Source organism: Culex quinquefasciatus, chromosome 2 (genome assembly GCF_015732765.1).
Source record: "Culex quinquefasciatus strain JHB chromosome 2, VPISU_Cqui_1.0_pri_paternal, whole genome shotgun sequence".
NCBI classification, from domain to species: domain Eukaryota; kingdom Metazoa; phylum Arthropoda; class Insecta; order Diptera; family Culicidae; genus Culex; species Culex quinquefasciatus.
In genome coordinates this window covers 170,038,699-170,182,877 of record NC_051862.1, presented here as the reverse complement: position 1 = coordinate 170,182,877, position 144,179 = coordinate 170,038,699, and the positions used below count along the sequence as shown (strand labels likewise).

Sequence of the window (144,179 nt, the reverse complement as noted above, 5' to 3'; positions counted from 1 at the left end):
CTTATGGGTAATTCTCCGCCAACTCACACAGCAGTTGCCCCGACCCCTCTTCGATTTGCGTGAAACTATGTCCTTAGGGGTAACTTTTGTCCCTGATCACGAATTCGAGGTCCGTTTTTTGATATCTCGTGACGGAGGTGCGGTACGACCCCTTCCATTTTTGAACATGCAAAAAAAGAGGTGTTTTTCAATAATTTGCAGCCTGAAACGGTGATGAGATAGAAATTTTGTGTCAAAGGGACTTTTATGTAAAATTAGACGCCCGATTTGATGGCGTACTCAGAATTCCGAAAAAACGTATATTTCATTGAAAAAAACACTAAAAATGTTTCAAAAATTCTCCCATTTTCCGTTACTCGACTGTAAAAAATTTTGGAACATGTCATTTTATGCGAAATTTAATGTACTTTTCAAATCTACATTGACCCAGAAGGGTCATTTTTTCATTTAGAACAAAAATTTTCATTTTTAAATTTCGTGTTTTTTCTAACACTGCAGGGTTATTTTTTAGAGTGTAACAATGTTCTACAAAGTTGTAGAGCAGACAATTACAAAAAATTTAATATATAAACATAAGGGTTTGCTTATAAACATCACGAGTAATCATGATTTTACGAAAAAAAAGTTAATAATTAATCATAAAAAGAAATTAAGACACAGTTAAATTACGTGAAAACAAAATTCTGAAAATATGAAGATTTTAGTTTATAAACAAACATAACGTAAGTAAAAATGCTTTGTTGCGTTATTTCTAGTGCGTCCATCCCGGGAATTCCCGGGACGAAATTCCCGGGATTTTTCTGAAACCGGGAATTCCCGAATCCCGAGATTTTTTATATTTTGTCCCGGGAATTCCCGAAATTACAGAAAATCAAATGTTGGTCTCAAAATTCAGATTTGTTTGTGGAAATAGATAATTAGCTGAATACTCAGTAATCGATAAGAATTTAAAAGCAATACAATTTGTATTCAACATATCAGCATAAATTTGGCTTATAAGGGGAAAATTGACAAACATTTATGTTTACAGATCCGCAAAATGCCTAGCGCTTTAAATATTTTAATTTAAAACATTTTTAAAAATACTGTTATCATACTTAAATGTTTTTCATCAAACAACAGCATCTTAGGCAAATCACGATACAATAGTCCTTGTAATCAAGATTCCGTGTTTTAATACTCAAGCAGAAAAAATAAGCAAATCAGGACAAATATAACGAATTAAGACAGCTGTTTAAGTCAAATAATTTTTATTACATTTTTTGATTGATTTTGGTTAAATTTCAGTTCGGTTCGGAACAAAACATCAAAATCAGTACTCCGATTTCCAAATATATTGCTTTAAAATCTCTTTTACCTATTTGGACTGTAGTCCCGATTTTCCCCAGTTGACAGTAGTAACTTAATGATAATTTGAAAAATATGTTTTATATTGAATATAAAAATCTAATCTTATCATAAATACTGCATTGACTAGTATCATTTTAGTTGTTGCCGTTTCATGTTTTTTTTTACATTTTCAACTAATTTTTTTAAGCATTTCTAGCACATCCGTGGAACTCTGAACAAATTTCTGTTCAAAAAGTGAAATTAGTTAATTAGTTTCATTTCTAGTCATGTCATATAAAAAAAAAATAAAGCGAAAAATATAAATATAAGTGACTTATTCAATTAAATCACATTGGATTAAAAATTGTGGTTCATTTAAAATCCAAAGCACAAAAAGAACAAAAAAATATTTTTATTTTTTTAAGCTATCTAAAAACTGATGTGCTTGTTTCGATTGAAGTGTAGATTGTCACCAATTACATAATATAAATTTTATGACTATTTCTAAAATTTCCCGAAATCCCGGGAATTTCAGGGATTAAAAAAAAAATTTCCCGTTTCCCGGGAAATTCTGTACCCGGGAAAATTGGACGCCCTAGTTATTTCCCAAGTTATTTCCTTATTCATGTTCCATTAAATTTTAAAAATAATATTTTGTTGTTTTTTTACGTAATATTTTTTTTGCGGTATGTTTTTTATCCAAAAACTTACTAAAAAACTAAACCATATGCTTTGGACGATTTTTCATTAGATAAACAATAAATAAGATAAGCTATTTTGAACACTTTTTTGACTGTAATCAAAAGTTCAAAATAGCTTATCTTATTTTTTTATCTAATGAAAAACTCCCGTTGAACTTGCCTTAACTTATTGGAGTTCCTGGATGACCTAAAACAATACAACATGCCGCAGAATGCCCATCGTGGTCCACTTAAGCTACCTGAAGCTATACCGATGGTTCATACACCCATATAGAGCCCCGTTGATCTGGTAGATATGCAGGCCATAACTGCCGGGAGTTCTTGGATGACCTAGCTGTATTTGTAATTTATTAGATTAGAATAGATTAGATTAGAATAGATTAGAATAGATTAGATTAGATTAGATTAGAATAGATTAGAATAGATTAGAATAGATTAGAATAGATTAGAATAGATTAGAATAAATTAGAATAAATGAAAAAAAATTAGAATAAATAAGAATAAATAAGATTAAATTATTAAAAAATAAGAATAAATTAGAATAAATTAGAATAGATAAGAATTTATTAAAATAAATTAGAATAAATTAGAATTAATTAGAATTAATTAGAATAAATTAGAATAAATTATAATAAATTCGAATAAATTAGAATAAATTAGAATAAATAAGAATAAATAAGAATAAATAAGAATAAATTAGAATAAATTAGAGTAAATAAGAATAAACTAAAATTAATTTGAATAAATTAGAATAAATAAGAATAAATTAGAATAAATTAGAATAAATTAGAATAAATTAGAATAAATTAGAACAAATTAGAATAAATTAGAATAAATACGAATAAATAAGAATAGATTAGAATAGATTGGAATAGATCAGAATAGAATAATTTAGATTGGAATCGATCAGAATAGATTAAATTAGATCAGAATACATGAGATTAGATTAGAATAGATTAGAATAGATTAGAATAGATTAGAATAGATTAGAATAGATTAGAATAGATTAGAATAGATTAGAATAGATTAGAATAGATTAGAATAGATTAGAATAGATTAGAATAGATAAGAATATATTAGAATAGATTAGAATAGATTAGAATAGATTAGAATAGATTAGAATAGATTAGAATAGATTAGAATAGATTAGAATAGATAAGAATAGATTAGAATAGTTAAGAATAGATTAGAATAGATTAGAATAGATTAGAATGGATTAGAATAGATTAGAATAGATTAGAATAGATTAGAATAGATTAAAATAGATTAGAATAGATTAGAATAGATGAGAATAAATTAGATTTAAGATAAGGTCAATGATTTTGTGTTAAAGGAGTTTAAAAAGACTAATGACTTTTATAAATAATCATATCGGAAACTTTTTTGAGGACCAAAGCACCAAATATTCAGAAAATTTGAACATTATAGCAGGACGAACTATATTACAACTGTAAACAAAAAAACTAACTTAATCCACCTACGTGTTTGATGCCTTCCTCACTTTTTACCAACAATGGGTAATATGAGTGGTTTGGACACATATTTCAGCTTTTTTTAGATCCAGAAAAATACGTACACACATATAACTTAAGTCGTGTGTGTGCGTGTACGAGAGCACAGCGGTATTCTCGACAGGTCCCACCAGAAGTTCGATTAACCGACGTAATCCGGGTCTGTGAGCCGCGAAGTTCGTTCAATCCGCGTGTGACACAGTGCTCGATACGTGAACAGTGAAAACCCGGCGTTTTAATTGCCGCGACCAGGCAAATTAGGAAATTAATTTCGCCAAAATCTCGGTTTCGCGCGGGCAGCAGAATTAAGACAAAAGAAGCGTGAAGGCATCGTCGTCGTCGTCAACGCTGTTTTCGTGTATTGTGTTGTGCTGTGTGCAGGAACGTGTACTGCAAACACGACAAAGCGAGGCCGGTGTCGTCGTCGTCGTCTGTGATGCGGGAACTGTGTGTGGAAGAGAAAGCGCAAAGTAGTGCACAGTGGGTCCAATCGGAACCGGCGGTGGTAAAAAAAAAAAGTGCAAAAGTTTTGTAAAAAAAAAATAAATAAAATAAAATAACAAAAGAAGTAAGCGGAAGTGTCCACCTTACCACGTACGCGCCAAAAGCACCCCCCCCCCCCCTTCTCCACCAAGCGTCTGTTCCCCAGGTTAGGGGCGGCCTGGAATTGTGGGTTGTTGATCCCATTCTCGCCACGTGAGCGTCTGTTCCCCACGTTAGGGGCGGCTCACCAAAGCGGTAAGTGTTGCCAATAATCCCCCCCCCCCCTTTCGAGCGTCTGTTCCCCAGGTTAGGGGCGGCTCGAAAACCAGGTGTTCAGCCTCCTCCCCCCTCATGAGCGTCTGTTCCCCATGTTAGGGGCGGCTCATTGAAGGTTATAGTTGGCTGACCCCCCCCCCCCCTCCCGAGCGTCTGTTCCCCAGGTTAGGGGCGGCTCGAAACAGCGTCTGTACCCCAGGTTAGGGGCGGCTGAGTGAAAGTCCCTGTGTCGGCGTGGGACTCTAAACAGTACCGGCACGATGGTCCTCCGGCGAGACAGGGGGTTGGTGCAGGCCACACGAACCCGCCGTAAAACACCAGTGCAGGAAGCACACGATGCGAGCCGGACCAATCGGCACGGAACTGGACATCTTACGAGGTCCCACGATTGGAAGCTCGGGACGTGGAATTGCAGGTCTCTCAGATTTGACGGGAGTATCCGCATACTCTCCGACATATTGAGGGTCCGCAAGTTCAGCATCGTAGCGTTGCAGGAGGTTTGCTGGATAGGCGCGGAGGAGGTACGAGAGTACAAAAGATTGGGTTGTAGAATCTACCAGAGCCGCGGCAAGAAAAAGAGGCTCGGGACAGCCTTTATAGTGTTGGGCGAAATGCTCGATCGTGTGATTGGGTGGACCCCGGTCACCGACCGAATGTGCGTGTTGAGGGTTAAGGGCCGTTTCTTCAACATCAGCATCATAAACGTGCACAGCCCGCACTCAGGAAGCGAAGATGACGAGAAGGACGCATTTTACGAGCAGCTGAACTGGACGTACAACAGCTGCCCAAAACATGACGTCAAAATCGTCATCGGAGATTTTAACGCTCAGGTTGGCCAGGAGGAGGAATTCAGACCGGTGATAGGAAAGTTCAGCGCCCACGTACGCACGAACGAAAACGGCCTGCGACTGATCGACTTCGCCACCTCCAAAAACATGGCCGTACGAAGTACCTGCTTCCAGCACAACCTCCGAGACAAGTACACCTGGAGATCACCGCAAGGAACGGAATCGCAAATCGACCACGTCGTAATCGACGGTAGACACTTCTCCGACATCATCGACGTCAGGACCTATCGCGGCGCCAACGTCGACTCGGACCACTATCTGGTGATGGTGAAAATGCGCCAACGACTTTCCCTGGCGAAAAGCGTTCGGTACCGCCGCCCTCCGCGGCTGGATCTGGAGCGGCTGAAGTTACCGGAAGTCGCATCCCGGTACGCGCATTCGCTGGAGGCTGCGTTGCCAGGGGAGGGTGAGCTGTTGGAAGCTCCCCTCGAGGACTGCTGGAGGAGCGTCAAGGCAGCCATCACCAACGCAGCGGAAAGCACCATCGGATTTGTGGAACGAGGACGACGGAACGATTGGTTCGACGAGGAGTGTCGAGCGATTTTGGAGGAGAAGAATGCAGCACGGAGGGCAATGCTGCAGTATAATCTCCGTGATTACGAAGAGGTGTATGGACAGAAGCGAAGGCAGCAGCACCAGCTCTTCCGGGAGAAAGTGCACCACCACGAAGAGTTGGAATTCGAGGACATGGAGCAGCTGCATCGCTCAAACGAGACGCGCAAGTTCTACAAAAAACTCAACGGATCCCGCCAAGGCTTCACGCCGCGAGTCGAAATGTGCCGGGATAAAGATGGAGTGATATTGACGGACGAGCGCGAGGTGATCGACAGGTGGAAGCAACACTTCGATGAACACCTGAATGGCAGAGAAGCAGAGGCAGGAGTCCAAGACGGCAGAAGAGAGGACTACATCGGTGCAGCAGGAGAAGGTGTGGAGCCAGTTCCCACGTTGAGGGAAGTTAAGGATGCCATCAAGAAGCTGAAGAACAACAAAGCGGCTGGGAAGGATGGTATCGGTGCAGAACTCATCAAGATGGGCCCGGAGAAGCTGGTGTCCTGTTTGCACAGTCTGATAGTCAGGATCTGGGAGTCAGAACAGCTACCGGAGGAGTGGAAAGAGGGAGTGATATGCCCGATCTACAAAAAGGGGGACAAGTTAGATTGTGATAACTACCGTGCCATCACAATACTCAACGCGGCCTACAAAGTGTTCTCTCAGATCCTCTTCAGCCGTCTATCGCCGATAGCAGAGGATTTTGTTGGAAGCTATCAAGCCGGATTCGTCGCGGGGAGATCGACGACCGACCAAATCTTCACTGTGCGACAAATCCTCCAAAAGTGTCGCGAGTACCAAGTCCCCACGCACCACCTATTCATCGACTTCAAAGCCGCGTACGACTCAGTCGATCGCGAAGAGCTATGGAAAATAATGGACGAGAACGGCTTTCCCGGGAAGCTGATAAGACTGACCAGAATGACGATGGATGGTGCTAGGTGTTGTGTGAAGATATCGGGTGCGGAATCGGACTCGTTTCCTTCACTCGGGGGGCTTCGGCAAGGCGATGGGATTTCTTGCCTCTGTTTCAATGTGGTACTGGAAGGTGTTATGAGACGAGCGGGCTTCAATATGCGGGGCACGATCTTCAGCAAGTCCAACCAATTCATCTGCTACGCCGACGATATGGACATTGTTGGCAGAACGCTCAAGGCGGTTGCTGATGCGTACACCGGCTTGAAGCGGGAAGCAGAAAAGGTTGGGCTAAGGGTGAATGTGGCGAAGACAAAGTACCTGCTGGCAGGAGGAACCGAGTCCCTTAGGGCTCGCATTGGACCGAGCGTTACGATCGACGGCGACGAATTCGAGGTGGTAGAGGAGTTTGTGTACCTCGGATCGTTGGTGACGTCGGACAACAGCTGCAGCAGGGAAATTCGGAGACGCATCATCGCTGGAAGTCGAGCTTATTTCGGTCTCCACAAGAGCTTAAGGTCCCGAAAATTCTCGCTACATACGAAGTGTTCCATCTACAAGTCGCTGATAAGACCGGTCGTCCTCTACGGGCACGAGACGTGGACAATGCTCGAGGAGGACCTACGAGCGCTAAGCGTCTTCGAACGTCGAGTGCTCAGGACCATCTTTGGCGGCGTATTTGGGAACGACGGATGGCGGCGGAGAATGAACCACGAGCTTGCGCAGCTCTACAACGAACCAAGCATCCGGAAGGTCGCGAAGGCTGGACGGTTGCAGTGGGCGGGTCATGTTGCTAGGATGCCGGAGCGACCCGAGCAATTGGGCCAGCGGAACCAGAGGATCAACCCTGCGAAGTTGGTGTTTGTGTCGGAGCCGGTAGGAACAAGACGTAGGGGGGTGCAACGCGCGAGGTGGGTGGACCAAGTGGAGAACGATTTGGAGAGAGTGGGAGCCCCGCAAAACTGGAGACAAGCAGCCATGGACCGAGCTTGTTGGCGGAGAATCGTGCAGCAGGCCAAGCTAATGGTGTAGCGCCAACAAAAGTAAAAAAAAGTAAGTAATATAACTTAAGTAATCATAACTCGAGACAAGGTTGCCAGATCAACAATGTTGTGAGCTCGTTAGAAAGGTTTTTCGATTACCTAACCAACGATGGGTCAGATGATGGATCCGGACATCGTTTACATACATTTAAGTGGGATCCGGCTTCAAAAAAGTGAATTAATATCACTTAAGTGGACATATCTCGAGACAGGGTTGCCAGATCTTCAATGTTTTGGACTCGTTGGAAAGGTTTTTCGATTACCTAACCAACGATGGGTTGGATGGTGGATCCGGACATAGTTTACATACATTTAAGTGAGATCCGGCTTCCAAAAAGTACATAAATATTACTTAAGTGGCTATATCTCGAGACAGGGTTGCCAGATCTTCAATGTTTTGAACTCGTTGGAAAGGTTTTTTGATAACCTAAACAACGATGGGTCGGATGGATGATTCGGACACAGTTTACATACATTTAAGTGAGATCCGGATAAATGTGAAAACAAATTTTTATATATAACTTTTGAACTACTTATCGAAACTTTAAACAATTCAATAGCGATGTATGGGACCCTAAACTAAGTCGAATGCAACTGGTTTGATCAAAATCGGTCCAGCCAGTGCTGAGAAAACTTGGCAAGAATTTTGAACACATACATACATACACACACACACACATACACACACTCAGACATTTGTTCAGTTTTCGATTCTGAGTCGATAGGTATACATGAACATAGGTCTACGAGCTGTTTTTCAAAAGTTCAATTTTCGAGCAGGATTATAGCCTTACCTCAGTGAGGAAGGCAAAATAGAGGTGTATTGGTTTGCTCTTACTCAGAACAAACTCAACTTTATCTGTTATAGGGGAAATATATCCATTTTAATCACTCTAAGCCGTTTGACCGATTCTCACCACTTTTGCCGTTTTCCGCTATTAAATCAACATTTTCAGATGTATCAACAATAGAGAGTTGCTTGCTCACTTTTATTTGAGCTATTTATTACTTTGGAACAGTCAAAAACACTTTATGAAAGCTGTTATTCATGATCAAAGTGCTGATAGGCCGATAATAGAAATTGGCTGAGAAAGGGTATAGTTCCCCTAGTAAATTAATGTTGAGAATGAGGAACTTAAAGTACCGTAAACTGGGGTCAATCGAGACACATGGGGCGAATTGGGACAGCAGTTTTATGTTTTATGTTGGAGCACAATATTGTGATTTTTCTGGTTGGTTTCGGTTAGAACAGACTCAGACCAACAAAATGTGTACATCCATTTCCAAATTTAAAAGCTTTAAGTGGTCTAAAAACTGCTGTCCCTATTCAGACTGTAGTCCCGATTCACCCCAGATTACGGTATAACAAAGTTTTATCTATCTGTTATTTATTTTTTAAATCACATGGAATAACAGCCTGTAGCAATAAAATCATATTTTTTTAAGCCATTCAACAACCTTACCCTCTTTCAAAACTTCTCAACACTGGCGATTATCCTCCGGTATTAACATTCCCTTTCTTCTCCGTGGTCCATTATTCCATCCAACTTGAGATTGACCCTGGCAGCTTTACATTCCTGCGCCACACCTCCCGGGCGCTGAAAATCCCAATTTTCTCTGGTTGTTGTCTCAAGATTGAAATAAAGAAAAGCGAAGAAAAACCTGGATTGCCTCAGGTATTCCGGAGAAAAGAAAAAAACACAAAGCCAAAAGCGGACGAAATGCCGAAACAGAACATAATCAGTAATGATGTACAGACCATCCAGAGCGCCAGAGTACACCTGATGTACCTATACCTATTCCAGGGTTGACGGGAAGATAGAGAGAGTTGTTCCTTCGAGGAAACCCCGATTCCGGGGGACGGTCATCTTCATCGAACAAATTGCCCGGAATGGTAAGATGCGGGCTGCCCTTCTTCCTGATGAGCAAACAGGTCGACTCTTCCCAAGGTCTGCCTTCCCGCATCGAATAACAACATTATTTCTATGCATTGCTGGAATGCCTTTGGGAAGGATTTTCCCACGGTGGAACGGAATTTGGGATAAAAATGGCTCCAAAATGATGATATTAAACATACCAACCCGGCTAGGCAGACACACACACCCTCGCACACAAGTGGATATCGTTATCGAGACTGTTATGCCCTGGGCTTACACGCAGACTCGACCAGCTGACGAAGGGTCCAGGGATGAAGCTGTTGCCATCGTGTTGACTTGGTGCATTCATTTTTCGGCCAAAATCTATCAAAAAGGCATAATTGAAAAATTCAATTTGTAGACTTTTCATACAAATCTACTAAAATTAATTTAAAAAAAATGCCAAATGTTCCATGCGACAAGATTCTACTACGCCAACCAAGCGAAAACTGGCAGAAAGTCTTTGGTCGTAATAAAGATTTATGGTCACTGGAGGAAAATTAAGGCTCCACCGTGTGCCTGAATAAAGGAAAAGGTGATACCTGGAGAAATGAGAGGGCGGAAAAGGAGGGACCTGCTTAGTATAGCGAGGATGGCCTCCTGACGATTCATAACCGCACCTGCCATGTCGAATCGAACTCGACAAGAATGTATTTATTGGAAGTAACAACCGACATCAAATGAATTATGGTGCCTAGCCGGCAGGAGGGGAAACTTGGCAATAAAATTTGTTTGGAAAATTGTTTAATGTCAATTTAAAGGTAAGTTTGATAGGCGAAGATTTTTTATTATAAAACTATTAAGTACCAAGTGATTTCATAAAACGATACCGTAAAACGGGGTGACTTTGATAGCCGGGGTGACTTTGATAGGTTTGCGATTTTTCCGCAAAATGAAGAGTACAATTAAAATACGTAAGGAATGGTTCAGAAACATACTGACCGTGGTAGAGAAGTGTTCAAAGTACCTCAAGAAGAACTTTTCATAAATTTTTGAAAGGTTTATAAAGTTAGTTAACTATAGTTAAGAAAATGTTGATGGAAGTCATTATTTTAAACTTCTCAAAGTGTCATGATTTTCTCAATGAACATGATTTTGAATCAGAAAACGGAATACATTTTCGGATTCTTTGGACAATTTTCCACTAGGAGAAGGTTAAATAAGTTTGTAAATAATAAATAATATGTGTTTCAAACACAATTAAAAAATATCTCCAAATTTATAGGCAAATTCAGTTGAACAAAATTCATGTAAAATGTGAAAACTTGTGTTTCGTGCTTCGAATTCAGTATAAAATGCAATATAAATCGATAATTTTATAAACAAAACAAGTTTTAACAAATTTCAGGCAAAATTCAGACTTTTAACAATTTAACCTGAAATTTATATGTATTTTGTTAAAAAGCTTATAAACTTAGTTAACTTAACATAAACATTGATTTTTTTTTCTTACAAACTATATCAGCTACATTAGTAATGATACATTTAACGTACAAATAAAGTTTGAACATCTTAAATATGATTTTAACAAGAAAAACTTTGACTATCAAAGTCACCCCGGAATTAAAACTAAGAATTTTTAACGTAACTATTTTTCTAAACACTATTGGAAAAACTTTTTTTCCAAAATAGTGCATGGACTTTGTGTGGCCTACCCCAGTACATGTTTTAAAAATAATAATCTTGAGAAAAACCTTACCTGTTGGAAAATATTCTAAAAACAAATTGAAATCCTATCAAAGTCACCCCGGTTTACGGTACCTCGTCAATAGTGAAGTCGAAGTTGGAGGAGGACAGCAGGACAACATGTGAAATGAAGATCGCTGAGTTTAATTTTGATGCGTGAATGCAAAATTACTTATTAATACTCGAAGTTTTTCAATTAAAACTAGTGTGAATGTTCTATAATTTTTATTTTTTATTTTTCAGGAATAAAGATAAGAATGGTATTTGATGATCAGACTTACCAAAACATTTCCCACCCAGTGAACTCAACGGCCACCACCAGCCACTAAGCGTGATTTATGTTTTCGTCCAAAAATGACTTTTTTTTCAACGGTCATTTCTTTTAATGGATAGAGCTTGAGTGACGGACGGCCCGCGCTGACATTACACCCGGGGCTCTCTCTGTCTGGCCCGGTATCTGCTGTAACGACGACGGTTTTCACGCCGCACCAATTTATGCGGAACTGTCCGTGACCAGAAATGAATGGGCAAAATTAGGCGGGATTTTCGCGTCGTCCGCGCCCACGTTCAATCGATAAAGATCCGCGCTGCCAGCAGGGGCTGTGAGAAAATTCCGGAGCCTTTCAACCCATTTTATGCCAATCATTATGCTGTCGAGACGCACTTTACGTCGAATTTTAGCGCGATCTCGCAAATTTGGTGAAACTTTCGCAAAATGGCACTTGAATGAAGCTTCGCGCGGAGAGTGTGTGTGTGACGACTGTGCAAAGTTCCCAGAACTTGAGCTTATCGAATCGACAACATAAACTTGAACTTTACGCGGCAAAATTTCTCCGAACTGGCAGCAGCAGCAGCAGTTTTAGCTATTCACACTTTACTTTTCCCTCGGCGAAGTCAAAGTCAAACGGCTTCGAGTAAATTTATTTTTGCCGGTACGATGTTTGACTTAAGCACCATCCGGTTCTGCTTGTTTTATGTAGGAGTAGTCTTTTCAACTTGAAAGTTGACGGAAATGTTTCAAAATTAATTAATCTTTTCACGTTACACGTGTTGGTAATATGCACCGAAAATGGAAGTTTGCACATTAAAATTAGGCATTTTACCTTGTGATTTTAACATTTATGTTCATACAATTATTCGAGCGCATCATGCACTTGCACATTAAACCAATATTTTGAAAAATATGTTTTTTTTATCAAGCTCAATTTGACCGTGTTTTAACCAATATAAGTATACAAATTTTTAAGTATGCAGTATATTTTTTATGTCCCACATTATATATAAAACAAAGTGATCTGAAACCCGAACAGACGGTAATAACTAAATTCATGCCATTTCATTAACAAATACTGTTAAAATAACATGAAGTGTTATGGAATATTCTTGCAAAATCCATTTTTGCATGAGAGTTTAATAACAGTTTATGTTATCATAACAAAATTTGTTATTGGTCTGATATTGATTGAAAGCCAAAACAACTTGGGAATAACATTTTTTGTTATGGAAGCATACCTCCCACTGTTATTGGGATGATCAAATTAATTGTTAAAATAACAAAAAATAATAACAAAGATTTGTTCGAAGAATAACAAAAAAAGTTATTAGTCTGTTATTACAATAACAATTCAATAACTAAAAAATCATAACGGCGAATAACAATTCTTGTTATTAATAACATAAAATGTTATTGGCCTAGTATTTTCAAATATCAAAAAATGTTATTCCCACTTTATTTCCGTCTACTCGGGAACAGCAAAAAATCGAATGATATTGTCTGAATTTTGTATAATAGGCCCAAAAATAAATAAAGAAAATCATTTTTTGTTTTATATTTTGTTTTACCAACATTTAAACATTAAAAAGTTTTTTCTTAGCAACCAGCAATTTACATAGTCTTAAAAGGGAAACATGTAGGGAGCTTAATCATATTTTCGAAAAGGTTTTTTTTTTTTATTTTACAGAAAGAGGTTATTCTCTACCAACTCACACGAAATCGGGAAAAGTTGCCCCGACCCCTCTTCGATTTGCGTGAAACTTTGTCCCAAGGGGGAACTTTTGCCCTGATCACAAATCTGAAGTCCGTTTTTTGATATCTAGTGACGGAGGGGCGGTACAACCCCTTTCATTTTTGAACATTCGAAAAAAGAGGTGTTTTTCAATAATTTGCTTTTTTTTCGTAAAATCGCGATAACTCGTGATGTTTATAAGCAAAACCCTTATGTCTATATATCATTTTTTTTGTAATTGTCTGCTCTACAACTTTATAGAACATTGTTACACTCTAAAAAATAACCCTGCAAAGTTAGAAAAACCACGAAATTTTAAAATGAAAATTTTTGTTCTAAATGAAAAAAATTACCCTTCTGGGTCAATGTAGATTCGAAAAGTACATTAAATTTCCCATTAAATGACATGTTCCAAAAAATTTTACAGTCAAGTAACGGAAAATGGGAGAATTTTTAAAACTTTTTCAGTGTTTTTTTCGATGAAAAATACGTTTTTTCGGAATTCTGAGTACGCCATCAAATCGGGCGTCTAATTTTACATAAAAGTCCCTTTGACACCAAATGTCTATCTCATCACCGTTTCAGGCTGCAAATTATTGAAAAACACCTCTTTTTTCGCATGTTCAGACATGGAAGGGGTCGTACCGCCCCTCCGTCACGAGGTATCAAAAAACGGACCTCAGATTCTTGATCAGGGACAAAAGTTACCCCTTAGGACAAAGTTTCACGCAAATCGAAGAGGGGTCGGGGCAACTGCTGTGTGAGTTGGTAGAGAATTACCCATAAAGTAGGTATTCAAATATATACATTTTCTTAGCAATATTTTGCATCCTCTCCCACTTTCAATAAGATTAGAAAAACCGAACACAAATTAAAAATAATGTGGACATTATTAGACAAAGCCTTATCAAACATGATTTAAAATTGTTCCGCTATCAAATCTGTTAAAGATGACATATGTTTTTCAAAAACCTTTCTATTATGTTGGATCATAGTAAAAACAGAAAAACGAATAATACGTTGGGCTCTCACTTTATCCAAAAACTGTTAATTTAATACCATTTTTAGCAGCACAGAAATGCAATTCTTTATGCTAACGAAGCATTATCTCGTTAAGCAGAATCTACCACTAATGCAAATCCACCATCACCACCAGCGAACAGTCAGTCCAGCTGTGGCTCCACCAGAGTCCCGTGCTCGACAAACTTGACAATTAAATCAAAAATTAATTTAATGATCTCATCTCAATTTGATTAAGCTCAACTAGCGGCGGCGCGCTCTAAATGCAAACTGCACGAGCGATCAAATTTTATGCTCCACTAATATCGCACACTGTTCAGGTGTGCCAATTGAGCAAAACGAGTAGAACATTGCATCGAAGCACACTCGACTCACACACAAGTACAAACAACTTGAATAAACACACACACACACAAACACATGTGAGTGCAGCTCACCCCGTTGGGGTATAAAATTAGTCCAATAATTTTCCCAGTTATTCTAAAAGCGTCATAACTCACTGCGGCTGCCCCTTGCCACAGTTTTTCCACACATTCGCTTTTCCACCCTGGCCACTAAATGCTCTGGGGAGGGGGAAGTGAAATCTAATGAGTTGGCCAGAGAGAGTGCATCGGAACTCATCGGACAGTAAAGCACTGTTTTCAGGGCTAGTTATTTTACCCCGTGAAATTCTGGGAAAGTTATGGTTTAAATTCTGCCTGAAGGATTTCAGTGGAACGTGTTAGCTGGCGGGCTCGGTTTCAAGTGGACAGTATTTTCGAGCGAACTATTTGGTTTGAGTTTTTCAAACCTGAACTCACTCAACCCGTTAGGAAATAGAGCAATTCTAGCTCAAATCTGGAGTTTTTCTGGTACTTTTGTACCCGATCCTATCCGATTTTAATGAAACTTTGTAGACATGTTATCCTTGACCTATACAAGCCATTTTTGCACTCGAAAATTACATTTGAGAAGCGCGAATTTCATTCAAATATTTATGTGTTTCGTAATTAAGAATTAAATGAATTATTTTAAAAAGTAGTCAACGAAAAACTTATGGGGAATTAGACAAGCTTTCCGGTAAAAATATTTTCGAGACTGGAAAATCAAGTCTGTCATATAGATATTTAAAAGATATTTAAAATTGTCTAGAGAATCGATTCCCACCATCGTTTTTTTAAAATTTTGACATTTAGGGCATTTTAAAAAACAGTTTTAGTGAATGATTTTTGTATTATTTTTGTATTTTTGTATTATAATTATTTGAGACATATTTACAATCCTGCATTTTTTCGTTAGTCTTTTTGTGCCAAAAAAAAGGCAAAGCAATCCACTTTGACGACCCCCGGGTCTTTTGTGGTCTATGTTGTCTCTGTTTCTAGGCGTCCGAAGGTTATGTGTGGTGAGTAGGGTGCCCAGAAAAAATGACCCCCTTCTCCACAAGCACAAAACGGTTTTTTGGGTTATTTTAAGCATCTATGTAAATTTTTAGCGAAATTGGATGAGATTAACCCACTGATACTGGAGCCTAAAGTTGGCGAAAAAAAAGTTTTTCATACAAAAATGACTTTTATAAATCGCTAATAACTTTTCAGGATCGAGTTTTATAGCATTGGTATGTTCTACAAAGTTGTAGAGCATTAAATTTTCAATAAGAATCTCACTTTTGGGAATATTTGGATGGAAGTAGCGCACCGTGCAGACCAAACCGTAAGAAACTTGTGTTTTCCATACATTTTTTAGATTTTTTCCATACAAACTTCACCTCCGAGTATCAATGGGTAAATGATGACCGATTTTGCTCATATTTGGCCCAGAATCCTAAAATAGATCAAGAAACAATATTCAGCTTGTGGAGCGAGGTTTTCAAAAAAAAAAGTCCCATATTCTGGGCACCCTATTGGTGAGTCACCCAAAACATCTTTTACGCATGGACCGACGTTTTACTTCCCCATCCGATAGAAGGCCAGAAGGATAAGGCGGGAATCGAACCCGCGCCTCAATGTCTTTTTGTACCATCTTAGGCAATTTCCTCAAAATATTTGAACGAAAAAAATCGTAAGAATCGAAAAATCTTATAGAAGTTGCGTGTATTTTTCTTCAAGTTCCATCCAATTTCTTACAAGTTTGCCTTTGACCACTTTTTTATATTTCCGAGTACAACTGGCTCTATTTATCATAAAAATGGCTTATATAAGCCTAGGACAAAGATGACCAAAGTATGGCCCGCGGGCTCGAACTTATGACATTTTGATTATGAATATAATTAACTGATTCAGCCAATTGGAAGAATGATTGTGAAATAGTAGTTTATGCAACAAGTTGCAAAAAGAGGATTTTTTCAGCACGAGTCGTACATTTATCAAACGAGGTTCACCGAGTTGGATAAATACGAAGAGTGCTGAAAAAATCAAGTTTTGCAACGAGTTCCATACAACATTTTTTGCAATTCCGAAAAACACCCATTGAGCGAAATTTTATGTCAAATTTTCATGTATTTTGTCAATAAATCGTTTGAATCAAAAAAATGTTGAAAAGTATTACTTTTCGAAACAAGTGCTGAAAAGTTCAACTTTTCAGCACCCATTTCAGTGCTGAAAAGTAGAACTTTTCAGCATTTATTTTGAAAAGTGTTGCTATTCGATTCTGTTATTTTTGGTACAGAAAAGTAGGCTATTTCGTCGTTCAAGAATGACAGAAAAAGTAAGTAGTTTCACGACGGGATTGCAAAAAAAACCTTTTTGCAACGATTTATCAACATTAGGCTGGTACAAATTTCATTTAAAGTTTTTGTCTGCCCCCCTTCAAAGTTGGCCTGAAAAATCAGGGGGCACAATTTTTTTCTTTCATAAAACTTCAATATTTCAATGAACATTTAAGTGCAATCAGTTGAAATCTATTTAAAATGCATTCCCCTGCGTTTAGAATCGTTTTTAGCATGTTTGGGTTAATTAAAAAATCTTTTGAATTTAAGAAAAATTCGATGGTTTTTAATCGCATAAATTGATATTTCAATAAAATACCTTCTTTTCATTTTCTTTATATTTGAGAAATGACGTCTTCAGCTACAAAAGGCATATAAACTTATTAAATAAATATTTGCAACGGCCTTATCTGATTTCAATGTTTGTTCAGACATGCAAGTTTTAAAGCTTATGTATGATTTTTAGAATTTTTTTAAGTTTTGTTGATTTTAATTGATTTGAACCAACTGATCAAATGCATTTTATAACAAAATGTTGGAAAGTTGTCCTTTTTTGTTCTCTAATATTTAAATGACAAAAATGTTAAAAAATACGTGGAATTTAAAAAAAACCTCAGCCTATAAATGTTTTTTTTTGTTCAGTTCAACTGTAACAACGTAATTCAAGTAAACAATTTTTCACGCTAGGCCAGCAAACTCATGTGAGCTTCAAATTTGGCCCATCATTCAAAAACTTTGAGCACCCCTGGCTTAGGATAACATGTCTAATAAAGTTTCATTGAAATCGGAGAGGGTGGGTACAAAAGTACCAGAAAAAATCCTGATTTGATCTGGAATTGCTCAATAAAATATGAGTGCATTAAACTTTTGCATGACAAGACTACTATAAAGGCTTGTTCAATGAATGGACTCAGTGTCTTGCGAACCTTCGAGGTGAACGGACACTAGAGCTGCGTTATTTTTTACTACCTAAGCTCAGAGTTATTTCAAACAAAATTCACAGTCTTTTTAAAGACTACCTGAGTTACTTTCCAAAATTCTAAACAGTCTTTTCAAGACTAACCCCACCTGAAATTTTGTTGTATTTTACAAACAAAGCCATCTTTTCAAGAGAACTCTGCTTGCAAAATGCGTCAAAACAAAGGTAAACGCAAATCTTCTGAAGATTTGGTCGTTACGTCGGTGAAGCGTTTGAACGCTAAATCGGCTAACGGAAACAGAAAAAGAAAACAGCCTCTTCTGGGGTCTGATTCTGATTCTGAAAGTGAGGTCAATCCTCCAATTCCATTGGCAAACGGTTTCGGTGTTTTATCCGAAACTGTTGACAAGGATCCTTCTCCTCGTACTGAGCCTTCTGCCGTCGAGAAACGAGTAAAGGCTCCGCCAATTGTAGTGACTTCCGTCTCCGATTTGGCCAGCTTTCGAACGCAACTGAAGAATTGCAAGGAAACTTGCAATTTGAAGGTTTCGTTCCAGCTTGGTCGAAGAGGAGAATGTCGCTTGTTGACGGAATCTTTACAAGATCACCAAACTTTTGTTGGTTATTTGAAAAACCACAAACACAATTTCTACACGTATGAGACCAAGAATGCTCGTCCATTCAAGGCGGTCCTGAAAGGTCTCTCCAACGACTTGTCGGTGGATGAGATCAAAAACGAACTTAAGGTGTTGCTTGGCTTTGTCCCATCCCAAGTAATACCAATGAAGAAAAAATCAAACGGGAATATTTCTCGCTTTGGTTTGACTTCACAATTTTATCTGATTCATTTCAACAGAAATGAAATCAACAATTTGAAACTTTTGGACAAAGTTCAGTTTTTGTTCCATGTACGGGTAAAGTGGGAGCATTTTAAGAAACATGGCGGTAATGGCCAGAATCTGACCCAGTGCCGGCGTTGCCAGGCATTCGGTCACGGTACTGATCATTGCGCCATGGTTCCAAAATGCATGGTTTGCGGGGATTCTTCTCACGACAAGGACAATTGTCTCGTGAAAGAAGTCACCCAATTTAAATGTGCAAATTGTGGTGGAAATCACAAATCAAATTTCTGGGATTGCCCCATCAGAAAAAAGGTTTTGGATTCTCGTGCTAAGCATCAGCCGAAATCCAAACCGAATTTTTCTCAAAGTCAGGTTGTACCTGCATCTTTAAATCAAACGTTCGTGCTGTCTCACTCGAACAGTACCCCTACCGTGGAAAAGTTAGGTAACACTAATGGTATTTCTTATGCCAACGTCGTTTCGGGTTCGGGTTCATCCACGAATTTTAAATCCTCTACCAATCTTCCTGAAATAGGGCAGGTACCTCAAATTTCATTTGAAAATGTTTCTGCTGGCAACGCTTTGGGATCTTCTGATCTCGGCGATGTTACGTTTGAAAAAATGACTTTTTTGCAAAACTCACTGTTTGGTTTGATTCAAACAATGAGTAATGCTACATCCATGATGGAAGCAATCCAGATTGGATTAAAATTTGCGAATGATGTTGTTCTTACCCTGAAGTTTAATCATGGATCTAAGTAATTCTATCAATATTATGAAAAAAGAATTTTTCAACTTTTTACGAGTTCATAACGTGCATGTTGCTGTTATAACCGAAACATTTTTAAAAACTGGCACTTATTTGAAAAGTGATCCAGATTATAAAGTTATAACCAATAACAGAATGAATCGAAATGGCGGTGGAGTTGCAATAGTTATCCACCGTAGTATGACTTATAGTACGTTACGTGACTTTAAGTTAAAAGTTATTGAAAGTTTGGGCATTGAACTTGAAACTTCTTTTGGGAAAATTATGATTGCAGCTGCATATTTGCCATTCCAATGCACTGGGGAAAATAAAAATTATTTCAAAGGGGATTTGAATAAACTTACTCGGCATAGATCTCGATTTTTGATTATCGGTGATTTTAATGCCAAACACCAATCTTGGAATAATTCAAAAGTAAATTCCAATGGTAAAATTCTATTCAGAGATTGCACTTCTGGTCTTTATTCGGTTTTATACCCGAATGGGCCAACTTGCTTTTCTTCTGTTAGAAATCCATCAACAATTGATTTGGTTTTGACAAATCAAAGTCAGTATTGTGGTCCTTTAGTGACTCATGCTGATTTTGATTCTGATCACCTTCCAGTAACTTTTTCACTTTCTCATGAAGCAGTTACCAGACCCAATAGTTCTGTGTTTAATTACCACAAAGCTAATTGGGACAGGTATCAGCATCATATTGAGAATAATTTAAATCATGATTTTGTTTTAGAAACCAAAGCTGATATTGATTCAGCCTTGGAATCTTTAACTAATACAATTTTGGATGCTAGGAATATTGCTATTCCTAAAGTCCAAGTCAAATTTGATTCTCCCATTATTGATGACGATCTTCAGCTTCTGATTCGTCTGAAAAATGTTCGCCGAAGACAGTATCAACGTTCTCGTGATCCTGCACTGAAGCGAATTCAAAAGATTTGCAAAAGGTTATTGACCACAGATTCACTCTCCTGCGAAATGAAAAGTTCGCAAGAGATGTCGAACAAATTAAACCTTATTCCAAACCTTTTGGAAACTTTCAAAGGTTCTTAAGAAACCTCAAAACCAATCCCTTCTTTAAAAGATGGTGATAATATTCTATTAACTAATGGGGAGAAAGCTCAAAAACTTGCTCAGCAGTTTGAGAGTGCTCATAATTTCAACTTAAATGTTTTGAGTCCTATTGAAGATCAAATTTCAATAGAATTTCAGAATATTGTTGAACAAGAATTTTCATCAGATGAAGTTTTTAATACGGATCTGAATGAAATAAAATCTATTATCAAAAATTTAAAAATATGAAAGCCCCTGGTGAGGATGGCATTTTTTACATTTTAATTAAAAAATTACCTGAAGCAACTTTAAGTAGCTTGGTCAAAATTTGCAACAAATGTTTTGATTTGGCATATTTTCCCAGTAGTTGGAAAAATGCTAAAGTAGTTCCGATTTTGAAACCGGATAAAAATCCTGCTGAAGCCTCAAGCTATCGGCCCATTAGTTTGCTTTCATCTATTAGTAAATTATTCGAAAGAATAATTCTTAATAGAATGATGACGCACATTAATGAAAATTCAATTTTCGCTGATGAGCAGTTTGGATTTCGCCTTGGGCATTCAACTACTCATCAGTTGTTGAGAGTTTCAAATTTAATTCGAAGCAACAAATCTGAGGGCTATTCTACTGGCGCTGCTCTTCTAGACATAGAAAAAGCATTTGACAGTGTTTGGCATAAAAGTTTGATTGCGAAATTTAAAAGGTTTAATTTTCCGATTTATATCGTGAAAATTATTCAAAATTATTTGACGGATCGTACTCTGCAGGTATGTTATCAGAATAGCAAATCTGATCAACTACCTGTACGTGCCGGCGTCCCTCAAGGAAGCATTTTGGGTCCAATTTTATACAATATTTTTACTTCTGACTTGCCTGATTTGCCCCAAGGATGTCAGAAATCACTTTTTGCTGATGATACAAGCATCTCCGCCAAAGGTAGAAGCCTTCGTGTCATCACAAGAAGATTACAAAAAAGCTTGGATATTTTCAATTCTTATTTGAAAGAATGGAACATTACTCCAAATGCTGCAAAGACTCAACTTATTATTTTCTTAAACCAAAAAGTCATCACATTATAAAGATGAATGAGGTAAACTTAAAGTGGGAGGATAAAGTGAAATATCTTGGACTTGCTTTTGACAAAAACCTTACTTACAAGGATCACATTGAAAGTATCCAGGTTAAATGTAACAAATATATTAAATGTTTGTATCCACTTATAAACAGGAATTCTAGACTTTGTCTCAAGAATAAACTGTTAATTTATAAACAAATTTTCAGACCTGCCATGCTTTATGCTGTGCCGATCTGGACAAGCTGTTGCCCAACCAGGAAGAAAAAACTTCAGAGGATTCAGAACAAAATTCTGAAAATGATTCTGAAACTTCCTCCCTGGTTCAGCACCAGTGAACTTCATCAATTAGCCGAAGTTGACACTTTGGATGTTATGTCCAATAAGATAATTGATGCATTTCGACAAAAATCATTGCAGTCTTCAGCTGCATTGATCCGCTCTTTATATAGTTTATAAGTTAGTTTTAAGGTATCCCTTTTCCCTTTTGTACATGTAGGACCTCCTACATTTGAAATCACTGAATAGCGAAAGCTACAATATTTCATGAATAAATGAAAATTGCTAGTATTTAAAATTGAGGTGAAAAGTCATCGATTGTGATTGGACACTCAATATTATTTTAACTGAATGAATGTACATGGAAGAGAAAATCAAAAATAAATATAAAAAAAAATAAAAAAAAATGAATGGACTAAATGATCGGGACAGGCAATTTTTTTTTGATTGTCAAATATCAGGCTGAATAAAAAATCATACTATAAATGAAACAATAAAAAATCATCATAATTAAATTCGTAACATTTCAAAGGTGCTCAAAAAATGCACATATTTAATAAAATCGCTTCATGGGTAATTCTCCGCCAACTCACACAGCAGTTGCCCCGACCCCTCTTCGATTTGCGTGAAACTTTGTCCTAAGGGGTAACTTTTGTCCCTGATCACGAATCCGAGGTCCGTTTTTTGATATCTCGTGACGGAGGGGCGGTACGACCCCTTCCATTTTTGAACATACGAAAAAAGATGTGTTTTTCAATAGTGAAACGGTGATGAGATAGAAATTTGGTGTCGAAGGGACTTTTATGTAAAATTAGACGCCCGATTTGATGGCGTACTCAGAATTCCGAAAAAAACGTATTTTTCATCGAAAAAAACACTAAAAAAGTTTTAAAAATTCTCCCATTTTCCGTTACTCGACTGTAAAATTTTTTGGATCATGTCATTTTATGGGAAATTTAATGTACTTTTCGAATCTACATTGACCCAGAAGGGTCTTTTTTCATTTAGAACAAAATTTTTCATTTTAAAATTTCGTTTTTTTCTAACTTTGCAGGGTTATTTTTTAGAGTGTAACAATGTTCTACAAAGTTGTAGAGCAGACAATTACGACAATTAGATTTTACGAAAAAAAAGTTTTGAAAAAGTTACTTTTTGCGTTTCTCTTTGTTTCGTCGTCCGTGCCTGTAGCGGGTGATCATGAACGGCCATGATCGATGACGACCAACTTTTTTTCGTAAAATCGCTATAACTCGTGATGTTTATAAGCAAACCTCTTATGTCTTTATATCAAAATTTTTGTAATTGTCTGCTCTACAACTTTGTAGAACATTGTTACACTCCAAAAAATAACCCTGCAAAGTTAGAAAAAAAACACGAAATTTTAAAATGAAATTTTTTGTTCTAAATGAAAAAATGACCCTTCTGGGTCAATGTAGATTCGAAAAGTACATTAAATTTCCCATAAAGTGACATGTTCCAAATTTTTTTACAGTCGAGTAACGGAAAATGGGAGAATTTTTTAAACTTTTTTAGTATTTTTTTCGATGAAAAATACGTTTTTTTTTTCGGAATTCTGAGTACGCCATCAAATCGGGCGTCTAATTTTACATAAAAGTCCCTTTGACACCAAATTTCTATCTCATCACCGTTTCAGGCTGCAAATTATTGAAAAACACCTCTTTTTCGCATGTTCAAAAATGGAAGGGTCGTACCGCCCTCCGTCACGAGATATCAAAAAACGGACCTCGGATTCGTGATCAGGGAAAAAAGTTACCCTTTAGGACAAAGTTTCACGCAAATCGAAGAGGGGTCGGGGCAACTTTTCCCGATTTCGTGTGAGTTGGTGGAGAATTACCCATACTTTTAAATTTTGATAATTTTTTTTTTCAAGATTTCCCGTTTCCTAGCAATTTGGTTACCCCGGGAAATAGGACTCTCTAGTTGAAATGCTCATAACTTTATGGGAAAATTTAACCGATTTTGAAGACTTCAAGAAACATTTGGAAGGAAAATTATTTCAATTTTGAATTTGAATTGGAACAAGGTTATGGTCCATAGTCACCGATGTTGTTCATGATTGTACGGAACCATGACAAAAAGCCCATTTTTCATTGCTCGTCCTTTTTACTGAATCAGTCGAACATCTGATTGCTAATTAAAATATATAAATTGAAAGAGATATCAGCAATATTATACCCTACTTCAAATAAACCGCCACAGCTTTTCCCCATGTTGTCAAATTATTTAAAGCATCATTCTACAACCAACCCATAGATGCATTAAGTTTCCCTTTCACAGTAGCGCGCATAGCGTAAAGAGCCCAAAGTATATTGTACCCACATGGCGAATAAAACCACGCTAGAGCGATCTTGAATTGTGAAAGCGGTGGAGAGCCCCATAATTACTGCACTATGACGAAGGGTCCTTCTTAGGTTTTTTTTTCTCTGTTCTCCCTTTTTTCATTCTCACCAGACCATTTCAGTCTTGCAACTTTCCACACACATCATACTCAACATTCACACTTTCTGTGGGAAAATTTCTGGCCCTCGACTCTCGTTATTGTAATGACTTCTTTCCCCCCACTTGAAGCTTTTCGCCGTTGAACTCGCGCGCGCGTTAAGCACTCCGAGAGAACAATCCGTTGAGTTCGTCAGCAGTTCAAGCAAGTCCCTTTTAAAAGCAGGGTTTCGATATGGTTGCATTATGAGGAGAAATAACGCATATTGATGAAAAATGTCAAGAAATTTTGGGAAATATTGACATAAATTTGCTGGGAATTTGCTAGCTTTTTGTCAAAACAAATCAAAAAAGCATGAAAATATGAAGCGAAAAATATTTTTAAAAACCTTTAATTTATTGGTAAACTGCTCCTAACTCCATGTGCTTCACAAACGTCCTATTGTGTGTGGCACCCTACGAAAGGAAGAAACAGCCACTTTGGAACCACCCACACCCTCATACACCCGCACGATGCTCACGATGCTGGTGAATGGAATTGCAGCCGGGCTAATGTATTCGAGTCCATTGCAGCTTCATTTTTAATTACGCAAAATTGTTGATTTCGCGAAACTGCTTCTGTTGAAGTTTATTGTACTGTGCACGGAATTGGGTCAACCACAGTTACAACAAGTTCTCTTTTTGCTGTTGTACTACTTGGCAATTAAATAGATGCTTGACCTGTTTGTGAACAAAAAGAGAGGAATCTTTTCATCTGAATCAAATTTAAAGAGAATTAAATATAAATTTGAATCTAATCATGTTTTCTAAAACTTTCTTTAATGAGCAATTCTCTACCAAAATCGGAAATGGATTTTATTTGGCTCAAACTTTGTGGGGGCCTTCCATATGACCAAAGAAGTAATTTTGTGTCATTGATTTACACATGCAAGTTTCCATCTGCATACAATTTTGGCAGCTGTCCATACAAAAATGGTAGGTAAATATTCGAAAATCTGTAACTTTGGTTGGAATTTTCTGATCAATCTGGTGTCTTTGACAAAGTTGTAACTATTGATGAGGACTGTTTAGAAGAGGGATCAGGCAACTATTGTGAGAGTTGGCGGAGAATCATCAATATGTTAAAGGTCTTGGTACTTTTGAATACGTGAAGTTTTATTAAAAAAATATCGCTCTCGGCTATCTCGAGATTTATCCTCTAAGTGTGTTTACAGAATTTTTATGCTATCAAATTGTCTCTCGGGTAGGCCACCCTACTGTGGGTGTAATGTCTGGAAAAAAAAAGTTGCACAACTCATAGCAAATCAAATTCCCAATGCTGATTTGGTGACCCACTTTCCGTTGGCCATACGAAACGTTCCATGCATTACACGATTCACTCATAACGGTTCGATTCAAATATTCTTCCAACCCGGTTGACAAAATCCCTCGCCGGAATTTCTGGGTTAAAAATATCGCAAAAGAAGCTCGGCTCAAGTCTCCAAGAGGGAGGCAATTATTTTTACACTCCAATAATCGTGTGCGCAATTTTCCCCCTCTGTGCCCTGAAACGGCAAAAAACTTCATTTCTTGCACTTGCAAAAATTAAAAACAGCAGAAAAAAGGTCCCTCCCAGGAAATGGTACAAATCCAGTTCTGCATCGAGGGTTATGCGAACGATTTCTTTTTTTTCGCTGCTGTTTATTATTCGATGCATAAATGCAACAGCCTTCATTGAAGTGTGAAATTTGCACCCATTAATCAATGTTGAGCAGCATTTTTCCCGGCGCTTCATGAACGGTGGCGATGATCCATGCCAAGAGGGGTGAGCAATGGGCAATTTGTTAAATTCCACGTGGTGGCGGAAAACAATGCCCACTTTAGTCAATGATGATTTATGGCTGCTAGAACTGTATTGTAACGCATAATTGTGTTGTTTTTCCGAACAATTACATTTTATGATGGATTGTGGAAGCCGTTCGTGAGAAATATGATTCAATTTAGGGATTTTTGATATTAACAAATTATGAGTAACGCTAACAACATTGTTTTCAATGTAAAATTTAAAAACGATATCAAGTAACCAGTGAAACAATTTTCATTATGGACCACATCATAATCTAATTCAGTGAAATGTTCTCTTTGTTTAACGATGCACATCAACCAGAGCTTTTACACCAAGATTTTTGATACAGATATTTTATTATTTGCAAAACTACGTACTGTCTACTAAGCGATTTACAAAAAAAAATGATTATTCTTACAAACAGATTATTGTAGGATTGGGTAAGTAAGTTTGACAATTTTGCTATAAGAAGACAACAACTTCCTTGAGTTGCTGTGCACCCTTAAACAATGTGTTCTTCATTTATCTAAATTTTACAAAAATGGGTAATTCTCCGCCAACTCACACAGCAGTTGCCCCGACCCCTCTTCGATTAGCGTGAAACTTTGTTCTAAGGGGTAACTTTTGCCCCTGATCACGAATCCGAGGTCCGTTTTTTGATATCTCGTGACGGAGGGGCGGTACGACCCCTTCCATTTTTGAACATGCAAAAAAAGAGGTGTATTTCAATTATTTGCAGTCTGAAACGGTGACTTTCATGTAAAATTAGACGCCCTATTTGATGGCGTACTCAGAATTCCGAAAAAAAAGTTTTAAAAATTGTCCCATTTTCCGTTACTCGACTGTATAAAATTTTGGAACATGTCATTTTATGGGAAATTTAATGTACTTTTTGAATCAATTTCTATCTCATCACCGTTTCAGACTGCAAATAATTTAAATACACATCTTTTTTTGCATGTTCAAAAATGGAAGGGGTCGTACCGCCCCTCCGTCACGAGATATCAAAAAACGGACCTCGGATTCGTGATCAGGGGCAAAAGTTACCCCTTAGAACAAAGTTTCACGCTAATCGAAGAGGGGTCGGGGCAACTTTTCCCGATGTCGTGTGAGTTGGTAGAGAATTACCCACATACAATTCAAATAAATATTTGACGCACATAGAACATCAGATTCGTTGTTAAGGTATGTCAAAAAAACATAATCAAACTATCCACTTTAACAACCCCCAGGTCTTTTGTTGTCTCTATTTCAAGTTTCTGCTCGTACTTAGGGGGGGGGGGGGGTGGCATTGGGTCTGGGGGTGAGATTGGGTTTATAACGGATTTTACCTTTGCTCAGGTTCTTTTCAATTAAAATGAATTATGTTGTGTAGGGAATATCCTAAGCTGACTTAGCTAGAAAAATCTCGTTCCTAGAGCAAATCCTGTAATTGCTGCCAAAGCTGTCTAAAGTTAAGGAACGTTTTTGGCCAAAATGACCTCTTGAAAAATAAACTTTTTAATATTTTTGTTGGAATTGCTCGAAAAGTACCAAAATGTTTGAAAATCTCTTCTTCAAACATTGTAGCATGTTAATAAGATTCCCTCGAACAAGGAACACTGTTGGATGACTTGTTTTTGCCATGTCTTTGCATTTAAGCATCATTTTAGCTTTATATGACCCAATGTCACCCCCTCTAAGGGGTGATATTGGGTCAGTTTTGAAACGATTGGCATTAAAGGTAGAGTTCATCAAATTCTACCATATTTTGGGAAAATGTTAGTAAACTAAATTTAGCTTTTTCGACAGTGTTTTTTTAATTTCAGATGAATTTTCGGCTTGCAGTCGTTGAAAGCAGCTCAAACACTTATTTGTGTACTTTTTTTTAATACACAAATAAGTGTTTGAGCTGCTTTCAACGACTGCAAGCCGAAAATCCATCTGAAGTTAGTAAACTATCTAAAAACAATTATACGTTAAATAATTCTCGATGATATTCAAACTGATTTGTTATTAACACGGAGAAAAAAGAGTTCCCAAAATCGTGAACAAGCGTTCATTAAAATGGGAACCACGAACAAACTGTTCAAATCCCATGGTACGATTTTGAAAAACGTACCATGGCATTTGAACACTTTATTCGTGGTTCCCATTTTCATGAACGCTTGTTCACGATTTTGGGAACTCTTTTTTCTCCGTGTAAGAAATAACGAGAGGTGCATCGTTTTTTGACCCATAGTAACCCTCACGGTACCAAAGATTAGTGACAAAACATTAGATTATGAAAAAAGTGAAAGTGAAACTTTACGTTCAATGTTTTTTGTGGGCATTTTGAAATCGATAGTTTTTATTAATTTCTACAATGATAATATTATTTAAACTGTGTGATATTAAAATGAAAACTGCCCAGCTGGTATGATTGTTGTCATTTATTTCAAATACAATATATTTACGTTTACATTAACAATTGCCATAAAGAAACAATGTATTCAGCTCAAGCCACTACTCAACACCTACACCACCGAATTGCTCCTCGACCACGTGCTTGTTCAAGTATTGTTTATAGTAATATATTATCATAAAAGCACTACAAATTCATTAGATTTACGTGTGTTTGCGTGGGAGAAGGGTGGAGGGGATTATTTCAATTGCATGCGTCTCTCAGTCCTGACAACTATTATGAGTTGAATCGAAAAAAATAAACTAAATAAATTACACACACTCATTGCGCGCACCCCTTTCCTGCCTTCATCTATGTACATGTGTAATAACAACTCCTCGTCGTGTGGGGTGGTCACATCCCTTAATGTACACTGAAAAAACGTAAACAAAGTGGCTTTATTTTGATTTTTTTTTAGTGTCTACATTTAACGCCTTCCGTTCAATTAATATTTATGAGTCAAATTTGCAGTGCCATCCAATTTGTATGCATGCTGATTCGTTTAAAAAATATATAACTACAGATATCCATCAGACAGCCTGTCATAAATTATCTTACTTACCTTCTACGTGTAAGTGTGCGTGTGTATGTGTGCATGCATATGTGAATTGGTGGGTGTGCTATACGATATGGGAAATTTCAGCTGATGAGCCATCACACACACACATACACAACCACAATTCAGGGTAAATTGGGAAACTGGAGTCAGGGGAGGGAGATGAACCGCACTAACATTACGCCTACCAACAAAACCAATTTACATTTACAACATCGCCATTGTATTTATCGTTCTCATTTGCCATCATTAATATGATTGCGCATTATCATAGATCCAACATCGCGGTAATTGATTTTTCCAGCCCATTCTCCTGCTGCTCTCTCGGTGGTTTAAAAGAGTGGAGAAGAGCATGGAAGCCGGGAGTTAGGGTGGTTCACTTTTGGATGAAAATGACAATATCCTTCGTTTTTAGTGAACAGAAAAACAACCATGACAACGAGGCAAGTCAAAAAAAGTTTCTGATTGTTTTTAGTTTTTTTTTTTTTGTTTATAAATTTGTTTACTAAGAATCATTGAATTTAAAAGTAGATGACTATTATTACTGTTTTAAAGAATCAAATAAAGTTTTTTTGAATACGACTTTCCCATTTTCATACAACCGCGAACCACCCTCCCGGAAGTGCTAGAGACGGAAGATTGTGAACCATTAACAACAAGCAAATAAAGCGTTGACTGCTCTACGCAAATTAAATTTTATGCCACTCATGTGCCTGCCAGAGAGGCGAACTTTAACGTCATCTTAATGAGTGTCTCTCTATTTATGATGCCACCTTCGACAGTTAACTTTAAACAGTCAATGTGTGTATGTGTTTGTTTGTTTGCTTTTATATCATGCCATTAAAATTTGATTGATCCACGTGGAACACTTGCCCCGACGACTGTCGTCACCTTGCTCGACGCTTGGCCTCTACATTTTGATTGATATATTTAATTGTTTACTGCTTGGTGAAACCGGAAACCACCCTAAACTTCATCACTACAACCCCCTCCTTAGTTGTCCCGCTTGTAGAGACCCTTGGCGTCACTGCGCACGTTGACGGCCGCGTCCGGATTGACGCACGTAGGGATTGCGTTCGACCACTTGCCGTTCTTCAGACACTTGAGCATCTTGGCGCCGCGCAGCTCCAGACCGGCGTCACACGTGAAGGTGATGCTCTCGCCGATCGAGTAGTAGAACTTGACCGACGACATTCGGCCGCTGATGGCGGTTCCCGGGTACGAGCACGCCTGGACGCCTGTTGGAGAGGAAAAATGTCATCATGTTGTCGATTACAATAAACGAAGAATTTCACTACTCACACTTTGGTAGCCCTCCCGACCACCGTCCGTTATCCTGACAGGCGATGATCGGCTGGCCCTGCATCATGTACTCCGGGTTGCAGTTGAACTGCACCACGTCACCGGCCCGGTACGGGGGCGTCCCTTGGGCGTATCCATTCTGCGGCGCACCGGGATGGAAGCACTGGACCTCTGCGGGGGACAAGTCTCAACATGGAATAGAAATAAACGGATCCACCTCGTCACAACTCAACTTACCGACACACGAGGGAAACGGTGCACCCCACTCGCCCGACGGCAAACAGATCGCCTCGCTGGGTCCCCTCAGGCCGTAACCCGGCGGACAGGAGAACGCCGCCCGGCCTCCAACTTCCCGCGACAAAATGGCCACCCGAGGTGCGGACCCATTGCTGTTGGCCTGGATGGGGACTTCACCGCACTCGACACTCTCGCAAACCGGCAACGGAGCACTCCAGTTTCCACTTGGTAGACAGGAGATCTCCGGCGTTCCAATCAAGGCGTTCCCATTGGTACAGGAGAACAACACCCTGGTCCCCATCATGGTCTCCAACGTGCTGGCGGAAAGTCCTCGACGCACCTGGATCTCATTGCAGTGAACGGGCTGTAAACGAAGATCACCAACTTAAAAAAAAACACAACCTAACAAACCCAAAAACGAAACCCACCTTCACGAACACCTCCACCGAATGGGTGTGCCGGGCCGGCGTTACGCACGTGAACGTCCCCGAATCGTCCTTGACCGCGTGCATGATGCTGATACGGTACTCTAGCTGCGGATCACGACCCTCGTCCGAACTCCAGCCTTCCGGATACTTTCGATAGTCATGGCTCACGTTCCACTTGGGATTGCCGAACCGTCGCATCCACAGACACTCCAGGTGGACCGTCGTGCCCGGATACACGATCAGCTTGCCGTCGTTACTCTGCGCGATCGGACCGTTCTGGTGCCGGATCAGAATCGTCGGCGGTTTCTCCACTGTAAGTAGACATTTCACTGGTTAAGGTACTCTCGGGGTCACCGCGTTCAATCTTACTAGCATAGTCATTCTCTTGGTTCAACCCGAAACACGACGGCTTCTGACCGGTCCACTCTTCGCGAACGCATGTCCTCACGCTGGTTCCGATCATGGCGTACTTGCCAATGTCCACACATCTGCAGTAGAGAAAGTACAACAAAATCTCAGTCTCAGCATTGAAAAAAATAATAATTATAAAACAGTGTACTGCCCATGATCGCATAAATGTCCCATATGCATTTTCATCACTTTTGAGTTATTGATGCAGTTTGGTTCAAAATCGTGTGCTCTTTCTAAAGAGCCTATAACATCCAGTACTTTGTTCTAGAAATCGGGAGGAAATCCAGTTTTTTCGTGAAAACTTAACACGTAGCCTTATGTGTGGGACAAACTTCAAATGCGTTTTTCTTAGTTTGCTGTTTTTGCATATGGGACATTTATGCGATCATGGGCAGTGTAGTAGTTTAAATAGCAACTTGTAACTTTGCCAAAGTTTTGAAAAAAATAATATATGTTTTTGGGGATTATACTTTAGCAGCATTCTGACCAACATCCCATTTTTAACTTTCGTATTTTTATCGATTTTTCCGTAATTTACTTTAGAGCAATTGTCCACCAAACCCGGAAATGGATTTACTTATATTTTTTATCTGGCTCAAACTTTGTGGGGGCCAAAGAAGCCATTTTGTGTCATTGGTTCACCCATACAATTTTGGCAGCTGACCTCATGTTTTTATGTAAAATCGAATTTGCAATCGCAAAGTTGTTCGAATTTCAATGTTAAAAAATAAAACATTTTCAAAATTCCCCGATCTTTTCGAAAAAAACATTTTTCAATTTTTTTGATCAAAACTAACATTTTAAAAGGGCCAAACATTCAATATTAAGCCCTTTTGAAATGTTAGTCTTGGAATCTGATCGCAAAATTTCACGAATGTTTCATATTTTAACATTGAAAATCGGACCATTATTTGCTGAGAAATCGACATTAGAAAATGGAAGGTTGTTGGGTGAGACTTAAAAAATCACTATTTTTGATTCTTTTTTTTAGCCGCTGTACCTCAGCAACCAGCGGTCCATCTTCAATGTTTCTTAGACGAAATTGTAGGAAATTTTCTGAATTTTCCGATTTTTTTTAAGATGGACAATTAAGGACACTATTTTAAAAAGTCAAAAATCCGGAATTTATCAGAAAAAAAATAACTTTGAGTGATTATATTTTGAAAACGGTGCATTTAATCAAAAAAATGTCAAGTACTTTTCGATTGCAAATTCGAGGAACTATTTAAAAAAATTATAACTCATCGGCAACATTTTGTTCCATACTTCTGAATGGCATAAAAAAATCGGGGTTTTGTCCCCTAAAACATAAAAAAAAAACAAATAAAAAAAATACGGATTTTGGGAAATTGTTTTTTTTTTTGTAAAAAAAAGTCAATTGAAATATTTCAATGTTTTTTTGTGTAGGGTATATGGCCCTATTTTGGACCTACTATGCAAAGCATCAACATAATTTGCATTGTTCTCAGGAAAGATCTAACTAATTTGGCCTGTTTCAGGATTGTTTTGTGCCTTAATTTATGCTTAACAAAGTGTACTATTGAAAATTGAAAATAATTTAACCATTTCATTGTAATAAGCATTTCAAGTAAAACATTTTTTGGATGCTTTTTGGACTTATTGAATGTATTTTGGAGACATCGCTGAACCTATTTTGGACCCACACTCTGATTGGTTGAAATTTTGACAACTCGAATTGCGGCGTGGTTCGGCAACACGCACACCTACAAAAACTCGGTTTGATAAACCAAAGGGCCTATCCACGATTATAATTTGGGAAATATTTATTTCAGAAATTCAATAATTATGATAAAACAATGGATTTGAATTTAAAAACGTGTTTTAATTATATTGAATGGAAACTCACGCATCTTTAGCAGGTCTCTGTCCTATTTACAATTTGCGTATTCTTACGACCTAATTGTTCAAGCATTAGAACGTAAAAGACAACCCGTTAATAGTCGCAATAAAAACACATTAACATAAAATTAAATGAAGGACAGAGATACATAACATGTTATAATGAAAAAAGGTGCTAAATTTTACGCAGAGCTTAAGTTCAAATATTATTAAACAATCAAGAAATTTTAAAGGGAGATTATAGCTTGTAACTTGGTGTGAAACTTTATCATCTGTCATGTTAAACTTTACAGTTGCTTGACAAAAAGTTTAACTACATGTTGCACTTTTAAAAACAATGTAATATTTGAAAAAATCATTGTTTGAATACCAGGGTGCCTTTGATATTCATAGTTTGTCTTGTTAAAAGCAGATTTGAGGTGTTCAAACATTATTTTTACTTCGAACTTACCATCACTTAGGTTGCTGATATAATTTTTAAGAAAATCATTTAAAACTAGTTTTGTTTATTAAATTATAGATTTATATTTCATGTTTAACTGAATTCTATGAACGAATCAAAAGTTTTCGCATTTTATATGAAATTTGTTTTACTGAAAATGCCTTTAAATTAGGAGATTTTTTCAAATTATGTTTCAAAAACATATAATATTTAATAATATTTATTATTTACAAACTTATTTTACCTTTTCCTAGTAGAAGATTGTCCGAAGAATCCGAATATGCATTACGTTTTACGATTCGAAATCATGTTTATTGAGAAAATCATGACTCTTTGAGAAGATTAAAAAAATGTTATTTATCAAAATTTTCTAAATTATAGTTTACTAACTTTTTAAACTTTTCAAAATTTCATGAAAAATTCTTCATGAGGTACTTTGAGCACTTCTCTACCACGGTCAGTATGATTCCATACCATTCCGTACGTATTTAATTTGTACTCTTCATTTTGCGGAAAAATCTTAAACCTATCAAAGTCACCCCAGCTATCAAAGTCACCCAGATTTACGGTAATCAGATATGTCTCAAATCATAAAATTCATAAAGTAAACATCGCATTAACTTCTTTTGCTGGTTTAATTGTGTTTCTAGCATGATTGACACGGTAAAATCTAAAAGTGTAATTTATTATAAGCCAACGCTGCCAATTGTGAAAAAATACGTTTTACCTGTATTTGTTCAAAATTATATATAGCTAGATATGAAAAAATCAGTTTAAACTTACAAAAAATATAATTTCCATATGTATATTTCTGATTAGTTTGCAATACGTCGTAACAGCCATCACGATCTCAAACAGTTTTTTTAAAGATCAAACCAATTTTTGTTTGTTTTCCATTAAAGAGAATTCAAAAGACGTGCAGATGACAATTCAAAGTATTTTTGCCTTCCTCACCTTACTGAGGAAAGGCTATAAAATCACTCAGAAAACGAACTTCTTAGTATTACCTCCTAGACCCACCTTCATGTATACATATCGACTCAGAATCAAATTCTGAGCAAATGTCTGTGTGTGTGTTACTAGGGCGCTTTCTATACAGAAAAAAATTATAATTCCTTCTCATGTTTTGCATGTTCTTAATTTTTTTTAAATAAAATTATAGCATTATCTTTTAAGTTAAAAAAATATGCATTACGTACAAAAAAAATGCAAATTCATATGGCTTTAAATTTTAAAGTATATTGCCCGAAAACAAGAACGCAACGCAAAAAAAAAACTTTGAAACCAGGTTTGTATGATTCGATTATTCGAAGTTCCTACACTCAACGGGTAGTATTGATATACGAGCTCAGCTTAGCCGAGCAGTTCAATCAGATTTCGGTCATTCGATTTTTTTTTGTATTTTTAATCCGACTGAAACATTTTTGGTGCCTTCGGTATGCCCAAAAAAGCCATTTTGCATCATTCGTTTGTCCATATAATTTTCCATACAAATTTGGCAGCTGTCCATACAAAAATGATTTATGAGAATTCAAAAATCTGTATCTTTTGAAGGAATTTTTTGATCGATTTGGTGTTTCCGGCAAAATTATAGGTATGCATAAGGACTACACTGAAAAAAATGAAGCACGGTGATTTTGGTAATTTTTTATTTAACTTTTTGTCACTAAAACTTGATTTGTAAAAAAACACTATTTTTATTTTATTTTTCATTTTTTGATATGTTTTAGAGGACATCAAGTGCCAACTTTTCAGAAATTTCCAGGATGTGCAAAAAATTTTTGACCGAGTTATGATTTTTTTAATAAATACTGATATTTTTAAAAAATTGAAATATTGGTTGTAAAAAAAATTCAACTTCATTTTTCGATGTAAAATCGAATTTGCAATCAAAAAGTACTTTAGTGAATTTTTGATTAAGTGCACCGTTAATTGCTGAGATATTGCTATGCAAGTGTTTAACCCTCTAACGCCCATGGTTACTCCAGAGCACCACTAATTTTTGTATTCAATATTAAATTTCTCTGCAACCATGCATTTTTTTAACCTTGTTTAACCTGCATTAGTTTATGTAGAATGTTAACTTATATCCATAAAAATTTCATTCAATTTGGTCGATTCAGTTACGAGTAATGTTGAAAAACGTAAAAATCTCTATTTTGCTCTTGGCGGGAAGGGGTTAAAATCAGGAAAATTGATGTTTTCTAAGTCTCACCCAAACAACCCACCGTTTTCTAATGTCGATATCTTAGCAACTAATGGTCCGATTTACAATGTTAATATATGAAACATTCGTGAAATTTTCCAATCTTTTCGAAAAAAAATATTTTCAAAACTTTTAAACCAAGACTAGCATTTTAAAAGGGCGTAATATTGTTAGTATGGACAGCTGCTAAAATTGTATGGACAAACTAATGATGCAAAATGGCTTCTTTGGGCGTACCGAAGGCACCAAAAAGTTTCAGTCGGATTAAAAAATACAAAGATTAAAATTCTTAAAAAAGATCGAAAAAGATCGATCGTAGAGAATTGCTCAGCTGCAATATATTAGTTAAAAAAGGAAACATTTTTTGTAGCAAATCCACTATGACAGTTTTTGATATATGTTTTCCTGTGGGTATAGAAACATTCGGATAATCGATTACAGTTTAATCAAAAGCTGCACCATCCTTTCAATGGTTTCTATTTTCAGCATAAATTCAAGTTGAAAATCCATCCCGGAAAATACTTCAAAAGCAACCTCTAGCCAAAACTAACATACCAAGTGACATTGACACTCAACACAGTCGCAATGTGTGTGTGTGTGTGTGTGTGTGTGTGTGTGTGTGTGTGTGTGTGTGTGTGTGTGTGTGTGTGTGTGTGTGTGTGTGTGTGTGTGTGTGTGTGTGTGTGTGTGTGTGTGTGTGTGTGTGTGTGTGTGTGTGTGTGTGTGTGTGTGTGTGTGTGTGTGTGTGTGTGTGTCCGGAATCGGTTGAACTCGCCCACCCAAACCATAAAACGACTACGAAACAATACCTAAAACACCACAAAAGCAGAACGGATATTTCAACATGAAAGGATACCGCATACATCCCACAGTCACACACTCAAACAACAAATGTTGCAATCGGAAGACCCGAACGTGGGGGTGGAAAAGGGGGTGGGGGGTTGGGTTTTGCGCTCCAGTTTTCCTGAATGGGACGCAATTGATAAATGCGGGAAGTGAAAAGTTAAAGTGAGAAACCCAGAGCGATGAGAAGAGGCAAGTGGAGCTAAGTGTCGCGGTGGAGTGGCAGTTAAAACATCTGGCGGGTGCGGTGGAGCACTGATAACGAATTTAAGAGTTACTGGGATGGTGGGTAGGGGTTGTTAGGGATACAATACAAAATGGCAATTTGAAGACATCGCACATGGAGAAGTTTTAGATTGAAAAATGTAAAAAATAAAGACAATAAAAAACCACTTTCAGATAAAATAATCATTGCTGTTACAGGTAAGCTCTTCAAAAAAGATTTGTTTTTAATTATCTTATAGAGGGAGCGGGAGTAATTTCAAGAATCAAGACTTCTCAAATGTTAGGCAGCTTGTGAACAATTTTTCTTCACAGAATGCGTCAATTGAATGTTTTCTAGCTACCTTCACCAATAAAACTGACCTACAAAAATTTACAAAAATGACTACGCAGGCTCAACTCGACATTTTACATGCAATTTTTGGATTGTATGCAACAGCGACGAACCGTTCCAATTCTCCATTCATCAATGGAGAAAAACCATTTGGCCCTGTCTAAATATTTTTGAAAAATTCAAAGCGCACTTGTATCTGGGGGGATCCCAAAGAACCTTTAGATAATCGTGGCTTCGAATAATCGAGTCTAGACTTCACTCACCAACACTCAACGGTAGCTTCAGAATATCACCTCAAAACTGTCAGGCACCGAAAATTTCCGACTTCCACTTCGTCAATCTCAACCACAAAGTTTCACCTTACTGCAATAACCCACTCAAGTCCCAATTAATCCCACCTCCTCGCGCAAACTTTCCCACTGTGCACAAACTGCGCTGACAAATTGAAAAACACTTCCCCGCGCCGCCGTTCTAAATTGTTTGATCAGTCCGGAGGAAAACTTTTTCCAGTGCAGACGCGCGCGTGGTTCGTTGGTCCTGTGTCGAAAAAAAAACCCTCACTCGAGCTGGGAAAGTTGGGAAAATTCCCTTTCATCCCTTTCGTGGCACTTGTCGAGTTTAAGCTCGGGGTTTTCCCGCGTGGGAACGAAAAAAAAACACTCGTTTTACACAAATAACAATGGAAGAAGTCAATAAAAAGTTGAAGAATGTTTTAATTAATTCCAGCGCGAGTGGTGTTGAGTTAAATTGTTTGCCCTCGTTTTCCACCGCCAGACGGCAGCAGTTGCAGGACTATTTGCGCTACAATTACGGGGCGGCAGTGTTACCAGCCGGCAAACGCAAGTACCAGGTCATTCTGGCATTCCTAATTTGTGCGATCGCGAGGAATTATCTCAACGAGCTTGCAAATGAAGATGTAAATGAGCCGGAAGCTGCTGCGGAAGCTTTTTTGCATTATTTTCAATTTGCATTTTCAGTGCATCCTCGAAATGCCCTCGCAGCTGCAGAAGGCGTTCCGACCGCCGCCGGAGAGTTGCAATTTTTGCGCTGGAATTCGGAGCGTTCCCCGAGTTTCCAACGTAGATCCGGATGACTTTGAGCGGAGGTACGCGTACGGTGCCGGTCCGGTCATCGTGACGGATGCAACCGCCAACTGGACGGCACCGGAAGTGTTCGACTATTGGTTCTTTGGGAAAATCTACGAAACATATGGCACCAGAAGGGGTGCGGCCCGGTGTCAGTTTTTCCCATATAAAACAGGTTTTCGGAGTCTGCAGGAAGCGTTGAGCTTGGAGGAAGCTCGGGTTAACTATGAGCCCGGAACGGAACCGTGGTACTTTGGGTGGAGCAATTGTGATCCGGTGATACTGAAGGTGCTGCGGGAGCATTACGGGAGGCCGTACTTTTTGCCCCGGGCGTCCGAGAATAATGCGGTCGATTGGGTGTTTATGGGTGGGACCGGGTTGGGGGCACATATGCATGTAAGTTGGACATTTATAGCATTTATCCGTACCCGACGGTTTTTTTTTGGTTTTGGTCCAATAGTTTTGCATTTTATTTTCATCTATCCTTCATGGAAATAAATAATTTTTTAATTTTTAATAAATTTCATCAAAAAATTAGTTAACACACATTATAATTCGTATAAATAATCCGTAAAATAAAATATTAGAAAAAAAACAAAAACAATTATAACAAAGTTGTTAATCGATAAAATTATCGTCGATAATATTCATCGTCGGGACAATAACGATAATCTATCGTTATCGTTATTTCGATAATTCGATAATTGGACGATAACTTTAAATCTTTCTAAAATCCATTAATTCAACCATATCATGTAAAATTTTCAATGCTTTCGCTAAGCATATTTTTTTAATATGTTCACTAGTATAAATTTATACTCAAAATTGTTCACAAAATAACTTATTTTTTCAAAAATACTCAAATTTTCATAATTTGCAATATGGGTATCAAACGAAGCGAAATTTCGTATTTTTCTTTCACTTTATTTAAATATTTTTTGAAAAAAAAAAATTACACGAATTACCGTATTTTTTCGAAAATACTCAAATTTTCAAAATATGCAATATGGGTACCAAACGAAGCAAAATTTTGTGTGCTTTTTCACATTAAAAGAGCTTTTTTTTAAATATAAAAAAATCACAAAATACCGTATCTTTTCGAATATACTCAAATTTTTATAATTTCCAAAATGGGTATCAAACGATTTGAAAATTTGTTTGTTTTTTCACATTATTAGATTATTTTTAGAAAATTTGCAATACGAACGAATTGAAATTGTGTGTGCTTTTTCATTTTATTTGAGTTTTTTGAGAAAATGGCAGTGCGTGGCCGAATGGTTACGCTGTCCCCTTTGTAAGCGGATGATTCTGGGTTCGATTCCCATCTGCTCCAACCTTCCATCGGATGAGGAAGTAAAATGTCGGTCCCGGCCTTGGTTGTTAGGCCGTTAAGTCATTCCAGGTGTAGGAGTCTTCTCCATGCCATAAGTACAAACAACACACCAAACCAAGCCTACTCCGGTGGAATCGCTGGCGGCGGTTGGAATCGCAATCCAAACGTCGTCAGTTCAAACACTGGGGTGGAAGGTTCCTTGGAGTAGAAAGAGGTTTGGGTGCCCTCCCCATTCAAGCCTTCGGACTCCAAGGTTCGAGCAGAAACTTGCAATAGAGACCACAAAAGACCCGGGGGTCGTTAATGTGGATGGTTTGATTTGATTTGATTTTTGAGAAAATTCTAAAATTTTCACAAATTATCGTATTTATTAGAAACTATTCAAATTATCAAAATATGCAATATGGGTATCAAACGAAGCGAAATTGTGTATGCTTCATGCATACATTCAAATTGTGTATACTTCATATCATACAAAATTTTGCGTCGTTTGATACCCATATTGCAAATTTAAAACATTTGAGTGTATTCGAGAAAAATACGGTAATTTGTGAAAAATTTTACATTTAAAAAAAACTCTAATAAATTGAAAATACATGCGAAATTTCAATTCATTGGATTCGCATATTGCAAATTTTTAACATTAGTGTATTTTTGAAAATTTAGTATTTTCAAAAATCTCTAATAAAGTGAAAAAGCATACAAAATTACGCTTCGTTTGATACCCATATTGCAAATTATGGAAATTTGAGGATTTTCTAAAAAATACGATATTTTGTGAACAATTTTGAGTACATATTTAACTTTGAAACTTAAAAGATTCTTAAAAAATATATTCTCAGTTAAAGCATTGAAAATTTTACACGATATGGTTGAACTAATCGATTTTAGAAAGATTTTAAAAATGAGTTATCCTCTTTTATCGGCGAAAAGACTATAGCCGATAGAATTAGCGAAATAACGTTAGACCCGACGATAACGATAGAACTATCGTTATCGAGCCTCGATAATTTTATCGTTAACAACCTTGGATTATACATATTTTTAATTGCTTTCACGGACTCACTCACAATATTCCGTGTAAGTCAATTACATAACTCTACACTTTGGAAGGCTGAGTTTTTTCCTGTTGACTTCTCATCGAGTTCCATCAGAACAAGGTTTTCTGAAAACAAAGCCTTATGGAGACGCTTGGTTTCCTAAAAAAAAATTAAGGAGACACTTGGTGTCTTAGTATAATCCAACAGTATTTATAACCGCATTGAGTTTTTATTACCAGAGCTGAGAAATTGGCTAAAATTATTTATTATTTATTTATTACAGAACTCGATAAGAAATAAATTGGGGAAATAATAGACTTCCAACATGTAGAGTTGTGTAATAGTAGTAGGATACCTAATTGATTATTTTTAACATGTCATTTCAGGTAGACAACGTCCGTCTGCCGTCCTGGCAGTCCCAGCTAAAAGGAGCTAAAGAGTGGATACTTGCACCACCACCAGAATGCTACTACAGCTGTGATTTCCTCTCCGTCGTAGTTCAAACTGGAGATACAAGCAAGTTTAATTTGAAAGTTCAATTGAATCAACTTTAATCCCGACCTTCCCCCATTCCAGTCGTCCTCGACACCAACAAGTGGTACCACAAAACGAACGTACTGTCGGGCGAGATCAGCATCACCGTCGGTGCGGAGTACGACTAAACTAACCTGGAGATGATGGTCGTCATCGGTGGAAACTCCACGATATCCTCTCTTATCTCGAGATCGTTGTAGAAGCTGACCACGTGCGGCTCGTTGTTGCGGAACACGCACGATCCGTTCGCGGACGGAATCCTGTGGTACGCCGGGTCGTCGTCCTCTGTGTGCGAAATAAATGTATGTTTGACTACCCTCTTGTGTGCAATTTTTTGTGTTTTCATTGCTTACCGCAGTTCATCGAACGCCCTATCCACAATCCGTCCTCGCAGATAATCTTCCACGTGGTCTGCTCACCGGTAATACTGGCGATGCAGTCGAACGTGATCTCCGTACCCGAGTGGAATCCCTCCTCGCTGTCGTCAATTTGTTCTCCGTTCTTGTACACCAGCGAACCGTGAATCTTGCCCGGAGGACCACAATCCCGACCGTCGTTCTCATCTTCGGACGAAGTCACGTTAGCACCGTCAAGGACAATTATCGAACTGCTGTCGTCGTCCCGTGACTTCCGCGATGCGGCAATATAGCCACAGTTGAGCGTTTCCGGAGTCAGCGATCCAAGGGCACAATCTGTTTGGAAACACGTTCATTCAGTCCAATGTATTACCTATGTTGAGTAACAACCTACCCATTTGAACCGCCGCCATGTTCCCCATACCACTCTCGCACTGTATCATCACCGAACTCCCATGCGCAATGGTCAACCCGGCCCGGTATCCTCCCTGGTACATGGCGTGCATGATCTGGGGTAGAACGCACGGCGCCGGAAGACACTCCGGCAGCGAACTGACCGCCCACTCCCCATTCCAGCAGCGCAGATTCGACGGCCCCTGCGTGTTGTACCCGGGATCGCACTGGAAACTGATCATCAACCCGTTCTCGATGGTTTCCATGGGGGTCAGTGAAACCGTGGACGACTTGACCGCGTCCATCGTCGTCATGTCGACCGGCGAGGCGTAGTACTTGCCGTGTTCCGTCGAGGGTGCGAAGCATGGTTCTGAAAAAGGTAAAAATCGTTTAGTAGCCCCGGATTTATCACAGTTGAGTTGATACTCACTCATACTGCAGGTTGGTTTGATCGGCTTCCATCTTCCCCGGACGCACTTCGAGGTAGCGTTCGGGCTCACCATATTGGACACGTACCCCTTGCTGCACGTCACCTTCACGATCGTACCCGGTCCAAACGTTTCGTTGGGATCCTTGCCGGGTCGCACGATCTCCAACAGAGCGTACGACTCACTGGCCAACGGTTCACACGGTCCTTTGAACTTGATCTTCTTGTTCGCATCAAGGCCATCAACCCCGCTGGAATCGGTTTGATTCTGCACCGCACGGCTATTCTTACGGGCACGTCGAGTATCTTCGGCGGATGATGCTGCTGGTTCCCTGGTGGTATCACGCTTTCGACGAATGATTTGCGAATGAAGCTGCTCCATCAGATTGGCCGGCGAAACCGGTTTCTTTTCCGCAAGAGAAAAGGACTGATCAGATGGAAATTTATTCTCTGATCGTCCGTGAACCTTTGGAGATACTTCGGAGGCAAACTGCCAACTGGTGTGGTACTTTCCAGTCAGCGGAGGAGGGAAGTAGTTGGAGTAAATGTCGTTCTCCGTCAATGCAATCGAATGATTGCCCTCGGGTATATCGTGAAAGTCGTACTTGTACGTCGATTCTTCGTTGATATCCGGAATGGCTATGGGAGGCTGCACCTTTGGCTTGACTCGTGACTTGTTAATTTTCGGTTTAACCACACGTGGCTCTTTGGTTGTGAGTTCATCTTCGAAGTCGTTTGCTCCGATACGCGCTTTGTGGACCACCCTATTTCTCGACAAAGATTCCGGATCGTTCGTGTACCATCTGCCATCTTGTACGTTAATTTTGTGGTTCTCCTGCAGAGGACGCATTCTGTTATATCCTAACAAGTTCTGAACGTAGTTCCTGTACTTGGCCTTAATCCTCTCGTAATACTTGTTGTAAGCCTTCTCCACATCTGACAACTCACGGCGTTCCCGAGTCAACACTGTCTGGAAAGCATTTCGTAGGAACGCATTTCTGTTTGCTTCAATGCTGCGTTTCGCTCGAAATCTTTGAAAATCATCAAAATTGTAATGCCTCTTGTGAGGTAACTGCCCCCGATATCCAACAACACTTCGTTTTGCCACCGCGTGTTGTTCCATCGGATACATACGGTGGTATTCGTCATGCTCGTCCAACTTGCGCTTTAAGTAACGATAGTGTTGGTTTAGGTGGTTAGATCGGTGGAATCGTAATCTCAAGTCGATCGATCGACGCCTTCTAGTCCAACGAAGGCGAGGATGTTGACCCGGAATGCACTGGGGCAGTTCACGTGGACTCCATTTCCCACCGATGCACGTTGCACCTGGAGGACCCACGTCAATCACGTATCCTTTGTCACACTCATACATAATCTGCTTGTTGTTAATCACCTTCCTCACGTACGGTCGATAGTCGTATAGACCCATGTTCCCTACCAGAAGCACCTTCCCGTTGGGAATATACCCTGGGAATGCACAATACACTTCCTGACACTGCGGAGTCTCTCCCGTCCAGTTGCCGAACGAACAGATCAACACGTAATCGTTCGGATTGGATAGCTCTTTACCTCCCGGTGCCGTTAGGTTATATCCATCCTTACACTTGAACCTCGCCCTCATACCGTGCTCGGTCTTCGGCGCAAGAACCATTCCGAACTTTGGCGGTTTTGGCATGGTCTTACACCGCGCCGGGGCACAACGCGGAATCACACTCCACGTTCCGTTGTTGCACGTCGGTGGCGAAAGCGAAGAGAACGGAAACTCATAGTGCTCGTCACAAATCACTTCCAGCACTGTACCGTGCTTGACCTTTGAGCTGCTTCCACTGGTTGGCACGATCGTCGTCGAGTTGACGTCTATGTCGAACTCAATGGGTATGACCTGTCCTTGCGATATCGACGGCACGACGCACGGAGCCAAACACTGTGGCAGAGGATACCTCCAGCGGCCGTCGATTTGGCACACCGAAGAGGTGTTCCCTACCAGCAGCATTTCCGGATGACACCGGAAGATGATACTCGCTCCAAGGCCGGTGCCGCTTTCGATGTTCTCCAGCCAGCCGTTGTACAGCGTGCCCGGATGGCCGCAGTTGATCTCTGCAATGAAACTGGTTTAGAACTACGGAAGTTCTCCCAAAAGAAGATTGTAACCTTTGCACGCCGGTAGCGTTCCCGTCCAGCGCTTGTCCGCACCGCAACGGCGCGAACTCTCGCCCACCAGAGTGTATCCGTACCGGCACTCGTAGCTCACGACGGAGTTGTACGAGGTGCTGGTGTAGATGGCTTTGCCGTTACGGGGATTCTCCGGAGAGGGACACTGCACGGAGGTGACCACTGGAATGTTAGAAGGCAGTTGAATATTGACGGAATGGTTGGTAATCCGGATAAAAGTCGTAGTCGGAGATCAAGTTGTTAACTACTCCACAACCCATTCTGTCGTTTGTTCAAAATCGAACCCTGAATCAAACTTAACATAGGATTGTGATATTTGGAAGGAAACGTAAGCTAAATGAGAAGAAGAAGAAGATTGCAAAATGGTCTATCCGATAGCTAAAAGATCATGAAATGAAACCTAAAGCAGTAGGGTGTGACTAGTGGATTGTACCGCGCGCTGTGGACTCAACTCCCTTCCTCAAAACTACCACCGCCAATCGCTAATACTCGCTCGCAAGTGATTCATTTTGCATTCTTCTTCTCTTCATAGCTAGCTTTTTTTTTGCTCTGATTTTGTTTTTTATAACTTTTTGTTTATTTTCAAACATCGTTTTTTTGCAGTTTGTTTCTAGCGAAACTCGCCGACAGTTCAAAAAGTAAAGTGCCAATCAAGGACGAGCCGAAGGAAAACAAAATGAAAATGAAACATGTATTAGAGATTGCGGCAATGATTTTATTGAAGAAATTAGTGTCACATTTTGAATACATTTGTTTGAATTCCTCACGTTTGCTTGCTTTTTTGTTCTCTTTCTGCGCTCTACAGTGGAATGTTGAAATTATAAGCCTAATGTTTGTTTACTCTGTGATCAAAATACTAGCCTCTAAACATCTAATTTACGATAGCTGACTAACTGTTTTAGAGTGTTTGTATTCCTTTGTTCTGAGCTCCCTGAATTATCCATCTTAGTATCCTGCAATAAATTGCTCACTTACATCACACACGCTTAATTTGTTCCATTCAATTGCTACGATTCATCAGCTCTACTGGGTTTAACAAGTGTTTAAAATTTTGTTTCTGGCCTAAGCGTCTCACAACAATGCATTTGAAGCTCCTAACATTAAGAATTGGTTCTGTGTGGGTGCTGTGTGTTGCTACTGTGCGGAATGTGGGTGTAGCCTGGTGCAGCTAGGATTTTCTACCAAATTTTCAAACTTTATTCAGCAGTGGGTTGAGCTTTTTTTATGGACGGGAAGGTAAAGGAAAACAGTTTATATGAAAATAATAGTTGGTATTCGAACGAGGTTGAATGTTTTGCTTTTCTATATGAGTTTTTTGAAGTATTGGGATGAATATGAATATTTTAAAAAATGAAGCTTTGTTTAAATGCGTTTGAAACAAGTTTATAGTTTGTTCATAACTCTGTTTTGCCTAATACTCATATCTTGTTAGGAACCTCAAAAAGCATTGTGTTCAAAATTCTCTCTAACTTATCAAAAACTTCAAATTAGCTTCATTTTTCTTTTATGAAACTTGATAGTAATTCGTCGCCGTCGTGCTAATTTGTCGTACGTGCATTTTGGGCCAAATTGAGTTGAGAACGCCATTTTGTGCAGCTCACAATGCCTCATATTTTGACCTTCACAGATCCCCAAAATTCGTTTTCAATCCTGAGATATTCAATGAAAACCAAAAACCCGATTTAATCCCACCTGGGGTGAGATAGAGCCTTTCTTACTAAAGAATATAACAATAGTAGAACTTTTTCTTTAAATTCATAACAACGACTTTGTTTATTTATAACGTCAGAAAAAAAGAAAGTCTAATGATGAAAGCAAAGTATTATAAATGATATGCTTTCGAAAAGAAATAAAAAACGATATTTTCACCAAAAGAATATTTGTAATCGTACATATTCTTAATCAAACAAGAGTTTATGATAAACGCGAGCATAGCCAGCTTCCCATGCGCCAGTGACAACGCACACCGCGGTTTTGGTTTTCTAGCTTCGGTCGAGCCCTTTTGTGTGTTGGTATTTTGGTTCATCGTACCATCGTACCGAACAAAGCAGGCGTAAAGAAAAACCGAGGTAGGGGAACTATTCCCTTTTTCAGCCTATTTATATTATCGGCCTATCAGCACTTTGCTCATGACTCGTCCAAAGTAATAAATAGCTCAAATAAAAGTGAGTAAACAACTCTCCATTGTTGATACACTTGGAAAAGTTGATTTAATAGCGGAAAACGGCAAAAGTGATGATAATTGGTCGAACGGCTTAGAGTGATTAAAATGGGTATATTTCCCCTACAAGTGAACCGCGTGTGCCGCACGGTGCAGAGAAGCTCGCCATTCAGCTTCTACATAAGTGAGAGTGTCAGAAATTGCTATTTTTAAAACCGCACCACAACACACTCAATCGCGACTACCAGCATTGAAAACTTTGAAAACGATATAAACGATGAAAAGCTTAGAAAGCTCCTATTCGAATCCAATGAACCCTGTTAAATAAACTTACGACAAATGAAGTCTACATTTAGGCGATTTTAGGAGCGCACGGGAAACAAATTGATTGTAGCCGGATGAATGTCCTATGTCACAAAAGTTTTTGCATAAACATTGGACAGTTATGCAAAAACGCATAGGGCAAAAGAAAACGAAAAGCTACAATATCTTAAACGTTGTAGGAAACATCGGTAGACAAGCTACTACAAAACGAGTATAAGTCGAGCCACAAAATAGATGCGCCAGCATTCTTGCGCCAGTGTTTGAAGCTCAACTTGACAACTTGTCGACTTGGCGACGAAGCGTCAAAAATCGATGCAGTGTGATTTTTTGACGATTTTTCCGATTAAAATTCATGCTGAATCGACACATTTACGAAGATGGAAATGACGTCCTGGCTTAAAGTAAAACCTATACCTTTCTTTAGTAAGAAAGGCAAAAAGTAAATCGCTCTAAAAATTGATCCGGATTGCCGATAGATGTCAAATTTGTTTCAGATGCTCACTCATAGTCTGTACTATGAATGCAGAAAAAAATTTCGGATAAAATCAGAAATAAAAAGTGTTGGCGAAGGTCACCAGGTGGGCTTTTACCTTTTTTTAGGGATTTTTTTTTCTTTTGGTAGGTTCATCAAACGGCTCTAACTCCAGAACCAGATTATGGATCTGGATGAAAATTTGGGAGGTTGTAGAGCTAGAAAAATGCAATTTTTGAGATAAATAAAATATATGAAAATGAAAAATTTTGACCATATTTTCATTTGAAAACTGTGTATTTTGTTGAAAAGTCTGGCCGCATCCGAAAACAGCTGGATATTTCGAAATTCGGTCTCAAAATGACCCTTGTTCAGCACGCCAGCTTTCAAATGCACTTTTAACAATCAGAATCGAAAATAGGGGAGCCGAGGATTACGTGACACAAAATTTGGCAAAAATTTTACCACACACGGACATCACTCGAACTCCACGGAATTTATTTTCTCAAAATTCGAGGGTTGAAGATAGACGAGTTCTGTCAAGGTGAATCGATAGAGCGTCAAAAATCGATGCAGTGTGATTTTTTGACGATTTTTCCGATTAAAATTCATGCTGAATCGACATATTTACGAAGATGGAAATGACGTCCTGGCTTAAAGTAAAACCTATACCTTTCTTTAGTAAGAAAGGCAAAAAGTAAATCGCTCTAAAAATTGATCCGGATTGCCGATAGATGTCAAATTTGTTTCAGATGCTCACTCATGGTCTGTACTATGAATGCAGAAAAAAATTTCGGATAAAATCAGAAATAAAAAGTGTTGGCGAAGGTCACCAGGTGGGCTTTTACCTTTTTTTAGTGATTTTTTTTTCTTTTGGTAGGTTCATCAAACGGCTCTAACTCCAGACCCAGATTATGGATCTGGATGAAAATTTGGGAGGTTGTAGAGCTAGAAAAATGCAATTTTTGAGATAAATAAAATATATGAAAATGAAAAATTTTGACCATATTTTCATTTGAAAACTGTGTATTTTGTTGAAAAGTCTGGCCGCATCCGAAAACAGATGGATATTTCGAAATTCGGTCTCAAAATGACCCTTGTTCAGCACGCCAGCTTTCAAATGCACTTTTAACAATCAGAATCGAAAATAGGGGAGCCGAGGATTACGTGACACAAAATTTGGCAAAAAATTTACCACACACGGACATCACTCGAACTCCACGGAATTTATTTTCTCAAAATTCGAGGGTTGAAAATAGACGAGTTCTGTCAAGGTGAATCGATAGAGCGTCAAAAATCGATGCAGTGTGATTTTTTGACGATTTTTCCGATTAAAATTCATGCTGAATCGACATATTTACGAAGATGGAAATGACGTCCTGGCTTAAAGTAAAACCTATACCTTTCTTTAGTAAGAAAGGCAAAAAGCTCCGAAATTTTTTGTCACTCTACATATAAAAGAAGTTTCAATTCTGTCGTGTTATCTTGTCACTCCCTGAAAATTGATGTAAGTGCGACAAAGGGCAAAGGGGTTCTCTATTGCGAGATTCCTACTTGAAACTGGTTTCCCATTCGATAGAAGGCGTGATCAGAGAAATCTCGTCTCAAAAATGAAGGCGAACCAAGGTCAACTGGGGTCAGAGGCACCACGCTTACCACTACACCACCGACCCCTTAAAAAAAATTAAACTAAAAATGCAGGGAAAATGTTTGAAACACAGAATTGTCCTTTTGTTAAACCAAATGCTTTTTTTTACTGAATTCAGTTAAATTTATTGAAATCCGCACTGCTAAATCCAGCATTTTCAGTAAATAAAAACGTGCTGAAATTTCAGCAAACTTTGACAGCTCCATACAAATTTTAACTGTAGTTCAGCGAAAAACAAACTCAAAATGTCAGTAGAGCAGTTTTCAGTAAATATTAACTGAAAACGAACCCCAGAATTTGGTGTGTAAGAATCGACGAAAATTGAATTATAACCATATTTTGTAATGCTGTAAATATGGGTGTTTTTATTCAGTATATTTAGGCCATACTTTTTCAGAACTGTAAATATGGGTGATTTTCTTCAGTTATCATATTCAACATGATTCATCTCTCTCTACACTAAATCCAGCAACAATTTGTACTCTCTGTCTGCTACGTAAAACATTCAACCTCGCTCGTGTTCAGTTTTCTGTTTCATTCCATTACGGAATTTTCCGAAAGTAGTACTCACAAACACAGGTCGGCAGCTCCTTCGGCGTCCACGATCCATCAGCCTGGCAGTATCGTTCGGATTTACCGACGAGCTCGTAGCCCTCGCCGCAGTGATACGTGACTTTGCCGCCAAAAGTGTAACTCTCGCCGGAGTGCCACCCGTGGGCCGGATCCGGAGGTTGGCCACACGAGCGAGCTAAAAAGCAGCAGGAAATAAGATGAGTTGAGATTTTGGAAACAAGGAATAGCTGCAATTTCTTACGTTCACAGGAGATGTCCGGTCCGTACCAGCTGGCCTGCCCATCCACGGCCAGACACTTGGCCCGGGGAAAACCAGCAGTAGCGTATCCGGTGTGACAGTGGTACTGAACGGTCGAATCTAGATCGAACGTGGCCTGCTCGGGAAGGGCCGAGTGGCGCGCGTGCTCGATTATCGGCGGTTGTAGACAGTAAACTGGAAGAGGCACAAACAAGTAACGGTTTTACTGAACTGAGATCACACCACAACCGGCTTAGTCAAAAACACCATTACTGTTCTGTTTGCAGATCGGCTCGCTTCCGGCCCAGGTTCCGTCCGCCTGGCAGAGACGGCTCTGCAGACCGACCACGTGGTATCCGTGGGGGCACGAGTACACGGCGCGTGATCCAAAATGATTCCCCGAGACGGTCACCGCCCCCGTCGGTGGTTGCTCCAGCGCTGGACACTCTCGGTCCGGCTTGATGCAGGACATACCGCACGCACCGTCGCACAGACACTTCTTCTTCTTACTTTTGCAGTCCTCGTCGGATGAACATTTGCGCAGACATTTTTGGCCCTGTTGTAAAATAGTACAGAGAAGAAAAAAACGGTTCTACACCTCAGCAAAAGTGACTCAGAATAGAAATACCTACCAGCAGTGTTGCCTGCTCCTCGTCTCGCGGACACTCGGTCGAGGGCGAATTCCGCGGATTCTTGTACACCCGGCCGTCGTCGTCCGCCTCGGACGATTCGTCATCCTCGTCCCACTCGGAATCGTTGTCGTCTTCCGTTTCGGTTGCCGCCGACGTCGGAATGCCGTATGCTGAGGAATGAGAAGAGGCAAAACCCGGTTAGTTAGTGGCACTGGTAGTACATCAACATTAGAATTTTGCGTGCAGAAGAGCGCGTGACTTGGCTCATCCAATCAGAGGAGGGCTAGGATTGTTTTTTTCTTCAATCGGGCAATGATCCAACCTCGATTAGACATTGTGGTGCCTTCGACTCGACGGTGCAGTCACGAAACGATGTTGTTATCTCTGGTACTACGAGTTGAGAGAAACAAGCCACCAAGCGTCTCCTCTGAAAGTTCTCCCCTAGTATAATTCCATGGAGACGCTTGATACATGAGCATAATTATGTTATTTTGAAACTGAAATTAGCAAGCGAGTTTTTACAATATAGTTACCTATAACTGTACTTATTTTGTATGAATGCTTATTCACAAACTGTACGTGGACTTCACGGAAATCTTTGTTGTACCATAAGCAGTTATGTAAAAAGTGTTTCAAAAATCCACAAGATACATTGTACAGTTTTGGCCACACATCAAAATCAAGTCGTCGCTGTCGTGCTAACTTGTTGCATGTGCATTTTGGGCCAAATTGAGTTAAGAACGCCATTTTGTGCTGCTCACAATGCCTCACCTTTTGACCTTCACAGATCCCGGAAATTCGATTTCAATCCTGAGATATTCAATAACAACCGATGAAAAAAACTTTATGCTTTGTTGTCATATTTCACATGTAAGAAGTGTGCTATCTTGGCACACTCTGAAAATTGATGTAATTGCGGCAACTGGCCAAAGGTACCTATTTCAGGTCAGAACGCGTTCGACACAAGTACGAGCTCGACTACCGTAAACAATTGTAATTATAACTCGGGACTCCAGCAACCAAATAAGCATAAGCATAAGCATAAGCATAGGTGCCCACCCGCAGTTGCTACTCCGTTATTGACCAGGACCTCCAGAAGTTACATCCACGAGCCGTGGAAGATGAGTGGGTGCTATCTTTCCTCGCTTCGCAACTTCTCAAAGGCCCCTATCATGCTGATCAATACCGGCGCCGGCCACGACCAGTGGTAGGGTCACGGGGAAGTGGATGGGAATGTTAGTCCGATACTTGAGTGATAGAGACCGCCCAATCGACTGCTTCTCCGACAAAGTATCACATGAGTTTTGAGGGGGTTAGTAGATGGGTATGAGGTCAGGATTCACGAGTGGCAGTGATGTGACCATGAGCATTTTGTTTATCGGTTGAAATTTTTAAATCTTAGGCAGCCGGCTGCGGAAAGATAGATAATTGATTATTTAAAATGGTTTATTTTTATAGAACGCGTGCCAGCCGAGCAGTAGTGCTATGGACTGGACTTATCAGTATAATTTTACTGTTTTTACAATTTAAATAACGCGAGCAAATTTCAAAAATAGTAATTAAATGACGCTTTACTCTTCATAAAATCGATTGTTTGATGAGTTAATACTAAAACTGAATGTTGGAATAAATTTTTACGATCATTTACGACGAAAATTATCGCGAAAAACCGGACTGCGCGTCCCCAGAAGCACTGCATTTATGAAGGCATTATTAAATTATTATGACCAATCACCCCATGCACACAAATAACGACACAAAAGAGACGAAAATTATCGCGAAAAAACAGGACTGCGCGTCCCCAGCAGCACTGCACTTATGAGGGCATTATTCAATTATAATGACCAATCACCCCATGCACACAAATAACGACACAAAAGAGACGAAAATTATCGCGAAAAAACAGGACTGCGCGTCCCCAGAAGCACTGCACTTATGAAGGCATTATTCAATTATTATGACCAATCACCCCATGCACACAAATAACGACACAAAAGAGACGAAAATTATCGCGAAAAAACAGGACTGCGCGTCCCCAGAAGCACTGCACTTATGAAGGCATTATTCAATTATTATGACCAATCACCCCATGCACACAAATAACGACACAAAAGAGACGAAAATTATCGCGAAAAAACAGGACTGCGCGTCCCCAGAAGCACTGCACTTCAACTCGGGACTCCAGCAACCAAATTCATCAAAACTTCGGGGCAATGCACAGAATGGTCAACCAAACAAAACGTGTTTGTTATTGTTTACATTACGTGCTCTTTTTTTGTTTATTCAAGGTCAAACATTAAAACGCGTTTTTTCTCGGAACGTCAAAAAGCGACGTGAGACAAGTTAGCAAGACAGCGTCGAAGTAGCTTAAAATATGTAACATCTTTATTAAAACATTACATCGTTGCTTATGCGCATTCTTGTGATACGTCTTCTGTAAAAAGATAGAACGTGTTACAAGATAGCACACAAGCGACGAAATCCTATTTAGAAACAAGACATTTAGTAGTACGTACGTATCTAGAATTATTTTATTAGGTTCTATGAACAAATGTAAACATTGAGTATATCCCGCTTACTCTGATGGCCATTGACATAAGGTATGGAAGCAATGTTTACATTTGCTTATAGGACCTAATAAAAAAATTGATCCCCAAAATTCGGATATTGGAGATAGACCAATTCTGTCATTGTCAATCGATCGGGCGTTGAAAATCGATCATCAATGTTTTTTTTGCAGATTTTTCGAATGAATATTTCTAGAGAAATGATTAGATTACAGAGCTAGATTTTGAGTCGGAGCCAAAAGTCAAAAAGTCGAGATATCAAAGAAATATTGGTATCTTACATAATTTGTTTCAGATAATTTGTATCATTATCTAGAAATTATTACAAAATTAGTGCATACGATCCGGAAGGATGTGAATAATCATCTCCAATGAGGTAGATCCTAAACAGATGCATCTACCCTAAGTAACAATGAAAAGGGAATTTCCAACTTTTTTTTTCCAATGGAGATAAAGCCGGTTTAAGTTGCATTTCCAACTTTTTTGAACCCGTTGGGGCTTCAAGTGTTAAGGAGTTGGAATATATTTCTTACTGGATTAAGAATTGGAAAAAAGCTCGACTTTATTAAAATTACAGGTTGTGAAATGTTTACTGCAAAAGATTGTAACCGTCCAAAGCGGGAAACAAATTTCGACCATTTTTCCGACTAATAATATCCGTTCCGCCTGAAACGCGTGGTCCCACATCCGTAAACAAGCCACCGCGAACTTTATGGTAATCCGTCTGCTGCCGTCGTCAACGATCCTCAGCAGACGTTGCGGCTCAGACTGCGGACGGACGGACGGGATCTAAATTTAGTGCCATCAACCATGTCACCCGTGTCCCGTCTAGCCACGATGTCTGTTTGAGTTTCGTGCCGTGCATCGTGACTGCGATTTGCCGGTGGTGGCGAGGAAGCCGAGTGGTGTTTTTTGAACCACAAGTCGAGCGGATCTTCACGTCCAACGCGATCGGATGCTCTCTTTGCAATCTAGCCATTTCTTGGATTTTAGTGAAACATTAGATTTTAAGCAAGAATGTTTCATGATCAAATTAAATAAAAAACAGTTGAATGGAATTGTATTTGAAACCACAGTTTAAAAATAAATTTTAGAACTATAATTTAGAGTAATTCTAAACGTCATGTAACCTCTATTCAAGATAGAGTGCAAGAGTGCTCTCTTTCTTTCTTCCAGATTCCTCTCAATATATTCTTTCACAGGAGCAAAGAGGAAAGAGAGTTGCTCTCTTGCTCACTGTCTTGCTACGATAACACCGCTCACGTGAGTGCTTCGTCGCTCACTCGGGGTATATGTCGGATACGGTTCACAATGATTTTTTGCGGCAAAGCTAACTCGTTTTGGGTCGACAATTGATTCAATCAACAGTGAGCTAGGGCACTGAGTGAAATCAAGTCAAAACAGCACACCGTCGGCACCGATGTCTGCTCTTCGACTCGACGCGGGATCTCTAGCGGAACCGTTGATGGCAAGTGAACGTTAGCAGACGGCGAGGATTTATTTTTGGCGTGCCACAGTTGGGTTCGCTGGTAGCTTGGCTGGCTGGCAGGCCAAGAGATTTCGCGATCATGCGACATGCGAATACGGCGACGGCGGAACCGAGCAGATCGAAACAGACATCGTGGCGTGTCCGATGCAGTGCAGCGGCTCCAACAAGTCTCGCCAGACTCGCGGGCATCGTCGGCCAAATCTTCGTCTTCGTCCTAGTTTTCCCGACGAGACTCTCGCTCTTTGCTGTCGTTCGCTGTTGTCTTCTTCAGATGATGTGTTTTGCATTGTTTGGTTTCGGAGTTTGAGTCACTCTCCTTCGTGGAACGCCCGACGTTCTGCCAGACTCGCTGTCTACGCGTCGAGTACAATTTTCCTCTCAAACGGTTGAACGGATGCGTGCGCTTGGAGGTGCACTGAGTCGAGTGTGACTAAGCGTTGAGATCGCAATTCCTGCGTTCTAGACGATGGAACGCGTGGATTTAAGTAGAATCCACGTTGAGACCTCTAGCAGAGAGTCCACAATCCGAGAGTATTTTCGTTATATTTAAATTATTTCCTCGGGTGATTTAAGTGAAACCAACCGCCCGCGGTTTCGTCCCCCTCTCTGTCTAATTGTGTGTTTTTGTGTGTATTTACGAACTTTAAATGTGCCATTTGCTGTCGCGAATCTAATTTATTTGCGTGTCTTTTTATCAAGTGTTTTTATCGCCACACAAATTCGACGACGATGCGCGCGCGTAGATTATTGTGGGTGAACCGCAAGTGGGTTACCGACCGTCCCAAGAAGATCATCGCGTGGTAGAGCATTAATCTTTCCACGAAGAATTAAACAAGTTAATGATGTCACGGTGGCAATCAATTACTTTTGTTACACCATTTATTTAAAAAAAAAAAAAGTACTGATTTGTGCGTAAATTTGAGACAGCGACCAGCATAGGGCACAACAAGACTCTTGAAAATTCGGGGTTAGATTGAAGAGTAATGTTTGGCATTACGCAGAAAAAGGACTTTAAAAATTTATAAAACAGCATTTTGACTCATGTTTTATTCCAGACCAATTTTGAATCGTGTTTAGACTAGTTTTAAATGCGCTGTATCTTTTGTTACCTGAGTGTTAGCAATTTGCTTAAATACAAAAAAAAACTTGTTACGTTTATGAGGTCTAATCAATTTAACCATTCGTTCTGAATTGATAGAATCATTTGCAAAGATGATCCATTAGGGCGGAATCGAAAATTGATTTTTTCAGCAACACATTTTTTGGATCCCTTTTAGAGTCCAAAACAATCTCCCAAAATTTGGGAGCGATTGGTTGAGCCCACGATTGGCGCAAAGTGAATGAAATTGGTATGGAATTTCTAATGGAAAACTTGTATTTTCACATTTTTGAATTTACAAAATTCATGATTTATTCTTTTATGAAACTAACACCGTAGAAGTATAGCCCTGGATGTCCTGAACAACTCCCTCGAAGACAGTATGATGCTAAATTGTTTCTAACAAAAGTTACATATTGTTCACATTCCGAAATACTTGGTATAAATCATATTTTTTGCCAACACTGCCAAATCAAGCGGATACTCTCGAATACTATAATTTATTTGAGGAATTGGGGTGCAATTTAACCAAATAATGTCTTCTGAACATTTCTCCATAACGATTTTACGTTATGTTCATCAAAATATAAGAACAATCATGTTTGTTTTGTATTTCATGGTTCCTTTGGCAATGTTGGCAGAAAAACTGATTATTTCAATACAATACTTTTGAAAACTCTGTATCTTTTTTGTGACGCACTTTAGCACAATACTGTCTTCGAGAGAGTTGTTCAAGACATCCAGGGCTATACTTCTACGGTGTTAGTTTCATAAAAGAATAAAACATGGATTTTGTAAATTTAAAAATGTGAAAATGCAAGTTTTCCCATAGTTTTTTCCTTTGGGTGTACCGTGCGAAATTTCAAATTCTTCATTCGATCATGCACCGGACCACTTCAGTGTTTTTTAAACCCTTTTGAGGCCGGATGTCGAGTGGATTCGCAAGAGTGATTTGATTGGAGTTCCTTGATTGGAACGACTGACAACTATCAAAAAGTTTAAACCACGTGTTCGAAAATTGTCCAACTATAGGGTTGAAACGTCAACATCAGTTTGACAGCAGGTTTTGAGATTGAGTGCTTTTTACTTCAAATACGTTCGAATTAGCGAGCATTCCAATTAGCGGACATTCGAAGTAGCGAAATACGAATAAACGAACCCGCTCTGTATTCTGACTGAATGTATCTAATATATGAATATGAGGAAGGTGGATTGAGTAACGTATTATCTTTAGAACACTTATTATGCATTATGAAAAATCATGAAGTTTGACATGCATCTTGCCTGTTTTTCTGGACCTAAGTGGTCAATTCTTCACTCGGGCACCTGGCTCCGGTCACAGTACGTCAGTTTTGATTTTTTACTATTCGTATTAGTTTTACTAGTAGAAAGCTACTCTGTTGAAATCATGGCGCCGAAGGAAATCTTCCACTAGTTCCAAAACATGGTTCTCGTGACCAATTCTGTACTGTATTAACTTAGGGTTTTCGTCGATATTTGGCCACAGGGGAATGTAGTAAAATAGTCGAAACCAAGTCGAAACAAAAGTTCCGGTAAAAATCCGGCCATATCTTGGTTCTCCGTGGTCTACCCAGGATGAAACCACAACGACGATTCCCAGGCAATTTTTAAATAAGAAAAGTCTTGGTTGGCTTGGTAAACTAGCCGCATTCCAAGATTTAGATACGTTTTTCTTAACAATAAAAAATTCCACGTCCTACTTTTCACAAAACACAACCCCCTGAAACTGTATCTGACCCGGATGCTGCGCATCCATCATGAACTACAAACACTATTTCCTAGATTTTCACTTTCACACACTCCACACTTCCGTATGATGTGCCAAGAATCACGTGCAAGGACGCGGAGTTGCTGTCTCGAGAGTTGCTACACACAGCAAAGATGTCCATTTCCCTCCCAGCCCGCACTCCCTGTGCACGTGCGCACATCAGTCAGCCATCATCGTATCTCCAGCAGTAGCAGTGAAAAATGATGCAAAGTCAAACATAAACATGCCAAAATCAGCTGTCGGACGCCGCATTCGAGCTGGCACGGCGCGCATCACATGGCCCGAAGTTCGTCTCTTCCCGACCCGAACACAACATAAACATCGCCAACCTCGCCCGCACCCCCCACCCCCCTCGGGGAGGGGGTTGACCTAGGAAGTCATCACGACCCACCACCAACCCACCCACCCCGATGATTGTTGCCACCACCACCACCCCCTCGAAAAATCGACGGAGGAAAAAAGGCTCACCCGTTTTAACCAATATGGCTGACAGCAGCAACCAGGCGAGAAGGTTTTTCTTCAGCAGCATTTTCTGGCCGGAAGTGGCACGCCCCCGGGTCGGAATTTATCGCACTCGAACGCGGCACTGGACACTCTACGGGCTGCACACCATGTCACGCCGGAACTCGTTGCGGGAACTGGCCCTTTTGTCCTGCGAATCCGAGTGAAAATCACTTTTCTTCAGCACTTGCTTCAGCAGAAAACGAGCAGCGTGAAAAATCTGTGTCCTCACAGTTGCACGGTCAGAACGTATCTCCGCGAGCTGTGCGAGCTCGGTGTTCTCGGAGATTTCGCTCTGCACGAAGTATCCTTGTCAATGATGGCTTTCGATGATGACACTCGCAGCCTCTTCCAGGACCAGCACGGAAAAAAGCTCCAAGGATAAAATTGAGAGATTTTGAGCGCGCGCGATTTTCAAGTACGTCGAAAAAGATTTTTCTGTATATTTTAAGAGAGAAAATTTCGCTTTTCCTATTTTTCTTTCGTTGTGACCAGACACCTTGGCCACCAGAAGACGACTGACTGGCTGCCGTGTTCGTTTGCTATCAGTACTAGACTTGAGGATCTGTTCCGATTCTGCCAACGCGGAGAGTGTCTCGAGAGCAAGCAAGCTGTCGATTAAGCAGTTCGTGAAAAATGTTTGATTTTAAAATTGTTGATGTCCCTTGATTTTTGGAAAAAAAAATTAAGGATGATTTATTTGTATAAAAATAAAAATAATAATAAAACATAAGAATATAAATATTATAATATCAAGAAATAGTTCATTTTATTGTGGTCGATTTTCATATTGCTGATACTTTTGAAACCGATCACAGAAATAGATTTTGGTCAAAATACTTTCCACCAACAAAATTTAAATCTTCTGACGAAAAATCATGGCAATGATGGAGAAAAGTTTAAAGTATAGCTAAATCAGGTTGGAAAATTTACATTTGGTGTTAAATTAGGTAAGTTCGCATCAAAAATAATAAGTACATAATTTGATTGAAAACTTTTTATCTTTTATGTTTAAAATTTCATAAAAATAACCCACCGCTATCAACAACTTTTTTCAGTTGTGCCAACCGTTTTATTAACACATGTTTAAATAACACTATTAAAATATTTGGATTAGCTTGATCCTCTTCGGGTAATTTCTAGATATCTTGCGATCAATGGCTGTAAAATGCCCAAATTATTAATTTTCAATTAGTATGAGCAAATTGTATACGAATGAGAAAAAAAATCAGGTTTAGACAGGGACTTTTCAGAAAAAATAGAACATTTTTTTTCAAAATTCGACTAAAAGTTAAAATTTCAAAATATTTTTTTTAATATTCGGCATTCTTGTATATGTTTAAGCTGAGTGCTGAATAGTTGTTTGCAAAACGGTCTCAATTTTGAACTGTCAAAGTGGAACCAATTTACGGATCGCCAATAGTAGAGAGTATTGTTATCGATCATTAAAAATTTTTTTTTTTTTGCAAGAATAAAAATGTGTGGCTTATGGAACCTGAAGGTGAAGTCAAAAAATCTTAAGAAAGTTGAAGGAGAGATCGACATTTTTTTATAATTATGAATGGAAATTGTTTACAGAGTCGATGCGGTTATATCCATCCAGAAGCTGTCTTCATTGTATGATTCCGTTTGAAAATTTACTGGTTTAGTGAAAATCTGCTCTGTTTGTTGGATCAGCTTCTCTAGAATTAGAGATGATTTTTCGCTAGACCAGGAAGAGCTGCAAGATTTCAAAATCAGCCAGAGAATTTATCTTCGTCACCCGTAAAAAAAGAAAAACCTCTTTCAACCGATTAAAACTTAAAAACACACACAATTTTTCAGCAAAAAAACATTAAAAACTAGGCAAAATAAAACACATAATACTGATAGCTCATTTGCAGAAAGAAAAAAGTCATGCTTGTGCTTGAACAGCCTCCTACTTTGTAGATGTAAACAAAGTGGGATCATTCGAAAATCACGTTACGAATTCTCTCTATTCATCACCCAGTGTTTAAGGTAACTAAAAAATGCATCTGTGCAGGAAATAAGAATTGTTCAAAATTTTGTTCCGGAATTGTTAATTTAAAAAAATGGTAAGTTTGGGGGAAAATCTGAGTTGAGAAAATTTACTATACTGGTTGCTGAGATACAGGCAACCAGTATAGTAAATTTTCTCAACTCAGATTTTCCCCCAAACTTACCATTTTTTTAAATTAACAATTCCGGAACAAAATTTTGAACAATTCTTATTTCCTGCACAAAAGATGCATTTTTTTAGTTACCTTAAACACTGGGTGATGAATAGAATATAGTATATACCTCTTAAAAGTTGAAATTTTGAAAATGAGTTTTTCTTAGTGTAATGTCATGGAAACCATTGGTTCGATTTTAAATGTTTTTATATGAAACTTTTGCGAAGTGAAAATTTCAGCCTTAAGAGGCTGTATTTCAGGATCTAGCAGTCCGATCATCAGAGTCTAAAAATGAAAATTGTAGAAAACTGATAAAAAAACTGGATATTTTGTTTTTTGTGACCTATTTTTTCTGAAAAGTCTCAATCATAACCTGAAATTTTACCGAAGATACCAAATCTATCAGTAAATCCTTCCTCAAGATTCAAATTTTCTAATATTCTTATGCCCATTTTGAAAGACCAGCCCGCAAAATTGTTTGGAGCCTTGTATGTAAGAATTAATGCTGCCAAATGGCTTCTTTCGACAAAGGGAATACAAAAACAATGTTTCATAGCATAGCATAGCATAACGGGTCTGCACCACGCTGTAGGGGGTGCCACAATGGTCAATTCAATATTCTTAGACAGTTTAATTGCTGCCCGGTACAACCAAGAATATCTAAGAACGTAAATTTCCACACTGTGCTCCAAGGCTACGCCCATACAGTCCCATGGGGATTTGGGAGGGGATGTTTTTGTTGTTCACTAGTGGCAAAAGTGCAGGGAACCCATGCGACTTTTAAAAGTGAACGGAATATTTTTGGGAGGTTTGGAATGGGGGTTAGGGGAATTTCATCGGGCCGATGAAAATGGTTGAGTGCGTAATGTATTTAATGATTTAAATGTTTGTAAGTGTAAATGTGAGTCTGTAGTGTATTATCTAATAAGCATATAGTTTTGTAATAATGATAAATAATAAATATAATAAGTATAGTAAATAAAATAAATATAATAAATATAATAAATACAATCAAGATGATTCCAGGAATCTGTAAAAAAAAACAGTTATTTAAAATATAAATGCTCCAGATGGTTCCCATGCTGTTTTAGAAAGTTTCGTTAATTTAAGCAATTTAATCATATATGGTATGAGGAGATGGTATATTACAGGAAAGGAATAGGATAAGGAATAATATGAACATTTAAATAAATCATATAGTGAGTAGACAAATTTACATGTAAACATTTGATTTAAAATAATTCCAGGAAGCTGTAAAAAATGAAAATAATTTTAAAACTAATACTCCAGATGGAAACACAAATAAAACAACAAAGACACAAGAATCCTAAAACGCGGCTTCGCACCTTCCACATAATTCGACATGAACACGATCACGAATACAGCACAAAAAGAACGCCACAAAAATCCATCTTTCCGGCGCTCGGAATACAAGAACAATGTTGCATACGAATAAAAAATACAAAGAAAAGTCGATTTGCGAAATCGTAGAGAATTACCCCAAAAGTTTACAAACAATATCACAAGTTTATAAAATGAAAATATCAAATCTTTTGGCCCCACGACTTTTGGGATTTAAAAAAAATATTGGACCCGAATAACTCTTGAGTTAAGTGGTCCATAAACGTAAGTAAATAAATAAAACAAAATTATGCAATTTTTATGTTACCCAGATAAATATATTATCATTTGGGATGGTTCCACTGACTTTAAAAATGTGGGAATCAAGGCAAGAGATCAAGTCTCTAAAGTACTCTCCATCCTCTTTCCTACACTGTATTTTGTTTGGCCGAAAATAGTACCAGTTCGATCTTTGACATAAAATTTCTAATTTTTAGAGTCTAAGAGTATTGAATGAATCTAGCAAAAATTACAATAAATGTATTTAAAAACAAAGGATTCTAAAACTTTGCATATTCTCTGAGCAATCTTATATCAAAATTGTTTTGATCATGATCCTTTTATCCCGGCCCATAACAATCTCTGCGAAATGCTCAATCTCATTGAGAAGATCACTTGCTCTCCGAACCAAAGTGTCTCATTGAGCAGAGTACCCGCAAGAGTTTAGTTTATTACGGCCGCGCAAATCACTTTCAAGCCTACGAGCCAAAATACAGAACAAAAACAGCGGAAAATTGCCGTCTGCACATAATTTTAAATTTAGATTTATATGCCCACTATTTTTGTCACCGCACACACGCTTGACGATGTGGTGTCTGCCACTTGCGCGCACACATACACACACCTTCACAGACTGTGCCCAGCCACTTTGTCTGACCGCGGGAGACCACGAGGACCCGCCGGCCGGCCATCGTCGTCGTCGCCGTTGGTGGACGAAGAACGGAAATGGATTTTTATGAGCTGAACGCGCCAAACCAGACTCAGTCCCAGACGCATGCAGCGCGCACCATGCGAAAGCAAAGGGGGCTTGGCTGCAAAGTTATGGCAGGGTAGTGGGTTATAAATTTGGCTTAACGGCTTTTTTGGTAAATTAGATTATACAGCTTGGCTTGTTTAACCATATATTTCTTACTTATCTCTCGATTTGCATTTTTTTTTTTTCGAGAAAAAAAAACATTTTCAAACAATATTCATTTTAATCTCTAGCTAAAAAACCTACAAATTAACATTTAACAAAATGTCCTCAAGTTTACTTTAACGGTACACATCAACCAGAGCTTTTGCACCCATATTTTTGTTACAGATATTTTTGTAACTTCAAAACTACGAGTACTACCGAAATATTTTTTTATTTATCCCCTAAAGTATTGTCCACAAAGTAATTTACAAAAAAGTTTGAGTAATTTTACAATTCCGTTGTTGCAGGATTGGGTCCGTAAGTTTGACAATGTTGGAATAAGAAGATAACCACTTCCTTCGTTGCTGTGCACCCTTAAAGAGAAAACTTAATTTTATGAATTTATAATGTTATCGCTCAAATGTCTAAAACAGGATACCTAACCTAAAATACGCACCTTAACTTAACGTGAAGACTTCCATCATTGTCATGATTTTTCGTTCAAAGATATAAATTTTGCGTCGTTTTCAATATTTTGACAAAATTCCTTCAACAACTTGTTTAGAATAGTGCCCTACACATGCTGATTCCTTTTGGTAACGATTATCCCATTCCTTGTAAAGTTATGGAAATCGTCATTAATCAATGATTGCTAACTTGGACGTCAATGACTGTGCCACAAAATTATATAAATTTTGAAGCACAATTGATTAAGATCAAAAATTCCTTCAGTGGCTAGAAGAAGGCAACAACCGGCACATGCTGATTCCTTTTGGAGCTGAAATTCGTTAAATTGAATTTAATACAGAATAATTTATAGTGATGATCAATTTTCTTCGAAAATGATCAACGGCTTCACCTTAAGTGAGTCAATCGTATGTACCGCGACCACCACGAGGTCGCACTGATCAGGATCCCGCTGTCATATTATGCAATCAAATGTTATTCAATAAAAGTGAACTGGCTTTGACGCGTTATGTTGTTTTGTTTGTCTTAATATATAAATAAAAATCGGCTAAATTTATCCCAAAATTACTCGATTTGGCATTTGATACAGACAAAACTGACTGGGTCACTAACGTCACTTTTCACTCGGTAAAAAAATAACTGTAGATACATATTTTCGGCTTGTCACTGTATGTCTTAATAAATCTAAAAATTCAACCGAAAGGTATTCGAAATGAGCTTGTTTTTCTCGTGTCTATCTGGTGTAAATAAACTATTTAAATTATTTCTAGGTAGATTGCGGATACGGTGGTTTCGTTAACTGTGGGATATCATCTCTGCTTGAAAAAAATCACGCTTCTCCTTCAAGTGTTTTTCATTAGAACAGTCTGATGGAGACGCGTGGGGATCGTTTTTTAAACAGTATATATATCTTTTTTAAATTCTAGTTTTGTTAACCTTCCCTTGGTTTTAAAAAATAATCACACATAAGGTCCTCTTCAACCCCAAACTTTAAAAAATTGTCCAAAATCCAGTTTTTGACCAATTCCGGCCATTTTGGTCACAAATAAAAGTTTAGAACGTCCTCTTTCCGAAACCGACCTGGAAAACCGGATTTGGTCACTGTGGCCACCGGGAATCGACTACAACCGAAAAAAGACCTTTTTGAGACCCCAACTTTGACGACCTGTATCTCCGGCAAATTTCAACCAGGTGACCTACCGGATCCGGAAATCCGGAACATTCGAAAAGTTCATTTTTTACTGTTTTTCACGTATATGTGATACCAATACTCTCATGATTGTTGAAATTGATCCATAAAACTTACTAAAACCTTAATACACGATTGCCAGAATCAGTCTGAAGTGTTAGTGGCCACTTCCGGGTAACCTGGAACCGGTTCCCGGGTACCCGATAAACGGCCAACTTGACTTTTTTGGTGAAAACCAATCATGTTGCACATCAAACTTCATGAAATTGAAAGATATGTCAATCTACGGTCATGCCGTTGTTCGATCACGCATTCTGGCCAATCTGGAACCGGTTACCGGTGGCTCCTTGAGGACACATTTTTGTCATTCTTTCTAGGAAAAAAGTGACCACCCCGCGTCCGTAGCGCTCCCCTCTTTTTTTTTTTTTGAAGCACATGATTTTTAAAATGAGAGAGAACTTAACATATCACAAAAAAAAAATTGAATTTTGGAATGTTGAAAATTTGGTAGATTTAATATTACCTATTTTTTTGAGTAATATTACACAAAAAATGTGTAAAAATGTGATCCTGATGAATATTCACCAAAAACTGATGAAAATTCATCATTTTCTGGGGTTAAATTAATCATTTTTTTGCCACAAAATCTGTCACCATTTCCTGATGAATATTACCATCATTTTTTTTCTGTGTACTCAAAATTTTAGTACAATATTGTCAGACATCAAATTTTGCCATTGATGTTTTAAAATGTATTTTTGCTCCTTGGACCAGCACTTACCTAGATTTTTTTACATAAAATTCCATTAAAACCGCAGGGTAATTTGAAAGAAAAGTATGGGAATGCGCTGCAAAAAAGTTACTAAAAGAAATTTTGCCATTCTGCGGGTAAGAGAAAAGACCTATTGTGAAAATGCTTTTATAACAACTAATAAAAATAAAACAAAAAAAGGTTTTTTTGTATTGTTTAAAAAATTTGCTAAAGTGATTTAAATGGAAAATATTTTCAAAAATATGCCAAACATTTTTTTTTTGAATTTTTGAAGAAATTATTATCAAACCATATACTTTTATCAATTTCAGGCGAATGCCAAATTTATTTAAAGTTTTGACTCACCCCCTTCAATATTTCTCAAACAATCATGGAACAAATAAAATTCTGACATTTTTTTTTTGTTTCAAGGTTGAATTGTTTTGGTACAACAGATCAAAGAATGAACAGATCAAATGACATTACCTTTAAGAAAATTAAATCATTGATGAAATGATTGATATTTTGCAATTTGTTTGAAACAAATCACAAAGCACTTTTAAGCAGGTTGTGGCCTTTCTCAAATTTATATATAACATGATCCAGGTTGTAACCATTAACAAAGTACGAATCAGTTCAAACAAACACACAAAAGGGTGATTTTGCGAGTACGAAAACAATGATCTTCCATGATATCTTGAATTTGTGTTTTATTTGCGTTAAAGGACCACTCAACTCAATATTGAATTTTTGAGCTTCAATCTAAAATGAATTACGTAGATTTTTTTTCCCAGGATTTGTGAGCCCATTTCTTTCTTCTCCTGGCTTTTTTTTCATATATGAAAACAAATCTCTTTTTCAAGGAAGCTTGGAGAATCGCCAATCAAATAAATAATAGTAAAAATTTCATAAAATTCGGCTAAACTAGTACCGTCAACTGGGGTGAATTGGGACACATGGGGCGAATTGGGACAGCAGTTTTAACCATGTTAGAGCACAATATTTTGATTTTTCTGGTTGGTTTCGGATAGAACACACTCAGACCAACAAAATGTGTACATCCATTTCCAAATTTAAATCCTTTAAGTGCTCTTACTACTACTGTCCCTATTCAGACTGTAGTCCCAATTCGCCCCAGATGACGGTATATCAAAAGATTTACAAAAATATCTCGTTTGGTTATAAGATATGCACCAGAATTTTTAAATATTCAAGAAAATTTTATCAATCTTGTTTTTAGAAAATTTTATCAATCTTGTCCTAGTTTATGATGGTTATAACATGCAGATTTTTCAAGGAATTTCTCAATACTTCGATTAAAACCAAATAACTTGTCCAGTGGCATCGATAGCGTTGTACTTGTATATATATTTTCTCAGATTTTCTTGTCATATAATAATACACACATACAAATTAAAAATAACGAATACAATATGACTTAAAAGATTTCACATCAAAAATGGCTTAGATTTTGAACATTTCCATCAGCAAGGTTCCATCAATTTCTTCCAACAGTTTGGTTTTGTTCATTTGTGATTGATCTTTACTTTTTTCCTTTTCTGTCTTAATTTGTCGAATTCTGTTCACCGTGTAATCGAATTGTTTTTTTCTCTTCATCTCTGTAACTACCATTATCCATCCGCTAAGTGACATGTATGCATTCGCTATGATTTGACGAGTTGTTCTGTTCTACACGTTCATGCAACTAACGAATCCGCCAGCCTCTGCTGAAGTTTGTGTGTGTGTTTGTAGGTGTATCATGTTTGTAGGTTTTGCACGTCCTAGCTCTTCTCCACAGGTTGGATTCTACACACGTGTGAAATAATTTGTGTTGGTCATTTTGGATCCACTTTTGAAAGGTTGGGATAAATATTCTTTTTTTTTTTTGTGGTTTAGTCTTATACGTACTGCTTGATTGTAGTTCCTATGTGTGTATATAGGTGTAATGCCGAACATCCCTTTGGTATTTTTTTTATTAAATCATTGTTAAAACACTAAGACCATTGGTTTTTGCCTAACAAATGGGTTTTTTTGTTTGTTTCAGTTTTTGTTACTTGTTTTTTGGTTTTTCAAAGGACCAGCCTTGTTCCTCATACCAGATGAGCTTGTGTTAGTGCTTTTGTTTCTTTTACATTTCACTACATGTTACAGTGTTGGGCGTAACTAAGGTATGCTTTGGTATTTTCGGTTTCTTCATCAGTTTCATCAGTTTTGTGTGTTTTCGTGGTTGATTGGTTACCTTCTTTGTTTGCAGTTTATGTATATGTAATGAAATAAGGCATGTTTAAAACTATTTTCAATAAACTAACTAGTTTAGATCGCGAACGACATGAAGACCAAATGTGGGTCTACACTACACTGTTAACTAAATTATATCATTTAGGAAAATGTTTGTGTTGAAGTTGAAATTCAATTGTATGAGAAGAGCATTACAGAATGTTTAAAAAAATGTTAAAGTTTTGATGAAACGTCATATTCAAAAAATAAAAAAATCTATATAACATAACGATAGTTAGTCTGGATCATTTTGTGCGAATTGATTAACTGATTCTAACCTACAAAAAAATGTTTGCTAATCGAAAATGGAAGCCTAACAGTTGATAGATTGAGGAAGGAAAGTCAAAAAAGAGACCATCATTTCTACAGCACTTCACCAACGAGGATGAACTAACCTAAACTAATGCACATTACACCATTAGGAATTGGACCGGTACAAGTTCTAGACTTTCCCGATGGGCTCAAATCCGGAGCGCAATCGAACCATCCTAGTCCTACCATTGATTTTTTTTTTTTTTTTTAGATTGTGGAACTGACCGGATAAAGTCATTTTTTTTTTGCAGAAAACACTCATTTTTTTGAATTTGTAGGGGTTTTTTGTACACATTGAACGACCACCCGAGCCAAATTTGGCCCTTTGGGTCGATAAAAAGTGGAAGCGATGGAGTAATTGCAATCAAATGAATTTAAATGTGCACTGATTTTCTCTCTTTTTTCACAGAATTGCGATTCTCAAATTCACTTTGGAGTCATATTGGTCAACTCCGAATAACCTGGAACCCATTTGAAGTTACCAGAAAACGAGCCAAGTTGATTACTTTCATGAGACTCTTTAATATACGTAAAATGACAAGCTTCTTAAATTTGAAAAATATGAAAGTAAAAGGTCAAACCGTACCGATCTCAACTTGGCCACTCTGGAACCGGTTCCGCATATCCATATTTGCAAGAAAACTAATCTTGCGACATATCAAACTTCTTGAAATTGAAAGATAAAGCCAAAACGACTTGATCATAATTAGGGACTAGGATGGTCCGTGGAAAGTCCTAAATTTGCACCACTACACAGACATGTTTCACTTTGGGTCATTACTAGGTTGACGTTGACAGTTTGGCGAACACATGACAACCGCCTTGCTACATCATTCTTGCACTGTACAATTGCTCAAAATCTAATGTTTAATATATTTTTGCATCTTCTAGCCCCTAGCTCACGGTAGATTTTAATTCGGATCTTTTGTTTTATATTTAGCTAGGTGTGTGTGTTTTGCAGCAAATTCCACACGCACACACTCATGTGAATACAAGGATTTCAGTTTATGTGTTCACTTACGACGACCTAATGATTATGTTTAGACACATTCTTATACGATTATGAATTTTTCTAACTGTTTTTTGTTTTGTTTGCGCTTACTTTTCTGTTTTCTGCTGGTTTTGAGAACGAATGCTGCCCCCGATGGATGGTCTAGCTCTGCTACACAAATGTTCCTATTTGTTTCTACCACTATTTGCGTATGATTTGAATTTTGTCCTACATAACTACAACGAGTGGAAGCTATTCACATAGTTCTGGCGCCTTCACGGTTAGTTTAGCATTTTAGCAGGTTCGCTTGCAAGTTTAGCCAGTTTTTAAACATGCTTGTCCTATAATCTACCTTTACGATTCAACTGATGAAAGCTGCCGCGATTTTTAGTGTATGACTTGACTTTGTCTAGTTGGATATCCGTCGTCAGCTATCGCATATCTACAAATTCGTATTTCGAGTGGGATTGGATTTGATTCTTTTTAGTATATTTATTTTAGGTGTAGTAACGATCCGAGTAAAATTTTGGTGAGTTTTAATGACTGGTTTGGTGCGTTATTTTATTTTTTGCCGCGATTTTCGGCCAATATAGAAGTAAACAATTTAATGTGCCTTCTTTTAAAAATAAATTTTGTTGAACAAGCTCTCGCCGCCCAAATAATAAACAAAAACGTAACATAACAAGGAACATAACAAGAAAACATATGATTGTAAATGCATTAAACTTTACACTGCTCAGTTTACTGCTTCAAATCAAAAACTTTGCCGCAATTTTCCGCCTGTCCGTACTCAACGCTCGACTTATCGCCGTCGCCCTGTTTATCACCGCCGTCGCGCAACTTCAACGTCATAATGTTGAGTCGATTCTCCAGTGCCAGCGCCAGGTACTGGCCACCGCTCAGAATCTCACAGGTGGTGATGCGCTCCTCCGGGGTGTACACGGCCAGCATCTTGCCACTGTCCAGCTCCCACAGCCGGATGGACAGGTCGCGACCTTCCTTGTCGCCAGAGAGCAACATCTTTCCGGACGGATCCAGCTTGAGCAGCGTGACCGGGGCGTTATGGCCGGTCAGCGTGCAGCGACAGTTTCCTGGAAATTCGATACATATATAAAATCACAGGTGGAGGGGTCAACGAGAGACTTACCGGTCACCAAATCCCAGATCAAAATCCTCGCATCCTCCAGCCCCGCAATGACGCAGGTGTTTGTTTGGGAAATGGCCAACGAAACGGTGTTGCACGACGGTTTCCACTTCTTGAACAGGGTGCCACTCTGCAGGTCGTACACGACGATAAAGTTCGGACTCGGCTCGGCCAACTCCTTCGCGACAACGCACACGTACGAGCCCTCGTGGGTGATGGCCGAAAGCGAGGTGATGAAGTCGTGGTGCGGTATCCTCAGATCGTACAGCAACTTCTTCTGGGACAGGTGCCACACGAGCAGCGGGAAGGGTTTCTGGGTTTCATCGCCACATACCAGGATTCTGAAAAATTGTGAAATTGAATACCATGCCACGAGGTTTTATCACCCGATCCCTTACCGTCCATCGCCGGACACCAGCAGCGAGTTGAGGAACCGATCCTCGCCGGCCTTGAACGTCGTGACGCAATCACCCGACTCGATGTTCATCAGGTTCACGTACATCCGGTTGCGCGAAAGACACACCAGATGGGCGGCATCGTGCAGCCCAAAGTAGGGCATCTTCTGGTTCATGACGCCCTTCAGCGTAACCTTGAACTTGCCTTCGTCCAGGTTGACGATACGAATCTCGCGTCGGCACAGAACAGCCACACCGTGTTCGCCGACCGGGCATATCGCCGACGGTTGCGGAACGCCCAGCAGGGTACGTACCTTGCGGCACCTGTTGATGGAAGAAAAGAAGTATGTTACATACCCGCTGGCCGGTAGCGAAATTATTGGAAAGTATAAATCGGAATATTTTAATGCAGCTTTCTCAGTGATCCTAACGACCCATTTCAGAATGCCAGGGAACCTGGCGGCCGAATATACTCACTTTGCCACGTCCCACACGCAAATCTCCTCCCTTTCCGTGCTCAACGAAATCACGAAAAAACCGTCAATGTTCAGATTCATGAGCAGATCGTAACCAGTCACAGCTGGCTTCTCGGCGTCCGTCTTTTCCACTTCCGGTTTCGGCTCCGCCTCCGTCGTCTTCGCTTCACTCAGCTCCAGCTTCTGCAGGTAACTCACGGAGCTCGTTTCGATAAACTGACGCCACTGCTTCAGGATCTCGTTATCGGGGCTGGACGACGCTTCGATGCAGGCGTGCAGCACCGAAAAGAACTGCTGTCCGTCGTAGTTCAGGGCCCGGAAGTGCCGCTCGAATAGGGCCTTCAGTAGCACCAAGTGGGCCGAGGGATTGCTACTGTTGCTGTTGCCGTCAGCTACGTTTACTAAGCACACATCGTTTAACAAATGAACACATCCGGTAGCGATTAGTTTTTCGTGCAGCCACTTCAGGTTGGTCAGGTAGAAGGAATACGCAAAGTCGGCCGTCTCCAGCTTGTACTTGTGGTAGGGCAGTTCGACAAACTTTCGAATGTTGAAGCTAGAAATCATAAAAATTAATAGAAACCTTTCAGACACCTACATAACACTAATTTACGAACCACTTGTCCTTCCCATTTTTGTCCGCGAAGCTGTTCGGCTGCTTCTCAAAGTACTCGTGCAGGGTTTTGTGCGCTTCGGCGATGTTCTGCTCGTAGCGTCGTGCTGTTTTAAAATTAAATATTATTACAAATTCGGATTCTTCAGTGTGTTTTGCCTTGGGTTGCCTCAAAATTCATGTTTTTCGGTTTGATTAATTAAAAACAACTTAAAAACGTTACTTAATCCACCTTGAGGTTGTTGATGCTCTCCTCACATTTAGGGGAGAGTGGGGAGACTTGATCCCCTTTTTTTGTATCGCACATAACTCTGTCAATTTCTCACAAAACTATGATCTTTTTCATTAATTGAAAGCTTAAACATTCAACTATGTTTGGCTGATAAGGGTATTTCATCAGATAAACTCTTCGAAGCATGCCAAGTGTTTTAAAAAAATATTTTAAACCGGCATTTTCAAAATGTTGGGGGTAATTTGATCCCCCTTTCAACATTTTGAAGAAATCTTAAGCAAAATGTTTCTTATTCATCCAAACTTTTAATTTTCTATAAGTTACAGCAATTTCACATTAAACCAGTGTAGCGATTGCACAGTGAACTTACGCTTTGTTTACAGTTTTTTATTTCGTCCGTTTTTCACCTGCAAACATTTTGTTTTCACAACTCGATCGCGTCCTGTCGTTGGCCAAGTTCGTAGTGCAGTGAATGATATCGAAAGTTTCTACAAGGAAGAGCTCACGATCGATTTTCCGCGTTATTAATATTACATTCCGCGCCACGTAATCGGATAACATTGTGCTGTTTGGGACGTTCATCTTTTTGCGGCACTACCACTGCCTCAGCCGTGATTAAAGACCACACGCGCACCACCGCATAGCAGTAATACCACCGTAGCGCACACGTTCGCGATCGGTCTGATTCTCTGCGAACTCGGCAGTGTTCTTTTTGCAAACATAAATAAGCGCCAACATGTCTGGACCCGGAGTTGAATCGCGTTCTGCTGACACGTCGAAGAACGTGATCATCTGCCATAGCTGCGCCAATGATTTGGTCGGCGGATATGTTTCCTGCCAAGGCTTCTGCAACGCAGTTTTCCATCCAACATGCTGCGGTATTTCACTGGAGCTGTTGAAAGAGGTTGTATCGCATCGTCAAATGTTTTGGCTCTGTAAGTCATGCTCCAATCTTATGTCGGACTTGCGCCACCGTCGCTCGGTTCAGTGCGCCTTCGAGGCCGGGCAGGAACTATCGCTGAGCCACCACAACCGTATCGTTGAACAGCTCAAGACCGAAATATTGTCCGAGTTAAAAGCGGAAATCAATTCCAATTTCGCTAAGCTCATCTCGTCGAACTCGTTGACGCCGAAGTCTACAGGTCGCGGCGGCTCTGGAGGCCCACTCATCCCCGGCCGAGGCCGCATAAACTTCGGGAATAATCTGAAGCCAATCCCGGAAAAGAATCCCGCAGTACCGCTAGCAGAAACCGGATACGAGCCATCCCCGACCAACGGCTTCGCCGCTGGCAATGACGGCCCTCGCTTCTGGCTGTACCTTTCTCGCGTCTCTCGGAGAGTAACAGAGGCCCAAATCGCCAAACTCGCTGCCGACCGCCTTGGCACCTTTTATGAAATTTATTTCCTTCAAAGTTGGGATGCACGCGAATCTCAAAACTAAAGCTCTCACCCCGTCGTCGTGGCCCGAGGGTCTGGTCGTACGAGAGTTTGAGGATCGCACTAGCGAAAATTTTTGGGAACCGTCAGACGCATTCAACCGATCTCAACCTCCTGCCCCCGCTTTAGCGCCGGGTCAACAGCTCGTGTCCCCGACGTCGCCGCCAAGCAAGACTCCGACTCCACTGATCACACCGCCACCGAACTCGACGCCGATGAGCACGGATCCAGTAGCTCCTATGAGCCACGAGTCCAACGGATCCCGCCTCACCTAACTCCCTTCTCGCGAACTTCATCCGCCGTCTTCACATCGCTTACCATCGCCGTTTCCTCGCCTCCTTCGACCTCAAGCCAAACGGAACCGGAACGCCTGAGCCGTAGCATTGTGGAAGCCCCTTATCCCCCCGTCACAGTCGAGCCGTCGCCCGGATGCGCCAGCCTGTCCGCTTCCTGCCAAAGCCGTTCCGGTCCTGTGAACGGGGATGGAGATGGGGTCTTCCAAGAACCCTGTTCAGGCAAGTACCTCCGTCGTTCAGCATTGTCCGCCGCTGAGGTCTTTCCACCTTCCAGCGCCATCACCTCAACGTCCATCGTCCGCAATATCGCGCCGCCGGCCATCGCTTACACGTGGCCTGCCTTCGTGTACCCTGCGTCAGCCGCCGCCTACCGTTTGGTGTACCCCTCGTCATCTGCCGCCGAAGCCGCCTTCGTGAACTCTACGCCATCAGCTGCCGCTGCCACGCTGCATGCTGCTTCAAGCCAACCGGAACCGGAACGCCTGAGCCGAAGCATTGTGGAAGCCCCTTATCCCCCCGTCACAGTCGAGCCGTCGCCCGGATGCGCCAGCCTGTCCGCTTCCTGCCAAAGCCGTTCCGGTCCTGTGAACGGGGATGGAGATGGGGTCTTCCAAGAACCCTGTTCAGGCAAGTACCTCCGTCGTTCAGCATTGTCCGCCGCTGAGGTCTTTCCACCTTCCAGCGCCATCACCTCAATGTCCATCGTCCGCAATATCGCGCCGCCGGCCATCGCTTACACGTGGCCTGCCTTCGTGTACCCTGCGTCAGCCGCCGCCTACCGTTTGGTGTACCCCTCGTCATCTGCCGCCGAAGCCGCCCTCGTGAACTCTACGCCATCAGCTGCCGCTGCCACGCTGCATGCTGCTTCAAGCCAACCGGAACCGGAACGCCTGAGCCGAAGCATTGTGGAAGCCCCTTATCCCCCCGTCACAGTCGAGCCGTCGCCCGGATGCGCCAGCCTGTCCGCTTCCTGCCAAAGCCGTTCCGGTCCTGTGAACGGGGATGGAGATGGGGTCTTCCAAAAACCCTGTTCAGGCAAGTACCTCCGTCGTTCAGCATTGTCCGCCGCTGAGGTCTTTCCACCTTCCAGCGCCATCACCTCAACGTCCATTGTCCGCAATATCGCGCCGCCGGCCATCGCTTACACGTGGCCTGCCTTCGTGTACCCTGCGTCAGCCGCCGCCAACCGTTTGGTGTACCCCTCTTCATCTGCCGCCGAAGCCGCCTTCGTGGACTCTACGCCATCAGCGGCCGCTGCCACGCTGCATGCTGCTTCAAGCCATCCGGAGCCAGGAGGTCAGACATCCCTGCCCCGCGTCATCACTAAGCAGCCGAGCGTTGCTGAGTCTGATTTCACCATCTACTACCAGAACGTCGGCGGTTTAAACTCCATCGTCGATGAGTACTACACGGCCTGCTGTGGCGCTCCATATGACATTATCGCCATCACCGAGACATGGCTGAACAACAACACCCTCGCTTCTCAAGTTTTTGGACCTGACTTCGAAGTCTTCTGGTGTCACCGTGGACCGCAGAATAGCACTAAATCTCATGGCGGTGGCGTTGCTATTGCGGTACGTAAAGACTGGAATGCTCGGATTATCGAAAATACTGCGTGGAACAACATCGAACAGGTTTGGGTAGTTATCAAGTTGAGAGACCGCCATCTGTACCTCTGCAATATTTACATCCCCCCCGATCGGACCCGGGATCTTACGCTGTTCGAACATCACCAACTCTCGGTGTTACATATCCTTTCACTTGCTGCTCCCTCGGACGAGGTGGTTATTTTAGGCGATTTTAATCTTCCGGATTTGAAGTGGCGCCATCTCAGAGACGGTTTTTTGGTACCCGATTGCGACTATTCTTCATTCTCGACAACTGCTACAAGTTTACTCGACACGTACAGCACTGCCCAGATGCGACAGCTGAACGGTATTAGGAATGAAAGTGGGAATGTACTTGATCTCTGTTTTATTGCTGGACACGACACGGCTCCACCATTCACGGTTGCTCCGGCCCCACTCGTAAAGGATGCCGCCCATCATCACCCTCTGGTCCTCACGCTCACCGCGAAACGGGACACAGTTTTCACTCCCACCTCACTCTCGGTCCGCTATGACTATCGCAATGCTGACATCAGCAGTGCAGTTGAACAGCTTTCCAGCATCGACTGGGACAGCATCCTAGACGGTTCAGACGTGGATGCAGCAGTTCAGACCTTTTCCAATGTTCTCGCATACATCATTGATCGCCATGTTCCCAAGAAGAACATCTCCCATAACACTCGCATTCCATGGATGACTCCCGACCTCCGCCGGTTGAAGACAGCGAAAAAATCGGCACTTAAACTGTTTTCCCGAAATAATTCCCTACCACTAAAAGATTATTATCGGCGGCTGAATCGCTCCTACAAATCATTGAGCCGACACTGTTACTCAAACCATCTTCGCCAAACCGAACGTAAGCTGAAAACGAATCCCAAGGGCTTCTGGAAGTACATAAACGAACAGCGAAAAGAAAGTGGTCTCCCTTCCTCGATGTCGCTCGAAGGTGAGGTTGCTTCGTCACAGGAAGACATTTGCCGCTTGTTTGCCCGTAAATTCTCCCGCACGTTTGTTAACGAGGCTATAACTCCTGAGCAGGTGTCTTTAGCAGCCAGTAATGTCCCGCTGAACGGACAGTCAATTAGCTCTATCAACGTGAACGCATCCAGTATTGCCAGAGCCATCTCCAAGCTAAAGTCGTCGTGCTCTTCAGGTCCTGACGGCATCCCATCTATCATACTCAAAAAGTGCATCGCTGGCTTAGTCCGCCCCCTTCAACATCTTTTCAACCTGTCCCTGTCCAGTGGAACATTCCCGGCGCTTTGGAAAATCGCCTATATGTTTCCGGTTCACAAAAAAGGCGACAAGCGGAACGTCGACAACTACCGTGGCATTTCCGCACTTTGTTCTACGTCAAAACTGTTTGAGCTAGTTGTCTTGGACCCGATATCTTCCCACTGTAGAAGTTTGATCGTCGACACTCAACATGGATTCCTGCCTGGACGTTCAACGACCACGAACCTGCTGGATTTCACGTCCTACATCCTCGACGGTATGTCGAAAGGTGTTCAAACCGACGCCATCTACACCGATTTATCAGCAGCCTTCGATAAGCTGGACCACGATATTGCCGTCGCCAAACTCGAAAGGATGGGTTTCAGCGGAAGTCTGTTGAGGTGGCTTCGCTCGTATCTCATTGGCCGATCACTTTGTGTTAAAATTGGTGATCTACTCTCGTTCTGGTTCCCTGCTAGCTCTGGCATCGCTCAAGGAAGCCACTTAGGTCCGTTAGTATTCCTATTGTACTTCAACGACAGCAGTCTGGCGCTTCCCCTCCCTATGCTTGTCATACGCCGATGATCTGAAATTATTTCTCCGCATTCACTCCATCGAAGACGCCCTACTTCTTCAAACCGCCCTGACAACCTTTGCTAATTGGTGCTGTTCCAACTGCATGGTCCTAAATCCGAAGAAATGCTGTATCATCTCTTTTTCTCGCAAAAAAAAAGTTGACCACATTTGAATATCGCCTACACGGCGAAGTCGTCCCGAGGGAACGTTGCGTGAAGGACCTTGGCGTCCTCCTAGACTCGGAAATGACGTTTAAACATCATATTTCTTATATTGTTGACAAAGCTTCCAGACAATTAGGCTTCATTTTCCGAACGACTAAGCGGTTTACTGACATCTACTGCTTGAAATCCCTGTATTGCTCGCTTGTCCGCTCGACTTTGGAATACTGCTCTTCCGTCTGGAGCCCATATTACCTGAACGGTGTAAAGAGAATCGAGGACGTTCAACGCAGGTTCATCCGGTTTGCCCTGCGTCGCCTACCCTGGAACGATCCCTTCCGTCTCCCCAGTTACGTGAGTCGGTGTTTGTTGATTCATCTGGACACCCTCGAAGTTCGCAGGAATGTCGCGAGAGCCCTTGTGGTTGCTGATTCATTAGCTTCAAGATTAGATTGTCCCGCTATCCTGCAACGTATCAACCTTCACGCCCCCATGCGACCCCTACGCGACACTAACATGATTCAGCTTCCTTCCATCGTACTAACTACTGTATTTATGGCGCCTTCTCCGGTATCCTCCGAGTTTTTAATCGTGTCTCGTCTATCTTTGACTTTGGTTTGTCCCGTGACGCCCTCAAGGTTAGGTTTTTGTCATTTTTTAGAAATGTGTAGTTTTTATTTTAATGTATAGTAATTAAGTAGTTTTAGTTAAGTTAATCATTGGGGCGCATATACGCCTGTTGATTCGCACACAATAAACCACTATGAAAAGTGACAGGTCATTTTAGACGTGCGACGTTACACTTGAAAACCTGTACGTTTGTGTTCAAAATATAACAAGTTTAGCATGAAAAATATTTAAAAACATAAAATTTTCTTTTATAGACCAAAATTGAGCATGTTTACAAAAGCTGGTAATTTTTGTTTACAAAACTTTTGAAAAATGGTTCAAACTGCAGTAAGTTATGTACAACTATACTAAAGGAAACTATGTACGAAAACCCAGCCCAATTATTTAATCTTGAGGCTGATTCCAGTGACTGTGAAAATGCAGGGATCAAGTCTCCCTAAACGCACTTTTTTAAACAATTGATTGGAAAAATAGTATGACGATAAATTTAACATCAAATGCGTAAGGGTTTTGGAGTTGATATGTTTATCAAACAATTCATGTATAAAAAATATTTTTTTGAATAATTTTTGAGTGTTTTCTTTACATATCAAAACAAAGAAAAAAGATCTCTTGGAAGTTTTTTGCAGCACTTCTTAGAAAAATGTGTGTAACTCAATCTAAACATTTTCTAATTTTTTTCTTTGTTTTCTACAATGAGTTTTAGTCAATTTCGCACAACTTTCTAGAACAAAGCTAATTGTTTTACCCCATGCTGACGAGATACAGGCTTGGGATCAAGTCTCCCCGGGGATCAAGTCTCCCCACTCTCCCCTACATATTTTGCTTTGGTAAAATAAAATTATCTAACCTGCGATCTGCCGCAGCGTTCCGTCCACCACGATGATGTTTTTGTTGTGCAAAAATAATGGTCCCATCTTCCAGCAAAAGTGCGTCCACAGCTTGGTTGTGGATCCTGACGAAAATATGACAAAATCCAACTGTTGAACAAGCAACATTGAAAATTAGCTCTTTACTCACCGGTAACTAAATTAGAATTCCTAATAAGCGTAATAATCTCCGTCTCGAGCAGCCCCTCGCGGGCCGCCAGCAGCAACGAAATGATGAACCGCGTCACGGCCGCCGTGAATTTCTCCTCCAGGATAACGAACACCTTATCGCTAATGTGGGACACGGACGTGTCCGTCAGATCCGTCACGCCGAGCCAAGCCAACCACCAGAGGATCTGTAAGAACGGAGCAGAAAAAGGTTTAGTCAAGTGTCCCCTGCTCATGCTAAACCATCCCCTACCTTTGCTTGAACGGAGATTTTCTCGTTGGATTTCTTCCAACTTTCAGGTAACTGTAGGGCGCCGTTGGCCGAGTAGATGTCGCCACCGCCGAAGCACAGTACGTCTTCCCACTGCTCCTGGGTGAACGGCATCAGATAGAGGAAGCTTTCCGCGTCACCGATCTTGTCCTTCAGCCGCTTGAGCACTTCTTCCTGTTCTTGCGCCAGCTGGGCCACATCCGTGCAGTTGGACGTCACGGTGAGTATCAGCTTGACGTTATCCAGCAGCTCTAGCGGTAACCACCCAAGGTCATCCAAATCGCGTAAGCTGTCTACGGAGTCGATTAGGATTGTGACCTGCTGCTTGCTGGACTCGATTAGTTCCTTAAGCGCTTCCGAGTAGGACTCAATAGTCTGGAGAAGGGATATTCAAGTTACGCAAGCTACCTCTAAGCAACAACATGAGAACTTACATGGTTACACCTGGTTGGCGTGCCCTTAACTAGCACCGACAACTGTTCCGTAATGGATCCCAGAAGCGAGGTGACATCCGAACTCAACGTAGTCAAGTTGGCATATCTACAAAAAATATAAAATTACAAAACCCCTTCAATCATCAAAATTCCACCAAGCACTCACCTCAATACTAGTTGCGACTCCGGCAGCCAGGTGTGCACATTGTGGGAGATTTTCGCCACCAGAGCACTCTTGCCGGCGCCCGTTTTGCCGTAAATCACCAGCGGTTTCCGCCGTTTGCTGGTGAGATACTCCTTCACGCGGTCCGTAATGGAAAAGTTGGCGCAATTTTCGTTCAAAACGCGTGAGCGCCGATTGACCTCCTCCAGTTCGCCCAGCAGTCGACGATCGACGCCAAACGTGCACATCGGAATCGAGTACTTGCTCGCGTGCTCGTCGATCACGGCATCGATCACCGACGAGAGGCAGCCGTCCAGCAGGCTCGCGAACTGATCCTGCTGCTGGCCCGCGTTCGCCGGGATGCGGATGATGTGCTTTTCCGCAAGGTGGCTCTGCAAGAATTGGGAGGATTCAGTTCGCTCTGAGATGGTGTGATATGATGGATAAGAACATGATACCTTAAGATCATTCTGAATATTGCTCAATCTTCGGATCATTTCCGCCTCCACCGACGAGGAGTTCTCCGTGACCTTCAACGGTGCGACGGAGTTCTGCACCCAGATGCACCGCTTCGACAGCTCCTGGTTGATCAGTACGGTATTGTTGATTTCCTGAAATAAGCGAAAACAAAATCGTGCTTATTACGCATTTCCCCAACTTCAAACAACCGCAAAACCCCACCTGCTCGACCACCGTGGTCAGGTAAGAGTCGCGCAGCTCCTTCGAGAAGATATCAATCAAAATTTTCAGCAGCGTCGACAGCTCCTTCTCCGATTCCTCCGACGAAAGGTTCTGTGCAAGGGAGGAAAATCAAGCATAATCATCATCGTTACCTTCCACCGTTTGCAAAAAGCAAACAAACAGAGCAATAAATCACCATACCGAGCTATTTTTGGCGTTCAGCCGGTAGCACGCCGGTTGTGATTTGTCATCCAGGGTGTACCACCGCTCCAGGATGGCCCGGTCGGCCGCCGGGCTGGACTCGGCCACGGTCTGCAGGGCCGTCGCAAAGTCCTGGCTCTCGATGGTCAGCGGCAGCAGCGGATCGCCCAGGGTCGAACTCAGGAACAGGATTGGAATGAGATACGAGTCGCACGATTGGCGCGCAATTTCCGCCAGACAGTTGGCGGCCAGATCGTGGCCACCCTGGGCCTCCAGCGGACCGCTGAACCACTTGTTCACGTCGAAGCCGCTGCCCTTCGTCTGCATCACGTGCAGATCCGAAACGTGCAGCTCGAAGCCCCGGCTCTGGCATTTCTGGTTCAAGCCCTTGTACACATCCCGCAGGACGGACTTCTCCGACTGGTAGCCTGTGAAACCAGAGAGAGAGATAGCCATGACACAAGTGGTAACGACAAAAAATCGAAACATATCTCCACCCGAATTGCCATCATAAATCTTCCGCCAAATTAGAGTATTGGCAGCCGTTGGATAGCTTACGGTACGCCAAGGGTGCATGGATAAAAATAACCGAGAAATAAGAGAAGAGGATAAGGCCCAGCGTACAGTACATGGTGAACCAGGGTGATTTGTTTCACAATCTATCATTGAACCGAAAAAAAATTAAATCTAATTGATTCAATGTTATGACACAAATCCGAATTATAAGCAATGAATGGTTTGTTAGATCAAATCAAAAACCAAAACAGTGTTGAAAAGTATAACTTTTCGATACAACTGCTAGCACAGAGTAACCCAGAGTGAGCAATCCGAAGAAAAGTCATTTCATTTTTTTGGCTACATAAGGTTTGCTGGTAGCAGGCCTGCGATGTACCACAAAGTTGAACCAAAAATCAAGAGACAGTGTTAACTCTGTGTTACTCTGTGGCTATAGTGTAAATTTGAACACTGCTATTTCAGGTGATGATAAGTAGTAGAGGTGGACAAAAAGAGCGTGCCGCTCAAAGAGCCGGTTCACTAAAAAGAGCGCACGAACCATGGCTCACAAAAAAAGAGCTGCGGTTCTTTTTGAAACTTTGGTCTTTTGAATGAACCATTCCAAGATGGAATGATTTTTAAACATGTGTCTATTTTTAGGTTTATAAATATATTTCATTGAATTTCCAACAAATTGTAGCAATAAATTTGTCTTTGATGATTTAAAATTTAATTTCAAATATTTCAATGATTATCGAAAAAGGAAAGCCAAAATTGTTCCACGGCTTTTTCAAGGTCTTAAGGATGCAACTTTCTCATCTATAAATAAATATAAACAACATTGATGCCAAGTTTTCAAACTCATGTTTTCAGCACCTATCCTAGTTTTCTATGAAATTCCAAGAGTGAATGACTTTCTAAACAAAATTTAAAAAAAAATGTACAGCTGATCGTACATTACAGTATTACCCGAAAACAAAATTGGAAAATTTTACCAAAAATCCACTAAATAGCCGAGATTTTGGAGAAAAAAAGCCTCTTGCCTGATGAAACTTAAGCATTTATAGACTATCGAGCAAACCAGAATGTAGAAAAGACTTCGCAGATTATTTTCCCTAAAATACAATATCAGCATTTGTTCAATTTTGGCAGAAATAAACGCAATTTCGTAAAATTAATAGCAATTTTCTCTTAAATCTAGTAATTTTTAGGTTCGAGTAGAAATCTTGACAAAGGGACCATCATATTTATAATTTTTAAGCGCATCTTCTCGTCTTCGTTTTTTTAATGATTTATAATAATATATAATAAGTCCAGTAAAAACACTTAAAAAATCACCCCATAAAAATATCCGTTCCATAAACATTTTGAAAAAGAGCAGAGAGCCGCTCTTTTTAATGAGCGAACGAAAATGATGGCTCCTATTAAAGAGCGATTTACCCCACCTCTAATAAGTAGGCAATTTCGTCACTATAAAGTGACAGGAAAAGTAGGTAAGTATTTTCAAAACTGAATTAAAAAAAAACTTTCATAAACTACATTGGCTTCAATTCAAAACATTTCACGTCAAGTTTGATTACCACCGTGGTGCTAAGATAATTAATCGATTCTTTGACTCTTTTCATAAAATTCCATATGTTTTCCTCGTTATAAATATAGCGAAAACTTATATTTTTCTCGTATGAATAAAAAAAAAAACTTTTATTCTACGAAATGTATACTTCTCTCGTTTTATCCTCTCCTTGCTTTTTTAAGTATTTCACTTGGCCATCTTATCTAGATGTTTTTTTTTTCTGATATTACTGTACCAATTCTACAACCTCTAATAATTATCTTTTGTCAATTTGCTACAAAAAATAATTCAGTCAAAAACACAAACATAAATAAGCCTTGAACTTGCCTATGAAAAAAAATAAAAATCAATGGCAAAGTCATAAAAATATCAAAAAATTGGAAAAAAAATGGAAAATTGTTTACTGGATTACTTTTTAATTTCAATAACCAATTTACTTTACTAAGTTTACTAAAATGTTTTGTAAAACATTTTACCTTTAGCGTTGATGAGTTTATCTAAAAAATAATTTTCAACACATTGATGAAAATCTCTTTAAAAAAAATCAAAATTGGATAAAATTCAAAAAAATCTTCTGCAATTCAAAAACCATTTATTGAAAATTTATTGATTGTTTGAACAAATGTTTGTTGTAGAATTAATGTTTTTTAGTCTTAAACACTTTTAAAAATAACAAAAAAGTAATTTAAAGCTATTGTTTCATCTCAATTTTGTATTGTTAATTTGTATTTATGAGCCACCCTAATCGAACCATCCCCCCGGAAATCCACTCACCATCATCGGCCGCCAGTATGTAGAGGACGATTTTTTTGTATTTATCCGTGCGCCGGTTGGTCGAGGGCTTGCCGTACAACGGTGTCAAGCTCTGGGGCAGGCTCTGCTGCAGTGGCATCGCCGGGATGTCACACGGGGGCGTCGCGGCCATCGAGCTGTTGGTTGTCGAGTCTGCTGAAGGAACACCAAAAAAAATCGGAAGGGAAAAATAGAGCAGCGGCACGCATAACGAATTCAATATGGGTAAGGCCAGGCATTTGTGGAAATTTATTTTCCCAACGTTTGTCGAGCTTTTTTTTCAAGAAATTAAGTATGTAGTAATTATATCAGTATGAAGATCTTTTCACAGTAGCCGTTACATTAAATCTCATAAAATGGTCTTCATTAAATTATTGATGAAAATGCTACCAACCGGACAGCGTGATGGACTGCACGTTCTGCAGGGCCTTCTGCTGCGCCTTGTTGCCCTCGAAAGCCAAAGGTGGCCCGCCGCTGGCGGTCGAGTTGTTCGACACCGGGCCCGTGCCCGACCCGTCGGAAGTGACCTCCGGGGCCGCCAGGGGAGCTTCCTTCGCATCGTTGGCTTTGCCGGTTTTGCTTTTGTCCGCGAGCTGGTACGAGGGAGACCTGTCGGAAGAGAAGATAGAAGGAGAAGAAAAATGTTACAAAATCAATTCCACGTGTAATACGACGCGTGGCGTATCGCTTATCACCTAAGAGTAATGCGTTTGCGGGACTAATCGACGTCATCGGAAAACATATTTTGCAGGAGGAACTTCACGTTCAGTTGAGTTGATATCCAGAATTTAACATTTTAACTGCACCATTTTTCAGCCATACTAGCAGTCTTATAAATTTCATCTTAGGGATTAAGAGAAATTATTTTTTGATAAAAATGGATTTCGATACATTCATTGAACATAAAACACCATGCGTCTCCAGCAAACTATACTGGGAACTCATTTCGATGGAGTAGCATGGTACTTTATGTTCAATACATGTACCGAATTCCAATTTTGTTTAAGTCATATCACAGAATATTCATCATTTTTGGATATTTTTTGATAAATGTGTTTTTTGTGAAAATCGTTAAAAACGCTTTTATGAAGACCACCCTATTTTGGATAGGACCATCGAAATCGCAAAACGAAAAAAAAAATAGATTCTAACTATCTTGGCTAAGTAACTCCTATGCCAAATTCGAGCCAAATCGGAGCTCTTTTGATCTGAATTCTGCTGGTTTGACGTCGAATCGCTGCATTAATGTCCATATAATTTTCTTGGCAATAAAGCAAGTAACTATAGTTCGTATCAATTTGATGCCTTCGGGAAAGTTGCACATAGTGATAAGAACTATTACTACTATAGAGCAATTCCAGCCCAAAACAGGAATTTATTAGGTACTTTTTTTCTTTACCTTCTCCGATTTCAATGAAACTTTGTAGACATGTTATCCTACGCTTATGTAAGCCATTTTCGTGTATATGGAGCCAATTGCACTCGATAATGACAGTTGAAAAGGGCGTAAGTGTTTTCAATGTTTTTGTATTTCGTAATTTAAATATCGCTGTATCTCGAAGCCGTTGCATCGTATCAAAAAGTGGTCAGAGACAAACTTGTAGGAAATTTGACGGGCTTTCCGAAAAAAAATACACTTAAAGAAAAAAACATGCCACTTTTATTTTGACGTTTAGAGCATTATTCAAAAAAACTTTTTCAGTAAATGATTTTTGTATTTTTTTGGGTGAGTTACTCAATCCTGCATTTTGCGTGAGTCTTTTTGTAACATCTTAGGCTACAAAAATTTTGAACGAAAAAAAAATCGTGGGCTCACCTTCAAATTTGATATATAAACTTAAAAAACAAAAATTTTCATAAAAGCGGCATGTTTTTTTCTTTCAGTGAATTTTTTTTTCGGAAAGCCCGTCAAATTTCCTACAAGTTTGTCTTTGACCAGTTTTTGATACGATGCAACGGCTTCGAGATACATCAATATTTAAATTACGAAATACAAAAATATTGAAAACACTTACGCCCTTCTCAAATGTCATTATCGAATGAAACTGGCTCCATATACACAAAAATGGCTTACATAAGCGTAGGATAACATGTCTACAAAGTTTCATTGAAATTAGAGAGGGTCCGGTACAACCGATTCCCTATTTGACATGGAATTGCTCTATAAGAATTATAAAAAAAGGTTTCCCTCGGATCTGCTCGATGTCGGCCTAGTAAAAGTATGAGTTAAATCATATTTAAACAAAAATGTACATTTTTTTACAAATTAGTAACGCAAAAGCAAAATATTAAAAAATATACAATCCATTGTAAACTTTTTGCCACACATTGTTTCACTTTTTTTTTAATTTTCAATCGAAACACTTTTGGAAATTTTAGAACTTTCTCCAAATTTGTAACTTTTGACAGTAGCAAAACTACAAAACATTTTATGATAATTGTTGTTCCTGAACGAACACAATTTTCTAAAATTCTTGTTGCGTATTTTGGTAGATGCTTCTCAAATTTTACTGAAGGCTTGAATGGACGAACCAATTATGCAAAATGGCTTCCTTAGTCAAAACCAAAAAGGTTCAGAATTCGTGAGCTGCATTTGTTTTGTATTTAATTATAAGAAAGCAAACAAGTAACATATTGTCGGAGGCAATATAAAAAAAAAGTCATGAATCATAAAGCTGTACTCACTCCTCGGACTTCTCCGACGCGTTGTCCTTGTCCTTCTTGGTTTGCCCCGAGCTGCAGTAGTTGCCCATGTTCTAGCCTCCTTCTAGCCTGCTAGCCTTCTGCTACACAGTCTCTGCTGCAGTCAGTGCAGTCGTCTCCAGCTTCCAGCACTCTCAGACAAAACCCCGGATACCGGAAGTCACACGTCGGCCGTCGTGTCACCGTACGTTCTTCTGTCCCGCTTACAACGAGTAGAAGGAGCAGCAGCACTTGTCGACGACACTCATCAGTTTAATTTTCACTTTAATCACTATCATTGCAAACACTTGCTAGCACTGGATCTTCCCGTCTTGGCATATCACTTGACCAGGCGGCTCACTCACTAGTAGCCAAGCTCGATTGCATCTGTAAAGTAAGGTTACGAAATTTTGGTTGTAGCTTTTGGACTGAGTGCTTCCACCAGGACTGCCAAACTTGCTTCTCGGTTCGATATTATCTTCTCGCCACTTGGCTCAATTTCATGGCTCATCGATCTGCCAGCTTCGATAACAACACACAGTAGCAGTAGCTTGCATTACATGGCTTATCCGTAACACTCCACTCGACAGTCTCATTAAAGTGGGGGTTGCTTCTCTTTGATCCTTCAGCCGAAGACCACTTCTGAACCCAGGGTTCGGACGCAAAATCCACTTGTTGTTTCCCTTCTAGTGTACAAGCTAGGAACGTTTACGGTGGCCTTCATCCATCTATCGGTATCGTGCACATAATAATCAATTATCCAACCATGTGTGAGCTGGTTCAGGTGATACACACCTCCACCCCCGCAGTCCCTGTATAAGATCCATACAATATGGTTCAACTACCACCACGACGAAGCACAGGAATGCATCGCATCGAATCCGACGGGACGGACCGACAGGGTTTGAGGATGGTCAGTACTAAACTGGTACCGAAGCTCATCACGGCATCACCAACACCGTGAGTTCTTCCATACGTCTAGCAGAACGTGCGCTCTACAAATCACATACAAACGCGACGACGACGACGACGATGCCAACGATCTACACAAATAAAGTACATTTATTTATTTATTTTTTATTTTTGCAGTCTGTGTGAAGAAGGTATGTGACGATAAGTAGAATTTTGTTCGCTTTCTTCCACGATATTTCATTATTGCCGGCAACAGCTCGGTGGCTAGGACGATCACCACTTGAACTGGCAATCCAAAGGTCGTCAGTTCGAAATTCCAGGTGCAGACACAAACCAAAACTTTGGATTCCTGCGACTACTGCGACGCAACGTTTGCGCCAGAGAACGCCAAGAACTGTGGGTTGTAGTACGGGATGAATTCGCCACAACCGCCAATTTGCCCACAAGAGCAGAGAGACATATGGCAGCACATCTATATCTAAACACCATGCCGACACGCGGGCGAAAAAAAGACGAACGTGCTCGTGCTGTGTAACCCTTGATTGAGTCTGTCCAAACATGGGGGAATGAGGAAATCATGTCCTAAAGTTATCCAAAATAAAGTAAAATGATCCCTTTGTTATAAGCAGAAAAAAAGGTAAACCCAAACGTTATAGTGCTGGCTTAAATCAACGTGATCGTGATATCTTGTCTTATGTCGCTTTTTGACGTTCCGAAAAAAAAACTCGCTTTAAAGTTTGACCTTGAATAAACTATTATGACCATTATGTGCATTGTTCTGAAGTTTGGTTGCCGGAGTCCCGAGTTATAATTACAAATGTTTATAGTAGCCGGGCATGTACGTGTGTCAAACGCGTTCGGACTAAAAACCCTTTGGCCAGTTATCGCACTTACAGCAATTTGCAGGGTGTGTCAAGATAGCACGATCAAATCGAAACTTTTTCTACTTTTTCTGACATCAATGCACGTAATTTACAAGTTTTACCTATTTTGCCAGAGTATGATAACAATAACATCACTCTGTTACAAGCCTAATGTAATCTACAAAGGTTTATCAATAAAATACTGTAATTACGGAATGTTTTTGGTCCTTCCACATTCGTATGTATTCAATAATTTTGATTTTTTATTGTTAGTAAGCCTCACATTCACCTACAAACCAAGGGATAGCCACTCCGGCTCACAAAGTGCTCTGCTACTGTCTATCTGACCCCGGGTGGCCACGGCCGCAACCGGCCAGCCAAAGCAGAGCAGCTCCGTAATGACTTTGCTAACAAGGTATTCGACGGAGTGATAAATGGGTTTGAAACCTAACCAACAACATGCGCCCCGAGGCCGGGACGTAAACTCTCCTCCGACACGTTGGGGATCGTCCAGGTCTGCTTGGGGTTTGGTTTTGGATTGGATTGGATTGGCTCCCTTGTCGATAGTGCACTCTCTCAGTCTCTTCAACAGATACACACACACCAACAGATTGTTGTTCACGACGACGAAGCAGGCAAACGACCAGCTGAGTACTCAAAACTCGGTTCTGTATTCGCAAGAGGACTAAAGGCAAGACGCTACATCAGCGTTTTAATAACAATATGTATCGGCTTTTGGTATGCAGAGCCGAACGGTTAACACAGTTGATTGGCAAACAAAGATATTCCGGGTTACAGTCAATTTTTTTTTCGCGCTCGAAGATTAATAAAATAATGCCATTGAAAAATTTGATTCTTGTACCAAATAACCTGCTATCCACATTATTCATACAGACTTTAGAAGATTCCTAGAAGCAGCAAATTCAATGTAGAATTTTCCGCCTATGATAGTATTTTCTTTTTATTAACTTCTAATACACCACTTTTCAAATTAGACAAACACTGCAACAAACTTCACGAGACATAAAATTACGCGCGTGCTGATAGCGTAAATCGACCAGTGCACGAGTGCCATGTTCTTTAGGGTAGTGTGTCAAATATTTGACCCATTCTTAAGAAATTGCTTTACAAATATTTCCAATCAAATAAACTTAAATGAATAACTATGCTGATCAACTCTATCAACCAGCAGCGTCTCCCAGACGGTCACGAATATCGCGAGATCACGACGCGCCGTCAATCTCGATAGTCCACCAACGTCGCCCCCGTGTGTATAGTCATCGCCATCCATCACTAATCACAGTACAAACACCATTAGAGCCGTGAATGCATTTCACCCACGATAAAATCCATCCCGGCGAAGCAGCGCACAGTTACTTACACAAACATTCGTGCAATTACGGCATGCACACCGAGCACTACCACTTGCTGGCAAAAGAGTAGTACAATATTGCTGTTCTGCCAGGAATAGGTTATGGATTCGTATAAAATAGGCCAAATTTGAAATTATTACATTGATCATGTTTCAATAAAAAAAAATATTTTTTTTTAATATTTAAACAAAAGCCATAGTTGAGCAATTCTCTACCAATACCGGAAATGGATTTTATTTGTATTTTTTGATTTGGCTCAAACTTTGTGGGGGCCTTCCCTGTGATCAAATATGCTATTTTGTGTCATTGGTTCACCCATACAAGTCTCCATACAATTTTGGCAGCAGTCCATACAAAAATGGTATGTAAATATTCAAACAGCTGTAACTTTTGAGTGAATTTTTTGATCAATTTGGTGTCTTCGGCAAAGTTGTAGGTATTGTTGAGGACTTTTGAGAAAAAAATAGGTACACGGAAAAAAAAAATTTCAGATTTTTTTATCAACTTTTTTTTTTCACTAAAACTCAATTTCCCAAAATACGTATTTTTTGATTTTCGAGATTTTTTGATTGTTTTAGGGGACAAAAATCCGCAACTTTTGAGCCATAGAGAAACATGGTCAAAAAATCTGCCGTCGAGTTATGAATTTTTGAAAAAATAGTGATTTTTGGAAAAAATTGAAGTTTCATGCAAAAACAAGTTTGACATTATTTTTTAATGCAAAATTGAATTTGCAATCGAAAAGTACTTTACATATTTTTTGATAAAGGGCTCCGTTTTCTAGATATAGCCACCGAAAGTTTGATTTTAGCGAAATATTTGCAGTTTTTCAATTTTTAAAAATAGTGACCATGAGTGACCATTAGCCTGTCCCATTTTGAGGTCATGTCGAGGAATTTCAGGTGCTCACTTCTTAAATGATAGATTATGATGTTAGGAACAATGTTTTCTTAGACAAGAAAAAATAATAAAATACTTTCTCGCACCCCCTAGTCGATTTACTGAAAAAAGTCACTTTTTTGAACAAATTTTCTAAAATCGCTTGGAATCAATACAAAAACTGTTTCGATCAGGTGTGTATTATCTTCAAACGATAGGTTTTTGTCCATAGATTAAGATGCACTATCAATATTGGACCAAAATTTAAGTTTTGAACTCTCCCAGGCGGATTTGTGTCGAAAAAATCGCATTTTTTCGAAACTTTTTTCAAAAATGTTCATTTAATTTAGGGTAGCCTATTTTTCCCAGTGAAACCAATACATGCAGCTTGTAGGAAATTTCATGGCGAACATTTTTCCCTCTGAGAAAATGCAATTTCGACACTCCAGAGCCGAGATATTTTAGTTTTAGTGAGGAAAAAAAGTGCCAATTTTCAAAATTTCTCAGAATTCAGAAGCAAGGCCTACTAATTACACGATGTAGCAAGCATATGTCTCAAAGGTCAGGGTATGCTTTTTATAGTAATTTTGGCCGCTGAATCCGAATCTGAAATAAAATTTCGTGTAAACAGTGATGTTTTGGAGCTACACCCTTTTGGAATGTTATTTGCGTGTTTAAGAGGCAGTTTTTGTAAATATTGCTCGGTCTGTTCTTGAGGTCGTATCGAGGTGCTCCGATTTGAATGAAACTTTCAGCGTTTGTTTGTCTATACATGAAATGAGCTCATGCCAAATATGAGCCCTCGACGACAAAGGGAAGTGGGGTTAATCAGACATTGAAGTTTGAGGTCCAAAAAACATAAAAAATCGTAAAATTGCTCGCATTTTAGTAAAACTGCATCAATTCCAACTCTCTTAGATGCATTCGAAAGGTCTTTTGAAGCATTTCAAAATGAGCCATAGACATCCAGGATTTGTTTAACTTTTTCTCATAGCTTTTGCAAATTACTGTTAAAAATGTTTTTTTTTTAAACTTCAATATCTTTTTGCAACAGACTCCAACACCCATACTCTTTTAGTTCAAAAGTTAGCGAATTTCATGGACTATAAGCCTACGGTAATAACTTTTTGGCCAATCGCAGTTTTTATCATAGTTTTTCGATTTTTCTATAACAAACATTTTACAACGTTAGTTATTGTCCTGTAGGCATCCATAGCGGCACTTTTTAGTCTCAATTTTGTCATATTCGAAATCCTTGGAAAATTCAAACTCTCTTTGTCGTCGAGGGCTCATATTTGGCATGAGCTCATCTCATGTATAGACAAACAAACGCTGAAAGTTTCATTCAAATCGGAGCACCTCGATACGACCTCAAGAACAAACCGAGCAATATTTACAAAAACTGCCTCTTAAACACGCAAATAACATTCCAAAAGGGTGTAGCTCCAAAACATCACTGTTTACACGAAATTTTATTTCAGATTCGGATTCAGCGGCCAAAATTACTATAAAAAGCATACCCTGACCTTTGAGACATATGCTTGCTACATCGTGTAATTAGTAGGCCTTGCTTCTGAATTCTGAGAAATTTTGAAAATTGGCACTTTTTTCCTCACTAAAACTCAAATATCTCGGCTCTGGAGTGTCGAAATTGCATTTTCTCAGAGGGAAAAATGTTCGCCATGAAATTTCCTACAAGCTGCATGTATTGGTTTCACTGGGAAAATAGGCTACCCTAAATTAAATGAACATTTTTGAAAAAGTTTCGAAAAATGCGATTTTTTCGACACAAATCCGCCTGGGAGAGTTCAAAACTTAAATTTTGGTCCAATATTGATAGTGCATCTTAATCTATGGACAAAAACCTATCGTTTGAAGATAATACACACCTGATCGAAACAGTTTTGTATTGATTCCAAGCGATTTTAGAAAATTTGTTCAAAAAAGTGACTTTTTTCAGTAAATCGACTAGGGGGTGCGAGAAAGTATTTTATTATTTTTTCTTGTCTAAGAAAACATTGTTCCTAACATCATAATCTATCATTTAAGAAGTGAGCCCCTGAAATTCCTCGACATGACCTCAAAATGGGACAGGCTAGTGACCATTTCTATTCTATATTCTATATAGAATATATTCTATATTCTATATTAATAATTTTTTTGAAAAGTTCAGAAAATTTGCTATAAAATTGTCTAAGAGACATTGAAGATTGGACCTCTGGTTGCTAAAGAAACACGAAAATTGAAGTTTTCTAAGTCTCACCCAAACAGCCCACCATTTTCTAATGACGATATCTCAGCAATTAATGGTCCGATTTTCAATGTTAATGCATGAAACATTCGTAAAATTTTCCGATCTTTTCGAAAAAAATATTTTGAAATTTTTAAAATCAAGACTAACATTTTAAAAGGGCCAAACATTGAATATTACGCCCATTTAAAATGCTAGTCTTGATTTAAAAAAAATCATAATATTTTTTTCGAAAAGATCGGAAAATTTCACGAATGTTTCATGTATTAACATTGAAAATCGGACCATTAGTTGCTGAGATATCGACATTAGAAAATGGTGGGTTTTTTGGGTAAGACTTAGAAAACTTCAATTTTCGTGTTTCTTTTTCTTAAAGCGGCTCTATCTCAGCAACCCGAGGTTCAATCTTCAATGTCTCTTAGACAATTGTATAGCAAATTTTCTGAACTTTTCAAAAAAAAATATTTTTAGAAATGGTCACTCTTGGTCACTATTTTTAAAAATTGAAAAACTGCAAATATTTCGCTAAAATCAAACTTTCGGTGGCTATATCTTGAAAACGGAGCCCTTTATCAAAAAATATGTAAAGTACTTTTCGATTGCAAATTCAATTTTTCATTAAAAAATAATGTCAAACTTGTTTTTGCATAAAACTTCAATTTTTTCCAAAAATCACTATTTTTTCAAAAATTCATAACTCGGCGGCAGATTTTTTGACCATGTTTCTCTATGGCTCAAAAGTTGCGGATTTTTGTCCCCTAAAACATATCAAAAAATCTCGAAAATCAAAAAATACGTATTTTGGGAAATTGAGTTTTAGTGAAAAAAAAAGTTGATAAAAAAATCTGCAATTTTTTTTTCCGTGTACCTATTTTTTTCTCAATAGTCCTCAACAATACCTACAACTTTGCCCAAGACACCAAATTGATCAGAAAATTCACTCAAAAGTTACAGCTGCTTGAATATTTACATACCATTTTTGTATGGACTGCTGCCAAAATTGTATGGAGACTTGTATGGGTGAACCAAGGACGCAAAATAGCTTATTTGGTCATAGGGAAGACCCCCACAAAGTTTGAGCCAAATAAAAAAATACAAAAAATAAAAATGGTCGAAATCGGCCGATTTCGTAGAGAGTTGCTCAGTTTCATCATTTACATGGGAAAAGTGTTTTAAAATGCATTTTACATTAGTACAGTTGTTTTGCAATCATTAGTTTTCAAAAAATGTAAGATTGGACGAAAACTAAAATTTTAGCGAAAAAAAGTTTTTTTTCGCGATAATAAACATCGAAAAGTTTCAAAAATTCTAGAGATTTTTAAACCAACCCAAACATGCTTAAAATGATTCTAAACGCAGGGGAATGCATTTTAAATTGATTTCAGCTGAATGCACTTAAACTTCCATTAATTTTTTTAAGTTTTTAGAAAACAAAAAATTGCCCCCTGATTTTTCGGGCCAATTTGAAGGGGGAGACAAAAACTTTAAATCAAATTTGCCTTATAAATTATATACCATGCAAAAAAATGCAAGTTTATTTTTTGATTATTTGAAATTGAGTATTTTTATCTCTTTAAAAGTCTTCAATATTTTGAATATTCACCTTTTTATGTTGGGTTAAATGATTTCGGCAATTCCATTTGAAATGAGCCTAAGCCAAAAAAAAAGTTTTCCGACCGGGCTCAAATTTTTTCTGGGGGTTCCTTAGCCAAAATAATTAGACCCGTATTGTGTTTTGTTTGGCCGTTAGGGTGACCTACACCGCGCTAATCGTCCCAAAAACGGCAATTTTCGTAAATTTTTGCAAAAACCATATTTTTCAAAAAAAAAACATAACTCCGTGACGATTTTAGCTGTCTTGGAGGCAAATTAATTATTAATTTGATTAATGATTTGATTAATTTGCCTTTTAAGGAAAAATAATTTGAAATCCGAAAAAACCAGCAAAACATTTCAAAAAGTAATATGAAAACTTAAAATGGCGTTTTGACCGTGTCTGAACCAAAAAGCCTATATCTGAAAAAAAATTTGTCGGATTCCTCGGAAAATTTCACTTAACATATCGAAAAATTGGCGATGTCAAACCGTACGCTTCCGAGAAATGATTTTTTGAATTAAAAAAAACTGGATTGCTCGCCACGCGCTTGAACGGAAAAATTACGAAAATCGGCAAAAAATCATTTTTTGTTTTTCACTAAAACTGCGATAACATTAAAATTCCAGCGAAGACCTATACATGTTTGGGAACCAAAAGTTGCGTCTTTCAATAACGAAGATTTTGGCTTTTTTTGTCAAAGCCCAGATTATGGGACTTTTTCTCAAAACCTCGCTCCACAAGCTGAATATTGTTCCTTGACCTATTTTAGGACTCAGGGCCAAATATGAGCAAAATCGGTCATCATTTACCCATTGATACTCGGAGGTGAAGTTTATATGGGAAAATTCGAAAAAAATGTATGGAAAACCCAAGTTTCTTACGGTTTGGCCTGTACGGCACGCTACTTCCATCGTAATGCTCAACAACTTTGTAGAACATACCAAAGCTGTAAAACTCGATCCTGAAAAGTTATTAGCGATTTAAAAAAGTCATTTTTTGCATGAAAAACATTTTTTTCACCAACTTTAGGCTCGGGTATCAATGGGTTAATCTCATCCAATTTCGCTCAAAATTTACACAGATGCTTAAAAAAACACAAAAAACCGTTTTCCGCTTGTGGAGCAGGGGGTCATTTTTTCTGGGCACCCTAGTACTCACTCTTCTTAAATTCATACGAGCTTTTATTTTGTTATAAACCTAGGATTTTTTTTGTAAACCTTTTCTACCCAAAGGAGAATGGGCAAATTTGGTCCAAGGATGTACACGAACGGGACCAACTTTTTTCGAAAGATCTCGCCGAGACATGAAAAAAAGTCTTCTGGACCAACTCTCTAAACCCCGGGAATCAAATGTTACATGCTGTTGAAGTTTGAGCATTTTGAGTAAAAATATTCAAAAAATCGTATTTTTGCTATTTCTAAAATCATTTATAAAATCTTTGTTTCACTATGGATTTCGATTTTCTTGACTTCATTCGACGCGTATCAGCAAAAACTAGGAGTTCTGATATGTCTTAGCATGATTGAAACATGATTTCTCTTGTTTTTATCCGTTTGAACCGTTTGTGCAAGAGGCATCTCATAGAAACAAGTCGAAACTTCAAGGTTTTGAAACCGGATCCAACCCAGACTGCTTCAGTGAGTATGGAAGGCTTCAGTGCAATGTTGTAAAAACTTATTGGGATGGTCTGAGTCATCCGAGAACTCCTTGGAGTTAAGACCGGTGAGTCTACCGCCGTAACAAGCAAGATGTCGGTGGTTTTTGACCAAGGATCATACCCGCATGGCTTCAGTGAGTATGGTAGACTACTATGCTGATGTGTTGGAGTGTCCTGGGTTCTCCTAGGACTCCTTGGAGTTAAGATCTGTGGGTCTACTACCGTAACAAGCAAAATGTCGATCGGTTTTGACAACGGAACATACCCGCATAGCTTCAATGAGTGTGGTAGACTACTTTGCTAATGTGTAAGGATGTCCTGGGTCATACAAGGACTCCCTGGAGTTATGATCTGTGGAGCTACAGCCGTTACCAGCAAGAGGTCGACGGTTTTTGACCCCGGAACATACCCGCATAGCTTCAGTCAGTATGGTAGACTGCTTTGTTAATATGTAGGGATGTCTTTGGTCATCCTAGGACTCCCTGGAGTTATGATCTGTAGGTCTACGGCTGTTGGACTCCTTGGAGTTAAGATCTGTGGGTCTACTACCGTAACAAGCAAAATGTCGATCGGTTTTGACAACGGAACATACCCGCATAGCTTCAATGAGTGTGGTAGACTACTTTGCTAATGTGTAAGGATGTCCTGGGTCATACAAGGACTCCCTGGAGTTATGATCTGTGGAGCTACAGCCGTTACCAGCAAGAGGTCGACGGTTTTTGACCCCGGAACATACCCGCATAGCTTCAGTCAGTATGGTAGACTGCTTTGTTAATATGTAGGGATGTCTTTGGTCATCCTAGGACTCCCTGGAGTTATGATCTGTAGGTCTACGGCTGTTACAAGGACTCCCTGGAATGGTCCAGAACATCCCAACATAACAGCAATACAGTCTGCCATACTCACTGAATCTTTGCGGTTATGATGCGCGGTTAAAAATCGTCGACATTTTTTTTGTTATAGTGACCCAAATATCTTAACTCCAGGGAATCCTAGAATGACCAAAGACATCCCAACACATTAACAAAGCAGTCTACCATACTGACTGAAGCTATGCGGGTATGTTCCGGCGTCAAAAACCGTCGACCTCTTGCTTGTTAAGGCTGTAGCTCCACAGATCATAACTCCAGGGAGTCCTTGTATGACCCAGGACATCCTTACACATTAGCAAAGTAGTCTACCACACTCATTGAAGTTATGCGGGTATGTTCCGTTGTCAAAACCGATCGACATTTTGCTTGTTACGGTAGTAGACCCACAGATCTTAACTCCAAGGAGTCCTAGGAGAACCCAGGACACTCCAACACATCAGCATAGTAGTCTACCATACTCACTGAAGCCATGCGGGTATGATTCGTGGTCAAAAACCGCCGACATCTTGCTTGTTACGGCGGTAGACTCACCGGTCTTAACTCCAAGGAGTTCTCGGATGACTCAGACCATCCCAATAAGTTTTTACAACATTGCATGAAGCCTTTCATACTCACTGAAGCAGTCTGGGTCGGATCCGGTTTCAAAACCTTGAAGTTTCGACTTGTTTCTATGGGATGCCTCTTGTACAAACGGTTCAAACGTATAAAAACAAGAGAAATCATGTTTCAATCATGCTAAGAAATATCAGAACTCATAGTTTTTGCTGATACGCGTCGAATGAAGTCAAGATGAGCAAAATCCATAATAAAATAGAGATTTTATGAATGATTTTAGAAATAGCAAAAATACGATTTTTTGTACATTTTTACCCAAAATGCTCAAACTTCAACAACTTGTAACTTTTGAACCCCGGGGTTTAGAGAGTTGGTCCAGAAGACTTTTTTTCATGTCTCGGCGAGATCTTTCGAATAAAGTTTCTCCCGTTCGTGTACATCCTTGGACCAGCTCCCATACAAATTTGCCCATTCTCCTTTAATGTTAAAAAGCAATTTCTTTCTACCGCGGTTGACCAAAATCCATTTAATAATAGGCTCAGTTTTTTCGTAGCCTAATGTGTAAGACAAACTTGCCTCGCGTTTTCCTCAGCTTGCTGTTTTTGCATATGGGACAATTATGCTAACATGGGCAGCATAGTTCTTTAAAAAAAACGAAATGTTAGATTGATTTTAAGTATGGGAAAATTGAATGGCATGACGGTGAAATATTCCAAACTTTAAATGTAAAATAGGATATTGGATTGAAAACCGAGCAAAAACGGTTTCATTTACAAATATCCTGAAAAAAATGATATAGGTGAAAAAGTATTGTATGCATGAAATCTGAAATTTTTTTCAACGTTTTTTTTTTAATAATTTATATCCATAAATTCGGGATGACATCAAAGCCTTACAAATTTCAGAATTGAATTAATTACGTCAAATGGACCAATAATAAAGCTGCTTTAATATTTTATTTAATAATTCGCTTTAAAAAAAATTGAAAAACTAAGTTTAACAATTTGTAATATAATCCACAGAAAATAGGAAATACATTGGAATAACCTTTTTTTCAACAAAATTTCAATATTTATCCTGTTCAAAACCAAAAAAGGCACATTTACTATGTTTTGCTGAAAATACCTATGAATCATAAGCTATGTTTTGCTTACAACTTGTAATTAAGAAACTAATTTAATTGATAAAAAATACAAGTAAAAAATTCCCAAAAGAATCCGATGACGCATTCCGCTTCTCGGATCAATCTCATTTTTAAATCACTTTTTTTAAATAATATTAATAAAACAATATTTACAAACGTTTTTGTACACGCAGAAAAATAAGGCATATTTGAGTGCTCAAACTCAACCCAATTACGAGTCATCTCTGCGATACGGCTTTACGCAGTAGGCCTGGCCGCTTGAACGCTTGTGATGTTTCAATGCATTCTAATGCAATGGCGCACTACAAATGTTAATAAATGACAAGAAGAGTGCTAGGCGTCATCGATACGGAGGTGTGACGCGCTGGAGAAATGTCGTGTGTGATCTGCTGCTTGTTTTAATCGCGTTTTTAGTGCAAATTTGGGCGATCTGCCCTGCTATATTCGTGTCATTCGGTCGGTTGTGGTGGGCTTGTTGTGAAAGTGATGGAGTTTGCCGGTTTTCTTGGATATTATTCATTTTTTGAGTGATTTTGTGCTAGGTTTTTTGTGCAATTCAGGCTATATTTTTTTGGGACGCTCGTCGTACGTGAGAGAAGCGAGCATGATGGTGTTGGTGTGGCCGAGGCCCAGCACAGATGTGTTCAACTTGCATGCAAGTTCGGTGTGTGTAGTCGTGCTGAGAGATAGGCTACACCCTTACCAAAAATCATGATTTTTTGAGTTCCAAATCCCACTTTTCATACGAATTTTTCAGTTCAACCCATATAACCATTTTTATGGTTGTAGTACCTGAACTCAAAAAATCGTATGAAAAGTGGGATTTGGAACTCAAAAAATCATGATTTTTGGTAAGGGTGTAAGGAAGATTGAGTGTGTTGGCTTTTAAGCGGCAAAATGTGATGGTGTTGGTCAGCCGATGACTCCATCATCTGTGGGGTCCGACGGGTACTCTGTGGTGGTGTACGGAAGAGAGTCGTAGTGGTATTTTCTGACGTTGCGTGGCGATGTCACAACAATGTGTGCGCCAACAAAAAGAGATATTTGTTGTCATCATGCTGGGCGGAGGAAGCGTGCTTCCGGGAGCGAGCGGCGTTGAGAGACGCTGGAGGAGACGGACTTGGATGTGCGGACGGCGACAGACAGCGCTACGCTACGAGTGGTGGGAGGATCGGGTGAGTTCGTTTTGTGTTGGATGGTGGTGCGCGGGATAGGTGGTAGTAACTGCTTTTAGGTCTCCCACTGAAACGTCAAAAAAAAAAAGTGTGTTGCCAGATGAAATGAATGCCTTCAGCTTTCAGATATTTCGGATGATTCGTTACAAACATCTAGTTACAGCAATCGGTAAATTTTTTTATTTATTTTTTTTTTATGGTTTCAAATGCGATTTTTATTTCTTTGAACTTGTCGCGGTTAAACTTTTGGTATTAGAATTAATACAACACACAATCACTGTCCATTTTACGTAGGATATTCAGTATTTAATAGAATTCATGAGTCATATTTAAATTTAAACAATTTGAACGGGAGACCAGTCAGAACTGAGTATTTTGAGTTTAAAGTTGAGAATTAAAATTTTGTTAGATTACAGTTTTATCTTTCCACAGCCGGCTGTCTAAGATAAAGCTTTTGAGTCGCACTAAATTTCAAAAAAAAAACTAATCGGGAAATGTCTCATCAGCAGCATCCAATTGCATGCCTTGAGAATAATGTTCAATCCATATAATATAACAACTTTCACTAAACTAAACGGGAACTGTCTCAACAGCAGCTTCCGATAGCTTGCCTTGAGAATAATATTTCATCCCTTAATATTATTTATGCCAATGGTCGTATCGCTTGCTTAGGGCGAATCCCAGACCTTTACCTTTCACAACAACCAACTCCACGCGACACTTACGCAACCTTGTTGTTTAAATTCTATCAAATTTGGTCAAGCGGTCAATTTGATCGAGTTCCACAATAGGGTTGGGAAAAAGAGCCTGCGGTTTCGCTACCTTCTTCTAAGTAAGTCAAGCATCAACATTTCCCGTGCTCCTAATCCTTATTCCTCCCCGGTGAATGGTGGAGATGGGAGCGGCCGGCAATGGATGGCTCTCATGGTGCTGCCTGTCCTGTTCTGGTAGAATTGGTTTTAATTCCCTTTAATCAATTTCTAAGCAACCTGGGCTGGACAATCATCATACAAACATGACGAAATCCAGTCTGCAACCCGCTAAGATCACCATCTCCATGCGAATGCGAATGCGAATGCGAATGCGAAACGCAGAAAAATAAGGCATATTTGAATCAACAAAACGTTTTGTTGATTTGAAAATCAAGATTTTTGTTGAATCAACGCTAATCGTCAATGCAACTTTATTAAGAATATTTTTTAAGACACTTTAAAATTTTTACCAAATTTTGCTGAAAACATTTCATAGTGCATTGCATATCATAAATTGTTAAAGTTAAAGTTAAAGTTCACTATTATAATTAATTCGTTCATACATTCATTTTGTTCAGTATATTTGGAATGAAAAAAAAATTTCAACGTTTTAAAGACCAAATAATGAACATCAATTGTGTCAGTAGGTATACATATTAAGACGCAAAGAATCATATTTTATCCTCACCACTAGTTGGATTCACCGGAATTTTTATGTAGCACTGTGGGGCGGTAAAGGCAGAAAGGTAAAACAAAGCAAATTTTCATGGTCTTTGCCACACGGCGCGCACCACCGATTCTCACCGAGAGGACGACCAAATTTATAAATAAACCCCAAACGGACTTGGCGCGGTAAAAACATCAACCAACACACAAACACACACACACACACACACACACACAGTTCCTGCCTACGATGCACACGTCCAAAGACTCTGTGGTGTGGTGGAAAAACGATGCAAAATCTGCTCGCTGGCAGGGGGAAAATTCATGGCTTTTCCACCAGGACGGTGATTTGTAGCGCACCAGTCGAGCTCATAAATCGTTGTTTTTCATCGCGGAATGTCCAGATGTGGCCAGCGCCGGGCCGTGGCGGTTCAGCTCTTGCGGAGAGACCCCGCGGTCAAGGATTTTCATCTGCCGACCTGGAATTCGACAAGGACGTCCTTTGCGCTTTTCCTCGACTTCACTTGGCTGGGGCGTTTCATCTCACGGATTTTCATCTCTTCGGTTTTTACCCTTCACCGATAAGGACACTGATAGCACATGAATTTTCCTCAATTTTCCGACACTCGCACAAATTTTTCACCTTCAAACTTGTCACCCAGTTGAAATGTTCACCATTTTCCATCAATTTTCACCTAGCACTGGTCCAGCCAACTTCAAATCCTCCTGATAAAAGCGAATTCTTCCTAGCGAACCTTGCAAACTACCCGCAGCGATTCTCGTTCGTCACTAAACTCACTCACTGCTCAGCCCCAGCTCGAGCTCACGCGATGATGATGAACAAGTGAGCACGAGCAGTATGTTCCTCACGGGCGGCGCGAGAAAAGTGGAAAAGTGGGGAAAACTCTCTCTCTCGCTCTCTCCCTATAGGGCGCCACACATTCAACGAGTGTTCCGCAAACAAGTGGATGTAAACACACGGCTTGCCATTTCTCATACGGCACGTGCGAGTACGAAAACAATCCGTTGATGAGAGAGAGGGAAAGAGAGTTGCTCTGCAGTGCACACAGACACACACACACACACACGCGAGAGAAGGTTAGAGTTTCCATAAATCAAAACAAAATTAATTTTTATGCATTACTGTTTTACGAAATTATTGATTACTCCGTTTACTCCGTCAAAACCATCAATATTTCAAAATAAAAATAAATTAAAGCCAAATAATAAAGAAAAAAGTAAAACAAATTACTTTAACCAGTGGTTCTCAACCTTTTTCATTGCATTCCCCCCTTGGCTCATTTGAAATACCTTCATTCCCCCTCCCTCATTTTTAACTATTTTTTGGTAAAATTGAATAATTAACATAATTTTGTATTTAATAATTAATAATTAAAGATTGATGTTTTAAAATCATGAGTAAACGAATCATACAAAAATTTTGAATTTGTTATTGCGAAACAATCTTAAACTTTTGTTATTTTCAATTCGTTTGATTTAATTGAAAAAGTTTTATTTAAAAAAAATTACAGACGTAGGGATTTAAAAACAAGCTTAGCTTAGCTTAGCTTAGCTTAGCTTAGCTTAGCTTGGTTGACCGTACTCTAGCCGAGCAAAAAACTCGCAAAAGCTAGGTTGGCGAAAAAAAAAAAAAAAAGGTTGGCGCCGATGAGGAAAATAAATGCGTCAGGAATGTGCCGAATGACACATTACCATTCATTTTTCCTTTTGGTCGACTCCTCACGATCAACGGGGGAAGTGGGGGAGGGATTTGATGATTGGATACCCTATAGAGATGCCTAAGAACTTAGACGACCTCCAAGATATCCGGATTTGGAAGGGGAAAATGGGATACTTCACCGACGAATGAAGTAGTAGGCTTTGGTTGGTGAATATCATGAAATTTAAAATGCAGTAATAAAATAATGAAAATAAAAAAATAAGAACGCATAGCTTCAAAAAAAGAAAATTAATTCTTATATCTTTAGGAATAACAACAAACAACAAATAAACACATAAAACAACAAGCACAACAACAAAAAACTTATAAAAATTTATTTAAACAAATGTTTGATTTAATCAAACGTAATTAAAAATGTTTTGTTTTAAGATGAAAAAAACAAAGGGGTTTAAAAAAGCTATACGCAAAAAAAAATAATTCTTATATCTTTAGGAATAAAAAAAAGTAAAAAAAATGATGGAAAGAGCACAACAACAATAAACATACAAAAAATTGTTTTTAAGCCTGACAGAATTCAATCTTACATAAATTATTGTGAAGATATTATTTTTTTAATTTTTATTTTCAATTGAAGAACTGTTTCTCAACAAAAGTTAAACTTTCAGTTTTTTTATTACAAGAAATTTTGTTTTATTATTCAGCATAAACCTCACCAAAATTCCAAAAGAAAATCAAATCAAACAGTCACTAAAAATCTTTCCAATGTATTTTAAAGAGCACCTGGGATGGAAACGACAGCAAAAACACAAATAAATGAAAATTATCGTGATGGACAAACTGCAAAAATAATCCAGATTTTTTTCAATAAATTTATTTCAAATATTTTTAAGAACCGATCAAAATTTTCTGACTCATATGAAAACATAAAGGACTACTAAGAAAGTATCAGAAATTGATTTAATTCTTGAAAACCCGTTAGAGACATTGAATTTCTTTTGCATCCTCATTCCCCCCTAAGAATGCCCAAATAATAAAATTTGATACCTCCCGCTCTCGACGGTCCCTTCAATATCGACTGCGAGAGGATTTGAAAAATTTATATTTTCATGAAAGCAGATTAGCAAATATTGCAATGTGTAAAACTTAAATGAGTAATTCGGTTTTGTGGTTTCCACAACATTACCGAAGATACGGAAGAATCTAACTTTTGAAGTTCTTAACTAAACTGCCCATTTTTCAATAGGACCTCCAAAACAGATCGAACCAATACGGTCAATTAATTTTTTTACAGAATTCGGTAAAGTTTACTGACGTGAGATAGAGCGTCCAATTTCCCGGGGTTACAAAATTCCCGGGAAAGGGAAATTTTCAACAAATTTCCCGGGAAATCCCGATAAATTAGAAATTTACCGAAAATTTTTCTGATCCTGGTTTTGATTAATATTTTGCAACAAAATTGTTTAGAAAAGCAACTATAATGTTCAAAATAAGTGTTAGGTTCAATTAATGCCTTGGCTGCTTGTAAAAAACATACAACTTCAAGAAAAAATATAAAAAATTCTATAAGCTGTCTTTCAATTCGTTCAAAATATCAAAAAATAATGATTAGTATTTTGTTTTGATAAGGATTTAATTTTTTTAATCCCAATGTTTGGAAAGTGAGTAAAATGAATACATGCTCCAAAACGATAAAATTGCTTTTGAATACGTCTCTGTCACCAGTTTGAGAGAATATGATAAAGAATAATATTGATAATTTAGTTGAAATGAAAAAAAAATCATGCTGCAAATATGTTTTTCATGGCAAATCATTGAAATGAAAAAAAAATAGAAAATATGTTTTTCATGACAAATATTTTATCCAGAACAAATCTTACTGATTTGAGCTCATGAATAAATAGATAAGCCTAAACCCACCTTAAAAATGTGCTATTCACTTGAAATACCATTTTTATGTAATCACAACTCTATGTTTTCAAATGTTTGGAGCGAGTATTCGATATACATTTGCATTTTTTATGTAATACGATGTAGTTTTTTTAATGATTGTTTAATGATTCGGCCTAATAAATGACTTAGGTTTTAAGAATTTTCATATCAAAAAAAGTAGTTTAGTAGTTTTATATTTAAACCTGTTACGTCCTTGGTAGCTCTAGTGCTCTAAAAATTTTCAACTTTTAACTGTAATGTCTCGAACACTTTTAAGCAAATTAAAATTTAATGATACCCATTCAATTTTCCATAAATTTGGTCATGGTAAACATAACGTAAAAAACAACTCAATTTTGATCTTTGCAGGAAGAAGTACCTCATTTTCAAATAATATAACAACAATTTTTGTTTAAGGGGTTACATACATGTAGAAAATCCAAAATTTCATATTTCAGAAAATTTAACAAATCCATTTAAAAGATGATTTTCAATAACTCCTTAAAGTTTCATGAAGATATTTCATGATTAAACTGAGTAAGAGACGATTTACGTTCAAAATTTTTCCATGCACAAAGGGAACTGACGAACTTTGCGAGCGTTTTTCTCTGAACACCGAGTTGATTTGCGGGTGCCACGATATCTCGAGATGGGATGGACCAAATTGGTTAAAATTTGAGATGAAGACTTGCAAGACATATCCCGTGTGCATGACGAAGCCCGATTTTGAAATTTTGATTTTTAAATAAATAAAAAAAATCAAAAACTGACGAGTTTTTATATGAAAAACATAAAAATATTTTTACCTTTCTTCAAACAAACTTTTTGAAAATCGGGCTTCGGCCTGCACACACACACACAAAAATTTAGAGCCGATTCGGTCAAAGCAGTGTGGAGATATCGTGGCACCCGTTTTTTGAAACTGCCAACTTAAAATGGCTATATCTCTATACAACCAAATATCTTCAAATTTATTTTGATAATAGTTGAAAATATATATTTTAATGCACTTAAAACAGATTGAAAAAAAAGTTTAAGTGTGTGCCCAAACCAACCTCTTACATTTTTGTCGATTTACATGTATGTGTTCTTTCATAGTTCTTTCATTATTTTTTTGTAAGTTTTAACAAATGTACCAAAAAATTAAGAAAATGTACTTCCCCTTAAATTTCGGGAATTCCCGGGAAATTTAGAAATTTCCCGGGGAACGGGAAATATTTTTTTTCGGGAAATCCGGGATTTTTTTTCCCGGGACGGGAAATTGGACGCCCTACGTGATCAAAAAAGAAAGTATATGTTTACTACTCCACATTGTCCCGTTAATATGATTTCTTTTATATCAATTTTATCTACACAAAAACTGCTCGTCATCATTCTTCAAGTCACCCTACTGCACAAACACCCACACTCAGCATTCAAAAACGTGCTGCTCCACCACAACACTACACGAAACACTCACAGCCGCAGCCCAAGCACATGTCACCATGCCCGCGTGAAGAGTGAATCGTCGTGATAAAGAGAGGGTCACACATCTCACACACAGGTTGCTCACTTTCTCTCGTGCTCTCTTCTTGGATAGAATCACTGCCGTTGTGTGAGTTTGGCGACCACCAACCCCCTCCACCTACCCTCCACATCTCACTTCGTCACGATTTTCCCCTTTTTCCTCTGCCTTCGCACTCCGGGAGGGAACATTTTTCCACCATCAATTTTTCATCCAACACGATTACTGATAATGAAAATTGAGCTGAATGGTGAACGGATAAGCCCTGATGAGCCCGGATTTTCCCGGAAAACTGCACCACCTTTATTTTCCTTTCGCTCTTTCGATGGTCAACCCACACTGCAGCTCAGTGTGTCCTTCAAGACATCGACTACCTTGAGAGCAACTTTGGCAGACCTGGCCTGGACGCGGCTCAGCCAGGAGGAGTCACTTTCACCAAGGTTTTCCCCACACGGGACGGACAAATTCTATTTACCCAACTTTTCCAAACCACCACCCGCCGACACCATTCAAGTGGTGCCAGATTTTCACTAAATTCCTGCGAGGAAAATATCCGTTTTCCGACCAACCTGCAAACCGTCACCAACTTTCCCGATTTTCCCGACGACCTGTCCGAGACGACGATGGTGACGATCACGGAGTCTCTACGCGAATGAGGCTGACCACCACAAATGTAGAAATTTTCCAGGTTATCCAGCATCGGACATGCGCACGGGGACGCGGCCTTCACGACGGCGGCAACGGCAGGCTGGCAGCGAGAGCGAGGCAGGAACTTGTTCCCTGTGTGATATGGCCCAAGCAGCAGCAGCAGGTTCTCGGCAGTGTTGGCGCTGTTTTGGCGTGGGGCAATGTGGGGTGATGTGGGAATCCTTGAGGAGATATAGATTTTCAAACGTAGTTAATTCAAATAATTAAATATAGAGATGTGATCAAAGAAAGCGAATTTCTGTTTCAGGTTCTTGGAATCGACATTTAATTGAACAGTTATGCGAAAGCCTTTATGCATAATTAGGGCTAGTGATTTTTCACGGCAAAAAAATCGGCGTGCCGATTACAAAACATTGAAATATCACGGCAATTTCACGGTACTCTGAAAACTTCCCAACACAATTGTAAAATGTGTTCTTTGAGAATAGTTATGAAAAGAAATGTGTTTTAAAAGTTAGCAATATCTTGAACATACAAAATAAAAACCCCGGACACAAATTATTCAACTGAAAAAAAAGTTGTTTTGGATTAATTTTTAGAAATTTTAAAGAGTTTCCGTCAGTTAAAGTCATATTTCAACTATGTATTCTAATTTAGTTTAGATTTTAGAAGTTTAATTTGCTAATCTCCAAACAGGAAATTTTCAGCTTGAAAAATCGCTTTGATTGGATGCTATATATATATAATTAAGTATGCTAAAATCTTAAGGCTCTGAAAGGCATCATTTCCGGCCGTTTGGCGGCCATCTTTGTTTAAAAAAAAACATTCAAATCTTGATTCAGAAAATATCAATTAAAAAACGGATTTCTTTGTGTTGTTTGTAAATAGAAGCGTTTTACATTTAGCGATATTTTTTTCAAAAATTCATTGCCCCAAGAGTGCTTCCACTCTATCTACAAACTTAACGGATGTTTAACATTAAATTGTATAGGTTATATTAGCATTTTCACGATCAATGAAATTTACTCTAAATACACGGAAGAAGTGATCAGTGTTAGGAGTTCAAACTATGGACGCGAAATTCACTCAAAAAAAATGCCTTATTATAAATCTTTATAGTAGGGAAGAGTGGGGAGACTTGATCCCCTTTTTTTGTATCGCATATAACTCTGTCAATTTCTCACAAAACTATGATCTTTTTGCATGAATTGAATGCTGAAACATTCAACTATGTATGTTTGGCTGATAAGGGTATTTCATCAGATAAACTCTTCGAATAATGCCAAGCGTTTTAAAAAAATATTTTAAACCGGCATTTTCAAAATGTTGGGGGTAATTTGATCCCCCTTTCAACATTTTGAAGAAATCTTAAGCAAAATGTTTCTTATTCATCCAAACTTTTAATTTTCTATAAGATACAGCAATTTCACATTAAACCTGTACGTTTGTGTTCAAAATATAACAAGTTTAGCATGTAAAATATTTAAAAACTTAAAATTTTCTTTTTTAGACCAAAATTGAGCATGTTTACAAAAGCTGGTAATTTTTGTTTACAAAACTTTTGAAAAATGGTTCAAACTGCAGTTAGTTATGTACAACTATACTAAAGGAAACTATGTACGAAAACCCAGCCAAATTATTTAATCTTGAGGCTGATTCCAGTGACTGTAAAAATGCAGGGATCAAGTCTCCCTAAACGAACTTTTTTAAACAATTGATTGTAAAAATAGTATGACGATAAATTTAACGTCAAATGCGTAAGGGTTTTGGAGTTGATATGTTTATCAAACAATTCATGTATAAAACATATATTTTTTGAATAATTTTTGAGTGTTTTCTATACTTATTAAGCACTTCTTCGAAAAATGTGTGTAACTCAATCTAAACATTTTTAATTTTTTAACTTTGTTTTCTACAATGAGTTTTAGTCAATTTCGCACAGCTTTCTAGAACAAAGCTAATTGTTTTACCCACATGCTGACGAGATACAGGCTCCCCACTCTCCCCTATATAGTTCAATGAATTTCGGGTTAATATTGTAAATAAATATGAGCAAATATTGGAATTTGAAGCACAGTTACAACCCAACTTATAATTCGGATCTGCAAAAAGTACTGGGAAGATAGTTTTTCAATGATTGGGGAACTATTAGCTTGATTTGTCAAAATTACGTGGGTAATTCTCCGCCAACTCACACAGCAGTTGCCCCGACCCCTCTTCGATTTGCGTAAAACTTTGTCCTCAGGGGTAACTTTTGTCCCTGATCACGAATCCGAGGTCCGTTTTTTGATATCTCGTGAAGGAGGGGCGGTACGACCCCTTCCATTTTTGAACATGCAAAAAAAGAGGTGTTTTTCAATAAGTTGCAGCCTGAAACGGTGATGAGATAGAAATTTGGTGCCAAAGAGACTTTTATGTAAAATTAGACGCCCGATTTGATGGCGTACTCAGAATTCCGAAAAACGTATTTTTCATCGAAAAAAACACTAAAAAAGTTTTAAAAATTCTCCCATTTTCCGTTACTTGACTGTAAAAAATTTTGGAACATGTCATTTTATGGGAAATTTAATGTACTTTTCGAATCTACATTGACCCAGAAGGGTCATTTTTTCATTTAGAACAAAATTTTTCATTTTAAAATTTCGTGTTTTTTCTAACTTTGCAGGGTTATTTTTTAGAGTGTAACAATGTTCTACAAAGTTGTAAAAAAAAAAAAAAAGCAATGTAATCCACTTTAACGACCCCCGGGTCTTTTGTGGTCTCTGTGAGTCACTCAAAACCTCTTTTACGCAAATGGACCGACGTTTTACTTCCCCATCCGATAGAAGGCGTGGTCAGGCAAATCTCGTCTCGAAAAATGCCACCGGGTCCGTCTGGGATTGAACCCAGGCCATACTGGGATTCAGAGGCTACCACGCTAATCACTAAACCACCGGACCCGGCACAAAGTTGTAGAGCAGACAATTACAAAAATTTTGATGTATAGACATAAGGGGTTTGCTAATAAACATCACGAGTTATCGCGATTTTACGAAAAAAAGTTTTGAAAAGGTTGGTCGTAGTCGATCATGGCCGTTCATGGTCACCCGCGACAGACACGGACGACGAAACAAAGAGAAACGCAAAAAGTGACGTGTGGTAAATATTTTGATTTTTTTATAATTTTGGAGGTTGCACGTTTGACATTGACATTATGAAAGGTGTCATCCATAAAGTAGGTCACGTCTAGAGGAGGAGGGGGGGTTGTCGCAAGTGTGACAAAGTGTGACATGGAGGAGAAAGGGGTACGTGAGACTGTGATGTCAGGCTAGACTATCTCTTAAATACTGAACATTCAGTCTTAAAATATAGATGAAAAAAGTTTGATGTTTGATAAATAAACATAACTCATAAATCAAACACGATTCAAGGCTATAAAAAACAGAGTTTTTGATGATAGATGTAATATGATTAAATCATCAGATTTTCAAAAATAAAACTATTGATGGAGATTTCTATCACGACCGACAACATTCAACAAAAAAAAAGCTTTCTCGATTGAACTCTGAATTTAAAAATAATCCTTTTAATAAATAATGCTAAAATTGTAAAAAAAAAAACAAGATGGTAGGGGGGGGGGGGTCCGAGCAAACGTGACGTACTTTTCGAGGGGGGCTCGGAGTCAGCGTGATAAAGTGTGACATAGGGGGGATGGAGGGTTGATTTTGGCCGATTTTAGCGTGACATACTTTATGGATGGCGCCAAAGTTGAACAACATATTTTCTAAAATACTGATGATATCTGTATGCAATAACTGTAAACGTAATATCAATGGGTCCGTGGTCAACTTGTTCTAGCGGAACCCAAATTACTCCACAAAGCGCAACCCTTGCTTACCTGATGGTTTCGTTATCAAAACCAGCGACATGGAATGGCACAATTGATGGATTTCGGATTTGAACTGCAAATACGAGCTGTTGTTCCTTTTTAAGGTTCACTATAATTGTCTTCACATCGGGTTTTATTTCCTCTCTCTCTCTCCTCTCTTCCTGTTGGGAGTTTCAAACGGTCACATTTACTTCAAGTCACACTGATTACATTTTCCGGCTAATGATGGTTTCTCTTACAGCTAAGCTACTTTTACTGAGCATCATCGTCACAATTAACTTCAGTTGGAAAAAAACGTAAATTTAAAACTGTTGCACCTCACTTTCTTCGTTTTCTCAAAATTATGGCACAACTGAACGAGAAATCATTCTGCTGAACTGAGCTTTTGTGTGCGCATCAAATGCTGCGGTGCAGTGCGCTAAGCGTTTTCAAAGCAGAAGCAAGTCTCAGGGAAAGTGGCACTTTTTCAACGATTGATTGCATTTCTCAGAGAATTGCTCTGCGGTGATTAACAGAAAAGATGGACGAATTCGAACCCAGAGTTCTATATATTTACAAGCATCAACTTCTAAATGTAACGAATAAATTAAAGCGATTCAATGAGCTCGGCATTCAAACTAAGTTTGTTTCTTATCATCTAACCAACATGGAACGATTATAATCCCATTAAACTCACATTTATATGTATAGCTTCTCGTTTAACATTAACTAACGCACGATAGATTTGCTCTCATCGTGCTTTTTTCAGCGGCGTGCACTAAGCGCACTCTTCTTCTTCTTCTAATTTGTACGGCTCTCGTGAAAGGTAATTAACGCAAATCATACTCGTGTGTGAGTGTGTGTGTGCCTTACAAACGCCAGATGAGGAATAAAAAGACAACTCAAAATCATTCGTTGGGAAAAACGTAAAGATCAAGTGGAGTTATACAATTCGCACGTTGCAGTCTCTCAATTCACAATTAACCCACAATTCAATATTCTGCCCCGTCTCGCATTTATAAATATTTTCCAACCCTTAAAAGATCTAGAGAAAGTTAAAATTAAACGTGTCCAGCACGTCAACCAGGTTGATCTGCGGCTCACGAAACTTGGAATTTAACTGTAACTGATTTCTGGCGTTCGGTCTCAACCTTTAATCCTTCGGCTCCTCCCGGTACCCGTCCGAGTACTGCTCGCGGCCGCTCATCTTCAGCATCGCCTTGCTGTCGGCGTTCCCGTCCAGCACGGACCGCACGGAGCTTTCCTCCTGAAGGAAAAAAAATAGTCAAATTTGTATTAGCTTACCAACTGATTCAAGATAAAAGTTTATACCGATTCGTTCTCCTTGACCGGCTTGTCGCCGACGCCCCACACCTCGACGTTGCGCACGGTGAACTTCTTTGTGGCGCTCATCTGGAAGTAGCCCTTATAGGTTGTGCACGACTCCGAGCACTCACCCTCGCCGTACTCGCTGTCCAACCAGAGGCCCCAGTAGTTGTGCTGGCCGCCGAGACCCTAGAATGCGGATTAATAATTTTGTTTGAATCTGTTGATGAATGACCAAATTTAAAAACCATTTATTAAAAAAAAACGTTTTTTTTAGTTGAAAATATGCAAAACCCAAAGCCTTAAAAAATCATTATCATTGTTTTTTTTTTTGTTTTTTTTTTATTCATATTTTTAGTGTCTATTTCAAATTTTTGTCTGTGTTTTCACATTTTATACTTATTATGACCAATTAGCAAAACATTAGCAAAGACACATAGAACTATTTATGTATGTATGTATGTATGTATTAGTACCCCCGTCTTGGCAGGACTTGGCCATGACCACAGTATGTTTCAACTGAGACGGTTTGGTTAGTAACCGACTTATATCTTAAGGACCTTAAAAGCTTATCATTATCTATCCAACCATTTGTTATGATATGATTAAATAGACAATGACATTCATGTGACTTGGGCCAGGCGATCCACGACTCCCTCATCCAGTCCATAAAATATATGAAGGCCCTGGGAATATTTTTTGAGAGGGGTTAGTATTTTTTTTGGGGGGTTGTTTGGCGTTTGAAATATATGTTAATATGGGTTATATAATATAATGAAAACAAATAGAGATTATATAATGTATAACAAATAATAATACAAGTATCAATATATGCCATAAGAACTTTACAAGTTGTTTCGAAGCATTTATTCATTTTAATCAACATAAATAAATAGAATAACTTATTTTGGAATGAAAAAAAAACCGGATCAAAAAAATTTAATAAAAAAATATGGAAAAAAGAAAATCAAGGTGCTCGTAAAAGTAAAAGCTGAAAGAATTGTAATGGCTAGGTAACAAAAGCTTCGAAACAGCTTTTAAAGCCTAAAATTGATACAACTGTCCCAATTTTGGAAGCAGGAATTTTATAATGCCATTGAAAACAAAAATAATTCGCAATTCGCAATTTTCAGTGTAAGAACGGGCCTTGACCGATCTTATGCACTAGGTTCCCGACGAACACGCACTGCCCTTACACCTACATCTCACCCTTGCTCTGAGTCAGTACGAGCAGCACGCTAGAACACGCTTTGAGTGTTCGTGCCAGGCATGCACACCTTCTTTTCCGGTTACGCATTTTAACTCGGCCGGGGGTGGTACATTACGTAGGGTTTGATGTAAGTATAAGCGCCTAACCATTTATAGTGTGCCTATCAACTTTCATTAAAGCAAAAACTGTTATATTTCTAGTTTGAATTCAAAAACTATTTGTTATTTTACTGTATTATTGTTTTCTCCTGAAATCTTCCCTATTGTTGAGTCGTGTTAATCTGTTGCTATTTCTTTTGTCGCGGTGTTTTGTTACAATATTTTGGTCCTAAGCATTTTAGAAAAGTTCTGCAAAAGTACAATAGTAATATTGGTGTTAATCCTTTAATCATTCCATAAATTAAGTAAGGGCTCGAACCCTACTTGTTTGAAAAAAGGGTGAAGATTGAAAACAATAGACAGTAAAAGAGAATATATTTTATAAAAATCAAGAATCAATAGTAAGAGAATGATTATCGTATTTTAAAGAATAAAAATGAGAAGCTGGATGTATTAGATGTAAAATAAGACAATAGTTAATAAATAGAGATACAAAACAAGCTTAGATTATAGTAATGATAATTTATAGGACAAATAAAGAATTATTCAAATAAATAAATTCGCATAAAATCAAAAAAGATTAGGCAAATGATAAATAGACCTGATATTACTAGTACATTAAGGAAAAGTATATTTTTAAGGTTACAGCAGTATCAATTGGTAAAAAATAGTGGAAAAGCTTTGAGAGATACGACAATCAAAAGTTAGTAAAATCAAAATCAAATGATGGATATTAAATTGAAGAATCAGTAAAGAATTGAGAATCAGTAGAGCAAACTAAAAATAGGAGATAGGTGGTAGCTGAGAATGAAGAGAAGAGAAACCCCGTTGTGCGATGTTTCAGGTACATCCACAGCAGTTGACTCAACATACTGCGAATCAAAACAATACCGTCTGCAATCACAAATTACTTCCCTTTCCCACATTGTCGCGCCCCTTTCTTTTAGCCGTCTCGACTCTGACCCGCGGTGGTCAAAGGTTTACGATCCGTTTCCACAGGCCACCAGCTAGGTCATCATGAAAACCAAGCCAACGTGGAGGTAAGAAAATAGGACACTCGCAAGGAACCAGAGCTATACTGTTCTGATCAAGATAATTCGGATGATCTAACAGAACTACGGATGTAGTTAGTTGCGCTCCTTCCAGGATGTTCCTTACGTGGACGTCAACCGAAGAGCACGCAACAAGGTCAGTGCCATTGCATGCTCTTAGGTATCAATCCTTGGCCTGCTTGAAAACAAAAATAATATATAAAAACTAGGCAGAAGACAATCCTATGAATTGGAAAAACTTTAAAAACGACAATTCATTCAGATGAATAATTAAATCTTGAAAAACTTCTTAACAAAAATACTACTGATTCCAAAATCGTGACATAACAAGAGATAACTACCGAATTTTATTAAAAAGACTCTCAGATGGTAAATCAAGTGGTCCTGAAAAACAATGGTGTTAGAAGTTTTTCAACGCAATTCGAAATATAGAGAGTAATGGTATAGTGGTAATGTAATAATGATAAATATAATAAATGTTAAATATTAAATTAAAAAAATATCACAAATATAATAATAATATAAAATATATAAATATGTCCTCAGATCTTAACAAATGTTTCAAAGTTCAAACCGATCAATAAATTTAAGAAAAAAAAAATAAAATAATTTTATTCTACAACTAATTCTTGTACTAAATATTAAATAAACCCATATAACTTATTCTGACTTGGAACTTGGATAAGAATAATAAATGCAATTATACAAAAAAAAAAATTGATATTGAAAATAATAGTTTTAATAACACAAACACAATGTCAGTGCAAAGAGAATAATATGCAACGGCTGAAGCCAAACATTTTGGGTTGTAGAGAACAAAATCTTCGGAACAGTTGTCAAGGTCTGGTTTCAATATCATGTGGACAGTCTATAGTCCCAATTTTGGCAGCAATAATTTTAAACTTTTGTTAAGAAATTAAAAAATACATTAATAATGGCAATAAAAATAGTTTTTTTAAAGCGCAATTCATTGCATGACGTAGTTTAATTTTGGACCCATAGGGTTATCAATAAAGTTTCCCTAATAAAATCAACAAATAGCAACAACTTAACAAAAATATTATTGATGCCAAAATTGGTAAATAACAAAACACAAATATATATATTTTTGTAGTCCTTTCGCTGGTTCCATTAGCGGCCTGAATTTAATTTTAAAATTTATACCTGTAACCAGACAAAGCTCTATCGCATAGAATTACAAAAAAAAGATTAAATAAATATATGCCGTTAGAACTTAACAAGTTGTTTCGAAGCTTTAACTCTCAAAATCGTATTCAAAATAATGGAAGCAATTTAACGCTCGTTTAGGTAGTTATACTTTTTTTAATATCATAAAAAACTTGCTAATAAATTGCAACAGCTAAAGCTAAAACTTGATTAGAGAGAAATTAAAAGGCTGAGAAGAAAAACTTCAAAACAATTGTCAAACCTTATTTTAATTGATTATATTTGTCTCGATTGTCGAGATGCTTAAAACACTCTTTTGTATTTATGTTTATCTGTAAACACTATTTATCAAATTTAATATTGTTTCCAAAATCGAGACAAAATAAGAAACACAATTATTTTATGAATGTCGTCTCCCTTGTGAGCCTGAAATCCAAAGTTATATATTTGTACCTGCAATAAGACATATTTAAAAACAACTATTAAATGTAACTACAAGAAGGATAAAAAAATGTAAAGGTAAATTTTAGATAAAATATAAAACCTGTATCTATATTTTTACAACAAATTTTGTAAGGTAATTCAAACTATCAAACTGATTTCAAAACACTGACACTAAGTTGTTTCCAAATTTGTCACAACCAACAATCAAATTTAAGACACAGCTTATTTCTACATAAAACCACCACCAGCATCATGCAAATGTGTACAAATTCCACACTCGAGACTGTTGGTGGGTTAATCATGCTACATCAATAAAAACCAACATGATTATCAATTCTCCAAAAAAAAAAAAATAAAAAAAACATGGACTGTTGACTTAATATGATACATAAGTTTAGGAATGAGACCAACAATTTGACACAAACCGAATGTGCTAGAATATAAGAGAGACTTCATACATCTCCGCAAAGATATTTGACATGAAACGAGCTCACCCGATAGAACATAGTAGGCCTCTCATTTCTTCTTCGACAACTAAGTTGCGGGCGCCTGCAGCACACCCATCTCGGCTTGTCCTCATGCTAACAAACGACCACAACTGGAACGGTACCTGAGCCAGGGATCTCTTCATGTTCACAATTTGGTTATGCATAATTTTTTATAATTCACTGTTAAACAAAAAAAAGAAATCATCCCAAATAGTTATGATGCTTCTCTGAGCGACTTCTGAGAATTTTCACAAGACTCTTTTAAATCACTAAAACTTTGCCAGCAGTAATTTCACCACACCCCAACCCCCTCCCCAAATCAAAGCAGCTCACTATCACTCGTACCGCACCAAACCGGTTTCTATGGTTACGCGATAAACAAAATTATGCGAAGCAAAAAAGTGAAAAAGTTGAATTGTAATTTCAGTTCATTTGATTTAAACCACCATTTTCTTGTCCAAGATTCTTTGCAGCTCAGATACGGCAGAATAATCCTAACCCAATGGACAACACACATAAGATCTTCGTGGCACTTTGCTCAACAATCCGCATTTTTCACACTAATTTCGTTAAAACTCGATAAAACTATCTGAAAGGTTGTACATCTTATCAGGCCAGATATAGCAAAACTTCCACAAGCCGGTGGACAAAATTGAGCAAAATCTTCATCTTCAGCAACCGCAACCACACAATTTTCTTCCCAATTCGACAAAATTTCCTTCAGCACAGCCACACAATTCTTCAAACTTGGGAAGAACACAGTATCTTAAAACCGGGTAGTTGACCCACGGAACTGTCCCGCCGGAAAAAACGAACCGAAAAGCACCACGATGAAAATTTCTAAACGAGGAGAGGCCAAAAAAACGCGGAGCGAAAATTTAAGTCGACCGATCACGGCCAAGGATTACTGCGATCTCCCAAAGACACATAGAACTATTTAGACCACTAATACCATAATGTTCTAAGGGCCCTTTTTGAGCAATTCCAGCTCAAAACAGGAATTTTTCAGGCGCTTTTTCACTCGACTTTCTCCAATTTCAATGAAACTTTGTAGACATGGTATCCTATGCTTTTATAAGCCATTTTTGTGTATACGGAGCCGGTTGCACTCGAGAATGACATTTGAGAAGAGCGTAAGTTATTTATTTAAATATTGCTGTATATCGGAACCGTTGCTTCATATCAAAAAGCGGTGAAAGATAAATAAACTTGTAGAAAATTGGACATGCTTTTTGGAAAAAAAAAACACGTAACTTCTATATATATATTTTTTTATTTTTAGGTTTAAAAGTAACATTTCTAGAGCAACACGAGAAAAGGGCGGATATGCATTTTGACAGTTTGAACTGTTTTGCTAATTCTCAGGTTAATTTTAACTTTTTCATAAAACTAAAAATTTTAAACGAAAGCTGGCCTCTCCAGCCACTTGAAAACACTGCGGGTTTTGTTAAATAGTTACATGTTGTCTCGGAATTTGCAAAATAGTTCCAGCTGTCAAATGCTTATGCGTCCTCTTCAAATATTGCTCCAGATTTGAACGTGAAGTCACGTTTTATTTCGTTTCGTTTCGTTGCAAAAAGTCTCACAAAAAGTTCAGGAGGGTATGTCGCTCCTAAAAAAATTAAAAGAAACCGTTTATTAAATCTATTCTCCAAGTTTCCTTATTGATCTTTGTCTTAAGTCCAATCTTTGTGAAGATACAGTGGTTTAAAAAAAATAAAAATGGTAAAAAACAGGGGCATTGTTTGGTGGTGTTTGACCATTTACAGTAGTTGTTCGGTAACTGGGCGTTGTTTAACTGGGCTGCTTTTTAACTGGGCGCTCGATAACTGGGCCGTAGTCCAGTTAAAAAGCAGACAAAGGTCAAAAAACCAAAACAAACCAAAATGAATAAAAAAAACTTCTTTCAAACTTTTGTATAATTTCAAGTTACAATTAAAGAAAAATGAAAAGAAAGCATTTTAAATTAATTTGAGTAACTTTTATTTTAATATTTCATCTGGAAAATAATATGCATCGGTGGTCCCCTCGTTATTTTTTGCTTAGCCCAGTTAACGAGCAACATTCGGTGACTGGGCTACGTTCTCAGCCCAGTTACCGAACAACTACTGTATATATGCCAGATTTGTTTTTTCAGTACCGGAAATTGTCTTACAGTTTAATTTTGTTTTTTTCTTTTTTTCTCTTTTTTTTTTGAAAGACACACCATCTTGAAATTTTTATGAGTTTTTTGAATATATTAGCATATTTTCTTTTCTGCATGTTTTTTGATAATCAAACATTGGCCAAAACATTTATATTTCCGGCGAATATTCTTTGAAAAACAATACACTGAATTGGTATTGATTACCGTCATCTGGAGCGAAACGGGACACATGGGGCGAATTGGGACAGCTGACAGAACAACAAAAGCAGTATACATCATTTTCCAAATTTTAAGCTTTAAGTAGTCCTGATTCACCCCAGTTGTCCCACACCGTTTGAAGTTTAGATATTTTTGGCTTTTCAGAAAAAGCACTTAATTTTGAACTAACCTGCAACATTAACGCGAAAATTAAGGATAGTTTACAGACCCCTTCCCTTCTTAAGACATAAAATTCAAGTACCAAAATGCAACATATTATCTACTTCCACATCAAAATTGACGAAAATTTTCGATAAATTCGTGTCTGCCGCGAGCTATGATCAACGATTTTTTCAAAACTTTTTTTTCATGAAATCACGATAACTCGAGACTCGCCAATCCCTTTTGTTTATACGTCTTTTTTTGTAATAGTCTGTTAAAGAACTTTGTAGAACATCGTTATGAACGAGTTATGTTTTTTTTCGACTTTGCAATACAATGAAAAAAAACTGTTGTATTCCCCTCTACCTTCAATAAAGTGTGCAATGTTTTTGATGTTAGTTTGTCCCACGATGTGTTAAAGTCTAAGTTTTTATCAGTGTTGAGACGATTGTTTTAGTTGGTAGTTTTAGTATTAGGTTCATTTGGGCAAAAAGTGCCTGTTGAGGAATAAATAAATTGGAAATACTCACCAGCCCGTTCGGCATCGTCTGCTGGTGCAGGTTCAGATACTGGTAGTGGTCGTTGTACCCGGACGCACTAAAGGTGCGCATCTTTGGCCGCAACGTAAACAGAAACGACGTATCGTTGCCCAGATAGTTTGGCCCGAGGGCCCACGATTCCGTTGCGTACCCGCCGAAAATGTACCCGTTGGAGTCCTCCACGATGAGCACCGTTGGACCCTGGTCAACGATGCGACCTGGAAGAGGGTGAGGATTTCGACTGAGTTTGGTTTTTATTGATTTGAAGAAGGTTCTCTTACCCAGCAACGTGGAGAAGCTTTCGCCGTGTATTTGGGACGAAAACAGGAAACGCCACTTGTTCTGCTGTGCCGTGGGCAGGTTCGCGTTCACAAACAGCATCTGGGACAGGTCGGTGAAGGCGGGATAGTCCGGCATGTACTGGAGTCCCTCGCACAGCGGTAGCATCGTGTGCAGCACAACTTCTTGCTGGGGGACGTGTTCCTTGCGCTTGCTGGCCTTGCTTTCGTCCCCGTCGGCATCCTTTCGCTTCTCGTCGGAGCTGTTTTTCACGTTTCGGTAGTTGTACAAGTGGGAAAACACGTGTTCCAGCATTTTGAGAAAGATGGGATTTAGACCGAGCCTGTTTTGAGGGGGGAGAAAAAAGGAAGGGTAATTATTCTTCAATCGAGCGTGAACGGAGATTGATTCGTGTGCTATTAAATTTGAATTTTGGAAACTTTGACAAAGTGAACTCTTCTTACCATCGTTCGGCGTCCGCCCGCGTGACCTTCTGGGTGCCCTGCTGTACCACGTCATAGGCTAGGCTCTCGGCCAGCTTCTGGATACACTCCTTAACGATTCTGAACCCACGGGACTCCCACGATTTGAACTCCGGTCCTCCCTCGAGCCTTATCGCACGCATGTAACTGCTGACTACGGCCTCGACATACTGAAAAGAGATTAACGGATTACCAAAACAACAATTTCAATATTCTTCATCTATCAAACCTCTTTGATCAACGGGTACGCAATCTCGGTAGATTCCGAGTCCGGCGATTGGCCCAAACTACTGAGCAGCACGTTAATTCGCTCGTCCCGGGTCCCACGCACGGTGTAAACGTAAAGTTCGGCAAATCGCGGCAGTTCCACGAATCCGGCTCGCGAACCCAGCGGTCCGAACAAAAAGTTCGTTATGTACTGAGCCAGCCGGGGGTCCATCTGGGAGCCCCAAAATTTCTGTACGCGAATAAAACCACAAATTAGTCCGGCCCAAAAAGTCTAATCGACAATGAAAATTACCATCAAATCTTCCTCCTTGCATTTGTCGGAGTTTTTGCTGACCAAGCGGAACGAGCTGGCCACCAGCGGGAGTTCGCTTTTCTCCAGCATCGGACACTTTTCCGCCAGCTTGGTGCTTGAGGAGGCGAGGTTTCCCATTGTAATTGTACTTTATTTTAGACGGTTTGTGTGACTAGATTATGTTACTGCAAAAACACAGAAAAGAAAGGAACATTAGATCAAGAAAAGGACAGAAGCTTTTTTTGCGTTTAAAACCAATTTAAAACTGGGGTCTTCAGCCAAAACTAAACAATTCTCTACGCCAATTTCTTAATTTTTTTTTTGTATTTTCAGATTTTGCTAAAACTTTGTATTTATTTTCTTTATATGATTTTCATGATTTTGCCTTAGACCAATAAGGACATTTTGTGTAATTTGTTGGCCCGTATAAGCACAGAGTACTCTGTGATATTAGGCTCCATACAACTACAACAAGCTGTCATTACAAAACATATAAATACAAGATTTTATTATCTTTCGGAGGAATTTTCAGAACAAAGTTTTTAGAGGAATTTTCGACAAAGTAGGATTGATGAATTTTTAAACTAATTTTTAAAACTTCCAATTTGTAATCGAAAGGCATTTCACAAAAAAAAAACGTTACTTAATCCACCTTTAGGTGGTTGGTGCCTTCCTCACATTCATAAAGTGAATACACTACACAGCGTATAAATAACACTTATTTTTTCAAAATATCGGAGATCAGGCCTCAAAAAAAGTGTATTTAAAACACTAAAGTACTTATAACTTTTGATAGGGTTGTCAGATCTTCAATTTTTTGGGCTCGTTGGAAAGGTCTTTTGATTACCTATCCAACGATGGGTCGCATAACAGATCCGGACAACTTTTTAATCAAAATATTTGAGATCCGGCTTCAAAAAAGTGTATAAATAACACTTAAGTGCTCATAACTTTTGATGGGCTTGTCAGATCTTCAATCTTTTAGACGCGTTGGAAAGGTTTTTCAAATACCTTTCTAATAATATATAGCATGACGGGTTTTCTTACAAAAACAACCCTTTTTACAATCTTCCGAGGTTTAGCTAAAACCGTTTTTTTAGCATAACTTTTGAAGTACCGTAAACTGGGGTCAATCGGGACACATGGGGCGAATTGGGACAGCAGTTTTAACCATGTTGGAGCACAATATTTTGATTTTCCTGGTTGGTTTCGGGTAGAACAGACTCAGGCCAACAAAATGTGTACATCCATTTCCAAATTTTAGAGCTCTAAGTACTCTAAAAAATGCTGTCCCTATTCAGACTGTAGTCCCGATTCACCCCAGATTACGGTACTTTTCTAAACGTTTTTATTTTCAATAGCGACTTATGGGACCCCAAGACGGATCAAATGAGACCAAAACGGCCCAAATCGGTTCACGCAGTGCCGAGATAATCCAGTGCAATTTTTTTTTTGATCAACATCCCACCACACACACAGACATTTGCTCAGAATTTGATTCTGGGCCGATAGGTATACGTGAAGGTGGGTCTAGGAGGTCAAATTAAGAATTTCGTTTTTCGAGTGATTTTATAGCCTTTCCTCAGTAAGGTGAGGAAGGCAAAAAGATAAAATGTGCCGTTTCGAGATATGTAGAGCTGGTGATTTTTCGCGGAAGCCGCGTAATCCGTGAAATTTGGTAAATACCGTGAAATGCCGCGCAATTTGAAATATTTAATTGATAAATCGCTGCTTATTGCATTTATGCTTTAATTCTTAAATTCAAACACTTCTCAAGATTTTTAACAACCATTTCGGAAGCAGTTTCCAATTATTTTTTTTAATGAAAATGTCTGTTTTTAGGTGATTTTGTCTTACCCATTGTTTTTCTAAGAAGATTTGGAAGGAAGTCTAATCGAAAACATGTTTTGAGAGAAACCTTTAGTATTTGTTCAGAAGAAAGATTGTTTAACAAAATATTTTCGTCACCATCGCTGTAAATTCTGCAAAATTATTCAAACAAAACGTAACCATTTTGCCAATTGGTCTTCTTGGATTTTGCACATTCACCATTGAAACCAGTCTAGTACCAAACAGCAAACACCAACCAGAATAAAAGTTTGCCTTTCTCACCTGCTGAAAGCATTTTGGTACAAATAAAACTTTTACCATTCAAGCCAAACCATTATGTGTACTTTGTCTGCTCATGTTTGCACCCTATACCTGGACGCCAAAAGTGTAATTAACTGCTCTCATATTCCACAGAAATGATTCAATTTAACTTTTGGAAATCGTTCTCGTTTCACAAACAGATTGTAGGAGATACAGCCAGCCAGGTAACGATTTATTTAAAACGTTCCATAAACATACTTTAATGAGTTAACACTCTTGATTATCGTTATCTGTGTCTTGTTACGGAAAAGAGGCACCCTGTGGTAAAAGGTCTTTCCGGAAAGCGCGCTAGTTGACAGTTGACGAAAACGAAAGAAAGGGAGAAAAAGAGAGCGAAACAGCGATCGTGAGTTTTGAGTGCAGTCTTCAAACGGAATTACAAGCGGAAAGACGTTCGCGGAATTAATAAAAAAACTAACTTAATCCACCTATGTGGTTGATGCCTTCCTCACTTTTTACCCACAATGGATATAGTAATATGAGTGGTTTGGACACATACTTCAGCTATTTTTTTAGATCCAGAAAAATAAGTACACAAATATAACTTAAGTGATCATAACTCGAGACAGGGTTGCCAGATCTTCAATGTTGTGGACTCGTTGGAAAGGTCTCTCGATTACCTAACCAACGATGGGTCGGATGATGGATCCGGACATCGTTTATATACAATTAAGTGAGATCCGGCTTCAAAATAGTATATACATATCACTTAAGTGGTCATAACTCGAGACAGGGTTGCCAGATCTTCAATGTTGTGTACTCGTTGAAAAGGTCTTTCAATTACCTAACCAACGATGTGTCGGATGATGGATCCGGACATCGTTTACATACAATTAAGTGAGATCCGGCTTCAAAAAAGCACAAAAATATCGCTTAAGTGGTCATAACTCGAGCCAGGGTTGCCAGATCTTCAATGTTGTGGACTCGTTGGAAAGGTCTCTCGATTACCTAACCAACGGTCGGGTCGGATGATGGATCAGGACATCGTTTACGTACAATTAAATGAGATCCGGCTTCAAAATAGTATATACATATCACTTAAGTGGTCATAACTCGAGACAGGGTTGCCAGATCTTCAATGTTGTGTACTCGTTGGAAAGGTCTTTCAATTACCTAACCAACGATGTGTCGGATGATGGATCCGGACATCGTTTACATGCATATAAATGAGATCCGGATATATGTGAAAACGCATTTTTATACATAACTTTTGAACTACTTATCGAAACTTCAAACAATTCAATAGCGATGTATGGGACCCTAAACCAAGTCGAATGCAAGTGTTTTGGTCAAAATCGGTTCAGCCAGTGCTGAGAAAACTCAGTGAGAATTTTAGTCACATACATACATACACACACATACACACACACATACACACACACAGACATTTTTTCAGTTTTCGATTCTGAGTCGATATGTACACATGAAGGTGGGTCTTTGAGCTTTTAATAAAAAGTTCATTTTTAGAGCAGGATTATAGCCTTACCTCAGTGAGGAAGGCAAAAAGAAATGAGTGGTAACAAGTGCGACAATGGCGCGGCCAACTCGGTCACGACGAAGACGCGGGTGCGGAAAACGTCGATCGTGCCAGCGACGACCCCGGCGGGGGCAAAGAGGGCAAAAGTTGCCAAGCCCGACGGATCAGGGTAAGTGGAACGATGTTTATTGCAAGGTTGTGAATTCGGCAAGAAAGACGTGCTTTGGTTTTTTCGTCGGCGGAACTGTAAGCAAGGCCCAAGATGGCGTCGATTTTCGATGGCAAAAAAAAAAAAGAAACAAAGTTAATAGACAGCGATGTAGTGTTATTTTTTTGCATTCAAATTTAACTTAATGCCAATTTAAACAATTGTTATCACCGCCGACGAATTGGGCGTTGCGTGCGTGGAGAGTAAAATCAAAATGGCGTCATAAAAATGTTTTCGTTGCTAGAGTTAAAGATGGCGTCTGCAAGGTTTGCTCTGTGTGAAGTAAATAAAGAGAACTGTAAAACGTCACCATTTTGTCTATGCTAACAGGCAGCTCGTGAGTAAGACGACATCTCTCAGGCAAACTGAGCGTACCCATTTTTGTGGCTCCGGTGGGTGTGTGGTCTGAGATTACAATTTCCGTTGCGCCAAGCCTAAATTTTGAAAATGACGCATGTTTGTCGTTAATAGGTCTTGAAAATTTGATTGTATGCAACGTTCAACCGTTTGTTTGGGCAAAACGAAGGGAGTGTGTCACAAACTCGAATAATTAAAAAAAAAAAGAAATTCATTGTTTTGTTAACTTTAATTTATGCGTTCATAATATTATTGTTGAATCAGTTGAGTTGGAAATATTAACAGAGATGTTGGAGTTGTGTAGTGGTGTGGTATCAGATGGCTTATCAGGGTCTGTGTCTGTGTGCGACAGTGGTGTCAACTGTGGTTGTTATAAAATTTACTGTAGAAATGGAGACTAAAACAAATACTGATCACTGTAGATCTTGAATCAAACTTTTGAATATGATAGGTTCAAAATGTTATTAGATTGTTCAAAGAAAAGAAAAAAAAAACTAAAAGAGTGAAAGAAAATTGAAACACAGCATTAGGGCCTAAATAGTTTGAAAACACAGAGTCTGACAGCCTTGAAATCTGTCACAGAGAATCAGAAAGCATTTCTGAGCTTAATAATTAAATCAAATTCTGTATGAAGTTGTAAAACACAATAGTTATAAAAAAAAACTAAATACAGAGTTTAAATTGATAAATAAACAAAAGTTTATAAGCAGTAGTAAGATAATACAAATAAAACTAAACGAATAGAGTGAAAACATGACACAAAAAAAAAACAACCCAAAATAGTTTGTAAGTTTGAAGACTCAGAGTCTGGCAGCCTTGAAACCTGTCACTGAGAATCTGAAAACATTTCTAAGCATAATAATTAAACCAAAGTTATAACTTGTAGTAAGATAATACAAATAAAACTTAACGAATAGAGTGAAAACATAACTAAAAAAAAAACAACCTAAAATAGTTTGGAAGTTTGAAGACTCAGAGTCTGACAGCCTTGAAACCCGTCACTGAGAATCTGAAAACATTTCTAAGCATAATAATTAAACAAAATTTTGTATGAAGTTGTAAAACAAAATAATAAAAAAATAAACACAGAGAGTTATAATTAATAAATAAACAAAAGTTTATAAATTGTGGTAAGATAATACAAATAAAACTAAACGAGTAGAGTGAAAACATGACACAAAAAAAAGCAACCCAAAATAGTTTGGAAGTTTGAAGACTCAGAATCTGACAGCCTTGAAACCTGCCACTGAGAATCTGAAAACATTTCTGAGCATAATAATTAAACCAAAGTTATAACTTGTAGTAAGATAATACAAATAAAACTTAACGAATAGAGTGAAAACATAACTAAAAAAAAAAACAACCTAAAATAGTTTGGAAGTTTGAAGACTCAGAGTCTGACAGCCTTGAAACCTGTCACTGAGAATCTGAAAACATTTCTAAGCATAATAATTAAACAAAATTTTGTATGAAGTTGTAAAACAAAATAAAAAAAAATAAACACAGAGTTATAATTAATAAATAAACAAAAGTTTATAAGTAGTGGTGGTTGCAGCGGCCAGCACACCGCGAACTACCGTGGCTGTCCAACTCGGAAAAACTACTTGGCCAAACTGGCCGAGAAGAAAGCACAACTCAGGAACGCCAAACCCCCAATCCTGACCCCTCCCCGCAACACCGTGCCGCAGAACGGTAGCACCGGCAACGACTCACCGGTCGGTACATCGACCATGACATTCGCGGAAGCGCTGTCCCAAGGAGCAGCAACAACATCAACAGCAATCTGTTCACAATGTCTGAGTTCCTCGCCCTTGCGAGAGAAGTGTTCGCCCGGCTGAAAAGCTGCAAATCGCGACTTGACCAACTCGAAGCTCTCGTGGAGCTTACAGCCAAATATATCTACAGTGTCTAACGCTGTAGATATCTTGCGCGTGGCTAATTGGAACGGACGATCCGTTCACGGAAAGAAGCTAGAGTTTTTGATTTTTGGAACGGCACGACGTGGACGTGGGAATCGTGACCGAAACCTGGCTGCACGAGGAACAAGCCTTCTACCATCCAAAGTTCCGTTGTGTTCGATTCGACCGCGACTCAGCCGATGCCGAAAGAGGCGGCGGCGTCCTGATAGCGGTCCGCAAGGGCCTAACGCACACTGAGCTCGATTTTTCGACCAAGGTCATCGAAACTGTTGGCATTTCCGTCAGTACAGCGGACGGAAACGTACACATCATCGCTGCCTACTTCCCCGGGGCAAGACGGCGCTCAGCATGGACACAGTTCCGCCGCGACATTTCCACCATCACGCGAGGGACCGAGCCTTTCTTCGTGGTCGGTGATTTCAATGCTCGACATCGTTCCTGGAACTGCGCACGAGCAAACACAGCGGGAACAGTCATGTTCCAGGAGGCAGCCAGCCGCAACTTTTTCGTCCACTTCCTGACGCCTTCACGTTTCACCCGGCGGGGCGTGGTCGACCCTCGACGTTGGACTTGGCGCTCTCCAACAACTTGCTGGACATGACAAAACCGGTCGCTTTGAACGAGCTTTCGTCAGACCACAAGCCTGTGCTGTTCGACGTCAGCTTGTCAGCTCCGATTGAACAGTCATCCCCAAATTTCGCTGCTACGCTCGTGCTGACTGGTCGCGCTTTCAAAGGAGATAAACGCGAAGCTGGACTTGCTGAACCCCGAAGTCACCGACCTCAACACGGAAGCCGATGTTGACGCAGCGGTAGAGTTCTTCACCAAGATCCTGCTGGACGCCGAAGCTGTTTCAGTTCCAGAAGTTCAACAGCGTAGCTACCAAACAGCTGCAATCCCGGAGGACACTCGCCGGCTGATCGCGCTCCGCAACACGCGAAGGCGTCAATGGTACAGGAGACGGGACCCGATCTACCAGGACATCGTGTCGTCGCTAAATCGGCGAATTCGAGAGGAGTGCAACCAGGCAAACTTCAACAAGTTCAAGGACACGCTACGGACGCTGCACGACGATCGGGATACGCTTTGGCGAATCACCAAGGCCCTGAGGAAGACGACCAAGTACAGCCCTCCCTTGCGCAAGGGAACAAATATCATCGCATCCTCATCCGAGAAGGCTAAACTACTGGCGGCCAGTTTCGCTAGCGCTCACACCAACCAGATGCCTGATGATCCAGTGACTGTCGCAGAGGTGAACAACTCCATCGATGCCATCGATCGGACCCCGCTGGCGGACAACCATTCGTGGTTGGTTCGTCCCAAAGAGGTGGCGCAGCTCATCCGAAGACTGAAGGCGAAGAAAACACCGGGCCAGGATCAACTGAGAAACATCGTGCTGAAGCGGCTTCCTCGGAAGGCGCACATCTTCATCGCCAAGATCTTCTCCACCTGTGTCCGACTCGGATACTTCCCAGCCGCGTGGAAGCATGCGGTGGTGATAGGCATTCCGAAGCCAAATAAGGACGCCACTAACCCCTCGAACTATCGGCCGATCAGCCTGCTGCCAACCCTCAGCAAACTCCTGGAGCGGGTAATTCTGGTGCGCATCGACCAACACTTGGAGAACACGCGGGTTATTCCGGACACCCAGTTCGGATTCAAGCGAGGGCACTCCACCAATCATCAGCTCGTTCGGCTCGTGAAGGAGGTGCGCGCGAACTTCGCGCGGCGCAAGTCAGCCGGCATGGTGCTCTTGGACGTCGAGAAAGCGTACGACTCAGTGTGGCAAGAAGCAATCCTGCACAAGATGTATCTCGCCAACTTTCCGCTGTACATCCTGAAGATCGTCCGCTCGTTCCTGCAAAACCGATCGTACCACGTTGTGGTAAACGGACATGTGTCGGACCGGCACGAAGTTCTCTTCGGCGTCCCGCAAGGTGCCGTCCTTAGTCCCACGCTCTACAACATATTCACGGCGGACTTGGCAATGATCAATGGCGTCAGCTACTTCCTTTTTGCCGACGACACGGGATTCCTCGCGTCAGACTCCGACCCAACCATCGTCGTGACCAAGCTGCAAGCTGCCCAAAACGCCATCGAACGCTACCAGAAGAAGTGGAAGATGAAGACAAATGCCGAGAAGTCGCAAGCGATCTTCTTCACACGCAAGCGAAGCCCACGCTACCTTCCGCGCAGGGAGGTTTCAGTGTGGGGTAGCCATGTGCCATGGTCGGAGGACGTCAAGTACCTGGGAGCCGCCCTGGACAAGAAGCTGACGTTCGCGAAACACATCAAGAACGCCACGACCAAGTGCGACAAGATCACCAGGATGCTCTACCCGCTTGTGAAACGGTGTTCCTACTTGGACCGCAACTCGAAACTGCTGCTCTACAAGACGGTGCTCAAACCGGCGATGACGTATGCATACCCGGCGTGGCACGATTGCGCTGCTTCACATCGGAAGAAACTGCAAGTGAAGCAGAACCGGCTGCTGAAGATGGTGTTAAACCTGGATCCCTTCCACCCGACTGACGACGTCCACAGGATGGCGAAGATGGAGCTGATTGACGATTGGCTTCTACGAGTGCTTCCAAAGTTTTGGATGGGGTGTGCCACCTCAGCTAACCCTCTGCTGCAGCGGATGTCCCCTTGATGTGATATTAGAATAAGAAATACCTCCTTTCCTCTAACTATCCCCTATCTATTAGCAATTTCGAAGGTTATTTTGTAACTTTTTCCTTCCCTTGCTCAATTTTTCTCTCGTGTACCAGTAAACTCTAACACCGTTTGAATTAGTCAGCTGTTGAAAGGTACCCCATATCTCAGCTTAGGATAATTACTGCACTGATGTTTTTGCCAAAACAATCCAATAAATGAAATGAAATGAAATGAAAATAAGTAGTGGTGAGCTAATACAAAAAAAAACTAAACGAATAGAGTGAAAACATAAAACCAAAAAAATATAACCCTAAAAAGTTTGTAAATTTGAGGACTCAGAGTCTGACAGTCTTGAAACCTGTCACTGAGAATCTGAAAACATTTTTTAGCTTAATAAATAAACAAAATTTTGTATAAAGTGTAAAACAAAACATAAATCAAAAATAACGTTGACAAAAAAAAACAAAATCAATCAAAATAAATATAAAAAAGTGAGCGCAGAGAGTAAAAAAATACATAAATAAATAAATAGATCAAATTTTGGATGTTTCAAAACTCAGAGCCTGACAGCCTTGAAACCTGTCACTGATGTTCTGTAAACATTCTAAACTTGTGAGTCTCTGAACAGCATTGGCGATGAATAGCGTTTGCGATGAACAGCATTCGCGAGTCTTTACGATGTACAGTAAAGGCGATTGAATAGCATTTGCGACGGACAGCATTTGCGAGTCTTTGCGATGAACAGCATTGGCGATGAATAGCGTTTGCGATGAACAGCATTCGCGAGTCTTTACGATGTACAGTAAAGGCGATTGAATAGCATTTGCGACGGACAGCATTTGCGAGTCTTTGCGATGAACAGCATTGGCGATGAACAGCGTTTGCGATGAACAGCATTCGCGAGTCTTTACGATGTACAGTAAAGGCGATTGAATAGCATTTGCGACGGACAGCATTTGCGAGTCTTTGCGATGAACAGCATTGGCGATGAACAGCGTTTGCAATGAACAGCATTCGCGAGTCTTTACGATGTACAGTAAAGGCGATTGAATAGCATTTGCGACGGACAGCATTTGCGAGTCTTTGCGATGAACAGCATTGGCGATGAATAGCGTTTGCAATGAACAGCATTCGCGAGTCTTTACGATGCACAGTAAAGGCGATTGAATAGCATTTGCGACGGACAGCATTTGCGAGTCTTTGCGATGAACAGCATTGGCGATGAACAGCGTTTGCGATGAACAGCATTCGCGAGTCTTTACGATGTACAGTAAAGGCGATTGAATAGCATTTGCGACGGACAGCATTTGCGAGTCTTTGCGATGAACAGCATTGGCGATGAATAGCGTTTGCGATGAACAGCATTCGCGAGTCTTTACGATGTACAGTAAAGGCGATTGAATAGCATTTGCGACGGACAGCATTTGCGAGTCTTTGCGATGAACAGCATTGGCGATGAATAGCGTTTGCGATGAACAGCATTCGCGAGTCTTTACGATGTACAGTAAAGGCGATTGAATAGCATTTGCGACGGACAGCATTTGCGAGTCTTTGCGATGAATAGCGTTTGCGATGAACAGCATTCGCGAGTCTTTACGGTGTACAGTAAAGGCGATTGAATAGCATTTGCGACGGACAGCATTTGCGAGTCTTTACGATGAACAGCATTGGCGATGAATAGCGTTTGCGATGAACAGCATTCGCGAGTCTTTACGATGTACAGTAAAGGCGATTGAATAGCAATTGCGACGGACAGCATTTGCGAGTCTTTGCGATGAACAGCATTGGCGATGAATAGCGTTTGCGATGGTCTTTACAACATATGGTAATGTTTATCGATATTTTGAGTGGTAGAAATAGTAATAATAATTAAAATTATAATAATAATAATACTGGAGATCTGTTTATTTCGATGAAAGCAATTGTGTGTGGCATGTTGCGAGAAGAATGTAGAATATTACGCATTTTATCAATCTTAACCAAAGAACTCTCAGTAATTTGAAAGTCTTACACAGTTAAAACTGCAAGAAATAAATGAATTAACAGCAACAACTACACAATTATTTCAGGAAGAAACGTCTGCGTAAGACAGCAGCGGATTCGGACGACATAACTCCACGGGTCGATTCAACAAAGTCGAAACCAAGCAAAGCGACTGAGTCGCTGACGAATGAACTGGCTGCACAAAGGGATCAGAATGCGATTCTGTTGCAAGAGCTGCAGCAGGCGCGGGAAGCGCTGCGAGTCCAGCAGGCCAGCTCGCCGCCAGCCTCGGCATTTGGTGAATACCTTTACCAAAAAACTGTTCGACAGATTAAAAGGCGATCCAGCTTTGAGTAAATGCCTACTTAACGTGAGAGATCGGGCAGACATTCCGTTGAAGGCCTACGCCTCACAAGGTAATGAAAATAAAACTAAAAAAGAAATTAAACAATTACACAGAAATGTGTTTTTATCGATAGGTAACATCCACGTGCTAGCAACGTTTGAGGCAGACCTGTACATCACAGAAGATAGGCCTTATCTGGTAGAAAAGTTCTACGTCGTTGACGAGAACCGTTCGCTGCTTGGGATGTCTACAGCGACCAGGTACAGTGTGCTGCTTCTGGGGTTGGGCGTCCCGGTGGCTTCTCACGATTATCGGGCGTATGGAGGCGAAATTTCGGTGGTCGAGAGAAACACACTCTTCCCTAAATTCAACATTCCGCCGGTTCATATCAGTTACAACAAGGAACAACCTCCATGTCGTAACATCTACATGAACATTCCTCTGGCGTTAAAATTACAAGTACACCAGCGGTTGCAACAGTTGGTGACTGCGGGTATAATAGAGCCGGTGACAGAGGGAATGGAGTTGGGATTCTGCTCATCGATGATCACCGTTCCCAAAGGCAAGAATGACTTCCGCTTGGTGATTGATTTGCGAGGACCAAATAAATACATCTACCGCACTCCATTTACGATGCCTACTGAAGAGAAAATTCTTGCCGAGCTGAATGGAGCTACTTGGTTCTCAACGATAGACCTGGAAAGCGCTTTCTTCCATGTCGAGCTGGACGAAGACTCAAGACACCTGACAAATTTTTGTACGGAATTCGGAATGTTTCGCTGCGTGCGGCTACCCTTCGGTCTCACAAATGCACCCGACATCTTCCAGGAAAGCCTTCAAAGGAAGATTCTGGGAGGTTGTTCAGGAGTGAAAAATTACCTGGACGACGTACTTGTGTACGGCCGGACGAAAGAGGAACATGATCGTAACCTGGAAGCGGTGCTGGCACGTCTGAAAGACCACAATGTTAAGCTCAACATGGCAAAGTGCGTGTTTGGAAGCAGAAACGTCAAATTCTTGGGGTTCACGCTGACGCCGGAAGGATGGAAAATCGAAGACGATAAACGGAGTGCGATCGAGAACTTTCGTCGACCTACCAGCTGCACCGAAGTGAAAAGTTTTTTGGGTCTTTTGACGTTTTTCGATCGGTTTCTACTGAATCGTGCTGAAGCTACACTACAGTTGCGTAACTTGGTAAAAGCTGACCATTTTTACTGGACAGACGCCGAAGAAAAGGAGTTCCAGTTCCTAAAAAAGGCGGCGTTGAACGCTATAAGCAAGCTTGGTTATTACAGCCCAACGGATGAAACTGAACTTTATGTGGACGCGTCACCTGTCGGTCTAGGAGCGGTTCTCGTGCAGTTCAACGACAAACGGATTCCGAGAGTGATCGCTTGCGCTTCAAAGGTTCTTACACCGACCGAGCAGCGTTACCCGCACACCCAGAAGGAGTCATTAGCGGTAGTGTGGGGAGTAGAAAGATTTTCGTACTACCTGCTGAGCAGATCATTTGTGGTGCGGACTGATTCCGAGGCTAACGCGTTCATATTCGACAGAGATCACTCATTGGGTAAAAGAGCTATTTCTCGGGCGGACTCGTGGGCACTAAGACTCCAAGCATACGATATGAAGATAAAAACAGTCCCAGGAAACGAGAACATAGCTGACGCGCTGTCTAGGCTGATTTCGAAATCCGACGAAGCGCTACCATTCGAAGGCGACGACGATCAGCATTTTCTGTACGCAGTGGACGCAGGGAGCATGACGATCGATTGGAATGACATTGAAAGGTGTTCAGCGGAGGACGAGGAACTCCAGGCAGTACGAGCGGCAATCAATGGCAAAAAGTGGCCGAAAGAACTTTTCAGGTACGAGGCTCAGCAGGCTGTCTTGTACAGCAGAGGAAATTGCGTGTTTAAGGACAATAGGATCATCTTACCGAAGGAATTACGAACAAAATCACTTAAGTCGGCGCATGAAGGCCATGTTGGAGAATCCGCTATGAAGAAAATTATGCGTGACTATTTTTGGTGGCCAGGGATGGCCAAAGAGGTGGCAGAATTCGTTAAGCATTGTGGAACCTGTGCGATGTTGTCTAAAAAAAATCCTCCTCTACCGTTGTCTTCACGCGAGTTACCAAGCGGCCCTTGGCAAATACTTCAGATAGATTTTCTGGCTCTTCCGGGATTTGGTTCCGGAGAATTCTTGAGTGTTGTGGATACCTATTCAAGATATCTAACAGTAACCGAGGTAAAACGAATTGACGCAGAGTACGTGAATGCTGCATTGTGCGACGTGTTCAAGCAGTGGGGCCTGCCACTTATACTCCAAAGTGACAACGGGCCCCCATTTCAAAGTGTTGCTTTCACACAGTTCTGGGAGAATAAAGGGGTAAAGGTCAGGAAAGCTATCCCGTTGAGCCCGCAATCCAACGGCATGGTTGAAAGGAACAACCAAGGAATCACGAAGTCAGTATCGGCCGCAAAGATCGACGGGTCAAACTGGAGGCATGCGATGAATAACTATGTACACAAGCACAACACGCTCGTTCCACACGCTCGCCTCAACGTGACTCCCTTCGAGCTTTTGGTGGGGTGGAAGTTTCGCGGATTGTTCCCCAGCCTAGGCAGCCGACAGGAGAACGATCTGGATCGTACCGATGTTCAGGAACGTGATGCTGAAGCTAAACTTAAAAGCAAGAAATACGCGGATTCATCAAGGGGAGCTAAAGAGTCAAGTATTAACTGCGGAGACGAGGTGCTTGTGTGGCAGAACAAAAAGCACAAAACCGATCCAACATTTTCTTCCGAGAGGTATCGAGTGATAGCAAGGGAAGGAGCCAAAGTCGTTATAATGAGCTCAACTGGTGTACATTACACTCGCAACATCCAGGATGTACGTAGAGCCCCGGAAAATTGGCGTGAAGTGGGTGTCTCTACCGAAGAAAACGAGTTAACCGCGGACAAGGGTACAGAAGGCTTCGTGGAGCTTGCCGGTGAAGCAACGATCACTGAAGCAGGATCGAGTGCGCTCGCGGATGGAACGGATCCGCATCAGGTTGCAGGTCGTGAGCTGCGACGTAGAGACACCATAAGAAAGCCAACAAAGTACGATGACCGGTTTGTGTATAATGTGTATCAGTAGGGTAGAAACGGAGACCGATGAGAGGATAGAACAGATAAATAAATGCGTACTCAAAAAACTAATCTAACAGTGTTATATTCAGTTCCCAGTCTCAGTTCTCAGGGTTTTATTTCTCTCCTGGTCGAATAGGTCTACGAATAGAATGGATAAATACGACGAAAGGTTTCAATGAAAACAATGTATGGGTCCGTAAAATAGAAGTGATAGTGATTTATTTGATAACATTAGCGACAAAAACACAAGTGAATCTTTGCGATCCACAAAAAAAAACCGTTATGAAGGGTTTATAAGGGTCTTATTTTCGTTTATTTATAAGATGTAATACGTCCAGAGTGGAGCAGAAGGAGAATGTAGGAGATACAGCCAGCCAGGTAACGATTTATTTAAAACGTTCCATAAACATACTTTAATGAGTTAACACTCTTGATTATCGTTATCTGTGTCTTGTTACGGAAAAGAGGCACCCTGTGGTAAAAGGTCTTTCCGGAAAGCGCGCTAGTTGACAGTTGACGAAAACGAAAGAAAGGGAGAAAAAGAGAGCGAAACAGCGATCGTGAGTTTTGAGTGCAGTCTTCAAACGGAATTACAAGCGGAAAGACGTTCGCGGAATTAATAAAAAAAAGAAATGAGTGGTAACAAGTGCGACACAGATGTGATTTTTTTCCAACACATAAAAACGTAAAAAAATAACAAGAACCCACCAATCGGTGATTCATTACGAAGCACTTTCACCTCATTCATTCATATCTTGTCAAAGTCGGAAATTGCTACACACTGCCAACGTTGTAGAGATTCAATTGACGAAGTCCATGTCCGACCGCAAACAATCAACCACCGCGTGCTTCGCCAAAATCCGGTCGCGTAATCTTATCAAACCGCGCACCACACTGACAAATTGCTTATTGTTTGGCAAATCTCAATCAAACCTCGACACGTGGGACCGGTAGCTTGGCGCGGCCGCTGAGTAAGCCACCCTTGGTCTGGTGGTGGTGTCACAAAAGATATATAATACAGGGTGGCCACCTCGGGAAAAAACCGGGAAAACCGGGAAAAAACCGGGATTTTTATCCACCGGGAGAAAACAGGGAAAAACTCGGGAATTCGACTGACAAATCGGGAAAATATTTTAAGTTTAGTTAAAATTTGACAAAAGCCTCTTTAATTTATTCAATATGTTCTTTTCTCAATTAGAATATTATTCCTGTTATTATAAATGAAGAATTCGCGAAAACTATGTTTGAATTTGTGTAATAGACTCATGCTTCTTGGTTATGGATGTTTTTTGTATCCTATTATATTTTAACATGGCGATTTTTTTTTTAAATAAAGCAAAATGTTTCCTCTACCAGCGATTCTCAACCTGGGGTACATGTACCCCTGGGGTATCACGAGCGGTCTCTGGGGTCCGGAGGACAAACCCCGCAATGGCGAACATTTGTCCCAAACAAAATATTTGAGAGAATAAAAAAACAAATTGCTTTGAATCAAAAAAATAACAACCATGCTTAAGGTGCAATGAATTACGGGCGAATTGTTTTTGACCAATCAGAAAATGTTTAAAAAATATTTGAATGATAAATCTATAATTTGCATTCGTTTAGAAATTTTATGAATTTGAAGTAAAGTGCATCGTTTTTGAGTTTTTTTTTTTTTTTTCTACAATTTGTTTCAAATTTGTATATGCAACAAAAGAATGGATCAAAAATGTTCAAAAAAGAAAGCAGAAAAGAATTTTCTCAACCATTTAATAGAATAATTTTTCAATTGAAAATAGCTACAACTTCAAAAAAATACTATTTACAAAATATAAATTTACATAAAAATAAAATTTAAAAAAAATATGGGGGATGTTTGTAGAAATGAAAAAGACAACGAAAATTTAATTTACAAAAAAAAAATCTCTAAATTTAAAGACATTTTCAGTAGATAGTTTAAAAGAAAAACAGGGAACAACATTTTATTTTGAAGCTTTATTAAGAAACCTTATTTGAAGAAATGTACATGGACGTTGTGTGGCTTATCCAGTACATGTTTTTAAACAACTCTAGAAACAAGATTTACGACATTTTTAATACTTCAAAATTCATGTTTCTTTCTTCGTGAATTGGAATGTAAAAAAATCTCATGCAAACGAAAAATTTCATGTATGAACGCTAGGTGGTACCAGCAGCTTAAGTAACACGAAAAAGGGTACCTAGCCTAGAAAAGGTTGAGAACCGTTGAATTATAACATATTTCAACATAAAAATAATAATATCATGGAGTTTCTGTTTGTAAATATTATTTTATTTGATAATATTTTAGATTCTCAGCCAGACAAATTATTAAGGACAACTTGCAATGAATTTTTTTTTGCAAAGTTTTTTTAAATGTCGTTTGAAATTTATGTAAAATTTTCAGATATTTTAAAAATACAATATATTGCTTATTGCGAGATAAAATCACATTTCTCCTTCGCTGTGAGTGACAGAAGATTATTGCCGCCTAACTACCGCAGTGTAAAAAACAGCAAATTGAACTGAAATTCTGCGTTGATTTGGCTGTCAACTGGGTTTGTTTTGAATATTTTCCAAAAAGTCAGCTGAAAACTCAAGGCAACCTTTGACAACAGCCGAAAATTTGTTCTGCGGTTGTCATGCGGCTGTCATGCGACCATTATCTTGCGGTCGTATCACCGCGCGTGAACTCTAATTATTGACGCCCGCAATAATATTATCCTTGGCAAGATATTTTAACATTCTGCGGTTCTAGAGAGCGTCAGTCTGGCTACTGCGCAAAGTGCGGCGGTCTGTTCTGAACTGTTGGTTGGCTGCGACTATAAAACGCACTTTGATCAGCGCAACGCATTTTACGACCACGTGTCACTCCAAGGTACCAAAAACCAGCATGGCATCCCGAGCATGCTTTGCTTATTTCAGATTTTTTGCAGCCACGTGACTTATTCAGATATGAAATCAAGCATGTTGATCGAGCATGTCAACAATTGAGCCTACTAAGGGACCTCTGCGATTTCCGCAACGGCGGGATATGATCGCAGCAGAATGATAATTAATCCTGATACCCGCAATATTTAGAATTCTGCTACAAAAACGTCACTTGAAATACAGGCAATCACTTTTAGGTGGTTACTACATCAACACAAAAATTGAGATCATGGTGAAAATAAGGCCGATGCTAATATTTTTCAAAATTTTTGTCCCTCGGCTCTGGCCGGGGTCAAGTGGGGGAACAATCCATAGTCTCAACATTTGAATGCAAAAAGTGTTCAAATACATTTTACACTAGTTTATTTGTTTTGTCTTCAAAAAATGTAAGATTTGGCGGTAACAAAAAAAAATAAAGGTGTAAAATTTAAAAAAAATTAAAGATTATTAAATTAACCCAAACATGCTTAAAAATGATTCCAAACGCAAGGGAATGCATTTTATATTGATTTCAGCTGGTTGCACTTAAATTTCAATTTAAATTTTTATGTTTTTTGAAAAATATTTTATGCCCCCTGATTTTTCGAGGCAACTAACGAATTAACGAGCATTTACATAACTGTTGATAACAATTTATTTTTGCAATTCTTTTCTTTAAAATTAATAAATTGTAGTAATAATTAATCTCATTCTAAAAAATAAAACGATTTTTTTTATTTTGAAGTTATACAATCTACATGTATGATGATGAAAAATCCCAATCATTATGGAAATTAGATGTTTGGATTGGAAACAGATAAAAACGGCTTCGTTTACAACTTACCTACTTTTTACTCAAGATTTGAAAGCTTTCTTGAGGAATTCAAACTTTGCACCAAATGTATGCGTTCAAAAAGTATGTTGGTACTAACGTTAGCCTAAAAAAACATTGTAGTTTGGTTTAAAAACATTTCGGAAAATTCCTTCTGGGCTCGGGAGAAAACCGGGAAAAAACCGGGAAATTGAAAATCAAAATCTGGTGGCCACCCTGATATAATATATAAGTGACGTATTTTGGACCTAACTTTTCTACCTGATGATCGAGGTCAAAGTTACGGTCAACTACCCTATTTTCTCATTTCCAACGCAGGTCCCAGTCTATAGGATTCACCCGGTGGAAATAACAGCACATTATTGAGTTAGTATAGCCCGAGGTATAGCCTGGTTGGCAGTATTGCTACTAAAGTCAACCGACGACCAGGGATGATTATCACACACGCCCCCACCGCAATATCTGCTTTACTTGTGCTAACTCCAGTGTTGACTCTTGAACAGCTGTGCTGCTGAGCTGGACAAAAAGATAACAGTGTGATAGTTGGTTGATTTTGTTTGCCGACACAGGTAGATAAATGCACATTGTTTCAATGTAGAGTTTGCTGCTTTACAATCAATTATCTCGAATGGAAAGTTTCTAGGTTATGCGTTACGATAAGATACTTTAGCTTTAGATTGATTTTAATGAATAACCCCTACTCAACACCCCAACTCCAAAGCAAAACTTTTAACAAACTGCCCCCTTCCAATCAACAACTATTGGTTTCGCATTTCCCGATAATGAATCGTGACGGTTCCCGGGGCAGCAGCTGGCAAAAAAAGCAATTATCGCTTCGCTGGAATTGAATGCAAGTTCAAAGTCAACAAATAAGTCACCGGCAGGGAAACATTTATGAAATCCCTACCCACCAGCCAGCCAACCAACCAGCATCATTGCCAACCACTGGCTGCTCTAAAGTTTTTTAATTAGGATACTTTGTGTTGTGCCTCACTCACTTCAAAACTTTTGCAAAACACGTGCCTTCAGATGGGCTCGAGCCGACCATGTTGATTCACTACTTTGGAAGTTCATTTATACAGAAATTTGAAAGTTTTGATTAAATTATTATTTTATTAACAACATTATAGTAAGTCATTGAATAAAATAAAAACATGGCAAACGAACAAAAACATTCCATGATTTTTATTTGGGAATTTTGTCGGTGTACTTTTTTCCTTAAACAACTTTTGTAGAAGATCAGAAAATTCTAGAATTTCGAATATAATACTTGGAGACTGTTATGGGGAAACCAAAAAGCAAAATGAAAAACGTAAAGTATTTCTGAACAATGCTACACAGCAAAAAATTGGATGGTACACAGCAAAAAATCCGATGGTAAAATCGCATGCAAAAGCATGCACATCACCTTTGTGAGAAAAAGCATGTAATATTGTATGAGAAAACGTGTACACAAAAAGCGTGTACCGAAGAAAAAAATCAGGTCTGCTCACCCCAAAAATAACATCAATCCGGCGAGAGTCATATTCCGACTACCAAGTCCGCGCCCCAACCCACTCGGCTATTTCGCCGCTGTGAAAATAGTTAGTTCTTCACCGATGTAGCTGTAGGTTCCCCATACATCGTATGCAGTTAACACAGTATACGACGTACGGAAAACCTACTGTTATATTGGCATTGATCCAACCCTTTTCATAGCGGCGAGATAGCCGAGTGGGTTGGGGCGCGGACTTGGTAATCTGAATATGACTCTCGCCGGATTGATGTTATTTTTAAGGTAAGCAGACCTGATTTTTTTTTCTTCGGTACACCCTTTTTTTGTACACGTTTTCTCATACAATATTACATGCTTTTTCTCACAAAGGTGATGTGCATGTTTTTGCATGCGATTTTACACAGAAATTTTTTGCTGTGTAAAATCACATGCAAAAGCATGCACATCACTTTCGTCAAAAACGACACTGATGGGCTACATATTTCAGGGTGTAATATTACATAGAGGTTTTTAAGCGAAGATGGCGTTCGAATGGTGAACGCCCGAAATGGCAAAATCATGCAGTGGTACCAACATTACGGAAAAAGTGTGCCATGGTATGACAGCCACTTTTTTTTTCTAATGTTGGTGCTACTGCGCGATTTTGACATTTCGGGCGTTCACCATTCGAACGCCATCTTCGCTTAAAAACCTGGATAGAATTTCATAAAATAATTACACGAAGCTGGATTACTACATTTTTTTTATTTTTTTAAATGGTTTAATATTAGGTACCGTCATTAGGTGACAGGTCTGGGGGGTGAGATTGGGTCATACAAATTTTAGCATTTTTACATGACCCAATCTCACCCCCAGACCCAATGTCACCCCTGATGACGGTACCTATTATTATTCAAATAACATGGAATATGTGAAATTGCACACAAAAAGTTGTAATGAAACAAATTTTTTATGAACATACCTTGTATTTTTTTATTATTTATTTATCTTAAAGCTGTTTGTCTAGAAAATAGAAAAATAAAAAATAAACTTCTTCTTCCATCGGTTGTACATCGAGTTATGAAAAAGAAAATCAAGGGTCCTAATTTTCGGTTCCAAAAATCAGAAATCACTCACTCATCGCCCAACGAATCTTTGCCGACTGGAGCGCGCAACCATTCGCGAGCGAACACGACCCGCTAGCTGCCAGCACCATGACCAATCGCTTTACACAGCGAAACAAATACTTTCGTGAATTCCTTTGCCTACTTTGTCCGTCGACCCAAGCCACAAACGAAAAAGTTCAGAGAGGAAAGAATCTAACTGAATACCAGCGGGGCGCTCACTTGGTCTGCACTACAACAGTTTGCCGTCAATTTATATTTGGCATGGTGGAAATTGCTGTAAAATGTGTCTTTGATGTGGTGGTATCAACAAAAGTGCAAAACATTTTCGATAGCATTGATTTTAAGCAGTTTCATACATGATCAAAACAAAGCCGATCGCCGACTATTTCGAGTCAGCTTTGAGCCGTAGAACGCAATCGATCTCTCTGAGCCATTCGCTGTACTACCCAGCGATGGAATAATCGCAACAAGAAAATCTTTTTCGCTTGCATGCTTTCTTCACCCGCGAAAGAGAGAGGAGACGAAACACGCAAAACAAAAAACGCTCCCGAACTATTCGAAAAAATCAATCAGTAGAAAATTTATTTTGTGATTCTCATTGTTTGCACCACCTTCATAAATTTATTTCGTTTTGTTTACAACTGCAAGTGTAGTAGTAAAATGTTCCGCCGAATAATCTCGAGGATGATTTTTTTCAGTTTTCTTTTACCGATTTTTCGTGAGCGAGAGAGGAGAGCCAAGTTCCCTTCCGATTTTTTCTCTTGATGAGCGTCAAAAGATTTTCTTCTGATGAAGATTCCATCGCTGGTACTACACGATTGGAGAGGAGGGAGAGTAAAGAGAGAGTATTCAGTAGCGATTGGTGTGAACGTGACAAACGGTAGGAAACTGTCAGAGCAGTTTTTTCGTCGCGTTCGATTTGTGTTCGCGAGTAAATGAGTCTTTTTAGAGCAATCAGGAGCAAAATATCACAAAAACTTTTATTTTCCCTAAAAGAGCACTCAACTAGCAAAATCTAAACGTAGAAATATGTACCCTCCCTGCAAAGGCTTATGAATTAATCTCAGTTGAAAGGTTCTCTAAATCTCTGAATTGCAAATGTGCAAATCCTTGAACAGAACTGCTAAATTCTCATAAAAACACAAATTGAAAAATTTAAATCACAAAAACTACTTGAATGAATCATCAGATTTAATAAAATTACACATAAAATACTCTTTTATATCTACTCTTATTTATCTCGATAGCTTCAGATAATTCCAGTGTGGAACAACAACCGCGCTTCAATCATAAAAAAGGAAGCTAATAATCTTTCCTAAGGCCTTTTTTTGTTGAATTCATTTTAGAGATTAGGAATAATTTAGCTTTCAAGTATACCGTGTAACTTATCCAGAATGCAAATTTTAATTGTGATCGAACGTAAGAACAAGAACCCAACCAAGAGTTAGGAAAGACACATTTTCTTCACTTATGCAGATGCAATTTCATTTTACATATCAGTTGTTTCACCAGACGAATGGATCTGTGGACCACAGCTTAACTTCCCACAGAATCCCGTCTACGAAAGAGATGCACTTTCGTCCACGCAAACATACACACACACATCACAATCTGTCATGCATGCAATTTCTGGCCCGACAACCCGTCACCTAACACTGCAAATTCAATCTGTTACAGAGAGCCCCCTACTCTGGATGTAGTTCCTTTGAGCTATCCTTGTTTTTTCCCTCCACAGGTGCTAAGTTTCTGATTTGCATACGACACCATCACGGAATAAGTTTCATTCCATGTTACTGTATTTCGCACACTCCTTTGGCGAGAGATTGCGCCCGAGGGCAGACTGGCTTGTTTTCCCGGAAAAAGCTATAAAAAGAAAATTCATCAAACTAAACAGCTCAGATCTCAGTCCGAATATAGCTCTGAACAATCGTTCTAGTGCTAGTCTTTTGTCCCTAGTTTTTGGAGGTATGTACATTTTCAATGAGTTATACCGATCATTAAATATTCAAAGTTTTCTCTCACCTGCTGGTTGTGGAGGGCCAATTTTCCGACGCGATGAAACCAATGTGATTTTTTGGTTGTTTTGCAAACTATTTGCGTGTAGTTGTGCGCTGCTGTTTGTGCGATGTGGCTTACTAATGTAGTAATACAGGACCAAATCTTCGTTCGAGAAGATTGAAACGCTTCACATGACTTCTCCTTCTGAATGGCTTCATAAACCTTGAACTTCGTTGAGGGGCAGGTTTTGTATGCAACTCACATTTCTGTCACGTACCACTTGCTACTTAACTATATAGACAACACTCTGCCAATCAAATCGAAACTCACTCACTGTGGGTATTACTGGCAGGTTTACGTACAACTGTATCGATACACATCAAAATTGGCGTAACCTTCAATTTTCAACTAGTTCGCTGCAATGTCACGAACTTGGTCCAACCTGGCACTCGCCAAAAACACTCGCTATAAACAAACACTTTCAGTCTCGCTCGATGCGTAGAATAATGATTTTTCTCCTGGTACTCCTGGAGGCTGCAGCAAACTTCACAATTGTAGACACTATTTCGACACAAACTCGGACTAGAACTGGTTACATTCAGACGGCAAATGCTGGTGGGTTTGTTTGTTGGTTGGTGTCAATTGAGCTTCAATTGGTACACAATTCGTCACATTCGGTACTGGTTGGTTTTCTTGATTATCATGGGAAGCAGTCAAACTATGTGTGGTGGAGACTACGTATACGTAAGAGGCTAGAAGAACGCACGTCCGTCGCTGTTCACGGTACAACACAGAGTGAGGTGAGCAGCCAGCATGCCATAGGAATGCAAAAGAATGAGGACTATACGACTGTAGAATACAGCTCCACGTTGGTTCAGTGAGGAATAGAAGACATGTCCAGTGTGTCCACTAAATACTTCACTTGGTGAGACGAAAAACATAAAAGAATCAGAATATTTAATCCAACTGGTTTCTGGATTTAAAACTGATATTTCATTTTAAACAATTACATGGCATGTTGAATTTTCGACAGTAATCTTGTTTAATTGGAATACATTCAGAAAAATAGAAAAGCTTGATAAATTCATTCTAAAAAAATTCACAATACTAGAGTTAA

At 39.3% G+C, this 144,179-nt stretch overlaps 5 protein-coding genes across 17 annotated transcripts; 2 read left to right on the top strand and 3 right to left on the bottom strand.

Moving 5' to 3' along the window:
- The first annotated feature begins 4,560 nt into the window (after positions 1 to 4,560).
- LOC119766395 (craniofacial development protein 2-like) lies at positions 4,561 to 6,100 on the top strand. The gene is made up of 2 exons (XM_038250910.1): positions 4,561 to 5,962; positions 6,015 to 6,100. The coding sequence occupies exons 1-2, from the start codon at positions 4,561 to 4,563 to the stop codon at positions 6,098 to 6,100; spliced, it is 1,488 nt and encodes a 495-aa protein (XP_038106838.1).
- A 22,475-nt stretch (positions 6,101 to 28,575) lies between these two features.
- Positions 28,576 to 58,798, bottom strand: LOC6031316. Of its 4 annotated transcripts, none has more exons than XM_038252412.1 (15): positions 58,246 to 58,798; positions 50,834 to 51,003; positions 50,469 to 50,757; positions 50,205 to 50,396; positions 49,962 to 50,138; positions 44,765 to 44,947; positions 42,617 to 44,710; positions 42,188 to 42,556; positions 41,791 to 42,129; positions 41,572 to 41,722; positions 31,497 to 31,615; positions 31,128 to 31,438; positions 30,700 to 31,063; positions 30,463 to 30,648; positions 28,576 to 30,398 (listed from the first exon to the last, which is right to left on the bottom strand). In XM_038252412.1, the coding sequence occupies exons 1-15, from the start codon at positions 58,304 to 58,306 to the stop codon at positions 30,154 to 30,156; spliced, it is 5,250 nt and encodes a 1,749-aa protein (XP_038108340.1). In that variant the 5' UTR covers positions 58,307 to 58,798; the 3' UTR covers positions 28,576 to 30,153. The 4 variants fall into 4 exon arrangements, with proteins under 4 accessions (XP_038108340.1, XP_038108342.1, XP_038108341.1 ...); XM_038252414.1 differs by having other exon boundaries at positions 30,463 to 30,633; positions 58,246 to 58,797; XM_038252413.1 differs by having other exon boundaries at positions 50,475 to 50,757; positions 58,246 to 58,797.
- LOC6031319 lies at positions 37,946 to 41,614 on the top strand. The gene is made up of 4 exons (XM_001842080.2): positions 37,946 to 38,361; positions 38,423 to 38,926; positions 41,290 to 41,419; positions 41,480 to 41,614. Exons 1-4 carry the CDS (start codon positions 38,125 to 38,127, stop codon positions 41,563 to 41,565), a joined length of 957 nt encoding a protein of 318 aa, XP_001842132.2. The 5' UTR covers positions 37,946 to 38,124; the 3' UTR covers positions 41,566 to 41,614.
- A 7,914-nt stretch (positions 58,799 to 66,712) lies between the features above and the next one.
- LOC6031318 lies at positions 66,713 to 106,540 on the bottom strand. 8 transcript variants are annotated; one of them, XM_038255488.1, is made up of 17 exons: positions 106,449 to 106,540; positions 86,073 to 86,456; positions 83,782 to 83,996; positions 83,370 to 83,543; positions 80,528 to 80,955; positions 80,327 to 80,437; positions 80,104 to 80,256; positions 79,649 to 80,037; positions 79,483 to 79,588; positions 79,031 to 79,423; positions 78,761 to 78,965; positions 78,591 to 78,695; positions 71,591 to 71,693; positions 70,975 to 71,529; positions 70,501 to 70,821; positions 70,106 to 70,443; positions 66,713 to 70,049 (listed from the first exon to the last, which is right to left on the bottom strand). In XM_038255488.1, the coding sequence occupies exons 2-17, from the start codon at positions 86,138 to 86,140 to the stop codon at positions 69,700 to 69,702; spliced, it is 4,014 nt and encodes a 1,337-aa protein (XP_038111416.1). In that variant the 5' UTR covers positions 86,141 to 86,456; positions 106,449 to 106,540; the 3' UTR covers positions 66,713 to 69,699. The 8 variants fall into 8 exon arrangements, with proteins under 8 accessions (XP_038111416.1, XP_038111414.1, XP_038111421.1 ...); XM_038255486.1 differs by having other exon boundaries at positions 106,355 to 106,532; XM_038255493.1 differs by having other exon boundaries at positions 83,370 to 83,540; positions 106,355 to 106,532.
- Positions 106,541 to 110,487: 3,947 nt separating this feature from the next.
- Positions 110,488 to 143,877, bottom strand: LOC6031321 (MTOR-associated protein MEAK7). 3 transcript variants are annotated; one of them, XM_038255494.1, is made up of 9 exons: positions 143,393 to 143,877; positions 143,087 to 143,345; positions 120,486 to 120,670; positions 120,195 to 120,422; positions 119,948 to 120,135; positions 119,486 to 119,826; positions 119,196 to 119,422; positions 111,707 to 111,889; positions 110,488 to 111,641 (listed from the first exon to the last, which is right to left on the bottom strand). In XM_038255494.1, the coding sequence occupies exons 3-9, from the start codon at positions 120,621 to 120,623 to the stop codon at positions 111,528 to 111,530; spliced, it is 1,419 nt and encodes a 472-aa protein (XP_038111422.1). In that variant the 5' UTR covers positions 120,624 to 120,670; positions 143,087 to 143,345; positions 143,393 to 143,877; the 3' UTR covers positions 110,488 to 111,527. The 3 variants fall into 3 exon arrangements, with proteins under 3 accessions (XP_038111422.1, XP_038111423.1, XP_038111425.1); XM_038255495.1 differs by having other exon boundaries at positions 143,397 to 143,877; XM_038255497.1 differs by having other exon boundaries at positions 143,458 to 143,877.
- Between the last annotated feature and the right edge of the window lie 302 nt (positions 143,878 to 144,179).

Bases quoted from the DNA above. Each gene is read 5' to 3' on its own strand.
- LOC6031316 (XM_038252412.1), bottom strand. From the start codon at position 58,306: ATGCTGCTGAAGAAAAACCTTCTCGCCTGGTTGCTGCTGTCAGCCATA. The intron at 42,130-42,187 runs GTAGGTTGTTAC...GTTTCCAAACAG, and splicing joins CATGGCGGCGGTTCAAATGG to ATTGTGCCCTTGGATCGCTG. The intron at 41,723-41,790 runs GTAAGCAATGAA...TTTCGCACACAG, and splicing joins AGGGCGTTCGATGAACTGCG to AGGACGACGACCCGGCGTAC.
- LOC6031319 (XM_001842080.2), top strand. From the start codon at position 38,125: ATGGAAGAAGTCAATAAAAAGTTGAAGAATGTTTTAATTAATTCCAGC. The intron at 38,927-41,289 runs GTAAGTTGGACA...ATGTCATTTCAG, and splicing joins GGTTGGGGGCACATATGCAT to GTAGACAACGTCCGTCTGCC. The intron at 41,420-41,479 runs GCAAGTTTAATT...CCCCCATTCCAG, and splicing joins AGTTCAAACTGGAGATACAA to TCGTCCTCGACACCAACAAG.
- LOC119766395 (XM_038250910.1), top strand. From the start codon at position 4,561: ATGGTCCTCCGGCGAGACAGGGGGTTGGTGCAGGCCACACGAACCCGC. The intron at 5,963-6,014 runs GCGAGGTGATCG...CCTGAATGGCAG, and splicing joins AGTGATATTGACGGACGAGC to AGAAGCAGAGGCAGGAGTCC.
- LOC6031318 (XM_038255488.1), bottom strand. From the start codon at position 86,140: ATGGGCAACTACTGCAGCTCGGGGCAAACCAAGAAGGACAAGGACAAC. The intron at 78,696-78,760 runs GTGAGTAAAGAG...TATTTTCGTCAG, and splicing joins GAATTCTAATTTAGTTACCG to GATCCACAACCAAGCTGTGG. The intron at 71,694-78,590 runs GTTAGATAATTT...ATTTTAAAACAG, and splicing joins AACGCTGCGGCAGATCGCAG to CACGACGCTACGAGCAGAAC.
- LOC6031321 (XM_038255494.1), bottom strand. From the start codon at position 120,623: ATGGGAAACCTCGCCTCCTCAAGCACCAAGCTGGCGGAAAAGTGTCCG. The intron at 120,136-120,194 runs GTTTGATAGATG...ATCTCTTTTCAG, and splicing joins CGTACCCGTTGATCAAAGAG to TATGTCGAGGCCGTAGTCAG. The intron at 119,827-119,947 runs GTAAGAAGAGTT...CCCTCAAAACAG, and splicing joins CGGGCGGACGCCGAACGATG to GCTCGGTCTAAATCCCATCT.